Source organism: Urocitellus parryii, chromosome 2, assembly GCF_045843805.1.
Source record: "Urocitellus parryii isolate mUroPar1 chromosome 2, mUroPar1.hap1, whole genome shotgun sequence".
NCBI classification, from domain to species: domain Eukaryota; kingdom Metazoa; phylum Chordata; class Mammalia; order Rodentia; family Sciuridae; genus Urocitellus; species Urocitellus parryii.
The window spans coordinates 80,274,318-80,396,170 of NC_135532.1; the positions used below are offsets into that span (position 1 = coordinate 80,274,318).

The 121,853-nt window shown below is 34.2% G+C and overlaps 1 protein-coding gene across 1 annotated transcript; it reads left to right on the top strand.

The window, feature by feature from the left end:
• The first annotated feature begins 218 nt into the window (after nt 1-218).
• Nucleotides 219-114,268, top strand: Ift88 (intraflagellar transport 88). Its single transcript, XM_026394913.2, has 26 exons — nt 219-302; nt 6,331-6,426; nt 9,360-9,422; nt 16,049-16,105; nt 17,249-17,302; nt 17,927-17,990; nt 18,912-18,981; nt 22,177-22,267; nt 23,080-23,184; nt 24,824-24,926; nt 25,652-25,766; nt 28,110-28,341; nt 30,259-30,329; nt 38,411-38,497; nt 51,942-52,041; nt 56,616-56,702; nt 62,660-62,846; nt 65,581-65,689; nt 67,274-67,424; nt 68,247-68,362; nt 74,501-74,553; nt 76,485-76,550; nt 87,186-87,292; nt 105,015-105,081; nt 113,659-113,769; nt 114,010-114,268. The coding sequence occupies exons 2-26, from the start codon at nt 6,337-6,339 to the stop codon at nt 114,129-114,131; spliced, it is 2,478 nt and encodes an 825-aa protein (XP_026250698.1). The 5' UTR covers nt 219-302; nt 6,331-6,336; the 3' UTR covers nt 114,132-114,268.
• Nucleotides 114,269-121,853: the final 7,585 nt, after the last annotated feature.

The following is a 121,853-nucleotide window of genomic DNA, read 5'->3' on the forward strand; positions in this document are numbered from 1 at the left end:
GTTTCCTGGCTGATTTCACCAGGATTTACAGGATCTTGGGTCCCTGCGCCCTCTGGATCCTGCCCCGACCCCTCTTGGCCCCGACTTAGAGGCGCAACCCACTACTCCTCGCCCCTCCCTCCAGGTCTCCCCTCAGCCCCCGCGCTTCCGGCCCCGCGCGGAAGACTGTGGGAGCGGCTTCCTTGGATTCCGCCCCTGGCAACCGTTCCAGCGCCGCGCTCCGGCCTGCTGAGTAGATTCGCGATAACGGCCGCGTCTTCCCTGGGCTCGACTCGCGGTCACCCCACTCCTCTCAGCGAGAGGTAGGAGAAGGGCCTTGGGGTCCGAGCGCCTCAGACTCCGCGCGGCTGTGCTGCGCCGCAAAAGGCGCGCGGAGCCCACGGGGAGCCTCCTCCTGCTCGCGTTGTGGGGCCTGCGGAGGGGCGGAGGACAGACTGCCCGCCCTCGGCCCCTTCCCGCCCACCTGTGGCGGGAAGTCCATGTGGTACCCTTGTCCTTCCTTCGTTGACTCTGGCGTTGGTTCGCACACATCGGTTTCCATAGCTAAGACCAGTTTTTATTACTCCTCCTAAAGGGATGGGCGGTCCAGTTTTTCTTGGGATGGCCGTACCAGTACCAGGTCGTAGTCACACGTTAACGAAGCACCTCCAAATACAAGAAGACCATTGTACCGGCTCTAGAGTTTCACACCAAATACAGCGACCATTCCTTTTAGAGATTTAATTCCTTTTGGAGATTGTTTAATAAAAGGTTGAGCCAGAAATGAAGGCAAAAGTGAACAAAACAATGCATAAAGTATATATAAATTCCAATACACTAAGTATAGTTAATCCTCTGTATCCCCAGGGAATTGGTTCTAGGACCCACTCCCCTTTAATTCCAAAATTAATTGCTCGAGTCTCCCTGGACCAGCAGTATATAATTTATACAATTATTCCAAATACATAAGTAATTCATTTTTTTGGGTTACTTACAAATCCTAACACAATGTAAATGTTATGTAAATAGTTATTATAAACAATTGTTTAGGAAATAATGACAAGAAAAAGTCTGTATGTTTTCAGATGTAATTCCCTCCCATCCCCACGTACTTAACAGGATGCAGACTCCGAAGATATGGAGGGCCAGCTACGGGTTTCCCAGTTTTGTTTTTTTTTTTTCCTGAGCCTAAAATTACAGTTTTTCTGTTTACCAGGCTGATTTTCTGGTTGTGATTGAGAAACTACAATCGACATGTTGGAAGTAGACTGTTTTTCAGAGTAGAAGCATGTTAAGAAATAACTTTTACATTTAATAAATGTTTTACTGGCAATTATATTGAGGTGACATTATCCTCAAATTATTTCAAGATGAGAAGCTTGTTGTGTGTATAAGCTGCTTCTGAAAGAGCTTGGAGTATCCAGAGACTCTAAGTGTAATATTTATTTTGCAAAAGTAGCTCTTAGCCATAGGTAATTGCTTTCACCTTTCCTAGGTTTGCTTTCCAAATCTTTAAGAATAGTATATTCCACTAAATGTCTGTTCAACTAAAGACTCTCCCAAATATAAATTTTTTACAATCTGGTTTACAACCCAGCAAAAAGGATCTCTAACTCTAAAAGTTGCTTGTTAATGTGGAAGCTAGACTATTTAAATAGGGCTCATAATCAGGAAGTTCTTGCTTAGCATAATGATTCTCAAAGTGGGATCCCTGGACCAACAGTATCAGCATCACTTGGTGACTTGATAGAAATGCACATTATATGGAATTGAAAGGGTGATAATATCCCCCACTGAAGACTTACTGAATCAGAAACAGTGGTGGCTGGGGAGAAGCAATCTGGATTTAATAAATTTTTAGGTTTCTGATGTTTGAGAGCCACAAATATAGTACAGTAGTCCCCCCCTTATATGCATGGGATATGTTTGGAGGCCCACAGTAGACACCTATAACCTTTGGTAGTACTGAACCCTATTTATGCTCTGATTTTTGCTATACATACTTACCTATGATAAAGTTTAATTTATAAACTAGTCACTGTAATAGGTTAACAATACTAAAATGGAACAGTTATAGCAATATGTTGTAATAAAATTATGTGAATCAATCTTCTCACTCAATATATCTTTTTTTTTTTTTTTTTTTTGGTACCAGGAATTGAACTCAGGGGCACTCAGCCGCTGGCACAACCCCAGCCCTATTTTGTATTTTTAAAAAAAATTTTTTTTTTAGTTGTTGATAGACCTTTATTTTATTTATTTATATGTGGTGCTGAGAATTGAACCCAGTGCCTCACATATACCAGGCAAGTGCACTACTGCTGAGCCCCAGCCCCAGCCCCTATTTTGTATTTTATTTAGAGATAGGGACTCACTGAGTTGCTTGGTGCCTCAATAAGTTGCAGAGGCTGGCTTTGAACTTGCCATCCTCCTGTCTCAGCTTCCCAAGCTGCTGGGATTATAGGCATGTGCCACAGAGCCCAGCTCAATGTATCTTTTTTAAAAATATTTTTTTAGTTGCTGATGGACCTTTATTTTATTTATATGTGGTGCTGAGAGTTGAACCCAGGACCTCACACATGCTAGTCAAGCACTCTGCCACTGAGCTACAACCTCAGCCTCTCTCAATATATCTTATTCTATTATTCTTACCCTTTAATAATGTGTGTTGATACTAAAATGTGACCTCTCTTTGGCATATCTGAATTGCCAGCTTCATGATTTTTTACTTCAGGGCCATAAATAAGTAAAATAAGGGTTACTTGAGTAAAAGCACTGTGATACTGCAAGAGTTGACCTAATAACCAAGATGGCTACTAAGTGACTAATGGGTCAGTAGCGGATACAGCGTGGATATGCTGGACAAAGGGATGATTCAGGTCCCACGTGGGTTCAAGCAGTACTATAATATTTTATCACACGACTTATAATGGAATGTTACTTAAAATGCATGAATTGTTTATTTCTGGAGTTTTCCACTTCATATTTTTGGACTGTGTAGTTAAGTGCAGGTAACTGAAGGCATGGAAAGTGAAACCATGGATAAGGGAGAAAAGTGGTCTCCATATTATCTGAGCCAAAGCTTTTAAGTTAAGTTGTTTTATGCTTCTTCCACGAGTGACCCTTCAGAGGTATTTTGGAATGACTGTTTTTATCTGACTGACATTTGCTCTCACAGTAATGAATTTTCATCTTCAAAGAGTAATGAGAAATTAACTCAAAGTGGATCAAGGAATTGTAAAAACTAAAACCATAAAACTCTAAGGGAAAAAATAGGCATAAATTTTCATGACCTTGGTTTAGGCATTTGTGTCTTAGATGTGATACCAAAAGTGTAAGCAACTAAAGAAAAAAATTGATAAATTATACATCCAATTTTAAAATCTTAGTGCTTTACAGGATACTATCAAGAAGTGAAAAGACAATGTATAGAATGGGAGAAAATATTTGCAAAGCATATATACAATAAGGTCTAGTAGCCTGAAAAATAAAGATTTTTAGCTATATAAGACCATATTATTAAAGGGCAAAAAATCTGAACAGACATTTCTCCAAAGAGATTATGCAAATATCCAATAAACACATGAAAATATGTTCAACGTCACTAATCGTCAGGAAAAATCTGAATCAAAACCACAGTGACATATTTCACATTCACTACTGTGGCTCTACCAAAAAGAGGGACAATAACAAGTGTTGGCTAGGACATGGAGAAATTAGAAACCTCGCATTGCTGAAGGGATGTAAAGTGTTGCAACCACATTAGAAAACAGTCTGGTAGCTTTTTCAAAAGTTAAACATAGAGTTACCCTCTGACCCAGCAATTCCATTCCTAGATATAAACCTAATAGAATTGAACATATATTCATGCCAAAACTTTATGCAAATATTCACAACAGTGTTACAAGTTTCAAAGTGGAACCAACACCAGTGTCCACTAACTAATGAATAGATAAACAAAATGTTATAAATTTATTATTCAGGGCCCCATTTTTCTTTATGAGATGAAGAATATGTTTTGGAATTAGATAGTGGTGATGGTTGCACAACTTGTGACTATACTAAAAACCACTGAATGATATACTTTAAAAGGGCTAATTTTATAGTGTGAATCATATCTCAAAAAGTAATAATTTTATTAATTTTTAAATATAAATAATTTTTAAAAGGCTCTGAGAAGTGACATATTTGGTATTATGCTGAACAATAAAATTTTTAAATGGAATTTTCTTAGGAATTTACTGGCATACTTAAAATAGTAAAAAAAAAAAAAAAAAGAAAGAAATATACTGCTAGGTAGACAAGTAGTTCTATACTACATTTTTTTGGCTGCTGGCCCTCTTACACCTCTGACCCTCAGAATTGCCTAAACTACTGACTTGATTTGAATGACACTTCTGGGACTCCTTCCAGACTGTCAAACAATTATTACATTTATAGCAAAAGTACACAGTAATTACATTTTTCTCATGCTTCTATTTTATTTGCTTTGACATCTATTTTATTCTGCCTAAGCATGTTTTTCTCAACATTTATTATGAAAGTTTTCAAGTGTGTAGCAAAGTTTAAAGAATTTAACTGTGACCCTTTTACTTGCTACCTGGTTTCTACCATTATCATTTTTCTATACTTGCTTTATCATATGGCTATCCTATTCATGTATCAACCCTTCTTTTTATACATTTGAAACAAAATTGCAGATATTAAACTTCCTCTTAAATACTTGGCATGCTTACTAATTTAGAGTTCAATATTTATCTACTGTTTTTCCTTTCAAGATAGAATTTACAAAGAAAAGCAGAAATCCTAAGTGTGTTTGTTGAGTCTTCATACGTGGATGCTAGTGTAACTGAAACCCCCATCAAAACATAGAATATTTCTCATTACTCCAGAAAATTCTCTTGTGCTGCTTCCAATTTAATCTCTACTTCCCCACCCGCAACAAGCAACCACTGTTCTGATTGTTTTTTTCCATAGGTTAATTTTTGCCTGTTCTAGAACTTTATATAAATGAAACAGTGCTCAGTGTACCATTTTATATAAGGCTTCTAGCACACAGTGTTATTGAGATTCTTTCATATTGTTATATATGCCATCAGTGCATGCATTTTTGTATTGCCAAATAGTACTTCATTGCATAAATATACCATATTTTGCTTACCCATTCTATTGCTGGGCATCTTGTCTGATTCTAATTGTGTCCATTATGAATAAAGCTGCCATAAACATTCTTACATAAATCTTTTTGTAGACATATTTTCATTTCTCCCAGGTAAAAACTCTGGAGTAGAATTGCTGGGTCATGAAAGGTAAATATTAATTTATGAAACTGCCAGAATTTTTTCCAAAATTGTACAATTTTATACTCCTATCAACAGTGTATGAATATCCCAATTGCTTCACATTTTTGCTGGCCTTATATGTTGTTGATCTTTTAAACTTTATCTATTATGGTGGGATTATAGTGGTATTTGCATTGCATTGGGCTATTGCTTATGTTTCATCTGTACTTGATACTGTCAGCTATATCCTTCCCTCAGTCCTATCACTGTTTTTTCCATGTAGAAGGTATGGAATAAATATAAAATGAGGGCAATGAATGAATGTTTTGACACCTACTTTTAGGAATTTGAAAAAAAAAACCTGAAGCCATAGAAATATGTATAGTTAAATTTGGCCAAAAAAGGTTATGCATTCGAATTGAGAATTATTTCTTAGGGCTTGGGGTATAGCTCAATAGTGTGCTTAGCAGCAATGCCCTAGGTTCAGTTCCCAACACCCCCAAGTGTACACACACACACACACACACACACACACACACATACACACATATATTTTAATTTTTATACCAGTCACACATTGTATTAACCAGTTTTCTGTTGCTGGGACAAAATAGCTGAGAAAATCAACATAGAGGAAGAAAGATTTTTTTGGCTCATAGTTTCAGAGGCTTTAGTTCATTGTCAGCTGACCCCATTGTTTCTGAATCTGTGTTAAAGCTGTACAGCATAGAGGAAGGGCATGGCAGAGCAAAGCTGCTTTCCTCAGAAAAGAGGAGTCAGGAGAGGGAAGGAGGGAGAGAGAGAGAGAAAGAGTAAGCAGGATATGCCCTTGGTAACTATTTCCCCCAACTAGGTCCCCCTTGTACCATGGTTACCACTCCCAATAATGCATTCAACCAAAAGTAGATAAGTCTGTTTATGAGGTTAGATCTCTCATGATCCAGTCACTTCCCCAAAGCCCTTCTTTTGAACATTACTGCACTGGGGACCAAGCCTTTAACAAATGAACCTTTGGGGGATATTCTACATCCAAATCATAACACATATTTGCACTGTTGATTTTTCTTAGGCACAAATGATGCAAAATGTGCACCTGGCTCCAGAGACAGATGATGATGATCTTTATTCTGGTTACAATGACTACAATCCAATCTATGATACTGAGGTAAAACAAAAAAAACAAAAAACTTTTTTTTATATTAGTCTTTTGTGAACTAGCTCAGTTGATATATGAAGACTTTGGATTTGAAGGTTCTCTGCTTTTTTATGCTTTAAGTAAGTTGACTTAAAAATCGAAAAGTGCTATTAGTGAAGATTCTGCTAACTTCCACCAATAGTAATTATTGTAATAGAAGGGAAGATCATGAGAAGTATTATATAAATGAATGAAGATGAGTTATATACTTCTGTTTTTCATCAATATGTGAATTAAAAAGACTTAAATCATCTGGAAGTACTTTTTTTTTAAAGAGAGAGAGAGAGAAAGAATTTTAATATTTATTTTTTAGTTTTCTGCAGACACAATATCTTTGTTTTTTGTATGTGGTGCTGAGGATCGAACCCGGGCTGCACGCATGCCAGGCGAGCGCGCTACCGCTCGAGCCACATCCCCAGCCCCCTGGAAGTACTTAAAAGCAGGTTTTTCTTTCTTTCTTTCTTTCTTTTTTTTTTTTAGGGTACTAAATTTGAAGTGTCATGTAGTTAGTTGTAATAATAACAAGTATAATATATAACCTAGTCACTTGAAACTGTTGCTTAAGATGATAATACAATATACAGTTTGTCAAGGTACAAAGAAAAAGTTACAAAAATTGTGTTTAGTGTTTGTTATTAGAAAATTTATTGATCATTCTTTCTCGTTTGTCATTTAATTAGAATTTATTGAGATTATTCATAACATTTTATGAATAGTTCAAGAATCTTAGAAGACTCTTTTTACCAAAAGATTTATCAAAATAGAAGTATAATTAATTATGCTGGAGGTTGCCTTTGGCTTTGTATTTTACACAAAAGTTCCCAGTTTTTATGGCTGAACATTTTGTACTTATTTAATTTTCTGTAGTGTGATATGGGAGGTTATAAAGATAATTTAAAGTAAAAGTTAAAGAAGAAATGTTTGTAATAAAATCATATTTAAAGTGCATTGTATTAGTATCCTGTTAATATGAACATTTTACTTTGATTTTCTACAGACTTTTAAAAAAGTAAATTGAGGGCTGGCTCAGTAGTAGAGTGCTTGCCTCACATTCGTGGGGCACTGGGTTTGAACCTCAGCACCACATAAATAAATGAAATAAAGGTATTGTGTCCATCTACAACTAAACATTAAGAAAAAAAGTTAATTGGGGGCTGGGATTGTGGCTCAGCGGTAGAGCGCTTGCCTAGCACGGGTGGGACCTGGGTTCCATCCTCAGCACCACATAAAAATAAAGGCATTGTGTTGTGTCCATCTACACCTAAAAAATAAGTATTTAAAAAAAAGTTAATTGGTAATGACTTCATTTTATATGTATTAATACCAAGCAAGGATATTAGTCTGTTTCTTGTTGTTATAACAAAATACTTGAGGCTTGGTAATATATAAAGAAAAGATATACCTCTGTTTTGGAGATTGAAAGTCCAAGATCAGGCAGTTCCATCTGTTGTCTTCTGGTGACGGTCCTTGGGTTGCATTGTGATAGGAGTGGTTACAACAAGCCAGATCACATGGTGAGACAAGAAGCCAGAGTAGAGAGAGAGGGGCTAGTTTGGTCTTCTTATAAGAACCCATTCTCAGGCTAGGGTTGTAGCTCAGTGGTAGAGCGCTCACCTCTCATGCATGAGGCACTGGGTTCAATCCTTAGCACCATGCAAAAATAAATAAGGGCTGGGGTTGTGGCTCAGTGATAGATTGCTTGCCTGGCATGTGTGAGGCACTGGGTTTGAGTCTCATAACCACATATAAATAAATAAAGTCCATTGACAACTAAAAAAGAAATATTAAAAAAATTTTAGGAACTAATTCCACAAGACCTCCGTAAATCCCTTTTGAGGACGGTACTTCCAATGACCTAATTACCTCCCCATCTCTCAAAGATTACACATTTTAGCATCATCACACTGAGGACCAAACTTTTAACATGTGAACCTCTAGGGGACAAACCACATTCAAACCATAGCAGCAGGTATATTTTTGTCTGAAGTAAATTGGAATAAATTAAAGGCAAGTAAGAGAGTTGTACTAAAGTGTACCTGAGTAATTACAGCCAAATTTATGTTGTAGAAGAAGTAGGAAATGAAATCATGTTAAAAGATTGGCAGTTGGTAAGACGGGGTGTTTTTTAGAGAGCTTAAAAAATGACATTTTGTTCAAAAACCTAAGAACAATTGTATCTCTGACCTTGACTAATGTTTCTCTCCTCAGATTTCCTGAGGGAAAATATAAGTCAAGAATCAGGAAAGCAAAATAACTTATTTCAACTGAGATGATTCCAAATGACAGAACAGGTTGAACTCAATGGAGCCAGCTAGGTTCACTTCAGTCTGAATCTCAAGATTTTACCTGTCCAGTGAAATGCAAAGGTTTTTCACTTGAGCAGATGTAAACAAAATAATAGAAAGTGTCTGCTTCCTTGCTTGTAAAAAATATGCCCTTTTTTGTCCTGGGGCTTTCTCAGGTAGGAATGGTAGCTTGACCCTAGTATATGGGAAAAGAGGGAGAGGGAAAGGAAGGGAGGGAGGGGGTACAGATCTCTTCTTACTGCTGTAGCTACTGGGAAGGAAGGAAGCGAGAGAGGGAGGGAGGGAGGGAAGGAAAAGAAGGGTCATGTCCTATATGTGCGATCTTTTAACCAGGCATTATGATACTGACCTTTTGAATAATAGTTAATAAAATGCTCTTAATAAATTAATTAACATAATCAGTACTCTTATTTGTAAAAAGGAAGGAGCCTTGATATTTGGGGGAAGATTTGAGGACAGGAGTCCTTGAGTCCCAACCCTGATGTCAGCATCTAGGATATGATGAATTATAGAGGATCTTGAATACCTTAAGAACTTAAACATTTTTCCCCAATTCTCTTTTCATATTTGAATGTTAAATTTGCCTTTTCATTTTAGGAATTGGAGAATGATACAGGTTTTCAGCAAGCAGTGAGAACAAGTCATGGCAGAAGACCTCCTGTAAGTGAAATTTTAAAAAAAATGGTAAAAATCACATATCATAAAATTTATCATCTTAATTATCTTGAAATGTAAAGTTTAGTAATGTTAAGTGTATTCACATTCCAGTGAAACAGATCTTCAAAATTTTTTCGTCTTGTAAATATGAAACTCTGTGACTATTAAACAACAATTCCCCATCTTCTCCCCTTTCCTAAGTCCCCAGTAACCACCATTTGCTTTCTATTTCTGTGGATTTTATCATTCTGGGTACCTTACATAAGTGGAATCATAGAGTATTTACGTTTTTAAGACAAGATTTATTGCACTTAGTATAATGTCCTCAAGTTTTATCCATGTTGTATCATCTAACAGCATTTCCTCTTTTTAAAGGCTTCTACTGTATATATGTACCACATTTTGTTTAACCATTCATCTGTCAATGGAGAATTGTCTATTTTGATGTTGAGTTATAGAAGTTCTTTATATATTTTGGATATTAACTAATTAGATATATATGATTTGCAAATATTTTTCCCATCCAATAAGTTACATTTTCATGCTATTGATTGTATTCTTTGAAGTGCAAAGATTTTTAGTTTGATGTAATTCTACTTGTCTAAATTTTTTTGTTTGTTTGTTTGTGCTTTTGGTGTTATATCCTAGAAATCATTGCCACAAACAATTCCATGAAGCTTCTCCTCTATATTTTCTTCTAGGAGTTTTATAGTCTTAGGTCTTATGTTTAGGCCTTCAGCCTATTTTGAGTTACTTTGTTGTGTATGGTATAAAAATGTGACCATATATGCAAGGGTTTATTTCTGCAGCCTCTTCTGTTTCCTTGATCTTGTCTTTATGCTAGCACCACACCGTTTTGATTACTATAGCTTTGTCATGTTTTGGAATCAGGCAATGTGAGTCTGATAATTGTTCCTCTTTTTCAGAATTGTTTTAACTTTTTAGGGACCTTTGATATTTCATATGAATTTCAGGATGAATGTTTCTATTTGAACAAAAAGCAATGTTAGGATTTTGATAGAGATTGGCTTGAACCTGTAGATCATTTCAGGTTGTATGAACATCTGAACAACATTTAGTCTTCCAATTCACGAATATCTTATGTCTTTTTCATTTGTTTGTGTCACCTTTAGTTTCCTTCAGTAATGTTTTGTATATTTCAGTGTATCCAATAAGTGGATTTTTAATTTTTCTTATTTTTATTTGACATGTTGTATTAGTCAGCTTTTCCTTATCATAATGAGATACTTGAAACAGGTCAACTTTGTAAAGTCTGGGAGCTGAAAGAACAAACAACATGTAGGATCTGGTGAGGGCTCTATGGTACATTGCAGAGCATGGGTGGGAGGAAGGATCCCATCTTGAAAAGGAATCTTGAGAAGAATTTATTGGTTAGGCTTAAGGTTTTAAACTACTTGCTCTTGTGAGAACTTACTTTAGGAGACCAATTTTCCCCTCTGTCAGCAGAACCCCCTTGACTTCCCACTAGGCCTCCCTTACAAGATCCACAGTATCTCCCAGTATAGCCACTATTGGAACCATGCCTCCAACACATAAAACTTGGGGGATAAACCACATTCAAACCATAGCACATTTAATAGTTGTACACATAATTTTAAAGTATTTTAAATCAAAAGTTTCTGTATGCTTTTGAAAATATAAGTGTTGTGTATATAAAACATCAGAGTATGTTTACCTAAAATATTATTTTAAAAATATTTACCTTTCTACTTTTTAAAGTGCTAGAAATATTATTCCTTCAAAACATTGGGTCTTAATAATACAAATTATTTCTTTCTTGTATAGTGATTCTCTTCCACTGGTACATAAACCGCTACATTTATTTATTTATTTTTGTAAAATAACTCTTTTGTAACTCTTAAGATTTTTGTATATGTCATGTGAAGCATAGATATGTGTTTTCCACAGTGCATGAAATCTGCCAAACTTCTTTTGTAGTTGAAAATAAACAAGGCTGGGACTAAGTGAAATAGTGAAGTATAGAGAGTTTCCCCTCTAATGATCTATACCTAACATTCTTTTTTAAAAACAACTTTCCCCTCCTAGTTTTATTATAGCAGCTGTTTTCAACTGGGGACAGTTTTGCGCACCCACACCTCTAGGGGACATTTAGCAATGTTTGGAGATAATTCTGGTTGTTATAGAGTGCTGTTAGTATCTAGTGGATACCCATAGTTGCTACTAAACATCCTATAATGCATAGGTCAGTTCCACATAATAAAGAATTATCCATCCCAAGAGGTCAGTACTGCCAACATTAGGAAACCCTGATGCAGTAACTCCTTTGCTTTAAAATGAGATACTCTCCTGCTTTCATCTTCCTTCACTTTTTTTATTCTTTCTGCCATCTTCCCTAGCACACATTCTAGTTTAGTAAAAATCAATGATTAATATTAAACATTTAACATGAAAAGAATCTTGTGAGTAGTTTGCCTCATCTCATTTGGTATAAGTGAATGTAGCATGGTTCCCTGCAATGAGTTTAACTAGCTGTCAGAGTCCTCCATAAGAGTTCCCTAATTTCTCAAAGCAATTGCAAGCAAAGCCAAGGGTTCCCAGCACTACCTTAATAATTCTCTGGAATTACTCATAGAACTCAATGAAATCTATTGTACTCCCAAGTTTATTGCAACGGAAGGATACAGATTAAAATCTGCCAAGGGAAGGAGGTGTATGGGACAGAATTTGAGAGTGGTCCACAAATAGAGCTTCTGATTGTCATTTCTCTATGGAGCCAGGAGTGATTGTAACTCTTCCAGACCACTGTATGCGACAGTACTCACAAATTACTGCCAACTAGGGAAGTCCACCTAAGATTTTGATGTCCAAAAATTTTATGGGGCTTAATCACATACTGCCTCTATAGTTACCCTTTGGTCTCCAGCCCCTCCTGGAGGTCCAGGCTGGTAACTCTGGTAGGTGAAACTGATACGTCCCAATGCACCTACCATAGATTACATTGTTAGATCTTCCACTGATCAAGGCCCCCAGACAATCAAAGACATTCTTATCAAGTAGATAGGAGTCTAGAGATCACTTCCCAGTAGTCAAGGGAAAAGGCCAGGTCTCTCTTTGGGTAAAGTAATTCTTTGGTACATATTCCACAGCTAGTATTTTAGTTTTAAGGTTAGTTTCATTATTGGAAGAAAAACCAGAACACTGGGTTCTGCTAGACTAGTGACTAGACTGTGGACTTTTGAAGAGACTCTCTGTTTGACTCATTGTTCTTTTCCTTATTGACCATGACTTAGTAAATCAGGTGATTCACAGTAGGTGATAATTTTGCCAGACTGGCTGCTTTAATCAGCTTTGGAGTTGTTATGATCAGAATATCTGACAGGAAAATCTTATAGGAGGATAAGTTTATTTGGGGCTCATGGTTTTAGAGATCTCAGTCCATAGATGGCCAACTCCATTGCTGTGAGCAAGGTGAAGGAGCACATCGTGGGGGAAGAGCCCATCAGAGGAAAGCTTCTTAGCTAATGGCAGGGTCAGAAAGCAGAGAGAGAGAAGGGGCCTGTTACAAGGCGTAATGCAATAAGTTGTAAAAAAAGAAAATAAATTGCTGTGGGACCATGAAGAGAGGTTATTTTCCAGTAGTTGGGACAATTAGAAGATGTTTCTTAAAAGATTAAATTAGAGTTATATTAAAGGATCTATGAAATTGAGGCAGACCTTTAGATATAGGAGGAAGGACACTGCAGGTGAGGGGAAAAACGACAAAGGGTTGAGACAGTATAGGAGCTTGTCAATGCTGACTACAAAGAACAACAGCAGCAAAACAGATGTAGTCACTAGGTAAAACTTAAAAAACAGTAATGTTCTTTTGCCCTCAGTTTGTTCTCAAGGAGAAAGTTGCTGAGACCTGTATTCTTCCCTTCTAGCCTTTTCTAAGACCTAGAGCCAACTTTTTCAAGCATTTGAGTTCTAAGCCCTGCAATATTAAAATACCTGCCCACAAGAAGGCAAAGACCCAATGATTAAAGTTTATCTAACAACTCATGTATTAAAACCTATAATTCAGGCATCTATTTTTCTACAAAATAAATAGATGTGTATTTTTCCATATTTTCCTCTATCATAATATGTTCGTTATTATTCAGTTCAAAATATTTTCTGATTTATATGGCAATTTCTTCCTTGACCCATGGATTATTTGGGAGTAAACCTCTTAATTTCTAAAATGTTCTAATCATCTTTGTTTTAAATTGTTTTTTAACTTTATTCTTAGGTAGGGAACATAATCTGTCTGATTTCAATTCTTTGGAATTTATTAATATTACCCAAGTGCATTTTCAAGGAATGTATATTCTGCAGTTGATAATAGGTACAATGTATGGTACAGTGTATAATTGGATCAAGTATATTAATGATTTTCTTCAGGAGTTCTATATTTTTTATGAGGTTTTTTTTTTTTTTGTCTACTGGTTCTGTTATTAATGGGAAGTACAAGCACATCTTGCACTGTTAAGGATTTGTCTATCTCTTTTCGGTCTTTAGCAGAAGATTTTAGAATTGTTATATCCATATGGTAAAATGAACCTTTTATTGTTGTGAAATATCTTTATTTCTAGTAATGCTTTATGTCCATTTTGCCAGATGTTAATATGTTGATATAGTTATATAAGCTCTCTTTATGTCTAATATTTGCATCATATGTCTTTCCCAGTTTTTACTTCCAAGTTTTCCAAATCCATGTTTAAGATGTATCTCAATAGAAACATGTAATTGGGCTCTAGTTTTTAAAATAGTCTACCTTCTTATTTTATTGAGACATCTTATTTACATTTAATGAAATATTGTATTTAAATTTTATTACTTATTTGGGTTTTTTCCTCTTTTAAGTTTTGTTCTCTTCCTTTCCCTCCCCCTCTCTCTTTCTTTCTTTCTTTCTTTCTTTCTTTTTTTGCCTTCATTGCTTGTTTTTATTATTCTATTTCCCTCTTCTGTTATCTTGGTAGTTTATATTCTTTAACCATTTTTTTTTTGGTGTGTTCCTAAACATTACAATACTCATCTTTAACTTATGAAAATCTGTTATAAACTAGTAGTTTTGCTACTTTCTCTACAATGCCAAAATTTTACACTATTTTCAGTTCTAGGATTACCATTTATTCTTTTTGATGTTGTTCTCTACTGACTTGTCAATCTTGTCTTTTAACTCATTGAACATATTAAGCATGGATATCTTGAAGTCTATGTCTGGTATTTTCATTACATGTATCTCCATCTGGATTTCTTTTAATTTGTTTGTGTTTCTTGTGTTTTTGGTTAGTTAGTCTTGCCTCCTGTATGTCTGATTCTTTTTGATTGAACACCAGACATTGTAAATGAAAAATTGTAGAAGTAATTTATCGCTCTATGTCTCTGTTAGTATCTGATAGATACTAGCCACATGTAACTATTTATTTGAAATGAAAAATTCAGATCCATCTTGCAGTAGTCACATTTTAAATACTCAGTAGTCATGTGTGGCTAGAGGCTATTGCAGATATAGAACGTTTTGTTATGCAGAAAGTTCTGTTGGATAGAACAGCTCTCAGGATTGTAGAGATAATTTACTTTTACTTATGACCCTAGCAGTACAAGGTATCTCTGGCCTCCTTAATCTGGTTGGATTGGAAGTGATTCTAAATTCGACTTCATCCCTAAAGAAGGCTGGTTGATATACTTCTATTTGCCTTTCAGCTTGAGGGTATGGTCTTTTGAGTGCAAGCTAGAGCCTGGAGGATTATCAGAGCTGCCTCTTTGGCAGTCCCCCAACTCCACTGTTTTTCCCCTCAGACTGTGAGTTTTTCAAAAACTGTGCTCAGTTTCTCATCCATGCTTTTGAAATGAACAGAGTCTATGAGAGAAAAATAGCGGAAATGCAGGTTCACCTCTCAGGTCTTCCCTTCTCTTCTTAATTTTGAGACCTTGCAATTCTTCAGTTTTGATGGTTCTCTGGTGCATGGAAACAATTTTTTAAACGTGTTTTTGTCCCTAGCCTTTTTAATTGTTTTTAGTAAGAAGGTTTTTTTAAAAAGCAATAATCCATCATAGCCAGAAGTAGAATTCCTCAATGAATTGTATTTAAATATGTTGAACAATAAATAAGCCTAACAACTGTCCTGTTTAACACATTTTCACATGGTCCTATTTGAACCACTACAGTTTTGTTATCAGCATACTTTATATACAAAGGTGGGCAAATTTAGGTTCAAAGATATTAACCAGTTGAGAGAGAATTGGGATTTAAACCCAGTTTCTTAGACATTAAAACCTGCATCTATTGTGTGGGCTAGTGGCTGGCAGTACTATAAATGTAGTAAATGTTGAATACATGATAGATGAAAGTATGAAACAGATCTTTCTTATTAGTACCTTAGGTCATTTCTAAAGTCTCCTTTCTCCTTTAGAATGAATTTCAAAATAAGTCTCTTTCTCAATACTTTCTCAATTAAGAAAAGTGAGCTCCCTAATATTAAGATAGAAATATTTAGAAGAATTATTCTAAATATTACATAAATATTTTCTTATTGATGAGTCTATATTTCCATTTCTTTCCCAATTTTCTATTCTATAGCTTAATCAGAATTCTGTTAACTGTGTTCTTTTTCCTCCCCAAGATAACTGCTAAAATACCAAGCACTGCAGTTACTAGACCTATAGCTACTGGATATGGGGTAGGTTTTGTAAGCTGCAAATATTAAGATGCTTTTTCTTAAACATAAGTCAGTTCTAAATAATTTTAGTAATCTTTTACTTCATGAACCAGATATAGTTTCCATTTGGATAGTTATAAGAATAGTTATGAACATTTAAAAAGTCTAATTTGATTAACAGCTTTGAACATTTTAGTCATTTTGATTTTAAATATATCAGAAAATATTTTGCTGACTTTCCATTTGTAAACCTTATGTTGGTTGATTAAGTTGCTTCATTTTCTGCATAATATAACCAAGTCTCATTTGTATTCCATTCATGTATTTTATGTGAAATCAGATGTTACCTAAATGTAATGTTGTTGATAATTATTTTTAAAAACTTACTAATTAATAAATGAAGAAATAAAATTTTTAAAAAAGTGTTTTGAAGTTATATACTTAGGTCTTGCCTTAGAGATCTTTGGAGGAAAGATACTCTATAAAACTCTATAATAAATAAGTAAATCTTTAAATCTTGTCCAAATTACCTACAAGTTGAAGGGAGAAAAAAATGGAAGCACGTGGTGGAACAGCATTTCCTAGTCTTTATGATAATATTTTCTAAGGGGTCAGAAAAATGGCTTTAGAACCTAGAAGTCCAGGGCACTTGCCTTTATAATGATCCTTTATGTAAGTGAAGAAAGTAGCCTTTTACATAATATAACTAACAGTATGTCATGTGAAACATACTTTCATTAATCATTCTGAACATGTACTCATAAATTTGATTTTTGGTGTTGTTTCAGAATAAGAGACAGCAAACTCTTTCTGTGAAGGGCCAGATATTTTAGGCTTTGCAGGTTATGTGGTCTTTGTCATAGCTATTCATCCACCTCTGCTTTTGTAATGCAAAACAACCATAGGCAGTGTGTAAATGGATGGAGTTTGACTGTGTTCCATTTAAACTTTATAAAGGCTTTGGGTTGTTGTTGTTAACTTCTGATTTTAGAGTTTCATAGTTTGATTCTATGCCTTCAGGTGATAAATGGGAAAAAATTATGTGTAAGTTTACTTGTCAAAAGAATGAAGAAAAAATTATAAAGAAAAGATCTATAACTTGGTTTTTAAAAATAAAGGTAGCTGTGTTTAGGAATCTTTTTAACTGACTTTTCTGTTTATTAGTCCAAGACATCCCTGACATCATCAATGGGAAGACCAATGACAGGGACTATTCAGGTATCTCTGCTATTTAGTTGTTGATTTTGTGCCTTTCTCATGACTTGGAATTTATACCAGAGATTCCCCTCTCTTTGTTATATATTTTAAAATGTTAAATTACTTATATAATGACCCTGATTCATAAAATTGTGGGGTAAAGTTTAGACTGTCCTAAATTGTCAGATTTATGTTCAAAGATTGTTCTAAATCTTTGGATTTATGTATTGAGGTCTCAAATGAAAACCTATTGGAGAGTAGATATAGAAATGGTTTATATTGTATATATATGATGTGTTTGCTGAGACCTGCTTTTCTTCTGTTATCCTTTTCAATGATTGTGTTATGTGCTATATATAGGAGACCAGCCATAAGTAGGAGAGTATCTAAATAATGTTAATTAGTTTTTTCTTTTCAAACTGAGAGAAACCAAATTATATCAAGGAATGGAAACTTTATGGAGAAAGAGAAAATACACAGGATTGATATATGAAGAGACAGAAGTAGGGAATAAGCGGATAGTAATTAAAATCAGTATTAAAATTGGGACTTTTTTTATATTATGATATGTGTCGTGTACAGAATTTTAAATAGGAGGTAGATCTTGTCTTAGAATACTTTTTAAATAATTCCTATTTTTTGAAGGATGGAGTAACTAGACCCATGACAGCAGTGAGAGCAGCAGGTTTTACCAAAGCATCTTTGAGAGGTTTGTTATACAATCTCTATAATAATTTTTTCATGTATCTTAATTTTTTACTGTTTTTGTATATATGAATGTCATTCCTGTTTTAAATAAAATCTAAAATGCCATTGATTATAATTGATCCTTATTTGAGGTACCACATAAGAAAGGAAGGGGCCATGCACAGTGGCGCATGCCTTTCATCCTAGTGACTCAGGAAGCTGAGGCGGGAGGATGATGAATTCAAAGCCAGCCTCAGCAATTTAGTGAAGGCCCTGAGCAACTTATCGAGACCCTGTCTCAAAATAAAAAATAAAAGGGCTGGGATGTGGCTCAGTGACCCCTGGGTTAAATCCCTGGTGTTAAAAAGAAAAAAAAAAGGAAAAAAAAGAAAAGAAATTGTTCTATAGCTCCATTGGAGTGGTAGTTAAAACAGTTTTTGATTTATCAAAATGTATTGAACCATGCATTTAAAATATGGCATTTTATTTTATATAAGTTAGAGCTTGGTTTAAAAAATGAAAGATGAAAATAGTATTTAATTATAGAAGCTAAGTAACAATTAAAACATAAAATCATGACAAAAATTAATGTTTATTACACCAGTAAGGAAAATTAGGAAGCCAATATCAGATTATAACTCTCATGATTGATAATTTAGAGATCATACTAGATAGAGGTAGAGGTCACTGTGGGGAAATGCTAAGAGTATCTTTTATATGTTAACACATAAGTTTTATTTACATAGTTTCATGTATGTTAAAGATCTTACCAATTTCCTGACATATAAAATATTTATGTAGACTTAATAAATGTTATATCCATTTAACAAACAGGGAATCTAAATTATTTAATAAGTAGGTAAATGAAATAAGGTGCAAATTTCATGTTTTCTTCAGTTTTCTGGGTTGCAAATTAAATATGAACTCTTGAATTGTGTCTCAGGCTCTGCATTTGACCCACTTGGTCAATCAAGGGGCCCTGCTCCTCCTCTGGAAACCAAAAATGAAGATAGGTATGCAAGTCATTATGTTGTCATTTTGTTATTGTTGCTGAATGTTTTTTATTTGTATTTTCCAGATGTGTAATTTAAAAAGTTTGTCCCAGCAGGAAAGTGATCAAACACCATCTCTAGTTCTTAGAACTAGCAAATAAATCAAATCTAAGAATAGCCACATGTGTTCTTTGCAGTTTTGTTACAGTATTATTTGACTTGATGTCTAATTGTTATGGGTGTCAGTAGTGTTTCTTTTGAAGGCCAAATGTGATTGTAAATGTTATGGTTATTATAAAAGGACATTTAAAAGAAAAAAATTAAGAATACATATCAACTTAATCATATTATTGAGCAGTATAATTTGTGTGTATCTGTCTGTGTATGGTGTTGGGGATTGAACTCAGGACCTTGCACTTGCCTACCACTGAGCTCCATCCTCAGTCTGAACAACATAATTTTTTGTAGAATTAACATAAGTTTTGTGCTGTTGTTTAGATAGTAGCTAAAACAACAACATCAACAACAATAAAAAAAAAAAAAAACGGCAGTATCCATTCAGCAGTATACATGTACTGGTATCTGAGTACCTTGATGTATACATTTCACAAACAATAAAAACTGAGTACTTGCTGTGTGCAGGTACTGTTCCAAGTGCATTACACATAAAAATGGAGTTATTACTGTCACCAGTTCATAGAGAAGGAACAGAAACACAGAGATCTTGACTTGCTAAGGCTAATAAAGAGAATGACTCAGATTCAAATACAGTTGTTTGGTTCCAGAACTCATCTATTAACCAAGTACACTGTTTTGCTTCTGTATAATATATGGCTTAGAATTGTAATTCTTTTTTTAAATAATTTTTATTTATTTTTATGTGGTGCTGAGGATCGAACCCAGGGCCTTGCATGTGCAAGGCGAGCGTTCTACCACTGAGCCATAACCCAGCCCCAAAATTGTAATTCTTTTTATATATATATATATATATATATATATATATATATATATATATATTTATTTATTTACTTTTTAGTTTTCGGTGGACACAACATCTTTATTTTTTTATTTTTATTTTTATGTGGTGCTGAGGATCGAACCCAGTGCCCTGCGCATGCCAGGCGAGCGCAGTACCACTTGAGTCACATTCCCCAGCCCCCAGAATTGTGTAATTCTTAAAACCAATGTTCGGGACAATTGTATAAGTTACTTAAGTTCCCTTTTTCAACTAACAAGGAACCTCTATAGGCAATTGTTTTATTTTGTGCACTCATTAATGACAGCATGTTTGCTAATAAAAGTATATTCTTTTATTTAAGTATGTCATTTAGGATCTTTTCAGCTGCAGACAAGAGAAAACCAATTAAAAAAACATAGTGAGAATTGTGGAGAAAGGGCATTTCAGGGGAAGGTAAATTTAACTACTCAATAATATTATCCCTAGTTCAGCTTTTTTTTTTATTCTCTTGGCTTTTCTTTTTTTTAATTTTTATTATTGGTTGTTCAAAACATTACATAGTTCTTGACATATCATATTTCATACATTTGATTCAAGTTCTCTTAGCTTTTCTTAAGAACTTGCCCATCATTATGATGCCAATAGAGTAGTAAGAGTTCAAAATCTCTTTGTAATTGATAAAGCAGCAGATAGTTCATAGTTCTAGTTCCTTTTAAAAAACAGTGAGAATTTTTGCAGGAACTCTCTATCCCATTCAGATGTGCAATGCATTATATATAATGCCTGTGGTTAAGCCAAATACTAGAAAAAGGAATGCGATACTCAAGACTGGCTTAGATTGTCTGTGCTAGGAAGCAGGGTGGGTGGCAAGTTCTTGTTAAGTAGGTATCCAACCATGTCTACATATAGGTTTCATTTCTTGGTCTTTGTTAGGAACAGAGTGTCTTTCATAAAGTTCTCTTAGAGTTTTAACATTTTTGGTTTAGTAATAATCTGTAAGCAACATTTAAAGACATTTATTAGATGTTTCAGACAATGAGAAAATAGAATTTAAATTTCACTGTAACCTTTATAAAAATTGTATCTATTTTGTTCTTGCTCAGTCAGAATTTTGAAGATCTTAAAAAACTAATAGAATTTACCATTTTAGGCCCAGATTTCCCCCAAAGAATATAATTCCATAGACAAAGCTATACTGTTAATATTTACTACTTCATTTATAGAGACTTAAGAGAACTACCATCTATTTGAATGTATCTTTAGTAAAATTTTATCAAAGGCAGAAGAAAGTAGTAACAAAACATCAGTGTTTATTTGAAATGTGAATGATTCAAGGATAATTTGCTCTTTTTAAAAATATCGGTTGATTGTGGTGCTGGGGATTGAATCCAGGATCTTGTACTTGCTAGGAAACTGCTATTTTCTCTTAATGAAGCCAGAATTTTAAAACTTGTTTACCTTATTAGAATTTTTCTCTTAGCATCTTTCTGATAATAAGTAATTTTGGTGGGGGAGGGTGTTCAGTTTTCCTAGCCATAAGGTACAGTTTCATTTACCATAGGATCTGGAAAAAAAAAATCGACTTCTCCTTTGTGGTAGTAATATAGTAGCAAGGGTTCCAGTTGGGTCTGAATCCTGGCTCCTTACCTAACTAGCTTTTCAATCGTGAGTGAAATATTTAAATTTCACAAAGTTTCCTTTTTAGTAACATAGAAATAATGATAGTACTTGTGTCAAGTGCTGTTATGAGGAGTAAATGAAATTATTAGGGTAAAGCATTTTGCTATGTTAATAGAGTTGTACTAAATAAATGTTAGCTATTTTATTATAATTATGAATAATTAATTATATAGTGTATTTATCAAAATCAGCAATACATTTGTTCTTTAATGCCATTTATACATTTGTCTTATATGTCACCTGTTTTGTTTTGTTTTTTGGGGAGGGGGGTAACTTGGGCTTGAACTCAGGGGCAGTCAACCACTGAGTCACATCCCCAGCCCTGTTTTGTATTTTATTTAGAGACAGGGTTTTACTGAATTGTTTAGTGCCTCACTTTTGCTGAGGCTAGCTTTGAACTCGAGATCATCCTGCCTCAGCCTCCCAAACGGCTGGGATTATAGGTATGCACCACTGAGCCTGCACCTGTTCTTAAAGTTAAAGAGCATGTTATGGACAGTATTAAAAGTAAATACAATTTCAGTATAAATTATTAGTAGTTGACTGATTTAAATTACACTTGCTTTTTTCTTCAACAGTCCAGAAGAAAAGATTAGACAATTAGAGAAGAAAGTAAATGAGTTGGTAGAAGAAAGCTGTATTGCTAACAGTTGTGGAGACTTAAAATTGGTAAGTTCACAAAGTAATAGGAATTGAAATTATGAAGTATATAGAGATATATGTCTTCTCTGCTCTTTAAAATTCTGCTTTTCAAAATTTGATCTTTTATTTGCTTTGTTCTCATTACTTTGATTTTCCTATCATGTAAATATAATTTCTGTGACTCAGTTATCAGATTAATGCATACTATTAGAAATGTTCAATATAAAATCCTACTTTTATTGCTTATAGAATTGGTGCTATTTTTTATTTCTAATAAAAGCAAAGTCTCTTATTGAATTTTAATGTGGAAATCAATGAAAGCTTCTTGACATTCTTAGTAGTATTAGAGCCAGCCTAAGAATCTCAGTTATTCTTTCACTTGTATTTTGAGCCTCCTGAAGAATGTTAAATAAGAAACAAAATTTTACTTAAATTCCTTCCTCACAAAGTTGAATTAAAATACCTAAAGATGTAGGAATTAGGAGGAAAGAAAAGGTAGGGAGGTAGGCATGGTCAAACTCAAAAGGTGGTGAAAGGTACAGACTTGACTTGGTGCAAGTACACTTTACATTTCATCCTTCATACTCTCTCCTCCTTTCTCAGAAAACCACAGACACAATTCTGTGATGGTGAGCTCCATTTAAACAAATATTCTAGGTTTTTTTTTTTTTTTTTTTTAATGTAAGAGTACAGAGGAAAGTCTATTGGAGTAGAGAAGCATCCTGGGGAATCTGAGGTTGGAAAATGAATTCGGCCAAGCTTCATGTTGATAGTTCCCAAATGAATGAAAGTTGATAAATGCCCAAAAATTATTTTTAAAAGTGTAAATCTGATTTCAGGCCTTAGAAAAGGCAAAAGATGCAGGAAGAAAAGAGAGAGTCCTGGTGAGACAACGGGAACAAGTTACAACTCCAGAAAATATCAATTTGGATTTAACGTACTCCGTAAGTATAGAAATACCTGCAAAGAAAATTATTTTGGCCAAGATTTATGGATTCCAAAAGCCTTTTTTATTTTACATATTTTTAAAACTTTGTTCACTGATACATAAAAATATAAAAATTATACATTTTAATGGTGTACCATGTGATATTTTGATACATGTATACATTGTGTAGTGTTTAATCAGATTAAGCACATTGGCCTCAAACATATATACAATACATTATCATTACCTGTAGCCACCGTACTGTTCGGTAACATGCCAGAATTTCTTACTTCTACCTAAAACATTGTACCTGTTAAATAACCTTTCTGTGTCCTTTCCTCCCCACTAACATCTTTTTTCTTTTTGCTTTATCTCTTTTTTTTTAAATATATGTGTACTGTTATTTAAACTTTATTTTATTTGTTTTTATACCTTTATTTATTTTTATGTGGTACTAAGGATCGAACCCAGGGCCTTACATTTGCTAAGTAAACACTCTACCACTGAGCTACAACCACAGTCCTTGCCTTATCTTTTATTTTTAAAATCTGATTTTTTTTTTTTAGGTACCAGAATGAAATACATAATAATCTTTAATTCATGAGACACTCATTTTTAGTTTGTACAAAGGTCTCTTATTAAATTATTCAATTAATTGTTTTTTAATAGTAATTGCAAACCCGCCATCCAATGGCTGCATGTCTTGAAGATTGTTAATATTTATGCTCATTCAGGATGGTTATCTTAATGAGATTGTAATGTAGACATTTGGATCAGTGATTTTCAAGGATTTCAAATAAATAAGAAAATGCTTTGTGAGGGTAGTGAAAACATATTTAATTTCTAGCAAAACATTTATTCTGAAAAGAATTCCTTGTATAAAAATTCCTTGTCAGTGGGCAAAGTCTTCATATACTAAAGTAATTTAAAAGGGGGAATTTGGAATTTTAAAATACTAGATATTTACCACTTAGTTTTTTAAAATTCCATGACATCTTCAGGCAGTAAATTATTGTGATAATTTTTTTACCTGTAGGTACATAAAATACTATATCTTTGATGACTTAAGTTATAATTTTGTATATAAAGCCGTTGCTATGCAAATTCTTCCCTGGTATACTTTAGGGTTTAAGATATTTCCAGGGGGCTGGGATTCTGGCTCAGGGGAGAGCGTTCACCTCACATTCATGAGGCACTGGGTTCGATTCTCAGCACCACATAAAAATAAAAAAATAAAGATATCGTGTCCACCTATAATTTAAAAAATAAATATTAAAAAAGATATTTCCATGGGACGTTTAGTTTATATTTACAAAGAGAATTAATCCATTTATCTTGCTTATTTCCTTTATCACCAGCAACATTAACAATATACATTTATTCTTTGTGGGTCTTTCAGCTATTAATGGATGGCAAATACTAGTTAAAATAGAGTACATAGAAAATTAAGTGAAATGTATAGAGGACAGCTGTTTATCTCTTAATGTTGTGGCTTATTTGGGTGTAAGATATTTCTTTTGTGGACTTAATTTCTAAATTGGTTGAGTATCTTGATATAAGCAGCTTTTGTTGTATGATTTAAATCTCTAGACAGATCAGAAGTGAACAGGACCTAACATAATCATTATGTCTTTTTGCCATTGTTTCTTCCTTAGGTTCTTTTCAACTTGGCCAGTCAGTATTCAGCTAATGAAATGTATGCTGAAGCACTAAACACATATCAAGTTATAGTGAAAAACAAGATGTTTAGCAATGCAGGTAGGTATATAATCAGTTTTGCCAATAGGCATAACTCTTTTATAGTGTTAATTTATATCTCCCCACTTTATGCTTCCTTATAATGAAATGATCTATGCTCTAAGCAAATTTGTATTTATGATGGGGTATCCTTCTTAGAGATACTGTATGTGAAAATCCATACAAATACAAATGAAGAAATATGGTTGGTATGAAGTATGTTACATAATGGTAACAAAAAATGTGTTCTGTTACCACAGGTAGAATGAGCCATGGCATCCCTATAGAATATGCTTTGCCATCTGTAAATATGTCCCAATAGACTACAGTTTATATTTAGCATTTATATTATATAAATTTTTAGTTGCAATATTAAAGTTTATCAGAATATCATTTCCTTTTAATATCATATTAAAATGTGTGTGACATTTTTTAGTCTAATTTTAAAATGCCGTATAATCTCACTTTTTTTTTTTTTTTAGCAGAATATACTTTCAGTTTTATAATGTAAGTCAGTTTCTTTCCAACTATACTTTCAGGCATCTACTATCTTAAGTTTCATTGCCTCACAGAAAACTAATGTTTGAATACATGAAACAGTATAACTATTTTAAAATTAGATTTTTAGGTAATGTCTAAAACTTTATAACTTAAGAACATTAGAGAATATGAATTAAGATCATCTACAATATCATAGGAAAAGTGCAAAAATCAGAATACTATACATTCTTTTTTTTTTTAATTAGGGAGACTGAAAGTGAATATGGGAAATATTTACTTAAAACAAAGAAATTATTCCAAAGCCATTAAGTTCTACCGAATGGCCTTAGACCAAATCCCAAGTGTTCATAAAGAAATGAGGTAAGCAAACACCAAGATTACTGTAAAATTTAAGTGTTGTTTTTCAGAAACAAGGTAGATGTTCTGATCTTTGGTTAGTGGTTAAACATTTTGAAGTGTTTATAATGAGAGTTATTGGATTTGTGTTATCTGTGAAATATTTTGCTTTATTCACTTGTGACTACTTGTGTACACTTGTATAGTGACAAGTTAAAGATTAAATGCATAGTTTGTGATCAAGTGAAATAAAACTAAGCTAATTGACCAATATAGAGATTCACTCTGCAAGCCGTTAGTATGATGATACAAATTAATGTCAACAAATAATCAGAATAGCATTTCTACAGAATGTATCAGATTAGAAAACAAGTCTAGAAACTTAGAACTACCTCACATTGTTTCTGTATTTTGAGAGTGAGGTAGTGAAAGGATGAGTTTATTTTTGATTCTTAGAAGAAGAGGGAGGATGTTGGAATACTTCATATTCCCACAATATTTTCTACTATATTCAGACACAGTATGTTTACAGGTAATGATTTCCCCTAGGAACAGGGGACATTTCCTCTGTGACGATTTATTTATAAATGCCACTTTTGACAATCATTTGGTTTTGAATTTTGCATGGTATTTAATTATCAGCAAAATCTAGCTTATATGACACAATGTACCCTTTAGGTACTTTATTTTTTTTTAGTTGTAGTTGGACACAATATCTTTATTTTATTTATTTATTTTTATGTGGTGCTGAGGATCGAACGTAGGGCCTCGCATATGGTAGGTGAGCGCTCTACTGGTGAGCCCCAGCCCCAGCCCCCTTTAGGTACTTTAAAAAAACATTTTTAAAAAATTCTTTTTAATTATACATGACAGTAGGCTTGAGGTACTTTTAATCCAGGTGAGACCAAGAATTTGAGCATTTTAGAAAAAGATAATAATATTAGGTGGCATTTCCATACTTAATAATCAATAGTTGAGACAATGGTACTGTATTAATTCAGCCAAGGGAATAAATATCGAAAATAATAGTGGTCAAGAAAGACTCAGCCAAGTACAGTGACACATGCCTGTAATCCAAGCAGTTCAGGAGGCTGAGGCAGGAAGATTGTGAGTTCAGAGCCAGCCTCAGCAACTTAATAAGGCCCTAAGCAACTTAGTGGGACCCTTTCTGTAAGTAAAATATAAAAAAGGGCTGAATCTATAGCTCAGTGCCTAGCATTTGTAAGGCATTGGGCTCGATCCTTAGCACCACATAAAAATAAATAAAGGCATTCTGTCCATCTACAACTACAAAAAAATTAAAAGGGGGGGTTGGGGATATGACTCAGTGGTTGAGCGCCCTTGGGTTCAATCCCCCATACCAAAAAAACAAAAAAGAAAGAAAGAAAGGAAGACTTTTTGAAATAGGTATACTTGAGATAGGTTACTTAAGTGACAAAAGGGACAACATTCCAGAAAAAAGAATGCTATGAGATGAGTAATTATTTGTGATCTGATAAAAGCTAATTTTGAATAAATTTGTTGAAACAGTAGGTTCATGTCAGAGTAGTTGGAAATAAGGTCAGATCATATCCTTTAGGATGGCTCTATTCAAAATGATAGAAAATAGCAAGTTATGTATGAAGATCGTGGGAAATCTGAAACCTTATATATTACATATGTAAAATGGTGCAGCTACTTTGGAAAATACTTGGGTAGTTTCTTAAAAGTTAAACATATTATATAACCAGCAATTCCATTTTTAGGTGTATGTCCAAGAGATTAAAGTTTGTTATCACAAAGGTTTATACACAAATGTTCATAATAGCATTAATCATAATAGCCAAAAAGTGTAAATCATTGAAAGAGCTATCAAATTGGCAATGGTTAAGTAAAATACAGTATATATCCATAGTATAGAATACTATTTGACAATACAAAAGGAGCAAAGTACTGATACTTGCTGCAATATGGAGGAACCGCAGAAGGGTTATGCTAAGTGAATGAAGGCCAACATAGAGTATTACGTATCATGCAATTCCACTTATATACAATGCTTAGAAAAAACAGAAAGTAGATTAATTGTTTCCTATGGCTAACAGAATGGAGAATGACTATTAATAGTCACAGGTTTTCTTTTTAAGGTAGTAGAAATGACTTAAAATAAATATGTGGTTATAGTTCCACAACAGTGTAAATATAGAAGTAATCATTGAATCACATACTTAAATAAGCAAACTTTTTGGTATGTATATTATGTATATTATACTATAAAAGGCTTTAATAAAATAAAAAAGAAATAAAATGGAAAAGAAAAACAGGAATGGCTTGAATGCCATACTGAAGAATTCAAACTTTTAATGCTAATCTATGTTTATTTTTGTTTAGGATTAAAATAATGCAGAATATTGGTGTTACATTTATTAAAACTGGTCAATATTCAGATGCCATTAATTCATTTGAGCATATAATGAGCATGGCACCAAATCTGAAAGCAGGCTTCAACCTAATTCTTAGTTATTTTGCCATTGGAGACCGAGAAAAAATGAAGAAGGCATTCCAAAAATTGATTGCTGTTCCATTAGAAATTGATGAAGATGATAAATATATTTCACCAAGTGTGAGTATGAAAAAGTTAAAGGGGCTGAGATTGTGGCTCAGTGGTAGAGCGCTTGTCTAGTATGCGTGAGGCACTGGGTTCAATCCCTGGCACCACATAAAAATAAATAAATAAATAAATAAATAAATAAATAAATAAATAAAGGTATCGTGTCCATCTACAACTAAAAAAATACTTAAAAAGAAAAAGACATTTTTCTTTTTTAAGTATTTAAAAGTGGTAGAGCGCTTGCCTAACATGCATGAGGCACTGGGTTCAATCCCAGGCATCACATTAAAGAAAATAATAATAAAATAAAATAAAGGTATTGTGTTCATCTACAACTAAAAAAAAAAAAAAAAAACACTTAAAAAGCCATCTCCTACTTAACTGTGTTTTCCTGTTTCTAGAAATGAGCAAATTAGAATTGATTACTTCTTTAAATAGTTTTTTTTACAGACCTGTATTAATGTTTTTTATCATGATATATTTAATTTGTTATTTCAGTTAGATCTATTGAAATAGGGCTAGAGTTTTTGGTTAAAACATACTGCACAGTTTTAGTCAAAACTAAAAGAATTGTATTAAAAATAATAATGTTATTCATTGAAAGTAACATCTTGACTATGGAACCTAAAATCCTTTGATGTTTTAAAAATCATTGTTAAGCCAGGTGTGGTAGCACATGCCTGTAATCCCAGTAGCTTAGGAGGCTGAGGCAGGAGGATCTCAAATTCAAAGCCAGCCTCAGCAACTAAGCAAGGCCCTAATTAACTTAGCAAGACCCTGTCTCAAAATAAAAAAATTAAAAAGTGGTGGGGGGGCTAGATAGTGGCACAGTGGTTAAGCACCCCTAGGTTCAATCACTGGTTAAAAAAAAAAAAAATCATTGTTAAGCAGAGAAACCTAAAAAAATCTGTACTAACTATGTCAACAGTGGGAAAAAAAATTAATTCCTTATCTTTATTTGAGAGTAAAGCAAAATACAGCTCTCAAAAGTCTTATTTTTAAAAGTCAAGGGGAATATTATAGTGTTAGGTGAAAAAGTACAGATACATACACACCTACACATGAACAGAAACTGAAAGAATACTCAATTATATTCTGGGCAATTAGATTTTTTTTTTAACACTTTAAAAACATTTTCCAGATTTTTATATGTAAATTGTATATAAGTCAAAATGTTGAATCGCCTATATTTATAGGTTAAAATTGCATAATATCTTTAGTTTCATAGACAATGTAGACTCAAGCCATATGCCTTGTTTCACCATTCTATTCTTCTGTCTCCTTCCTTGTGCCTCAGGTCCTTTATGTATAAAATGGGACTAATTATAATGACCTACCTTGTAGTGTTATAAGAATTAAATTTACAAAATGCTTAAAATCATACCTTGAACATAGTAAGCGCTAGGTAAATGTTAATTATGTATTATTTTCATATTGCAAAAAAAAAAGAATATGTTGTGAAAAAGTCACATTTTAAAATATTTTTGCAGTGTTAGGGATTGAACCCAGAGACCTGTGCATGCTAGGCAAGTGCTGTATTATTGAGCTACATCCTGAACTCCTGTTTGTATTATCAATTGGAAATAACGGCATGGATTATACTAAGGAGTTGATAATCATGAAAGCATATATATTTGAGTTTTAAATTTATAACATCATGTATTTATACTAACAACCACAGCTTCTCTGTGTTCCTGTTCTTTCTAGCCTGACCCTTGTAGCAGCTGTTCAGAATGTATTCTAGCTCCTTAGAGAATGTAATAGGTGATCGCGGAAGTAAGAAAAGGAAAAAAAAATACATTTTATTAGGGAAAATATTTTTGAAAGATTTATTTACTCTCCATTTTATACAATTAGTTGGGATTTTGATTACAAATCCAAGTTTTTAGCATTTACTTCTGAATTTTTTCTTTCAATTGCTTTTCTCAGGATGATCCCCATACAAACCTAGTGATTGAAGCTATAAAAAATGATCATCTCAGGCAAATGGAACGTGAAAGGTAATATTTTGGATTCTTGATAGTGAAGTTTTAATTTCTCTAAAATGATCGAATATGCATTTTATTGTTTCCTACAAAATTTGTTTTATTCAATATATTTCTTAAATAGTATTGTTGTTTTACCATTTCAGTACTTTTTGGATTCCTTTTTCTCCTTCAAAATAATCTCAGTTCTCATGCTGATCCCAATATTCTTACTTACTTATTCCTACTCTTTCTCTCTGCATTTGGTATAATATTGGAATTTGGTTTATATCACCATTACTTAAAAAATTATGTCCTTACATATTTTTGTTATGCCTCCCAATTAAATACCAAGACAAAGAAAAAAATATATATTTACTTCATTCTTTTCTTCCTTTAATATGGAACTATAATCTGTTTGTACTTCCTTCACCAAATATAGGGGTTTTTCCCACATCAAGAACAAATGATCCAACTTGCTGGTTACCAACTGAATGTTCAACAATTCAGTTCTGACACTAACTACTCAGAGTTTATTCAGAGTCTACTCCTGACTACAGATACCAGTTACAAGCCCAGGCTTCCTGTACTTCTGATCAACAGGCTATAAATTAGGGATTTCCACCACCTCCTCCTTGAGTTCAGTAATTTACTGCAAGAGCTTATAGAACTCAGGAAAACACTTTGCTTTTATTTACCAGTTTATTATAAAGAATGCAATTCAGAGCCAGGTGTGGTGGCGCATAACTGTAATACCAGCAGCTTGGGAGGCTGAGGCAGGAAGATCAAGAGTTCAAAGCCAGCCTCAGCAAAAAGTGAGACACTGAGAAACTCATTGAGACCCTGTCTCTAAATAAAATACAAAATAAGGCTGGGGATGTGGCTCAGTGGTTGAGTGCCTCTTGAGTTCAATCCCCAGACTGAATTCGGATTAAAAAAAAGAATGTAACTCAGGAATAACCAAACGGAAGAGATGAATAGGGCAGGGTGTGAGAGTGTCCATATCCTCTCCACCCTCCTAGTCCCTCCATGTGTTCCCCATCTTGGAGGTCTTCTATACTGAGGTTCAATATATAGGCAAGACTGATGATATCATTAGCCTTTGATGATGAAACTCAGTCTCTAACCCCTCTTTCCTCTGGAGGTTGAGGGGTAGGACTGAAAGTTCCAACTCTTCAATCATATGTATGATTGATTCCAGTGGCAACCAAGCCCCATTTTGAAACTTTCTACGGGCTAATATAAAGTCATCTCATTAACATAAAGTCAAGTATGGTTAAAAGGGGCTCATTATAATTAACAAAAGGCACTTCCATCATTCAGAAGATTCCAAGAGCTCTTTGCCAGGCACCAGAATGAATACCAAATATATTTCTATCACAATATAACATGTACTTGGTCTCTGCCAAGTATAATTTTATCACTGGAGAAAGTCCAAGGAGTTTTTGGAGAGGAGTACCTCAACTCAAAATTGAGTGGGGCTCTTGACAAACATGAATTTAAGGATGCATCTGTTAGAGGCACAGAGATTTATTTAGGAAAGCAGAGGTACATTCAAGGGAGAATGGAGGCTGTATTGACAGTGAGACCCTTTTGGTAAAGCAAGGAATATACATTCAAGGGAGAATGTGGGCCATCTTTTGAGAATGAGAATCAGCAACCCCTTGGTCTTGGTTATTAATTTTTATAGAGAGATAGTAACTAGAAACCGGACTAAAGGTGGAGTCAGGATAGGATTATGCAGTTTTGTGCCAATATTTCTAGTACTTGGGCATTGCCCTCATATCATGAAACTTTTTGTAGGCAAGAGATTGGGCTGGATTATCAAGAGTTGCTTTCTTAATCAAGAGTTTAAGCTAGGTGCAGTGGTGCCTAGCCTATGATCCCAGCGGCTATGGAGACTGAGGCAGGAGGATTGTGAGTTCAGGTGCTGAGCAACTCAGTGTGACTCTGGCTCTAAATAAAATATAAAATAGGTCTAGGAATGTGGTTCAGCAATTGAATGCCCCTGAATTAAATCCCCAGTGACACCCTCCCCCCCCCAAAAAAAAAAGAGTTTAAAAAAGAGTTGTTTATGTAATCACACCTGTGATCCCAGTAACTCAGGAAGTTAAAGTGCTAGGAATGTAGCTTCATGATTGAGTGCTTGTCTAACATGCATGAGGCCCTTATTTTATCCCAAACACTGCAAAAATAAAAATTAAATTTTTTTAAATGGCTGGGGATATAGTCTGATGGTAAAGTAGCCATGGGTTCGATCACCAGCACCTAAAAAGGAAAAAAAAAAGTTGCTTATTTTGTACTCTTGTGGTTTGTGAACATTTTTCTTTTGAGGTTGGTCATATCTTTTTCTGTATCCATGGTTTTCTTTTGAGACTCAGATTTTTCTTTTTTTCTTTTTCTGTATCCCTCAAACCCTATCTCATTTTGAAAATTTTAAATTTAGTGAACATGCAGTAGATAAATTAGGAGTATATTACATGGTAGAAAGCCCTTAATTATTTTCTTTTAATTGTGGTAAAATATATAACATAAAATTTATCATCTGAAGTGTTAAGTACATTCACACTATTATATGACTGATCTTGGGAACTTTCTTCATCTTGCAGAACTGAAACTCTGTACCTACTAAGCAATAGCTCCCTATTTTTTGCCCCCACATTCCATCCCTTAGCAATTACCATTCTGCTCTCTATGATTTTGAGTGTTCTAATGTAAGTTGAATCTCATATTTTTTTTTCTTTTTGTGACTGGCTTTTTGCACTTATAATGTCCTCAAGGTTCATTCATGTTGTAGTATAATACTTCATTTTATGTATGGAGGGCAGTAATCTTTAAGAATTAGTATTAAATTGAAGAGAGGCTTCTGGAAAGATAAAATAGACATACATTTTTGTATTTTTTATGTGATGCTGAGGATCGAACCCAGCATCTTGCATGTGCTAGGCGAGAACTCTACCGCTGAGCCACAATCCCAGCCCTTTTTTGTATTCTTCTTATTAAGTACAACTAAAAACTCTGGAAGTTATATGTAAAGCAAATACCAGAAAGGCAGAAAGAGGAGGACAGATCAGCAAGGGTCCTGGGGATGCAATGAGCATTAGACTTGGAGCTAAAGAACTGGCAATCAGAAAATCCTTATAGGTGCTCTTTAAAAAAGAAAAAAAAAAAATCTTAAGAAAAGCCTGTTTTCTCTAGCAAACAAACCAGGACAGGGGGTAGAATAGCAAGATAGACAACTTTTATAGAAATACCACGGAAAGAATTGGCTGCACTCCCACCGACACCAGCAAAATCTGAATAAAGTAAACCTAGACTCACACCTTTGTGAGGCTGTGCTATAAGAAGGCACCTCAATACCCCACAAGGGTAATATCAGAAAAGGCTAGGCAGGGGACCAGGACTGTAATCCTCAAAGACTATTAACAAATCCCATTCCTCTTTATTGTCAGTGGATGATGTATGGACAGTCTGAATTCTACCCCTCTCAGCAGTAATAATGTATCCCTACCAGTCTTTCCTAGGGTGATGTTGAAGGAGGTATAGTGGAGAGTGGAGCCTTTAATCTTGCCAAGTGATAACAAGGCTTCTCACCAGGGTCTTAGTAGACACCATATAGCAGGAACTTCCACCCTGCACAGCAGAAGCAGGAAGCTATACTCCCCGTCCACCCACCCCCCTACCCGATTCAGGGGTCTTTGTGGGGAATCTAGACTTGCACTTTCACCTTCCTGTTTGTGTTAGAATGGTGTCAAGAAAACCAGCTAAAATAGTCCAGATTCTCATAATAAAAGTGTCCAAATCTCCATCAGGAATCACTTGTTATACCCCCTCAGAAAAACCCAGGAAAACTTAAACTAAATTAAAAAAGAGAATTGCTATATGGCAACATTAAGGTGACAAAGATGTTAGAATTAACTGGCAGATTTTTAAAACAACCATGATAAAAAGGCTTCAATAAACAGTTATAAGCATGCTTAAAACATGAAAAAAATAGAAAGCTTCAGAAAACAAACAGAATCTCAGCAAACAGAAGATATAAACAAGCAGCACGTGGAAATTTTAGAACTGGAAAATATGATAATCAAAGGTCCATGGATAGACCCATTGATAGAATAGAGGGGATAGAGGAAAGAGTGAACTGGAATATAGAAAACAAAAATTACCTAGTCTAATCTGTAGAGTGGAACCAATTTTCAGTTTCACCAGCAATGTATGAGTGTGACTCAGCCATTAAGAAGAATTTCTTTATGACATATGCCAGTAAATGGATGTTTCTGAAGACTGTCATGCTAAGTGAAATAAGTCAGTCCCTAAAAGCCAAAGGTCAAATGTTTTAACTGATATGTGGAAGCTAACCCACAAAGCGGGGAAGGGGAACAAAATAAATTCAGTGGATTAGTCAAAGGGGAATGAAGGGAAAAGATGGGGGATAGGAAAAGGAAAGACAATGGGATAAATCTGACATAATTTTGCAATCACATGTATGAATACACCACAGTGAATCTTACTATCATGTATATCCACAAAATGGGCTCCTAATTAGAATAAGACATGCTTATGTAATTAAATTAAAATGGATTCTACTGTCATATATAACTAAAAAGAACCAGTATAAATAAAAAGAGCAGTACCCCAGGGAACTGTGGAACTTCTAATAAAAGATCTAACATTTATGTCATCAGAATCCAGAAAACTTATAGAGGAATAAAAACAATTTATTGAAAACAGTAACAATAGAAAATATCTATTTTCTTCCCAAATCTATTTGCAAATTCAGTGCAATCCAAAATTATTTCATGATTACAAAAAACCCAAACAAAAATCTTAAAAAGCAAGAAGTAAAAAGGAAGTTTCTCAATGTGATAAAGTGTCTCTATGAAAAACTCACAGTTAGATCATATTTAATAGTAATAGTTCACCAAAAAACTATCATTACAACTAATAAATGAATTCAAGAAGGTTGCAGAGGAAATAGAACTGATTCTTTGAAAAAAAATTGATAAACTCTACTAAGACTGACAAAAAAGAGAGAAGACTAAAATTACCAATGTTGAGAATAAAACAATCACTACAGATCCTGCAGACATCAAAGGATAATAAAAGAAGACATACAAATTTAGCAAGTGAGATGAGATTGACTGCTTTCTTAAAAAACTTTCTCCACGTATCATATACAAAAAGTACCTCAAAATGAACCATACACCTAGATGTGAGAGCTAAAACTATAAAATTCATATAAAAACACCTAAAATTAAATATTACCCTCAGATTAGGCAGTGGTTTCCTAAATATGACACAAAACACAAGTGATGAAAAAACAATGGTACATCATCAAAATTAAAAATGTATGTCCTTCAAACAACACTATCAAAACAGTGAAAATATAACCCACCAAATGAGAGAAAAATACTTGCAAATCATATATCTAAGAAGGAACTTATTTCTAAACTACGTAAGTAACTTTTGGACTCAATGAAAAATGGTCTAATAATCCAGTTTAAAATGTGCAAAGGTTAGGTATAAATATTGCATATGTTTCTGGTTGTAAATGTTTAACTTGTGTCTCTTTTTATTTCAAAACTAACTTTCTGGGCCGGGGTTGTGGCTCAGTGCCAGAGCACTTGTCTAGCATGTGTGAAGCACTGGGTTCCATTCTCAGCACTGCACATAAATAAATAAAGGTTTATTGACAACTATAAGAATTATTTTAAAAGAATTATTTAAAAAAACATTCTATCAGTTTTTTTTAACAATGTGAATATTTGAATTAATTCTTGAAATGTAACTGTTTATTCTATATTTTCCCATCAAATCCTATTGGTAGTACTAAATGAGTAGTTGAGGTTTGGGGAGTTCAGAAAAATGTGCAAAGGATCTGAATAGACATTTTTTTCAAAATAGACACATTAATGCCAAATAGGCACAGGAAAAGATAAAGTGTCTCTATGAAAAAAACCCACAGAAGCTGCTAAGGAACTGCAACTCAGAATTGCAATGAAATACCACCTTTCACTAATATTAGATTATAATACAAAAGACAGATAATAAATGTTGGTGAGAAGATAGATAAATTGGTATCCCCTCCCACTTCATGCTGATGGTGAGAATATAAAATGGTACTGTAACTTTTTGGAAGACAGATTGGAACTTCCTCAAGAGCTTATACATAAACTTATCATGTGACCCAACAATTTTAGTCCTAGGTAGATAATCTGAAGCAGTTAGAACATGATTCACATAACAATTTGTATACAAATGTTCATAGTAACATTATTCATAGTATCTACAAGTGGAAATTATCCAAATGTCCAACAACTCATGAATTTATAAATACGTTCTATCCGTACAAAGGAATATATGCTATATACAGATGAGCCTTGAAAATACGGTAAATGGAAAAAAAGACTAGGTATAAAAACAGAAAGTGGATCAGTGGTTTATAGGCACAGGGAAGTGTCTGCTAATTGGTACTGAGTTTTTTTTTAAGGTTGTGAAAATGTTCTAAAATTTATTAGGGTAGGTTGTTGCACAAATCTGTGAATACACTTACATCATTAAATTGTAGACTTGACATTGGTAAATTGATATGTGAATTATATCTTTATAAAGCTGTTTTAAAAAAAAGAATTCAGGAATACATTTTTTTTCTTTTTTTTTTTATTGGTCATTCATAACATTACATAGTTCTTAATACATCATATTACACGGTTTGATTCAAGTGGATTATGAACTCCCGCTTTTACCCCGTATACAAATTGCTGTATCACATCAGTTACCCTTCCATTGATTGACATATTGCCTTTCTAGTGTCTGATGTATTCTGCTGTCTGTCCTATTGTCTACTGTCCCCCCTCCCCTCCCCTCCCCTCCCCTCAGGAATACATTTTTAAGAATTAAAAGTAGGGTTTATTCCAAGGATGCAAGCCTGGTTCATTAAATATCAGTCATATTAACCAGTTAAGGAAAAAAATTTATATGGTTCAAGCAAGTTGAAAAATTTTGTCTCTATTTTTCTGAAGGATTTTGTGATGAATGAGTATTGACGTTTTTCTAGTGCCTTTTCTGCATCAGTTGATATATAACATGGAATGTTAATCAACAACAAAAAGAAATTAATATGGCAATAATTTGGGTGAATCTGAAGAAAATTATCTTATGAAAATAGCCTTTTCTAAAGATTATGTTAGAGAAATGGAGATCAGATTAATGGTTGTCAGGAGATGAAGAGGAGTGCTAAGAAGATAACATGAGGGAATGAAAACATAATGGAACTACTCCATATATTCACTGTATCAATGCTAGAATCTTGGTTGTGATGTTATACCATCACCCTTGGAGAAACAGGGTAAAGGGTAAAGGGTATCCCTATTCCATTTTTTTATAAATGTGAATTTATGAGTGTCAAAATGTTTAATGAAAAGAAAGAAATTACAGAATTAATGTTTAATGACTTGGAAAAATATTGTTTTCACAACAATATAATAAATACAGATTATAAAATAGTTATATACATTTTTTAGTCCATTTAAAAAACTGCTTGTGTTTATAAATCCAAGAAAAAAAGACTAAAGGCACACTCATCTACCACTATAAATTGGCATGTCCACTTTGAAATACAATTTGGCATTTTCCAGTATTGGGGACAGTGTACGATTTTATATATGTATGCCTATACACTTGCACATACATGTACATATGCATTCAAAGAAACATGTAGTAATTCATTTTTGCTGTTCACTTCACACTATTTCTTCAGTGGTCATTTTCGCTATTTACTTTCATGTTCAGATTGTAGGTTATGTAAGTTCTACAGTAGAGCCACACAGGCTGCCTGTGTAGTGTCTGTTTGTTTCTTTAGTTTGTCAGAAGGCATCATCAGGCAGAAAATGGAATAAACATTGTTGACCCAGATGGCTGTCATGTTGCTTGTCATATTTCCAAATTGTGGTTTTTTTAACCTGACTTGCAAGCATATTTCTTGTGTAGTTGTCCATCATTTAAGAAGCTCCTGTGGTATGTTAGCTTTGACAGATGTTTACACTTACATTTTAAGAGCTAAATTTTAACTATTTATGTTTCATATTTCTAAATAAAACTTTGTTTGTTTGATATAGGAAAGCCATGGCAGAAAAATACATCATGACAGCTGCAAAACTCATTGCTCCTGTAATTGAAACATCTTTTGCTGTAGGTTATGATTGGTAAGAGATTTTAAATGCAATAAAACTGCCTGAATGTGGTGTTTTCATGATCATACTTTATTTATTTAAAATTAATATTATTAGAACAGAGAATAATGATTATAAATATTGCATTATACTTATGAAACATATAATAGTATTAAGGTTAACATAGGCTATCATAAAAGTTGTGAAGTTTTCTATTTGTTCAGGCACAAATTAAGTGAATTTAGGGCAAATGAACTACCTACCATTTCTTAGGATTTCTTCCGTTGTATAAATTCCAGCTTGTGCCTTCTTTCTTTTTACTTTTTTTTCTGCTTTGTTAGTAGTAAACTTTTCATCCTGGGTAATAGCTCTCACATCTAAAAAGGCTGTTGTTTCCTGTTATAATAATATATTTCCCAGTGAGTAGTGAAGTGTTTTAGGAAAGCTCCAGTCATTTGTTGAATGAGCATGTGGTTGAATCTGCTGTCTTCTTTCATAGCGTCTCATATAGGTGATCATTTAATTTCTGCTTGGATTCTTCTGGTGTTTTGATTCATTTGCTTTACTTTCTAACATCTTTAATAAAGGTTTATAACATTATTCCTCATATTGAATCCAAATTTGCCTCTCATGAATGAACAAATACAGAGTTATCTCCGATGTCTATATGTGGTTAAATTATCAGGTCAGTATGGAAGAATTATGGCTCTAATTTTCTAGTTACTCTCCATAGTTCTTATTGATAGAATAAAATAGCCTTTCTTTGTTATATTTTCATCATCTTTCAGCTTCTTACCCATGCTGTTTATCCCTTGGAATCTATTCTGATTCTAGAGTTCATGATCTTCCTGTTTTAATTTGCATAGGCAGCTTTAATTTGGCCCATAACATTTGTTTTTACTGTGTTTCCAATTGCATGTCTTTCTTTTACATTCTTTGTTCCTTTTGTAGAGTCTGGTTTTTCTGGTGCTTTTCCTTCCAAGAATCTTTCTCTGCTCTAGTTTCTACAAGATGGTTGTTGGCTTGGCTTGGTGGCTTGCCTTCATTTCTCTTCTGGTCTGGACCCTCTATCTCATTTAACAGCTTTATTTTCTTCTCTTAATTTCATCCCCAATTAACCCCCTAATGTCTTTCTGTGTGGGTCTAATTCTGTCATCATTCTTGATAGATCAGGTATAACTAGGTCATAACTTGTATATCTTCTTTCAGGACTTTAAAAACAGTGACCCATTCGTTAACTAGCATTGTTGCTGACTAGGATACTAATGTTGGTCACATCCTTGTTATTTGTTGTACTCTACATTTTTTTCTGAAGATGTTTATAATTTTCTCCTTAACTTGTTATTTTGAAATTATACAACCACATTTTAAATTTGTGTTTCTTTCTCCTAAGCATTCCATGACCCCCTCTTATATTTCAACTTGAAAAAAAATTATTTTATCAATTATTTTACAATTTACTCCCTTCTCCAGTTATGAATTTCTATTAATTGGATTTTAGAAGTTCTTATAACTTATGTTCTTTGATACAGTATTTTTCTGTCTGTGGTTTTCTTTGCTTTCTGGGAGACACCTTCACTTTTTGATCCAACTCTCCAATTTAATTGTTTTATTTTTATTTTAAATCTTTTTTTTTTACATATTAATATTTCCAAGCATACCTTCTTTCTTCTGGTTGTTCCTTTGTTGTTGTGGAGTGTGAGGAGCACCTATGTAGGCTTCACCACACACACAGATGGAGTGATCAGTAGTTCTGTAACAGACCTGTGGTCAGCCTGATCTCTGCCACTGGGGCCTTTCATGGGTTAGTCCCTGAATCTACAACCTCACCTCAAATCTGTGGGGGCAGTCAACACCCTTCTGTGGAATCTTTCTTAGTGTAACTATCTTCCTTTGTTCTACTTACATACAAGCACACCTTTATCTTTTTTCTATTAGTCTAGAAATTGTATTTGCTCATGTCCTCCTCCTGCCATGATCTTTGTTGTAGAGTTTCAACACTTTTATTTCTTTTCCTGACATTTTAAGTGGGAGTCCGGGAAGAAGTGAGCCATGAATGTCTATGTCTTGCCTATTGTTAATTGTGATGGAGGGCTTTCTTCCAAATCTTTGTTCTTTCTGGATAAGCAGTTCCAATTCCTTTACCCACTTCAGATAGGATGTTTATATATTCATATTTGATTTTCTGCCAGACTGGTTGTCCACCTAGTTTATAAATGAGTCCCTTAAAATGGGTCATTGTATCTGTGTACAGGACTCCACGTGCATTTTCTTTTCACCAACCATGGTAATGGGGAATAGCTAGATCCATTTTTGCACACACTAAATTTTGGTTGTCATCTAAGATCTTCTTGATTTTGGGACAACCACCTCACAATAAATTAACTCTGCTCTTTTAGTCATATCTTTATTCTGAATGGTAAACATTATTTGTTTTACAAAGTATAAACTAAGTTATCTTGATATTTATAAGAGTATATATATTTAATTTTTGAATGTTTTTATGTTTAAAAAATGATAATACTCATCTTTGCAATCTAGCAGTTAGTTTTTAAGTGAAATATTGAATATTTGTTAAAATGCCAACCAGTTAAGACTGAAATTTTCCATTAAATAAAAGTTTTAACTTCCAAGGGTAATTGCTTTTGTCATATCAGATCTAAGATCTAGACAGACTAGGTGATTCTACTCATGTATAATCTTACCTTTACTTTCTAATATATTCAAGTAGAACATTAGGGTTTTTTAACCTAATGACCCTGCATCAAGCCAAAGCATATGCTTTCACTTGAATATTTTCCTGTTGTAAAACGATAGTGTTATATTTAAAAAAAGAATGGCAGGCTTGCTTAAGAAACATTGACAAATGGCTATTATGAAATAGAAAGTGAACATATTGGCATCTACTTAAATTTCCAGTTTTTTTTATATGGATGCTAATACAATGAAAGAAGGAATCTAAGACTTAACCATCCATTCTTTTACTGAGCTTCCAGATTTACCCTCACATATTACTTTATCCTGGATCAACATTTTAAAATGTTTGTTTTAGCCAAAGAGCATAGTGATCTTAATTCTTATCATGATTATTAAAATTCAAAGGAATTTTCAAGATTTCATTTCTAACCTAAGTTGTCTTATTTCCTTATGTGTTAATTATACAGGCATCCATTTCTTTGGACCTGGCAGCTTTTCAAAATATTTGCCAAATCTTAGATAACTGAAAAGTGAAGTGCAAATTTCATTTTTAGGAACTTTGAAGAAAGATGTTTGTATATTCATTTTCCTTATATAATTTTTTCATAAATTGCAATAATTGTGTATGTATATATGAATATATGTGCCTATTTTGTATACATGTTGAAAATGATGCCCATATATATATTAAACTAAGCACAGAAATATATGTACAGATATGTGTTTTAAAATACTAGATAGTGCTCTTTGCAGGCAACATCAGAGCTTCTGACTGAGGTTAAAAAATACATGTAGAAAAATATTTCATAATGTAATGACTACTTATAAGTAAGTGTCATACATTCTCTTTGTCTGCTTTTTTCATATAAATTGCAGAGGATTGAGGAACAGATATTCTAAGACATAAATAACATCTGTTTGATGTTTGGAGAACTTTTAAGATTTGAAATTAAACAAGCAAAAGATTTAAATTAAGCCATCTGATTTTTTTTTTTTATAATGCTGAGGATTGAAACTTGCATGTGAGCAAGCACTCTACAAATGCGCTGTATCCCCACAAAGCCATCTGATTTCTAATCTGTTTAGATAATTCTTAAATTATATTTTCAATATGAAAAAAGCCAATGTAGAATCTTCTGAGCCCATTAGACAGTTTTATTTTTATATTTTAAAATTATTCAATAAAAGTGACACAGTTTTGAAGTTGAAAGATTATTTTCTCTTTATTCAGATCTAGCTTTTGGAAGTTGTTTTCCATTTTAAAAAAAAATTGTTTTTCAAGAACAGGTCTTTCTATGTTACCCAGACTGGCCCCAAATTCCTAAGCTTAAAACAATTCTGCTTCCGCCTCACAATTAGCTGGGACTATAGGTTTACATCCCCACGTTGGCATAAATTTTTCAGCATGGTAATGGATCCATAAGAAAAAGTACTTGCTAATGTTTTACTGACTTTTGACTATTTCATCCTGTTGAAATCTGCAAATATACAGCTTTCAAAACCTAGTTGATATTAATAAATTAGTCAAAAAGCCAGAAATTTTATAGACATTTTTCTAAAGACAAAGTCATTAATTTTCTCTAGGCCAGTTTTCAATGAGCATGTAAGCAAGCCTGATATCAAGTTCATGCCTTAAATTGTGGCATAAAATATTTTAATTCAGCTTAAATTTAATGACCACAATGCTATTTTAGATTGTTTATTAGTATTTCTTTGTACTTTAACTCAGGGAGGTAAGCATAATCATTGCCTTTTTGTAGCTAAGAAATGTAGACTTGACTAAAGACAGTTAGTTTAGGTCAGTATTATTAAACTTTGTATTCATTGGAAATGACCTGGTTACTTTTTTAAAGTATAGGTAGTACCTGGGGTACATGCTTAGCATGGGCAAGACCCTGGATTGTATCTGCAAAACAAACAAATCAACAAAGAAGTACAGATTATTATCAAGTTCTCCTATTCTCTTCCCACCATAGTCAGGATTCTGAAATCAGGAGTGAGCACTTGCATTTTTATCAACTCCCCACCAAGTGATTCTGATACATGCAGTATTCTCTTTACCAGTGATACCACCCTTGGCTGAATATTAAAATCATCAGAGGAGTCAAAAAATTCTAAGGCCCAGTCTGTACTCTAGAAATTCCAAGTGTTAAGACTCATGAATATCCTATGGGTTCTGTGATATGTATCAAACACATGAATAGTAGTACCATGAATTGTACCATGTCAATAATTTTGGAATTCCATTGACTAAGGAAATCATTAAAAGTAAAAATTTCAAAAAAATTAAAAAAAATAAAAATAAAAATTTCAGTCTTGAATGGGACAGGAAAAACCTCTTTTTCAGTGCTCTTTGATAATATGCTGCCAGGTTTGGAAACTCATTGAAATCCAATTGTTTTATTGAGAATCAGAAGGGGAAAGTCAGTCCTGAAATTATTTGTGATTTTCACTATAAATTTTCTGGCATTCTTACTATATTTCTGTTATTTTCATATAATTAAATTATTTTAAACCTTTTTTTGGTGAAATATAAAGCACACACAAAAATTATACAAAACAGCTGGATGTGCACATAGAGCACCAATCTCTAGGATATATAAAGAACTCAAAAATCTTAATACCAAAAAAACAAATAACCCAATCAATAAATGGACAGACACTTCTCAGAAAAAGATAGAATCAGTCAACAAATATATGAAAAAATGCTCAACATCTCTAGCAATTAGAGAAATGCAAATCAAAATTGCTCTAAGATTTCATCTCAGCATGGCAGCTATTAAGAATATAAACAACAATAAATGTTGGTGAGGATATGGGGGAAAAGGCACACTCATACATTCATTGCTGGTGCAGCCAATATGGAAAGCAGTATGTAGATTTCTTGGATAACTGGGAATGGAACCACCATTTGACCCAGCTATCCCACTCCTCGGTCTATGCCCAAAGGACTTAAAAACAGCATACTACAGAGACACAGGTACATCAATGTTTATAGCAGCACAATTTACAATAGCTAAACTGTGGAACCAACCTAGATGCCCTTCAGTAGATGAATGGATACAGAAAATGTGGTATATATATACAATGGAATATTACTCAGCATTAGAAGAGAATAAAATAATGGCACTTGTAGGTAAATGATGGAATTGGAGAATATAATGCTAAGTGAAGTTAACCAATCCCTAAAAACAAAATGCCAAATATTTTCTCTGATTTAAGTATGCTGTTCATAATGTGGTTGGGAGAAAGAGCATGGGAGGATTAGATGGACTATAGATAGGGCAAAGGGGAAGGAGGGGAATGGAGGGGGCATGGGGGTAGAAAAGATAGTGGAATGGGATGGGCCATCATTCCTCTAAGTACATCTATGAAAACACAAACGTACAACCAGATACATGAAAAATTGTGCTCTGTATGTGAATATGAATTGTAATGCATACTGCTGTCATATATAACAAAATAAATAAATAAATAAATAAATACATACATAAATAAATAAATAAATAAATAAATAAAATAGCATAGCTGGATGCTATTTTCATAGTCCCAACTACTCGGCAGGCTTAGGAGAAAGGATCCCTTGAGCCTGGGCAACACAGTGGGATTCTGCTTTAAAAAAAATAAAAATTATACAAAATAGTATATGGTTTAGAAATGAGATATCCCCAAAACCTCTTGTGTTAGCTGGTCGAGGTGGTGCATGCCTATAATACTGGCAGCTTGCAAGGCTGAGGCAGGAGGATCGCAAGTTCAGAGGCAGCCTCAGCAAAAGTGAGGTGTTAAGCAACTCAGTAAGAGCCTGTCTCTAAATAAAACACAAAAATAGGACTGGGGATGTGGCTCAGTGGTTGAGTGTCCCTGAGTTCAATCCCCAGCACCATCACCCTGCCCCCCCCCAAAAAGAATTTTAAAAAAGCCCCTGTGTTAATGCAGGAATAATCAGAGGTACAAAATTAGATTATGAGAACAGCAACCTAATTAGTCCATCCTAGTTGAATGGACTGGGTGGTACCTATAGGCAAATTGGGGCATGCTCTGGAGTGGTGCTTCTTCCCTGTGGCCCCCTTTTCACCCTTTCACTACTTTTTGGCTGTAATGAGCTGAGCACCCATCCTTTATCATGAAGTTCAGCCTTATCTCCAGCCCAGAGCAATCAAACTGACCTACCATGAACTGAACCTCTGAAATCGTGAAACAAAATAAACTTTTCCTCCTTTTAGTTGTTCTGGTTGGGTCACAGCAACCAAAAGCTGACAAACACAAACAGTAACATCAGCTTAGTGTTGTATCACAAAATAAACACCTGTGTGACCACTGTATAGCTTAATAAATAAAATTTAAAGATAGAACATTGTCAGTACCTAGAAGATCCTGATTTGGGTCACTGCACTTCCTACTCTGAAAGGTGACATTGTCTGAACTTCATTGTTAATCACTTCCTTGCTTTTCTTCATACTTTAACCTCCTAAACAGACATACTTAACACCATCATTTAATTTTGCTAGTTTTAAAAAACATTATATATAATGAATCTTATTGTACATATTTTTTTCATATGTCTTCTTTACAAGACATACATATCCTTGCAGGTAGCTGTGGTTTGTTCATTGCTGTGTTATGGTTCATGATGTTAATATATTGCAGTTTATCCATTTTAATTTTATAGGACATTGTGGCAATTTGTACTTTTAACCTATAAAACATGCTTTTTATAAGTTATTTATTACCAACTCTGCTTTCTCATAATCCAGTACCCAAGGTTTGCCATGATTTTTATTCCAAATTTATTGTGATAATATGAAACATGATAGTATACATGATCACATTTATCTTTTAGCTGTAAAAAATTGGCCTACAGCCAGGCATGCTGGCACACGCCTGTAATCCCAGTGGCTCAGGAGGCTGAGACAGGAAGATCACAAGTTCAAAAACCAGCCTCAGCAAAAGTGAAGCGCTAAGCAACTTGGTGAGACCCTGTCTCTAAATAAAATATAAAATAGGGCTGAGGATATGGCTCAGTGGTCAAGTGCTCCTGAGTTCAATCCCTCGTACAAAAAACAAAAATCTGATCTACATTTAAAGCATAATATAGATAAAATGGACATAACAATTATCTATAAAGTTTTTTTATTTGTCCCTTTTAATTAGAATCTATTTTAATATATTTATACAAAAATGGAATATATCTTGTTCTAATTAGGATCTCAGTCTTGTGGATGTAACACAATGTTGAGATTCTCATATATGTACATAGGAAAGTCATATCAGAGCTATTCCACTGTCTTTCCTATTTCTATCCTCTCTCTCTTCCCTTTATTCCCCTTCGTCTAATCCACTGAACTATTCCTCCTCTCCCCATCTTTTTGTAGGTTAGCATTCTTATATCAGAACATTTGACTTTTGGTTTTTTGGGGTTTGGCTTATTCACGTAGCATGATAGTCCCCAGATCCATACTTTCACCGGCAAAATGTCATAAAGTTTTCTTCTTTATGGGGAATAATACTTTCTTGTATATATGAACCACATTTTCTTTATCCATTCATCTGTTGATGGGCATCTAGATTGTTTCCACAGCTTAGCTGTTGTGAATTATGATGCTGTAAACATTGATATGTTGTGTCAATGTAGTATGCTGATTTTAAATCCTTTGAATATATACCAAGGAGTAGTATAAATGGGTCAAATGGTGGTTTCATTCCTAGTTTTTTGAACAATCTCCATACATCCACTAGAGGAACTAGGTATAATAGGAACATACCTCAATGTTGTAAAGCTATATATGACAAACTGAAGGTCAATATCATTCTAAACAGAAAAACTAGAAGGATTCCCTCTAAAACAGGAACAAGACAGGGATACTCTTTTTTATCACTTCTATTCAATATAGTCCTTGAAACTCTAGCCCAAGCAATTAGGCAAAAGAAAGAAATTAAAGAGAGATGAATAGAAAAAGAAGAGCTCAAACTATCTCTTTTTGCCAATGATATGATCTTATATTTAGAAGATCCAAAAAACTCCACCAGAAAACTTCTAGAACTCATAAATGAATTCAGCAAAGTAACAGGATACAAAATTAACACCCATAAATCAATTGTGTTCCTATATACCATTGATTAATTTCACATTATATTTATCATACAAGTACCTATTTTTTCTAAAGTTCCATTCAACACTCACCCTCATTTTTTTTCCTTTTGTTTCCTTGTTGTTTTTGTTGTTGTTTGCTTAGTGTATCCTTTTTAGGACACTTTTGCATACGCCAACTTTATGAAAATATTTTCCAATGTTTTCTTTTAGAAATTTTACCTTTCAAATTTAGATAGATGATCCACGTGGGTTTTTCTCTTTTTTTTTCTTTCTTCTTCTTTTTTTTTTTTTTTTTTTAGTATGGCATGAAGTAGGGAAAGATCTTTCTTTTTCCCTCTGCTCTTTTTACTAGGGCTATCCATTTGACTCAGCATCAAAAGATTATGCTTTTCCCAATATACTGTAATACCATCTTTGGCATATATCAAATGACTGTGTATGGGTCTGTTTTCTGAAGAATCTCCATACTATTTTCCATAGTGGTTGCACCAATTTGCAGTCACACCAGCAAGGTATGAGTGTACCTTTTTCCCCACATCCCCACCAACATTTGTTGTCACATGTATGTATTCTAGATAATTGCTGTTCTGACTGGAGTGAGATAAAATCTTAGTAGTTTGATTTGCATTTCTCTAAATTGCTAGAGATGTTGAACATTTTTTTATATATTTGTTGATTGATTTTATTTCTTCTGTGAAGTGTGTTCATTTCCTTTGCCCATTTATTGATTGGTTATTTGTTTTTTTGGTGTTAAGTTTTTTGTTTTTTGGTTTTTGTATTTGTTAGCAATAACAAAGCAATCTAAATGCTATGTTATACTAACATAACAAGTTGTGCTTTTTAGGCTGTTGTGAGATTACATAGTAGGAGTCCCCAGTATAGAGTAGTGTTATGGAAGGCTTCCCAGATTAAATGATATTTGGATTGAGAGCTGAAGAATTAGTAAAGATAAAAATAGCAGGGAGAGAAGATATTCTAAGTAGAGGAAAGATAAAGATCCAGATGATGTATGTTCCTCAAAATAATTCAGCTCTAAGTTTCTGAGGAACCTTATGCACAACAACAGCAGAATTTAAGTACTCTCCTTAGGAAAAAAAATGAGAAAAAGTAATTCAAATAATTTTCCATAGGACTTAATTCTTTATAGAACCCCAGTTGATGAAAGTAGGGAGAATAGCATTATGTGTTTACTTTTGAGGCATTTGATTTGTTGGTATTTCTTTTGTTATTGAACCACTCTTCTCCTCTTACTGTGATACTATACCCATCTGGTTGTTATGCCTCTGATCATTTTTCATCAGACTACTTCAGCCATTCTTCCTCTTCTGGCCACACGGAAGTTTTGTTTCTCTGACTGTCAGCCTTCTCACTTCTCACTCCTCTCTACTTACCCCAGATGGCCTGGTCCATACCTGTGAAATTTATTATGTCACTGTGTGTGTGTATATATACATACACACACACACACACACACAGTGTGTGATATATATATCTTCCTCTAGTTCCTGACTCAGAGCACTAAAACTCTTGTAAATTCCTGAGCAATACTCCTGAATGATAGTAAAATCTTTTGTAATAAGATAACAAAAGTTAACTTTCCTGTCACAAAAGCTTCTAAAACCCTTGAAATCACTAGCATGTGATTCATTTTTGTTTTTTTGTTTTCCTTGTGTTAATGAGATAACTGATTGGCTGAAAACTCCACAGAGCCTAAGGTAAGGGCTAGTTGCCAGAGAATCATGTGATTTAAGGATTGGAACTTTCCTTCCCACATCTCTAAGGAAAAAGGTTGGAGATTAAGTTAAACACTAATGGCCAGTGATTTAATAAATTGTGTCTGTGTAATGGGATCTCTATAAAACTTATGACTGAGAGGGTTTAGAGAGCTTCCAGGTTAGTGAAGATATCTACATTCTGGAAGGGAGGCAAACTCCAAATATCTCCAAATACAGAAGCTTATGTGCTAAGAACACTTTCAGACCTTGACCTATGTATCTCTTCATCTCACTCTTTATCTGAATCTTTTATATTTTTTGTAAACAACTGGTAATAGTTACATTCTATGAACCATTAAAATCTGTGAACTTAAGAAGGGTCATGGGAACCTCTAGTTTATAACCAGGTGAGAGTGTGGAAACTAGCTGCTTGTGATTGATATATGAATTGAAGTCCAGTCTTCTGTAACTGAGCCCTTAAATGCAATTGGTTAAATTAATGGCAGAATTGGATTAAATTACAAAACAGTTGATATTTTTAGAGAATTGGAAAATTGACTGGTGTAGGGGAAATCTCCACACATTTGTTATCAGAATTGTGAGTAGAAAAATAGTTTTCATTTTAACACCCATGACTGTGTCGCTACTATGTTGCCAAATCCCAGTCATTTATTTTAGAAGACTGTATTATATTATGGGCTTACACATCTGACAATTGGACTGTCCTCTTTAATGTTCTTTATGCACTGTAAATTCATCATTTTCAATCCTAAGCACATCTTCTCCTATACCCTAAACATGATCCCATTATATATTGTCGAGATAAATAGTGTTACCAGCTAACCAATTGCATAACACAAAAAATCTAGACCATCACTTTAGATTCCTCTGTGTTCTCTGTCTCACTTCCTGTATCTGACCATCAACTACTTCTCGTTATATCACTGTAACATCTTTCAAAATGACCTCCTTTTTATTTCTATATACTGTATTAGTTCAAAATTTCATTATTTTTTCATAGGTCATGGCCTACTATTTTGGCTGTCTCCTAGCTCTGCTCCCTGTGGTTCCTATTGAAGTGATTTTTCTAGAATTTATACAATCACTCACATGCTTACAACCCTTAGTGGTTCCCTGGGACTTTCAGAGTATGGTACATATTCCTTAGTTTACCATACAGATTTTGTATTATATGGCATCTGCCTACTTCTCAGACCTTTTTTTCCCACTTTTTCATAAGCATCTTGTCTAATCCAGGTATGGTGATTGAATCTACTCTTTAAATTGTTCCAGTTTTCTTATCTTCACATCTTTAGACATGTTATTCCCTCTACCTAGAATGTCTTTTTTTCTCCTTAAATCATTTCATACTTGTCCTTCAAACTGAGCTCAGGTATCTCTGGAATATCTTTCCCCAGGCTGTTGTAGAATCTCACCCCTACATTCTTGAATTATTATTTAGACATAGAGTCTCATTGAGTTGCTAAGTGCCTTGCCATTGTTCAGGTTGGCGTTGAACTTAAGAACCTCTTGTCTCAGCCTCCCAAGTAGCTGGGATTATATGTGTGTGCCACCGTGCCCAACCCAACATGATGTTTTGATAATGTATACATTGTAGAATGTTTAAATCAAGTCATTTAATATATGCGTGACCTCATATATTTCTGTGTGTGTTAAGAACACTTAAAATCTCAGCAGTCTTCAAGTATTCAATGTGTTTTATTAATGATAGTCACTACGATGTACAATAGATCTCTTGGACATATTTCTCCTTCTACTTGAAATTTTTGTCCTTTGGCCAACATCTCCTCAATACCTCCCATACCTCAGTTATTCTGTTTTAAAAATAAGGTAAATAAGGTCATGTGATGGATATTATTATCCAAAGTACATGTATGAAGACACAAATTGGTGTGAATATACTTTGTATACAATCAGAGATATGAAAAGTTGTGCTATATATGTGTAGTAAGAATTGTAATGCACCCGCTGTCACATATAAATAAAAATTAATTTTAAAAAATAAGGTCATGATCCTCTAAATTGATTTCAAGACCTCAGTTTGAAAAACAGCCTTGTGGAATTGGGTTTTGGTATCAACAAAAATTGGGATCAACTTCTTTTTGACCTGTGTGATTTCACATATGATGATATTTTTTTCACAGTTGTGGGATTAAATGTGATAATGCTTCTAAAGAAATTAGCACAGGGCTGGGGATGTGGCTCAAGCGGTAGTGCGCTCGCCTGGCATGCGTGCGGCCCGGGTTCGATCCTCAGCACCACATACCAACAAAGATGTTGTGTCCGCCGAGAACTAAAAAAATATAAATATTAAAATTCTCTCTCTCTCTCTCTCTCTCTCTCTCTACTCTCTCACTCTCTCTTTAAAAAAAAAAAAAGAAATTAGCACAGTGCCTGATATATAATAAACAATAAATGTTCTGTACTTTAGGAAATAGTTTTATTCCCCAAATAGGTCTCTTCAAGCTAATACACAAAAATTAATATATTCTATAAATTCTTCAAAATTTTTATTATGATAACATCTAAGAGGGAAAAATACAGAAACAGTTTCACCTCTTAAAAATTGAAATTGCTATATAGTAGTTAATTTAAAAATACAATATAGACATCAATCCAATTTTTATTTAAAATGTCATAAATAATTAGAGTGGCAATAGGCTATTGAGAAATTGGAAAAGAAAATTAATTTAGAACCGAAAATTCAGTAACGTAAAGCCTGTGTTGGAGGAAATCAGCTTTAACTTTAAAAAGCAGTAGGGCTACTTTAAACATTCTTTGGGGCTGGGTGTATATCAGTGGTAGAGTTCTTGCCTGGCATGTGGAAGGCCCTGGCTTCCATAACCAGCACTGCCCAAAAAAAAGCTTTGAAAAGTCACATTTAGGAAAGCCAACAGCATAAAAAATACTAAAATGAAATCAAGTAACTTTTTATGTTTTACCTTTTTTATAGGTGTGTGGAAGTAGTGAAAGCTTCTCAATATGTAGAACTAGCCAATGATCTGGAAATAAACAAGGCAATTACATACTTGAGACAGAAAGACTTTAACCAAGTAAGTTTAAAAAACAATTTTCAGTGAAATTTCTTATGCTAATTGGTCAAAGCAATGAAAACAGGGAAACTCCTTCCTAGAATAAAGTTACTTGTGATTATTCTGAAGTTTAGTAAATTTATATGTCTATAATTTCCAATAATATAATTTTAAATTTTCATTAATTTTTATCTTAAAATGTAAATATTTTTCTTATCTAGTTGCTAAATTACCAAACCATATTCTAGTCCAGAGAGTAATTTTCCCTTGAAGTTTTCAGAGTTCCCCAAAGCAGTAAGACTTTCAGAATCAGGGATCGTGCTCAGTGAGGAAGGAAGACTGAGAATGCAAATAGCAGCCAAATGCACTTCCATCCTGCTGTCCTCTCCAGAGAAATTCTTGTCTGCTGTTTAAATATTTGACTTACTCATTTACTCTGCACTGGAAATGAAAAGGTCCCACTACTAGACATGGGGTTAGAACCCTATGGGTCTCATTGGCGCTATTGCTACCTTGCTGTCTTGGGCAGAAGTGGAGTGGGTGCTTTGCCTTCCATAGTCTCTCAAATGGGACATAACTGAAATAAAACCAGAAGGCTTAGTTAGCCTTAAGAAAAAGAGGGGCTACTAAAAGAGAGTAGGCGGAATGAAACTTGATTTCCTAGTTTGTAAACCAGTGATTAGTGTCCTGCAGCTAGAGAACTCAACTCCTTCAGATTAGACCAAGAGAGCAAGAGCCAGAGAAAGCCACAGCATCTTCCCCACATCCTCTCCAACCTGTACTTTCAGTTTTTCTTCTTATTTAAGGACCTTCCTCTTATCTCTGAGAAACAGAAAGGACTAATCACTCTCCAGGGAAAGGGAAAAAAACCATCTATTCAGAAAATATGAGAGTAGAATAAAGTAACCCCAACATTCATGTAGTAATTATATGAGTAAAAGAGTGCAGTGTTTCTATTGCATGTATTCATTTACTATACTTAATTAGTTTAGCATTTATAAAGCATTAAAATACTTTCAAATATTTTTTATGAATGTGACGTGAACTATTATAGATGATAAAAAGGAGAAAACCATAGTTGTCAGTTTTCTCTTGAATGTTGTCAGTTTTCTCTTGAACATTTCTCTAAAATGTTCTTTTTAGAAAGGATGAACAATGCATTACAATATTTTGTTTTAAAACTGTGTCTGTCAAGGAATATGTCCTCTTAATTTTTTCACATTTAAATTTGTTTAATCCAGATCTTACTGTCTGCTTTTATCGCTGTTCTCATTTAAAGTATGTTTTATGTCATTTGCATGTTCAAGTTTTTAACATCAATTAGTTTACCTATATTTTTAAAATGCCACTTCTGCTTGCTTTTCAACATTGCTGCTTTCACTTTGTGTTTCTTTTATTTGTATATTGTAAGTATGATGAGGTGTGTATAGTATAATCTTAATTTGAAGGGAACACTATCAGTCTAAAAAGGATTAAGTCGGTACTACATGTAGTTTACAGAAAAGAATTTATGCCTTCTAAAAGGCTATAATTCTGAAATTATCCCTATTTTTTTTTAAGAAAAGATGCTGAAATCAGAGTGTAATCCTTTGAGATGGGATGGTATTTGTAGCCAACTTTGTAATAGAGAAAAAAAAAACACTACCCAAATAGTAAATTTTGTAATAGTAAATGAAATAATGCACCTGGTCTGGAGGCCACCAAGAGCAGAGAGTCAGACTCAGTAGAAGACTGAAGCCAGGAGCTAGAGGCATCACCAGGAAAGAAAATGAAAATGGACATAGAGCTAATTTCCTAATTTAGGGGGGGGAGGGAATTAAAAATACAATTAGTGATGTTTATTTTCTTTGTTTTGTCATTTACAACTAGTTTTAACTAAATTTAATATTGATATTCAGTGTACTTTTATCAGTTTCATTTATAAATAATTCATGACATTTTACTTTTAAAAACAGATATTAGATAATGTATTCATGGATATGTAAAGAACAGTTGTGAAAACAGATTATTTCAGAAATGAAACTGAGCCAAAAAATACCTGAGAGTGTTCCTTTTACTAGAATAGTTAATAGTATAACCTTTTTAGAATATTTCATAGTTTAAAAACTTAAAATATGAAATATATTCTTACTGTGTCAAATGTTTTTAAGTAGATACTTAAGTTCTAAATACTTTCATTAATTCTTAAGAAATAGCTTTGAATTGCATGGCTTTTTTATGTGTTACTTCAATTTTGGAAGAAACCATTTGAGAGAAACTAGTTTTTGTTTTAAGTGTAGCTTTAAATTATTATTTTTGAACTACAAAGGAGTAATTAAAAAAATTGAGGGGCTGGGGTTGTAGCTCAGTGGTAGAGTGCTAGCCTAACACGTGTGAGGCACTGGGTTCGATCCTCAGCACCACATAAAAATAAATGAATCAAATAAAGGCATTGTGTCCATCTACAACTAAAAAAATATTTTTTTTTAATTGAATTTTGGGCTGGGATTGTGGCTCAGTGGTAGAGCACATGCCTAGCATGGGCAGGACCCGGGTTCAATTCTTAGCACCACATAAAACTAAAAAAAAAAAAAAAGGCATTGTGTTGTGTCCACCTACAAAAAAAAAAAAAAAGATATTCTCTCTCTCTCTCTCTCTCCTTCTCTCTCCTTCTCTCTCTCTCCTTTCTTCTCTTTAAAAAAATGAATTTAACATATTTCCTTGACTACAGAATGAATGGCTACCTTTTTAAAAAATTACTATTGTTATTTGTTAGTTTCCTTTTTGTATTCCATTTTAAGGATGTCATAAATTCTAGAGAACAGCTTTCTTTTCCTGTGCACTTTATCTCAGAGAACTTAATGAATATATGAATAATACTTATTTACGTGCCTTATATTTTGAAGTAACACATTTATTCAAAGTGAAATGTGGCTTACATAACTTAGAGATTCAAAACAGCAGGGCTTTCACATTAATACCTGTAGAAGTTATGTAAAGTATCCATGAAATGGTTTGTATAGGATGAGCAATAGTAGCAACAATAATTTTTGAAGTGAGTTTTACAAATTTTTTGGCAGTTATATAAAATTCTTCTTAAAACATAAGTGAGGAACACAATCCCAAAAGTAAGAATGTGATGTTTGGGTTTTTCTTTTCCAGTGTTGCTTTGTGGAATTATAAATAACTGCCCTAGAAACTTCTAACAGTTTTCTTTAAAGTCATCAAAAACCCTTTAAAATAATAACAATTTACTAATATTGTAACCAGAATATATGCAATCTAGTATTTTAAAATTATCTACCCTTCAAAAAATTTAGTTGACATGCTGGCTGGTATTTCTATCACAGAAGAATTTGTCAAACACTTGGAGTAGCTAAAGCTGATGACCACTGTAAAAGCTAAAGCAGGATTTTTGCTTGAATATGACTGTTTACCAGGAACAGGAGGCACCAAAAGCGTTTTCTATTTGGTAAATGTTCTTTAAAAGAAGGAAGAAAAGATAAACTCGTTGCCTTTTGCTACCTCTTTCGTTCTTTCTGATATTATGCTGTAATTTCCAGGTTGAATACTCATTCAGCTTTCATGTAGGGTATCTGGCCATTCCACATCTTATTTGGGTAACATTATCTCAGATTTGCCAGATGATTAAAAATATACTTTCATTTCTCTTGATTTGAAGATGTAATTATATTTGGATCTACTTCCGATCATTTTTATAATATTCCCAGAATTATTTTTTAAAAATTATTTTTAGATGTTAATGAACCTTTATTTTATTAATTTATTTATATGCGGTGCTGAGAATTGAACCCAGTGCCTCACACATGCCAGGCAAGCGCTCTACCATTAAGCCACAATCCCAGCCCCCCCCCCCCCAAATTATTTTCTGTTACTGGTTTTAGAAAATTCTCAGCCATTGATCTTTCTTTCCCTTTTGGAAAAAGGGAACTTTTTCACTGTGTACTCATATGTCTCTTTTATGTTCTTTTTTAAGAATTTTTTTTTTTTTTTTTTTGCCATGCAGTTATCTATTTGAATATTTTCTAAAATTTTGGCCTTAAAGTTCTGGTTGACTCCATGGTTCTCTCTCTCTTCAAAAACTACTTTTAGTATTTTATATAATTGTTTTTGTTGTTCTCTGTGGAATACTGGTCTTCTAAGGTAGTAATAGTCAAAAGAAAAAAAAAATTAGAATATTTTGTAAAGAGCAAATAATATTATGTCTATTAGGTAAAACCTTGCAAGCCATCATTCCCACCCCATTAGGTAGGAAGAACCCTAAACTGCTTCACATGAATCACAAGACTTTAGTATTCACTACTGACTTTTCTTTATCACAGTCCTCTCTTCAGTTATATCTAATCTGTTAAACCCATCTAATAGTCTTAATTTCAATTATTATATTTTTAGCTTCAGAATTTCTGTTTTTTTATTTTTTATGAAATCTAAGTCTTGAATAAAATTTCCATCTTGTTATCTGTTTTCTTGAGCATATTAACCTATCCCTTTTGTACTCTTCCGTGGTCTTAACCCTCCATATTGATCTTTTTTTCTACCCTGAGCTTGAGTACTGTCATTTACAATGATATTAACTTCAGATATTCCATTTCTAGGCAGTGGATACCTTAAAAATGTTTGAGAAAAAGGACAGTAGAGTGAAAAGTGCAGCTGCAACCAACCTTTCATTCCTTTATTATCTGGTAAGTTTTATTTCTAACAATTAAGAATTGTTTATGTGTTATTTTTATATTGCTGAATATCTACCTAAGAATCATGCCTAATGAGAGGCCCCCCAATAAAAGAGTGGTGGAGAATGTTAAGTGGAATGTGAGGTGTATAGAAGATCTGATCATGGCAGGTGCTGGACTTGGGTGTTTGCAGACATGAGTGAGAAGACCATCTCTAAAGGAGATGGGAGGGAGAAAAATTGTGGTAGTGAACATCATAAAATTATGGAACTACAGCTAAGGTGTGAGCTAGAGATATCTTTCAACTCCTTCCTATTAGTGGTGAAGAAAAATATTTTACAGAGGAGTACCTCTGTAGAGGCGAAAGCTTAGATGGAGTATCATCTATAGCAAGCATTCATTGAGTGCCTACTGACTGCAAATCATTGGGAATGATTGTTTCTTAATTAGTAATGATTATTTTTTAAATTGGGAATGGTGGGTAAATAGATGAGGAGGGAAGGTTCAAAATAGAGAACAATAAATTAATGTTGGTAATAAGTACTAAGGCATTCAGAAAAGACAAATAACATTTTAGTTTAGGATTTTCAGAAAATATTTCATAGAAAAGTTGGTTCTTCAAGGTCTGAATATAACATAGAAGCAAGAAAGTGATGGGAAGGAAGTATACAAAACAGTGATTGTGTTTTGTTAAATTATATCCAGTCCTCTTACAACTTATGATTTATGCACCACTGAGAATCACTATTGTGCTGACCTGCTGTTATTAATGGAAAGGTACTATCCCTTATGTGTGCTAAGATGAAGAAATAGATGAAAGCTACTGGTTAAAAAAGGACTGCAGGGCTGGGGTTGTGGCTCAGTGGTAGAGTGCCCACATAGCATGTGTGAAGCCCTTGGTTCAATCCTCAGCACCACATAAAAATAAATAAATAAAGATATTGTGTCCATATACAACTAAATATGTATATTTAAAAAAAAAAAAGAGGGGGGGGATCCAGTATATAGAAACTACCGGCAGAAGAGTAGTGCCAGTTGCATGTCCAGAGGGTGCTGATTAGGGGGGAAAGAGGCTGTATGTTTTTTAATATATTTAAAATTTGTTTTATATTAATGGTGATACATCTAGAGAGAAATGTCCAGGAGGCATATGAACTGATCTCAGAAGGGAAATTGGGATTGGAGATAATATTCAGTGGTCATCTCTGTAGAGGTGAAAGCTTAAAATTGAGAACTAACTTTGGGATATATAAACACTGAGGAGGGCTGGGGATGTGGCTCAAGCGGTAGCGCGCTCGCCTGGCATGCGTGCGGCCTGGGTTCGATCCTCAGCACCACATACAAACAAAGATGTTGTGTCCGCCGAAAACTAAAAAATAAATATTAAAAAAAAATTAAAAAAAAAAAACACTGAGGAGCCAAGAGTAAGATTCATACTGAGAAGATAGGAAAACAACCAAGATAGTATGATGTCTTTGAAGTAAAAGGTGGCACAAAGAGAAAGTAAGCAACATTGATTCACCAGAGGGGGCAGTTCAAAAGAATGGAACTTTAAAAAGGGCCCTGATGCTATTTAGATTGCAGATTCAAAATACAAAATGGAGATTTCTCTTGGCAGAGCTCTTCACATCAGTTTCAGGGGTAGAGTAAGAGGGTTAGGGGTGGGAATTCGAATCTGGAGGGAACAAGCAGAATTGAGCAGAAAGACAAGTTGGGCTATAATGCTATCCCTAAAGTCCTTGCCAATCTTGGATGATGCTCTGAAGGTAGAATATCGCCCATTGGGGTGCAGGACTGGGTCTTTGTACCCCTGCATCAACCAGTCATCGAATATAGCCTCCCCACCAGGAAGAGGGCATTCACAAAAAGTAAGCAAAATAGTTCTCTCTCATTCTCTCTCTCTGCAGCCCAGGGTAATTTCCAGAGAGGTCTGCAAGCTCAGGCTGGTAGACAGCAGCATTATCAGCACTTGTAAAAGACAAAGCTAGAAGGTAAAGTGCAGTATCTAGTATATCCATTAAATTTTGAGCTTAGAAAGTCATGAATGAATTTTGTGAAAATTATTGAATTGGTAACCACATCTTCCCCAAGTTTGATAAATGTATTGGAGAAAGCTAACAGCAACTTTTAAGGAAGGAAGGGAAAGAACTATTGTATTTGCAGAGCTGTTTGAGCATCTGATCAGTAAATTATTGTACCTGACTCTGAGGAAAGAGATTATAACCAAAAATGTTATGACATAGCCAGGCATGGTAGCACACATCTGTGACCCCAGCTACTCAGGAGGCTTTGAGGCAGGAGAATCACAAGTTTGAGGCCAACCAGGCAACTTAGCAAGTCTGTCTCAAAATAAAAAAGTTTTTTAAGAAGGCTGGGGATGTAACTTAGTAGTAGAATATCCCTGGGTTCAATCCCCAGTGCTACATACATCACAAAAAGTAGTTATGACACAAACTGATGAGTCTATTATGTAGTAGTGTATGATATATAATTGAAAGTATATTGTTGTTATCCAGCATATATTTCAGTTTTCTGTTGCTGTGTAAAGAACTGTCCCCCAAACTTAATGGCTTAAAATGACCATGTATTTGCTCACATTCTGCCTCATGAGCTAGTTTTACCTGGGTGTTTCTTCTGCTGGTCTTGCATAGGGTTACTCCTTTAGCTCCCATCATCTAAGATTTCACTGAAGCTGGATGTCCAAATGCCTCTCTTCAAGATATCTAGCACTTGTTTGGTGAGGCCATCACAGCAGGACAATCCCAAGCTTCTTATGTGGCACAGGGTTCCATGAGAGTGAATCTCAGTGCACAGGTACATATTAGGCTCTTGCATGCAATGAGCTTATAACTATTTTTAAAAATATTTTTATTTTTAGTTATAGGTGGACATAATATCTCTATTTTATTTTTATGTGGTACTGAGGATGGAACCCAGTGCCTCCCTCATGCATGGTAGACAAGCGCTCTACCTCTGAGCCACAACCCCAGCCCAGAGCTTATAACTGTTTTATTGGGCAGATCAAATAGGGGGTAGAACCATTACTAGAGCACAACTACTGGGAGGTGTGATCCATTGGAGACCATTATTGTAACACTCTGCCACTACCTGCACTTGTCTTTTCATATGCCTCATGTACTTCCTCCTTTCAAGACACATCAGAGTTTCATCTATTTCACCATATCAGGCTCAAAGGCAAGGATCTGTGGCAGGTCTGGGTAGATGGGGCTTTCTCAGGCACAGTTCCTCTTCCCTGTGAAAGATCTTGAGCCAAAGATCTGTGGATGAAGACCCATTGTTTTCCCCTTTATATTTAACATAATCTCAATCTTGCTTTCTACCCAGAGAAATTTGTGGCCCATGGGCCTACTTTTATTTTGTACTGGATCTGTTCCTTTACTTCAAGTTAGTAACTCTTTTGTCAGTCTGACTCCCTTAAAAACGTGGAGGATTTTCTGTAAGTCTTATTGAAGTTAATTTCATGACCTAAAAGCCACATTCATAATTCCTTTCAAGACAAAACCCTTTTTGCTTAGGTGTACAAGCTGTCGAATAGAGCCCTGAGGTCATAGAAGCCTTTTTTTCTACCTGAGAAAGTAAGCAAAACAGTTACTTTAAATCTTTCTGAGATGTTTACAGAAAGTGTTACAACCATGCCCTTGAGTTGATTGTACCCTGCATCCATTTCCTATTTTGAGAATTTTTTGCCACCAAGATAGACATGAAATAATTTTATTTTCCAACTCAGAAAATCTTGCTTCTTTTGTACTTCCTCTAAGTTCTGTCTGCAAACTGAATGATTCTGTCTTTAGCTTTTCTCTTTCTTCCTCTGCCTTGTCACCCCCAGTTAAAAATAAGTTCATTGGCAATTTCAATATCCTGCTAGAAATCTCCTATAAGTATCAGTTTTGTCAGTTGTTTCACAACTACCAACATGACTTGCCCTTTACACAGCCTCTGATAACAGTTTCTTCCTGACTTTCCAGGTTCCAGTCCCAGTTCACTTATCTTTCCAGTCCCCAACAGCAGCCCTTCACATCTTTTCTAAATTCTTCCTGCTGCCTAGTACAAAAGACAGTGTTGTTTGTGTGTTTTAGTTTTTATGACAGCAGCACCTACTTGAGGAAACAGTTTAAATGAGTCAAAGTCCACCCAAAATCTTGTACATGAATGTTCACAACAGCATTATACATAATAAACAAAAGGTAGGTAGAAGCAACCCAAGTATCTATCAGCAGCGAAGGGATAAACAAAATGGTATATCCACATGATGAAATGTTAGTCAAATGTTAAAAAAAAAAAAACAGACTACTGATATGTACTATAAAAACTTTAAAAATAGGCTGAGTGAAATAAGCTAGACACAAAAGGTCACATGTCACACGATTCCATTTATATCGAATGTCCAGAATAGGCACAAAGATAGAAAACGAATTAATGGTTACTAAGAGTTACGGAGGTAGGAAAAAATGGAGAGAGACTACTGATGGGTATAAGGTTCCTTTGGAGGGTAATCAAATATTCTGTAAGTAGACACTAGTGATAGCAGCACAACTTTGTGAATGTACTAAATGCCACTTACTTGGACATTTTAATGATGTGGTTAATTTCATGATATATAAGTTCTATCTCAGTTTTTAAAAAGTTTAATGAGCAACAGTCATTGTAGTTGTTATGAGAAAAGAGGTGTGGACACTAGATCTTCCATAGTTGTTCAGGAGCCTTGATGGTGAGGTACAGAGGAGGGCTGGGATCTGAGGAGGAGTCACCATCAATTGGTAAGTAGCAATGACACCCAGCTGCCACAGCAGGACGTGGGGACCATCATGGGGAATATCTGTTGGAAGCTGTGGCTTCTGCACAGCCGCCTCCTACGGGTCTGCAGTGAAGCCCTGCCACATAGCAGGGAGAACACACCTGGAAAGAAGAGTTTGATATGGAGTGGAGGTTGGCGAGGATAGGCTGGCACACATGGGCATTGGTCCTGCGTCTAGTGACGAGAAAACAGAGTGTGAAGGCCACTAGCTGTATTAGTTCTGTATTCCAGATGCCATACAAGTTCCTTTTATAGCCATATCTAGGCAAGAGGCAGACAAAGAAGAGCCTGACCTGGCACAGGCTACCACACTACTTAAAAACAGATTCTGCCAGGCCCAGTGCATGCCTATAATCCCATCTACTCAGGAGGCTAAGGCAGAAGAATCAAGAATCTGAGGGTAGTCTAGGTGATTTAATGAGACTCTGTCTCAAAATAAAATTTAAAAAAGGACTGGAGATGTAACTCAAAGGTAGAACACTCAGGCTGAGGTTATAGCTCAGTCGTGGAGCGCTTACCTAGCAGGTGTGAGGCACTGGGTTTGATCTCAGTGCCACATAAAAATAAATAAAATAAAGGTGTGGTGTCCATCTACAGCTAAACAATATTTAAAGAAAAAAAAAAAAGAACACTCCTGGGTTTGATCCCTGGAACTGCAAAAAGAGATAAAGAGAGAGATTCTTATGGCTCATGTGAGTGATGGCAAGGTCATGATTAAGCATTTGGCAGTGAAGAGGGAGAGAAATAAGAGATTGCTAGAAGTACAGAGGCCTTTGGGTGATGCAGCCAGTGTGCAGGGGCAGGGAGGACAGGGATGTCTTTCTATCTATTTCAGTGCTTCAGGTAGGAAGGGGAGCACTGCAATAAATGAGGACATGGAATTTGGACGTTGAACATGGTACCACCTACATATAAATAGTGTTATTCAAACCATGAGGCTGGAGAAGTCAGTCATAAGACACTTGGGTGGTTGAGCTTGACAAATAAAAATCTTTTGTAGAAATAGCCTATCAAAACCAAGATATTTAAAATACTTGTTTCTGTTCATTGTTATCTACAATTTGAAAAACTGTTTATGATATGTGTAATCTCAGAACAATATGAAAAGCTATTTGATGAAACTCAATTTGTATATCTTTTATACTTTATTTAGGAAAATGATTTTGCACAAGCCAGCAGCTATGCAGATTTAGCTGTGAACTCTGATAGATATAACCCATCAGCTCTTACTAATAAAGGGAATACAGTTTTTGCAAATGGTGATTATGAGAAGGCAGCTGAATTCTATAAAGAGGCTCTAAGAAATGATTCTTCTTGTACTGAAGCCCTTTATAATATTGGTAAGTGAAACAAGAAACAAGGCTGAAGTTGATTTTTGTATTATATTTTTAGTTTTTTTTTTTTTGTTTTTTTTTTGCTAACTCATTAGGAGGAGAAGTTGACTTCCTTCCAACAAAAAAACTGAAAAGACCTTGCCTCTGAGATTACAGATTATTCTGAATATGAAATTAATGATTCCAAAGCTGTGCATATATAAAATTTGGGTTGATGCTATTACATTGCCAAAGAAACTTTTTCAATTTCTGTTCTACCACAGCATGTAAGACTAATTTCACAAATTCTTATTGATATTGAATAATATAATTCTTTTTAACCTTTTCCAAACAAGTAAGAATCTCATTTTCAGGGCTGGAGTTGTAGCTCAATGGTAGAGCACTTGCCTAGCACATGTGAGGCACTGGGTTTGATCCTCAGCACCACATAAAAATAAATAAATAAAGGTACTGTGTCCATCTACAATTAAATTTTTTTAAAAAAAGAAGTTTCAAATATACAAAAAAAGGCACACAGTAAACATAAATACTCATAGTACCTTTCACCCTAGTTTAACACATTTTAACATTTTGCTATATTTACTTTAGATTTTGTTTTTAAGAAACAAAATATTGCAAGACATTAAGGCTCCCCGCCATCTCATTCCCTTCCCTGCTTTCAGAGGTTACTTGAAATGGGCATCATTGATCCCTGGGCGAGTTTGCAGTTTGCAATGTTGCAAACTAACATGTTTACATAATACTGGGTCTTGTTGAAGTTTCTTTTAAAGTTTACTTCTGCTTGCATACCTATTTTTTGCTTTTTTTGAGTTTTTTTTCTTTTATTATCTTTTTCCATGTTGTGACTTCTCTTTAGATATCTAATACTCTTGGGCTGTCTATTGGTATTTAGCAGTTTGCAGCTAAAAGCTGAGTGGATGGAGTCTGAGTTCGTGAGAGAGGCTGATGGACTGGCACTCAGTGCAGGCTGTCTGGTCTTTTAGTTGGGAATATGTCCTTTAGTCATTTGGATCTTTTTTCCCATAGGAAACTCTTCAGTCTCCTGCCTAAAAGGAGAAAGAAAGACCTGTAGCCAGCCTTGGAATAGTAGCAATTTTAGATGGAGTCAGAAGAGAAAGCCTCACTGAGAAGTAACACATCATTTTGGAAGGGACAGAGGGTGTGGCATTTGGTATCTGGAAAGATCATTTGTGACACAGGGAAGAAAAGAGCAAAGGCCTTCATGCAAGAGCTTGCTTGACTAGATAGATGCTTATTTATTCACTTAATAAATTTTTACTGTTTTCTCTACTCATTATTGTCTTTTTCAAATGCTGGGGATCATATTCAAGGCCTGGCATATGCTATGCAAGCACTCTGCTACTAATCCATAGCCTCAGCCCTCACTTTTCTACTTTGACTTTGTTTATAATTTCTTTTGTAAAACAGAAATTTTCTCTTATTAATATAATCAATTTTCACTTCTTAAAAATGAATGTTTTGGGGGCTGGGGTTGTGACTCAGAGGTAGAGTGCTCACATGCGGGACCCTGGTTTTTGATTCTCAGCATCACATAAAAATAAATAAGTGAAATAAAGGTATTGTGTCCAACTACAACTAAAAAATAAATATTTTTTTAAAAATGAATGTTTTTTTTCATTGTTTTTTGAAGCCCTTGCTTTCCCTAAGATTATAAAATCATTTTCCTATACAGGTTGAGCATCCCTTATTCCAAATGCTTAGGACCAGAGGTGTTTGGGAATTTTTTTTTTAATACTTGCATATACATAATGAGAGATTTTGGGGGATGGGACCAAGTCTGTACATGAAATTCATTTTCATTTTATATCCACCTTATTCACATAACCTAAAGGAATTTTTTAATATTTATTTTTTAGTTATAGGTAGACACAATATCTTTATTTTTTTTTTAATTTTATGTGGTGCTGAGGATCGAATCTAGTGTCTCACACATGGTAGGTGAGTGCTCTACCTCTGAGCCACAACCCTAGCCCCAACCTGAATGAATTTTATATGATATTTTAAATGTTCCTGTGTTTTTATTATGTCCTGTCACATGAGGTCAAGTGTAGAATTTTCCACTTGTGATATGTTGAAGCTCAAAAGATTTGGAGCATTCAGATTTTGGAGCATCTTGGATATTAGGTTTTCAAATAAGGGATGCTCAATCTATATTTTCTTTTTATATTCTTACAACTTTGCTTTTTCTGTGTAGTTTCAAAATAAATTTTGAATTTTTTTAATGAAATGAGAATCTATGTATTTTTTTTCCTTCATATATAATCAGTGGTTCTGGTGTCACTTATTACTTTTTCCTTCCGTTCCACCTATTTTTTTTTTCCTTTGTGGTGCTGGGGGTTGAACCCAGTGCCTTATGCATGCAAGACAAGCACTCTTATCAACCAAGCTATATCCCCAGCCCTCCCCACTGATTTTTAAATGCCCACTAACTAAATCCTATAGCTGAGTAAATTTCTGAACTATATATTCTTTTGATCAGTTTATCTGATGCTTTCCCCCCACTCCCACCCGTCACACTTTTAAAAATTACTGAAGCTTTGTAACATGTTTGGTATCTCTGTGGAGATTCCCACCTACTATTGTTCTTTTTAAAAATTCTCAGTTCATCTTCATTTTCTCTCCTGAATGACTATTTACATACATTTAAAAATTCAATCTGTACTTTGAGTGAATTTATGCTAATAATAATGGTTATAGATTTTCCTTTCTTTTTTTTAAGGCCTTACTTATAAGAAGCTAAATCGACTGGATGAGGCTTTGGATTGTTTCCTGAAGCTTCATGCAATTCTACGAAACAGTGCCCAAGTTCTTTATCAGATAGCAAATGTGTATCTTAATTTGTGAAACCTAAGGACAGTTATTAATTCACTCAATTGGTGATTATCAATGGTGAATGAGTTTAACCATTGAGGTAATTGATGAGGATAATATTTTAAGTGAATGATGATCATAATCTAACTAGCAACAAAAATATTAACGTTTATGAAAACATTATGAGTAATCTTTAAAAAATCATTTATACTCTAAGCAGAATTAGAAATTAAAACTGTTATCATTTGTTAATATTTAGAAATATAGTATTTTGAGTAGACGTAAGCTATTCATTAAAAGTAAAGTAGATACTTTAGAACATTATATTCATACTTAGTTTTGTAGGGTATCATTGAAGCAGTAACTTACTAGTAAAAGGAAAATATTGTTCATTCCTGATTAGTACTATTGATTGAGTTTGGATGATGTATTTGTTTTGGCCAACAAGTAAATATGGTATATATAATTCTAAAGACCTTTGTCCTCCAAAATTATGCAATACTTTGTATGAACTTACTCATTTCAATTCATTCAGTAGTCATTTGTTGAATATGAATTGTGTGTGCCAGTATTATATTTAGAACTCGGGGGAATGTCAAACTGTAAAATGCTGCTTTCATGTCATTTTCTTTACAACTTTCAGCTTTCTTTAGTTGTGGTTTTCCCCTACTAACATTTAGAAAAGCAGAAATTAGTTAACATTTTTAATGCCTTTCACACTATTTGAAAAGCACTTTAAGTTTCCTCATTTTATTTGTTTATGTATTTATTTGTTTGTTTATTAGAGCTTAATAGTAAGATCCCTCATATTACTAATGTTTGACCACACCATTGAGAAGAGTAACATCTAGGTAGGTTTTACTATTATCTTGATATAAATTTCATGTAAAATGTTTAGGAAAAAAGTGTATTGTGAGGTATACCATTAATAATTTTAAGTATTATCTGCCATATTTTTGATAGCATAGATTTTTAAGTTTTAGTAAAAAATTTTAGATCTAATCTCAAAAACAAACCACACATGCATGCATGTGCACACACACACAAATGACTCTTCTTTTTAAATTAAACTTTGGACTGAAATATTTTCATTTCTTTAAGACATCAAACATAAAAATAAGTAATAAGTAAGTATTATTGGTATGAGCAGATTATATGCATATATGCAGAAGATTTACTAGGTATTAAAGGATGCTATTAAGAAAGAATTTCCTATCTTTGAGTTTATAGTTAAGCAAAACTCCCAGGAAAAACACATAAAGGTGATTCCCTCATTGTGAGGAATAGAATAATTGAACATTCAGACTTTTTTTAAGGACACAGTTTGCATAATGCTTTGAATATTTCTGCTAGAAATTTGGGAGTTACTCTCAGGGGAGCATAATGAAGTAAAAAGAAAAGATATATAGACAAAGCAAGAGTGTTATGTACAGAACTGCTCCATTTTCCATCTCCATTCTTGAAAAAATCTAGAGTAATCAATATAAAATAACACATTAATGTAGGCTAAGAAATGTTTGTATTATGATATTGTTTTCAGTTTTACTTGTTGATTAATGAATTTAGAAAAATTATATTGCCCTTAACTGATATTGCCTAAGATATGAATTGATGGAAGATCCCAATCAAGCTATTGAATGGCTAATGCAACTGATCAGTGTTGTTCCCACTGATTCTAAAGCTTTGTCTAAACTAGGAGAACTATATGATAGTGAAGGAGATAAGTCGCAAGCATTCCAATATTACTATGAGGTATGTGTATTTTCTTACTTTTCTTCTGTTCTTTTTAGTACTTTATGAATTTTAAAGGCTGTAAGCCTTTAAAAGTTTAGAAAAGCTTATTTGTTTTTAAATGAATAATGATTTATTTAAAATAAAATAAAGCATTCTTGATTGTCTAATCTACTGAACTTCTCTCCCGTTGTGGTTTAGTTTCCACATAACAGTGAAACATTCAACCTTTGGTTTTTTCACTAAGCATGATCGTCTCCAGATCCATCCATTTACTGGCAAATGTCATAAAGTCATTCCTTTTTATGGCTGAATAATATTCCATTGTGTATATACACCACATTTTCTTTATCCATTCATCTGTTAAAGGGCACCTTAGGTTGGTTCCATAGCTTAGTGTAAATTGTGAATTGTGCTTATAAACATTGATGTGGCTGTGTCACTGTGGTATGCTGATTTTAGATCCTTTGGATATATGCTGAGGAGTGGGATGACTGAGTCAAATGGTAAATATTTTTAATTATAACTAGAAAATGAGAAGGTACAAATTCATTTTTAAGTTAAAACATGTTTGTAACCCTTTTTATTCCTTTAAATATTTAATCTGACTCAGATCATATATCAGTATATCTAAAAGATATTTATAGATAATTGAAAATGTATCAAAGCTGAAGTTTTCTAAATCTTGTATAGCTTCAAAACTTGAGAAGTACTTATGACAGCTCATACTTTTTGTTTAAGAAACTACATTGTGGATAAATAAATCCATTCAATAGATAAAGTATTCAAGAAGTATGTTGTGTTGCTACTGAAAATATTTTCACACTTCATGTCTTTTTTCAGTCATATAGGTGTTTCCCTTCTAATATTGAAGTCATTGAGTGGCTTGGGGCCTACTACATTGATACTCAGTTTTGTGAAAAAGCCATTCAATACTTTGAAAGAGCTTCTCTTATACAGTAAGTAACTTTATTAAAACTTTATGTTTAGTTACTATCTTTGTGTTAAAATTTTTTTAGCCCTAGAAAATTGATATCTCATAGACTTAACAAATTCAAGAAAAGTTATTAATAAACATTCATGAATTATTTTCATTTTCTGGTATTTTTTTTTTAAATATTGTTTGGTTGTTGATGGACCTTTATTTTATTTGTTTATACATGGTGCTGAGAATCAAACTCACTGCCTCACACTTGCTAGGCAAGCACTGTACCACTGAGCCACAACCCCAGCCTTTGTATTTTATTTGGTTTTTATTGTGACAAATATATTTCCCTTTGCATAGGATTTTAAAAATATCTTCTATAAGGTACTTAACCTTTATGTGTTTTTTATTCATATATCTGTGAACAAATATTATTTATTTATAAATGATAAAATCACTATCTTAGTCCTAGGATTGATATTGCCTAAGATTTGAATTGAAACCAGTACTGCTCAGTGTTTCTCCTTCTCCTGTTTTTTTCTCAGATGTCTTTAGTTCCTCTCCTTTTTTTAATACTTCAATTTCACTGAAAATAGGTGTCCTTTCTAGACACTCCCCTAACATTTTCCTCTTCCTACTTTTCTATAATTTTACTCTTGTTCCTTGATGATGTTCAATATAAATCACATTACCTCTCCTCTTTCTGAGCATTTGTTTTCTGTACCAGATATCTTAATTTTTTTTATTTTTACATGCTAAATTCTTTTTAAAATATATTTTTGTTTTTAATTGACACATAGTAATTGTATTTATATATGATATCTTTATTTGTCATGTAAGCTCTTTTGGGGTGGGAATGTTTTGTTTTTTGTACCAGGGATTGAACCCAGGGGCATTTAACCACTGATCCAATCCCCAGCCTTTTTTATTTTGTATTTTGAGACAGGGTCTCACTGAGTCACTTATGGCTTCACTAAATTACTGAGGCTGGCTTTGAACTCCTTCCAAGCCGAGCCACTGGGATTACAGGCATGCACCAATGTGCCTAGCAGGGAATGTTTTTATATCACATAGTTCTTTGTAGTTTATAAAATACTTGGTATATAGTTGAATTAAATTGAATTTCCTATTATGTTTGTGTTTGTTTTACTGAAGTAACTTCTCACTTTATTGTATCTTTTATATTTTTGTATTTCTTGGTAATATGGTATTTTTTATAATTAGTTTAAGCCTATACTATTGTATTTTCTTTATTTCTGTAAATTATGTCATAAAACTTAAAGAAATCCTAGGCCTAATTGGTCCATTTAATGTAATCCTATTGCACAGAATTAGAGAATGTTCTTTAATATTTATTATGATTATTATCATAAAATACTATCAGGCAGACTAATATATGCAGTGTATCTGGGAGCTGCACAAGAGGAAGAGAGAAAGAGAGGAGCAGAGAGACTATTTAAAGAAATAATAGCCAACACATCCCAAATTTGAAGGAGAACATGGATCTTCAGGTCTAAGCAGCTCAGTGAACTCCTAAGTAGAAAAACCCCACTGATACATTATAATCAAACCATTGAAAGAGAATCTTGAAAGCAGCAAAAGAAAACTAACTCATCACATATAAGGAATCCTTGTAAGATTATTAGCAGACTCTCAGCAGAACCTTGCAAGCCAGAAGACAATGGGATGATATAAAGTCCTGAAATTTAAAAAAAATAATAAGAAGAAAACAAGTAAACTGTCAATCAAGTTTCCATCAAAACTATTCTCCAAGAATGAAGGATAAATTATGACTTTTCCAGTTAAACAAACTCTAAATATAATCTCATAAGTTGAAAAAAATAATAAAAGGCATCCAAATTGATAAGGATGAAGAAAAATTATCCCTGATTACAGATGTGATCTTGTATGTAGAAATTGCAAAGGAATCCACAAAAAAATATATCTAATCAATGAATTCACCAAAATTGAAGGATGTAAAATCACACAAAATTCCATTGTATTTCTGTATCCTTGCAATAGACAATCCAGAAAGGAAAACTGAGAAATCAATTCCATTTAAAATAACATCAAAAAGAATAAAATAAGGCCAGGGCGCAAGCCTATAATCCCAGCAGCTCAGGAGGCTGAGGCAGAAGGATTTCAAGTTCAAAGCCAGCCTCAGCAATTGAGTGAAGCACTAAGCAAATCTGTGAGACCCTGTCTCTAAATAAAATACAAAATAGAGCTGGGGATGTGGTTCAGTGGTTGAGTGCCCCTGAGTTCAATCCCTGGTTACCACTCCAATTCCCCACCTCAAAAAAAAGAATAAAATAAAAATAATTAATTTAACCATGAAGATTGAGAGACAATGAAATCTATAGAACATTCTTGAGAAAAATTAAAGACATGAATAAATGGAAAGACACTTGTGTGCATGTATTGGAAGAGTTAATATAATTAAGATGACAATACTACTCTAAGCAATCTTAGATTCAATACAATCTGTATCAAAATACCAATGTTGTTTTTTATTTTGTTGTTGTTGTTATTTTGCAGAAATAGAAAATTCATGCAGATAATCATATGGAATCACAGGGTATTCTAAATAGATAAAATAGTTTAAAAAGAAACAATGTTGGAGGACTCATAGTTTCTGATTCCAAATTTTCCTCCATTCTATTGGAATCAAAACATTGTAGTACTGGCAAAAGGATAGATATATAGACCACCAGAACAGAATCTAAAGCCCAGAAATAACCTTCATATATGGTAAATTGCATTTCAACCAAAGTGTTAAAAGCATTCAATGAAGAAAGGACAGTCTTTCAAGAAAGTGCTTGGAAACCAGATATTCATCTGCAAAAGAATGAAATTGGGGCTGGGTGCGGTGGCACATGTCTTTAATCCCAGCAACTTGGGAGGCTGAGGCAGGAGGATCACAAGTTCAGAGCCAGCTCTAGCAATTTATCTAGGCTTTAAATAACTTAGTGAGACCCTGTCTCAAAATAAAAAAATAAGAAGGACTGGGTATGTGGTTCAGTAGTTGAGCACCCCTGGATTCAATCCTTGGTATCAAAACAAAAAACAACAACAACAAAAGGAATGAAATTGGACCCATTCTTTATACCATATACAAAAATTAACTCAAAATAGACTAAAGACAGGGCTGGGGTGGTGGCTCAGTGGTAGAGTGCTCGCCTAGCATGCATAAGGCACTTTGTTCTATCCTCAGCACCATATAAAAAAACAAACTAATGTATCCACCTAAAACTAAAAATACATACATAAATAAATATTTTTTAAATGGACTAAAGACCTAAAAATAAAGCTAAAAAGTAAAGCTAAAAGCTAAAAAAACTATAAAACTCTTATTAGAAAATCTTGGTGGAACATGTTCATGGCATTAAGTTTGGCATTAATTTCTTGTGTATGATACCAAAAGCACAAGAAGTAGAAAATTTGACTTCATAAAATTTATAAAAGTTTTTTTGATAAAAGAAATAATAAAAAAGATACCTACAGAGTGGGAAACATCTTTATGAATCATATATCTGAGAAGGGGGTTAGTATGAAAAATTTATAAAGAGATCCTACAACTCAACAACAACAAAACATTTTAAAAATGAGCAAAGGATTTGAATAGACATTTCTCCCAATAAAGAATACAAGCATATGAAAGATTTTTACCATAATAAATCATTTGGGAAATGCAAATCAAAAACACAATGAGATACTACCTCATGCCTTTTAGGGTAGTATTATCAAAAAGAAAATAAGTGATGGGGAGGATGGGGAAAGACTGAAACCTTTGTTCATTACTGGTATAAATGGTGTTTTCTAGAAAACAGTTTGGCAGTTCTTCAAAAAGCTAAACTTAGAATTACCATATGATCCAGCAATTTTACTTCCAAGTAAATATACAAGAGTAATAGAAGCAGAGACTCAAATACATATTGCATAGCAGCATGAATTATAGTAGTCAAAAGATGGAAACAACCCAACTGTGCATCAGTATACATGTGCAATGGAATATTATTCTACCATAAAAAAGAAGGATGCTGTGATATATACTATAATGTAGAAAGACCTTAAAAACACTGTGCTAAGTGAGTGAAGCCAAACACAAAAGAAGTAATGCTCTATGATTTCACTTGTATGAAGTGTCTAAGATTAGGGTAAATTCATAGACACAAAAAAGAGATTCGAAATTACCAGGAACTGGGAGGAGGAGGAGGATGAAAACGTGCCTGCTTAAGCATTACAGAGTTTGTTTCATGTCAAAAACATGTTTTGGAGCTGAGCACGGTTGCAAATGTCTATAATCTCAGCAACTTGGGAGACTGAGGCAGGAGGAAGATCCCAAGTTTGAGGTCAGCCTGTCTCAAATTTAAAAATAAAAAGGACTGAGGATATAGCTCAATGGCAAAACTGGGTTCAATTCCCAGTATCATGGGGGGAAAAATGTTTTAGGAATTGATAGTGGTGGTATTTGTACACCATTGTGAATGTAATTAATGCCATTGTACACCTAAAAATAGTTAAAATGGCAAATTTTATGTTGTATATAGTTATAATTTTGAAAAGTTAATGGAACATACTAAAACTATTATGTGTGCTATGTAAATTATATTTTAATGATTCAGCTATTTATAAAAGGATGCATTCTGTATAATTTAATTCATTTAAAGTTCAAAAACTGACCAAGTTAACAGTGTTAGAAGTCAGAATAGTGGTTACATTTATAGAAGAAGAAGGATAACATTAGTATTCAGAAATACACATATTAAAAAAAACAGTATGATTAAAGCACTGCTGAGAGATTTTAGAGTTTTGGGAATACATAAACCAGTCAATCCATCCTGTCAGGGAAGAGTGTAGAAGTTGGAATAAGCCTTCAAGTAGAGGTGCTGGTATACGCAAAGACCAAGAGTCTAGCAGATTTGGATTTTCAGTGGCCTGAAATGTTAGACAAGGCAAGGTAGAAGACGAGTTGGAGAAGCAGAAAATGACTAGAAAGTAGATAAATTGGGTTAGAATCTTGGATTTAACATGTGGGTGGAGGAGGTGACAGATTTTAAGGAGGGAAGTAATATGGTTAGATATGTATTTTATTTAGATCATAGTAGGTGGGTGTGTAGGCAGTGGGTTTGAAGTTAAATAATTTGCCCAAGTAGCAGTGCTGTGATTTAAACCCAGATTTATCTGATTCCAAAGCTGGTAAGTTTGCCATCAAATTGAGTAGGGAATGAGGCTGTTTTTGAAGCCATCAGGTAAGTAGAATGGATATTCAAAAAAGTGAGAGGAGCATTAAAACGTTTCCTGGGTTTTTATTTCTTAAAATCTCTTCATTCTTAGGTATTTTTAACAGTTGTCAGGTATTTATTTATAGAAATCCTATAGGTATTTATTTTAGAGAAAAAAATTATTCCTTTTAAAGGGAAAATAAAGAAATATAGTATCCTATTTTGCTGTCTTTTTATTTTTTTATTGGTGCATTATAATTATACCTAATAGTGAGATTCATTTAAACATATTTGTATATGCATATAACATAATTTGATCAATCTGATTCCCTAGTACCCCCCTTTCCCTTTCTTCCTCCCTTCCCCTGAACCTCTTGCTCTATTCTGCTGGTCTCCCTTCAGTTAATTATTTTTTCATTAGTGCTTTATAATTATATATATGAGATTCATTGTGATATAATCATATATAGATATAGTATAATTTGGGTTGATTTCATTCCTTAGTACTTCCCCATGCCCTCCTTCCTCCTTTGCTCACTCTTTTGGTTTAAGCTTGATTATTCAAACATAAGATCAAAAATTGACCCTTAGGTATTAAATTTGTAATCTTAAATGTTATGATTAAAGATTATGGCAAAAATGATGATCATGTTTACAACAGAATAATATGTTTTTTAACTAAGTAGGTTAAGTGGTTCGTAAGAACATCTAAATAAAGCATGAACTATAAATGAACCTTGTAAGGCTCTTAAATTTAGATGTTATAATGTAAATGTAACAAGCTTTAATGAAAGAACTATATATCTGCTATTTTCAATAATAACAATGATCAAATAACAAGGTCAAAAAGTAATCGAAAGTACAGATATAAAGATTTATAAAACTGAACATCTCAAAATATTTTTGTTTCATCTCTAATTTCAGTTAATTTATTATTTCTTTTGTAGGCCTACACAAGTGAAATGGCAGCTGATGGTAGCTAGTTGTTTTAGAAGAAGTGGTAAATATTTTGACTTTATTCATTTTTTATTTATTTTGCTTCTTTCCTTCTTTCAGTTAATTATGCATATAAATGTGTTCAAGTTGCATGTTTTTAAAACACTAGCTTTTTAAATAACTATACGTAATTAAGCATTATATGAAAAACATAATAATTACTGCATATTACAAAGTAGGTATTGTTTTTCTTTTTGTTTTTACAGTATTGGGGGTTGAGCCCACGGCCTCTGCCACTGAGCTACTTCCCAGCCCCTACAAAGTAGATATTAATTATGTATTCCAATACCTGTCTTAAAAATGGATTAGTTCTCGTGGCTGGGGATGTGGCTCAAGAGGTAGCGCGCTCGCCTGGCATGCGTGCGGCCCGGGTTCGGTCCTCAGCACCACAAACAAAAATGGATTAGTTCTCAAAATCACATGTAATCATTTTCACAAGTTAGCTACAGAAAAATAAAGATTCTTTTTATACTTTTTAAATTTTTCTTTGTAGTTGTAGATGGACGGAATGCCTTCTATTTATTTATTTTTATGTGGTGCTAAGGATCAAACCCAGTTAGGCAACCTCACACATGCTAGGCAAGTATTCTGCCACTGAGCTATAGCCCAAGCCCCAGATTCTTTTTATATTTTCATTTTCTATTCACATGATTCTCAAATGCCATGTGTATTCACCCAAATTTATAATAGGAAAAGTGTCTCACATCTGAAAAGCTTAAGGAAAACTCAGAACTAGAACTAGACACTTTTTAATACCTAAGATCACTAGATATCTTGGTTTATATTGTCTGCTACTGCTTTTATTACATTCTGTGCTGATACCACTTGTCCTGAAGGATAGAGATGACAATAATTTTAGAATGACTGTGAAGTGAATGATTTTGCTTAAAATATCAGAAATTAAGCTAGGAGATTGATGTTAACAAATTTATAATCGCTCTTGTAGAATATAAAAATGACCCAGGAAAAGATAGTCTTCAATTCAAAGGAAACACAAATTGTGAAAGTGTTGACTGTGTATTCTCACTCAGTTTTGTAGGAGGTGTCTTTATCTTTGAGCACCTTCAGTATGGCACCAGAGAATGTTTTATACACACTCCAGTGTAGGGCTTGATCTATAACATTACTATAATCCTACTGGATATACAATTTGACTGTACTATATACGTTTTATTTATATCAGTGTGAGTTTCCAGTTGTCTAGGTTCATTTCAATGTCAGTCATGTAAATGTACAAAAACAAGCTCTTCTGACTGCTTGAGTTATTGAAGTGCAAGGTTAGAAGAAACAGCATACATTTATTTAGAATTTGCTATATGCTACATGTCTCCTATCCCTATTTCATTTAGATCTCACAACAACTTTTCAAAAATTAGAATAGCCATTTGTCTTACATAGTGAAGCCCAGAGAGATTTTTAACTTGTTTGATGAGATTTTAGGAAAGATCTTTGACCTAAACTCATTTTTCCTATTTATTACTGCTACATGAAGCCACATTTTTTATTATGAAAAAAATTGCTTTCAGTAGACTTTTTAGTGTTTTTAAAAAAATTACCTTTTCCTACTAGATAATGACATTGAAATTACTATTAGTTTATCACAAATTATTTTTAAATTTATCAGTTGTTCATCTGGAAAAATCCTTTTTCAGAAATTGAATGGATCTTAATTTTAGCCACTAAAATATTTATTTTAAGAAGTAAAATAAGTTCCAACCATTACCCATTTGCTTCTGCTCTATCCCTTTTTAAATTTATTTTATCTGTACATTTTTCTCTCACAAGTTATAGTAAGAATGTATATAGCCTGTGGCAGATATGAAGGCTTTCTGCCAAACCACAAAGGTGTGCAAGCGTATTGGATTAAAATTAATATTTTGCCAAATCCTATTGGTTTATATAATTTGCTAATGTATTATATTTTTTTATTTATAGGTAACTACCAAAAAGCATTAGATACTTACAAAGATATTCACAGAAAATTTCCTGAAAATGTTGAATGTAAGTGATCTTACATTTTATAACTTTGAAGGCACAAGATCGATCTCATATTTTAGTTCTAATATAAAATTACATTTGCTGCAGTAATTACATACAAAAATGTCACCTGTGTTTTCTGATACATGTATTTAATGTTTTTATAGAATCAGAAAATTTGACTATGTAAGTATGTATTTTTATAGAATTTAATTATTGATAGATTTTTAAATAGAATACTGAATTCTCTTCAGTAGTAAACAAAATATCTCAAGTTTTATGAAATTTTTTGAGAATAAATTTTAACTTATTGAATTTTTAAAGTTTATAAACTGTGGCATTTTAACTATTCATTTTCATATATGATGTTTTGAGGTTGAAAAAATACTTTTAGAGTTTATAAAAATAGAACATTAATAGTCTTATTGATGCTGGTAGTAAATGATTTTTAATGTTACTTTTAATTTTTTAAAAAAAATTTTTTATTTATAGATGGACACAATATCTTTATTTTGTTTATTTTTATGTGGTGCTGAGGATCGAACCCAGCACCTCACATGTGTGAGGCAAGTGCTCTGCCACTGAGCCACCACGCCAGCCCTGTTACTTTTTTTTTTAAATATTATTTCAATATTTTATTTCTCAGTGGTAAATTAGATTTGTAGAAAATATTCATTGATTTCTCATCTTGTTACACAATAGATTTCATGCAAACTTTATGATAATGTGAAGTATTACAACAATAACAACAAAATCAGGTTAAAGAAAAAGAAAATACCTAAATTCATTTATTGTGTGTACTCATTGAACTGTATTTTTTGCCCTGAATTGTCTTGTACACAAAGGAAAGAGAAGAGTTAGTTATATAATATTATTTTATGAAGAAGTAAAAACTAGTTTCTTGAGAAGAAAACTTTCCAATTCTTAATTGTACTTGAGACACCAAGACATGTAGCAGATAGTCATCGAAAGATACAGTAAATACTTCAAAAACATCTGCATCAAATGAAACAACATGTTTGAAAAGACTACTTTTAATTTTTTCCTTTACTGACAATGAATACAAAAAGGCACATTACAGTTTAATAGAAATAAATCTGTCCTGAGCTGAGTTTTCTGATGACCCAGGCTGAATCAAGGATTAAATAGACATTCTGCATGTCCCTTAATTATATTTCTCCATTTGTCTTTTATTTTAGCTTTTATTAGCTCTGCAGTAGATAGCTCAGCTGTGATCTTTGGTAATGGTGCAGAATCAAGGTATTCTTTAAGGCTATTTAGAAGTAGATTTATAAACTCATAGCTGCATGCCAGTCAGGAAGCAGGCTACAAGGAAACTACTTGTAGAATTCTTTGAAAGTACAGCCTTACCTTCGGATTGTCATTTAAGTATGCAGTGAACCTAGGCATCTTATTTTTTTTACCTTAATTTTCTTTTTAAAAGCATTTGATGTGATTCTTTGTTGTTGTTGTTGTTCTTTTTAGATATACATGACAAGAGTACATTTTGACATATTATATATATATATGTATATATGCATATTGTATATATATATGTATATATGCATATATACATATATATATATATGGAGTATAACTCCCAATTCTTGTGGTTGAACATGATGTGGAGTTACATTGGTCATGTATTCATATATGAACATAGGAAAGTTATGTCCCATTCATTCTACTGTCTTTCCTATTCCCATTCCACTCCGATTCCCTTCCTTCCCCTTTATCTAATCCAATAAACTTGTATTCTTCCCTCCCCACCTTTATTGTGTGTTAGCATCCATATATCTTTGTGAATGGGATAGTTTTCCAACTTTCTCAGAGAGAACATTTGGCTTTTGGTTTGGGGAGTTGGCTTACTTTCACTTAGCATGATAGTCTCCAGTTCCATCCATTTACCAGCAAATACCATCATTTCATTCTTCTTTATGGCTGAGTGATATTCCATTGTGTAGTACCAATTTGCAATCTCACCAGCAATGTATAAGTGCACGTTTTCCCCCACATCCTCACCAACATTTACCGTTACTTGTGTTCTTGATAATTGCCATTCTGACTGGAGTGAGATAAAAATCTCAGCGTAGTTTTAATTTGCATTTCTCTAATTGCTAGAGATGTTGAACTTTTTTAAATATATTTGTTGACCGATTATATTTCTTCTTCTGTGAAGTATCTGTTCAGTTCCTTTGTGCATTTATTGATTGGGTTATTTGGTTTAGGGTATTAGGTTTTTTTAATTCTTTATATATCCTGGAGGTTATTGTTCTGAGGTGCAAGTGCAAAGATTTTTCTCCCATTTTATAGGCTTTCTCTTCACATTCTTGATCATTTCCTTTGTTATTAAGAAGTTTTTTAGTTTGATTCCATTCCATTTATTGATCTTGATTTTGCTTTTTGTATTTAGGAGTCCTGTTGAGGAATTCTATTCCTAAGTCAACATGATGGAGAGTTGAACCTGCATTTTCTTCTAGTGGGTGCAGGGTCTTTGATTCTAATGCCTAAGTCCTTGATCCACTTTGAGTTGAGTTTTTGTGCATTTTGAGAGATAGGGGTTTAATTTCATTTTGCTGCACATGGATTTCCAGTTTTCCTAACACCATTTGTGGAAGAGGGTATCTTCCTCCAATGGATGTTTATGGTGCCTTTTTCTAGTATTCAATAACTGTATTTATATGGGTTTATCTTTATGTCTTCTATTCTGTACCATTGGTCTTTATGTCTGTTTTGATGCCAATACCATGCTGTTTTATTACTATAGCTCTGTAGTATCTTTAAGGTCTGGTATTGTCATACCTCCTGCTTCACTTTTCTCACTAAGGATTGCTTTGGCTATTCTGGTCCTCTTATTTTTCCAACTGAATTTCATGACTGCTTTTTCTATTTCTACAAAGAGCATCATTGGAATTTAAATGGGAATTGCATTAAATCTGTACAGCATTTTTGGTAGTATGGCCATTTTGACAATATTAATTCTGTCTGTCCAAGAACATGAGAGATCTTTCCATCTTCTAAGGTCTTCTTCAATTTCTTTCTTTAGCATTCTGTAGTTTTCATTGTGGAGGTCTTTCACCTCTTTTGTTATATTGATTTCCAAATATTTTTTTGAGGCTATTGTGAATGGAATAGTTTTCCAAATTTCTCTTTCAGTTGATTTGTCGCTAATGTATAGGAATGCAATTGATTTGTGGGTGCTAATTTTGTATCTTGCTACTTTGCTGAATTCATTTATGATTTCTAGAAATTTTCTTGTGGAGTTTTTTTGGGTCTTCTAAATATAGAATCATGTCATTGGCAAATAGAGATAGTTTGACTTCTTCTTTTCTATTTGTATCCCTTTAATTTCTTTCTTTTGCCTTATTGCTCTGGCTATAGTTTCAAGGACTATGTTGAATAGAAGTACTGAAAGAGGGCATCCTATTTTTAGATGGAATTCTTTCCATTTTTCTCCATTTATAATGATGTTGGCCTGGGATTTAACATATATAGCTTTTACAATGTTGAGGTATCTTCCTGCTATCCCTAGTTTTTCTAGTATTTTGAACATGAATGGATGCTGTATTTTGTTAAATGCTTTTTATGTATCTATTAAGATATAAAATTATGTAATGCTTTAAGTCTATTGATGTGGTGAATCACGTTTATTGATTTCTGTATGTTGAACCAACTTTGCATCCTGGGATGAACCCCATTTGATCATGGTACACTATTTTTTTAAATATATTTTTGTATGCGATTTGCCAGTATTTTTGCATCTATATTTTTCAGGGACATTAGTCTGAAGTTTTCTTTCCTTGATGTGTCTTTGATTTTGATATCAGGGTGATACTAGCTTCATAGAATGAGTTTGGAAGGATTCCCTTCTTTTCTATTTCATGAAGTAATTTGAAGAAGATTGGTGTTAGTTCTTCTTTGAAGGTCTGGTAGAACTCTGTTGAGAATCTCTCTGGTCCTGTGCTTTTCTTTGTTGGTAGGCTTTTGATCCCATCTCTGTTACACTAGAGAACTGGTGCTTTAGATATTACACAAGAGAGAGCACGATAGCAGTGATAGTGCTATAAAAAAGGAGCAGTTCAACAGTCTGGCAGGCTGAAGAGTTTCTCAGCCTAGCACTTCAGACATTTGAAATTGTATAATTCTGAGTTATGAGAAGCCATCTAGTAGATTTTAGGATTTTTGACAGCATCCGTGACCTCTATGAACCAGATGTGATAGCACTTTCATCCCCAGTTATGAAAACTGAAAATCTTCAAACAAGGCCAAATGTCCCCTGAGGAGCAAAACTGCTGCCAGATGAAAACTACTGCTGTAGCCACAGCCCTTCTGCACAGGGTCTGGGCAGGGAATACCTTTAAGCAAGGCCAAGATTTTTCCTTTATAGAGAATTTCAGAATTACTCTAAAAATTAAATGAAAGATTATATGCCATAAGGAATGTTCAACATGATTTTGGCCTATACAGTTTTCAATACAAGTGTTATCAATAGAATATCTTAACTGTAGCTTTAGAAAAATTATATTAATACCTGTAGCATGTCTTATTTTTAGCTGAGTAGTTTCAAATGAACCAAACAGGATAATTTAGTTTTAAAATATATTCTTCACTCAAAAATTGGCCTGTTCTACAGACTGCAGATGGTTCTACATTTCATAGGACATTCACCAAAATAAATGATTTTTATTTTACATTAAATATCTTAAGACACACTTTTTGGAACTTAGGCAGATAAGAGAAACAGTTGTGTGTTATTTGTAGAAAATACAAATTACCAGGGGCTGGGGTTGTGACTCAGTGGTAGAGCACTTGCCTTGTACATGCAGGATCCTAGGTTCGATTCTCAGCACCACACAAAAATAAACAAGTGAAATAAAGGTATTATATTCAACTACAACTAAAAAATAAATATTAAAAAAAAGAACACACAAACTACCTTCTACTTTCTTATAGGAAATACAAATTACCTGTTAATATAAGTGTATACAAAGGCAATTTTTATAGTAGTATGTGGGCATTTTAAATTATTTTAGTCTTGATACTTTGCAATACTTTAATGGTAATAAACTGGTTATTTATGTACAAATTCTTGAGTGACTACTGTATTCTAGACACCATTCTACTAGCAGTGTCGGTGTGGCATAAAACAAAATGGACTGAAATCCTTGGTGTCGTGGTTTGTATTCTACTGGGAAAAGAAAGACAATAAAATTATTTATTTAGTAGTCGTAAGTGTTGTGAAGGAAACACAGGTAAGTAGGTAGAAATATGGGAAAAGCTAGTGTTTTAGACAGGGTCATCAGGGGAGATCTTTCAGATGCCCAGGGTAGCATTTGAGCAGACATGAAAAGATAGAAGGAAGCAAGACACTAAGACTTGGAAGTTCATTTGGTCAGAGCACAGTGGACCTTGTGATGGAAGAGCCGAAGGATGAGTCAGAGGAGGTGGGCTGTATGAACAGACAGGATATATGTTTAAATAATTGCCTGTGTATACACTTATCTTAACAGGTAATGTGTATTTTCTACAAGAAAGTAGAAGATAATTTGTGTTTTCTACAGGGTCCTCTCAGGCCTCATATCAAGACTTCAGGGTGTATTCTTAGGGAAATGATAAACCACTGGAGAATTTTGACCAGAAATGTAATATGACTTCGCAGAGCATCACTAAAAGTAGGATTAACTCACCCTCCTGTACTTTAGGTCCAGATCAAAAGATCATTTTAGCTGCTGTCTGAAGAGTAAAGTGAGGTGGGCAGATTCACATGAGAACTCAAAGTATTAGCTTGGACTCAAATGATAAGAGTGGAGATGATGAAAGTTGGTCAAACTCTGAATATGTTTGGAAGGTATTGGTGACAGCATTTTCTGGCTGTTTGGATGTAATATGAGAGAGAGGGGTCGGTGGGTAGAGAAGTCAAGGATAACCCCATAGATCTAGAAGTGGGTAACTGGAAGGATAGAGCCCCTATTCACTGAGATGTAAAACTGGAGAAGGAGCAAGATTTAGAGAAAAAATTCAGCTTGTATTAAACATGTTATGTTTGACCTACCTCATAGATAGCCACGAGGATCTGTTATTTGGGCACTTAAAGTTGGGGCTCATCAGCATATAAATTTAATGTGTTCAGTATGTTTTTTGTGTTCTTCTGTTATAATATGTATTCTCTTTATTTTGTTTTTTTTTTTTTAATGTGGTGTTGAGAATTGAACCCAGTGCCTCACGCATGCTAGGCGAGCGCACTACCACTTGAGCCACATCCTCAGCCCCTTGTATTCTCAATAATATTTTTAAATTAAGTGTGTGTTAGCTTTAAGCTTTCCCTGTTTCTTTATTCATTCATTCATTTCCCCCAAATTTTTATCAGCTATTTTTTATGTGCTAGGAATACAATTTATGTTAAGTCTTGATTTTGGCTTCCTAGGACTCACTAATAGTCAGTTGTCTGATATAGTATAACAGTTAATTGAAAAATGTCCAAAGTGCTGTGGAAGTACAGAGCCCTTAATTTTACCAGTATCAGGAGACAATTTCCATAATTAGGTTTCACAGAGGAAGTGACATTTGAAGTAGCTTTGAAGGTTATAGAGGCTTTACCAAGGAGGTAAGCAGAAACAGGCATTCCAGGTAGAAAAATAGCATTAGGAAGAACAAGGAGATTTAAAAATGCATATTCTATTTTAAAATGTATCCTATTTCAAAAACTGTAGCAGGTGGAACATATGTTTTCTTATACTACAAACAAACTAAAAAGACATTTTCCAAAAATTATAAACACAAAGAGATAATTAAATTTGGGGCAATTTTGAGGACATTTTTTCTAATTAGCAGATTAGAAATACTGCAGGGGTAGGTAGGCAGTGAAAAATTCAACAAGAAACAAATCAATCCATAACACAGAACTGCAGGAAATACCAGGAATTGGAGACATTCAAGAGTGGGAGGTGTGTCTACTGGTGCTGAAAGCAGAAGGGTTGACTAAGAATCAGTGTAAGGAACAGCTGTGTTTCCAAATCCCCTACCTAAATTGTACAGCAAGAAATTGGGCAAAATGCAATGAGGTTGTTGGTGGGTGATGTGGTGAAATGTACTTAAGAGTTATTTAATAGTGTCAAAATGATTAATTATAAAAGTAGGAGAAAGAGAAGAATAACTCGGAGAAGAATAACTCGGATATTTATGTGGACAGTAGGAGATAAAGTGAGAGAAAATGCAGAGGAAGAAAGAGACTTTAGGGGAAATGATGATTCAGTTTAAGGTAGATTTTCTTTGAGGTATTGTGGATGTCAGATAGACTTATCCATTCTATTTAACTTTAGCAAAATTACAATAATGCGTAGAAAGATATACAGTAAAAGCTGAGGAGAAATGTTAGTCTGGAATTATAGATTAGTTTTAAATGATCTACAGATACAGTTGAGGTTTACAAAAGGAGAAAACTTCCTAGGGGCAGTTCATAAAGTAAATATGGAATAACCAAGAGTGGAATCCTGGAGCACACTAACATTTAAGTGAAATAGAGGAAACGGTAAAGAGACAGAAAAGGGGAGTCAGGAAGATAAGCCAAGGGAGAAGGATTTTAAGAAAAGACATGGTTGTTCATGAAGTAAAAAACTAAAAGAATTGGCAGGAAGCCAGTGACTTTGAAAGATCTTCAGAGAAGTAGTAGCTGTAGAAACAGAATCACTGTGGGTTGGAAATGTGAGTGGAAATTGAAGTAATTGGCCACTTTGTGGAATTTATATTTGAAGGAGAAAGGAAGATGAAATCTAAAGAATGTAGTGGAATCCAGGGAGGGTTTTCTTCAAGAATGTGAAAAGGTGAACATTTCTGTTGGATAAGGGGAATGGTCCAGTAGAAAAGGAGAAATTGAAAGTATGCCCAGAAGAGCCATGGTGATGGAAAAAGATGTTTGAGGGAATGGAATTTACCATATAGGCTAGAAAGGTTAACTTTGGAAAAATGCTAGAGCATTTCTCATACAAGAAAATATTTAACAGAATACTAAAGCACAAGAACGGTTTATCAGTATCTTTGTAGACCAAGAATAGGACAAAGCCCAAGGTACGTTTTATTGGCAAGTACAGGTTGGAATAGATTGCTCCTTATTTCAGCCCAAGTAAGGAGAGGGGATGAGAAGTCAGCGGGCAACTATGAAAAAATGTGCCATTGAAATAGGAAATATAAATAATTTTTATAACCCAGAGAAAGAGTTCAAAAAGTATTATAGGAACTAGGAGAAAATGCATATTTGGTCCCTTGTAATCCCCGCCCCCTCTTTTTTTTCTCTGTTGTCAGTGCTGAGGGTAAGACTAAGTCAAGAACAGACAAGCAGAAAGTCAAAGACTAAGGTGAAATAGGTTGATACAAAAAAAGGGGGTAATACTAAGAGTATGATATATAAGAAAGGATTATAGGGAAACTAAAAATATATAATAGTTAAATTCTAACTAAAGGCAGTAAAGAGTAGAAAATCAAAATTAGTAATTGGAAAACTGATCATTTATCCCATAATGTGGAGAAAAGAAAAGAAAAAAGATTAAAGAATTTAAGAGTTGGATAGATTCAGAAGACCAGGAAGATACAATATAAAAAATAGAAGCATTGACAAAGAATAAACCAGAACAGTTGCAATAAAAGCAAAAATCAAAGACAGAATATAAGAAATATTCTATAATAAGCACCCCCACCACAAAAAAAAAATCTTCTGTCTGCAAAGAAAAATAATTTGGATAGCTACCAGCCACACTAAATACCAAATACTAAATACCTAAGGCAGTAGAACAGTCTTTACCTCTGCATGTAAATGCAACAGAAAGACATTCTTAGATATAGGGGGGCTAGAAAATGTACTCATCTCTCCTCAGCCACAAAAAGTCGTTTTGAAAACTTAGTAGGAGCTCTCTGGAAAGCTGACTCAAACTTTAAAGCTCAAAAAGGGAAATAAATACTTTTATATCAGAACAAGTCAGAGTCAAAATTAATTCAACTGTAGATTAACTAAATGAAATTTTCTAGAGTTAAATGTAGGTAATTATAAAATATAATTTAAGAAAGTTGTGGTGAGGGTATAAATGAGAAGAATGCTATATTTCTCTTCATTTATGAGGGCATCATAAAATACCTTTGAAATCTTGATACTGATAGGAAAAATATAACAATAATAAGCTTCCGTATTGTGTGAGCAGCATTCATCTGTTATGGGAGAAAAAGCAACTAGACTTCTAAAATTCTACTCATAGTAGAAGTTAATACAGTTTCAGGAAGGCAGAATGGTAATATGTATCAGGAGCCTAAAAATAATCATAAAGTTTGAATGCCAGTGAGTCCACTATTTAATAACTTAAGGAAATAAGAGAGCCTCAAAAATTTTGAAAACAACATTTAGAAAAGTGAATAAAATTATGGCATATCATAAAATATTCTGCAGATATTAGAAACTATTTTTAATATAACCTGAAGTTATTCTCTTTGCAACTGAAAAAGTATAGGAAAAATACATATTTTAGTTTTGTTTTGTCTACAGGTATAAGACGAAACTTTCATTTTGTTCTTTATATCTCTACATTTTTTAAAATCTTCTACAATGATTTGCATTGCTGTTGTATTGAGGGAAACAAATTATTTTAAAATTAAATAATAAAAATATTTAAGGTAACTGAGACCATAAATGGCAGAAGCCATTCTCATTAATGCAAAAACAGATTCTCATTGTGGTTTTGGTTATTCATTACTTGCTTTTTAAATTTTGTTAATTTTGTAAACTCAATCTTAAGTACACCTGGCAGCAAATCCCAGAATAGCATAAGACCTATAGCAGGTGAAACTAAATAATGTCACTGGTGATTATGTATGTAAGTATATGTATGTATGTAAGTGATAAAAGAAGTTTTCATTGTTGTTTTATGCATTGAAATGATAAACACAGAAAGCTCAGGGATGCATTTATGGGACTGAACAGGAAGAACAAATAAGCAGAGGCAAGGTATTGAGATGTTCTGATTCCTCACTTCTTAGGTGTTCATTTCTTTTTTTTATTGTTTTTATTTTTTAAATACATGACAGTGGAATGCATCACAATTCATATATATATATATAGGATAATGATGTCCATAGGTGTTCTAGCCTTTGCTAATTATTTTATATATATTTGATGTTGACTTTTTTTGCATTCCCATTGCTTTGCACATAATGTGAATAGTAGTTATTAAAAGAACAAATTAATGACAATAAAAAGAACATATATTACTAATTTTTATTATTATTGTTATTTTATTATATGTACAGACTGTCTGCATTTTGTAGCCTACTCTCCCTTACAGCTGTTTACATGTATTTATGAATTGCCCTTTAGCACATTAACAAATGTTATATCTGCCTTGTGAGTTCTCACCTGGCAGTGTCCTTGAGCCATGTTTCTTCTAGGATCTGGCAGTTCAAGGACAAGGCAAGTGGAAAGGATCCATTATATATATCCCCTCCAAGGAAGTCAGTTCTCCAGAGGTCCAGAGATTGTAACCTGTAATTATTTTTCAGGAGTAAAAGAAACACTATGTGTGCTCATCATTTTTACCTCTTTCCCAGAAGACTGAGTTCATTTGTTGGCCTTTTATCACTATATGCATATTCTTCCCTAAATCTATTTTTTTTGCAATTTAGGTCTGCGTTTCTTGGTTCGCCTCTGCACAGATATTGGATTAAAAGAAGTTCAAGAATATGCCACAAAACTCAAGAGATTGGAAAAAATGAAAGAAATAAGGGAACAGGTATCTCATATGGACTGAAAATCGTTGTCTGTTCATTTTCAAAAAGTCATCCTGCTGTAGGTGAAAAATATGACATTAGTAGCTTCTGTCAAAAATCAGAGTTGAAATTTTCTTCTGCCCTGTCATAAGATGAGGAATAACTGAAATTTTTGTTTTAGGAAAAAATTCTGTCAGAAGTGGGTTTCCGATAGAAGAAAGAAAACTGGATTCTGTGTAGTCTTTAGTGGAAAGCTATTAACAAATATTGTAAATTTCCACAGCATGATATAACTTACAGGTTAATTTGAAGGCTTGTTTTAATTGGAGAGTCCTGCATCCCTTGAGAGGCAATTACTTGTCTACAACAATAGTCATTTTTCCTTAAATATTTTTAATATAATGGAGTTTGGCTCTGAGAATAACTTTAGCACACATTGAAGCATTTTTAAGTCATTTCTATATTCCGTGCAGTATGTAGAATAGCAGTGTTCTTATTTTACTACTTTAAAGAATCATCTACAAAGTTTGAGCCTAGACTATTTAAAAGTTTAATGTGGGGGTGGGGATGTGGCTCAAGGGTAATGTGCTTGCCTGGCATGCACGGGGTGCTGGGTTCAATCCTCAGCACCACATAAAATAAAATAAAGGTGTCCACCGAAAACTGAAAAATAAATATTAAAAAAATTCTTAAAAAAATAAATAAAGTTTAATGTGAATTCTGAATATTTCCTTTTACAGAAAAAGTAAGTTCTTGAAACTGATATTGCTATATTAGAAAAAATTCTAAATAAGGAATTAAATTATTTTTTCTTAAATTGTGAAAATATGCTGACAAAGGACTTTTTAAAAATAAAATTATCTTGGATATAGAGAAAATCTAAATTCTGTTTTTGTTTTCAAAATACAATTGTTGTATTTGATTTTAAGATGCAATCTTATGGGCTGGGGTTATGGCTCAGTGGTGGAGCGCTTGCCTACATGTGTGAAGCACTGGGTTCGATTCTTAGTACCACATATAAATAAAGTCCATTAACAACTAAAATAATATTTTTTTAAAAAAATATGTAATCTGATAATTCTCTTGTAAAGGTATCCAGTTGTAAAAAGATTATGGGCAAACAAATTTTTTTACTTTAATAACTCTATAAAATATCAAGTTGGTTTAAAATGCTAACATAGGGTATATATTAAAATGTGCTATAATGGCCAATATAATTCCACATACCAAATACTAATTAATTAGATAACTTGTATGAAAGCTTTGTAAAATGTAAACTGATATTAACTGAAGTTCAAATGATCATAATTGTCATAATTGCTATTGAATGTGTTTCATTAATCAGAATCAAAAATGAATATATATATATATTTTTTTTTAATTATTAGAGCTTTAGTAGTGGTTGGGTTCATCCTCATACAGAAGTTGATTTTAGTTCATGATCCCTCTTTTCCCTCCCATCCTTTCTCCCTTCTATATTTCAAACCTAGAACGTTTTTTGGAACTCAGTTCATTATCATGTAAAATTCTCTAATATAGAACCCTAAATGTGCAGAGTTAGATTCTTCAGACTTTACAAGTTTAAGGATTATTAGTTTTAGTTAAACTGAAGAATGAACAAACTACTACAAATAGGGATCATGCATAACACACTTCTTACAATTTATAACCTTAAGATGGTATATGCATTAGCGCCTGTGATTTAGTAGACTTCTAATGTTGACCCCATTTTGGTACCATATAGTTTTACTCATAAAGATACTCTCATGTATAAGCGCCAATCTATAAATTTGAATTATGCACATAATATTATCAGTATGGTAATCTAATAAAATCTAAGCTTACACAGTCCCATCTATTTTCAGATTGCTGCAAAATGCAATCAGAATACTACTTATTTTTTCTTTCATATGTAATTGCATTGGCTGTCCAAAGGAAGAATTTTGTCAACAATTTATAAACTAAAAGAAAAATATTTTTAAAAATGGATGACGTTTTCACTTTGCAGATTCAGTGAAGTGTGGTTTTGTCTTCAAAAACTGGTTTACTTAAATCAAAATTTGCAAAAATTATGAAAATATATTCATTTGTTAAATATGTTAATTTAGCACAAACATTAAATTTTTTACAAAGCAAAAATTTTAACTTTGGGAAACAGATTAAAATAATTTGCTAAACATGTTTAATCAATATATAATTTTGATCTTTATGAAAACCTTTTTTTGTGTTGACCTCTTTTAAACAGTGAGAGGTAGCCTTTTAACTAACTCCTTAGGAACTTCTTTGCAACCAGTTCACAAAGAATCTTAATGTAAACTTAGGATTGATTCCAGAGAATTCCTGGAAAATGAGCTTGAAGGACTAAGATGAAAGCATCCTCCTTTAAGTAGAATTACTTCTTAAAATTTTTTAGCATTTACCATTAACACAATTTTCCCACTCTTAGTTGTATCATAGTTGATCAGTAGAGATATTGTTCTCTCCTTCTGATTTTTATAGGGTTTGTGTCCAAACTTCACCTTTTCTTCTTCCCTTATCTTCTTTGCTTTATTATAGTCTCTCTATATAGTTTTTAAACTTTTTTTTAATCTGACTACTTTGGACTAATATTCATAAGTGCTAATGAAATTTATTATATTTTAATAAGTAATGTCATTGAAACTTTTGCTTTCCATTACTACTTAGACTCCTTGTTACTCTTCCATTAAAATATTTATATATTCATTAATCAGGTTTTATCTATTATTCTCATACACCTAGAATCTTTTTATATTCATCTGTACTTTGAAAAATAAAACAACCAATTTTTGATAAAAATAATGGTTTCTTCTGAGAATGTATGCAAAAAGGAATTAGAACTTGTGCTTATTAATTATTAGCAAGCCTTGTTTTCATTGGGATGGTATAATTGTTAGGGACAACTATATTTTAAGAAGAATATTTAAGGGGTTGAGGGTGTAGCTCAGTGGTAGAGTGCTTGCCTAGCATGTATGAGGCAGTAGGTTCAATTCTCAGCACTATATATAAAGAGAGAGAGAGAGAGAAAGAGAGAGAGAGAGAGAGAAAGAAAGAGAAAGAAAGTTCGTTCTATCAACTACTAAAATATGTATGTATTAAAAAAGAAAAAAGAAGAGGCCGGGCATGGTGACACACTCCTATGATCCCAGTGGCTCAGGAGGCAGAGGCAAAAGGATCACAAGTTCAGAGCCAGCCTCAGCAATTTGGTGAGACACTAAGCAACTCAGTGAGTTCCTGTCTCTATAAAATACAAAACAGAGCTAGGAATGTGACTCAGTGGTTGGGTGTCCATGAGTTGAATCCCTGGTACCCCGCCACAAAAAAAAAGGAAGAATATTTAAAATACCTGGGAACAAATCATTTTCAGGGACCACCCCCCAGGAATTTTAGAAATATCCATTTTTCTACAAATAAATGTCTTATTAATTACCAATAAATGGTTTATTAATTACAAATAAAAACGAATATTCTACTCACTAAATAATTTCCTAGTGGCTTTATAAAGACTGCTTTAGTAAACTTACATAACTTACCCTTGATATAATTAAACTATCCAATGTTTATCTCCTTACATCTCTCTATACTTATATGTACTTCTTTGCATAATATTTTATCACTGGTCTCATTAAAATTTATATAAAACCCAATGCCACTTGGATGTATCCTCTCATTATTACAGCTTTTCCTTAGTATTTCGTGCTCGAACTTTCTTATACCTTAGTCATTTGGGGGGGGGGGGGTCTTTTGAGTTATGCATGACAGTAGAATCCATTTTGACATAATTATGCAAGCATGGAATATATCTGGTCCTAATTCAGACCTTAGTCTGTCTTTGGAATTAAAGTCATAGTCCAAATCTACAAAGTACTAAAATAAACATTGAGTCTCTCTTTTCAATTTCCTTGAAATCTACTTGGTTTCTTGGACTTCATAGTCACTGGCATTTTCCCTTTTCTCCCTTTTCCTTAAATTGTTCTATTCACATTTAAGAGTTTTTTCTATATTCATTATTACATCATAAATAATAAAAACATAAAAACATTTTCTTGAGGTTTTTCTCATCTACGTTTTGCTTATAAACACGGTCAAGGGGGATCAATGAAAAAGAAAGGTCCTAGGAAGAAGAAAAGAGGCTTAAAGAGAAAGAATGCACACATATCAGGTAACTCTTGTCCATCCCATTTCTATTTGTCTTTCCTAGATAGTGAGCCTATGTAGCAATACGTTCTGTTTCCTGGCCTATGTAGGGTATAAAACATTAATTATAATGCTAAATATAATAAACATTGGAATTAAGGATTCTCCCCTTTTCTAAATTTGAACCTAAAGCTTCCTGTTACCTTTTTTGTTTATTTCTTCTTATCTTTCTGTTTAGAGTAAATCCTGATGCAGAAGCTTAAACATTTTTCCTATATAATTAAAATTTCTTCCAAACATTATTATTAATGTCTATATAATACCTTATTATACAGATAGATTTAGACGTATTTAAACGTATTCACTTTGTTAGACAATCAGATGCCTTTTTAATATTTGATAATTTTCTGTGATCAGTCTAGTTTTCAGATGTTTCTTGTTAAAGTTTGTGGCCCCAATGATTATTTATAGGTGAGCTCTTCCATGTTGTTGGATTGAGATATTTTATGAAATAGTCATGTTTTGAAACCAGAGATTTTTCTAAATAATAACATCCAACCTTTATCTGGAGCTGCTATGGAACACAGAAATGACCCTCAGTCTTTCTGCCTTTCTTTTCTCTTTCCTTCTGCTGGTAAGGTAGAAATTTGGCAGCAGAAAGGAGAAACTGAAGTGAAGAACCTGGGTAACATATTCCTGAGTAATGTTAGCAGTCTTAGCTTTTCTAGTAGCAGCTTTTTCATTAATTCCACTTTATTACATCTGCTTAACTAGATGTAATTAATTAGTAATAACAATGGGGGCCAGGGATGTTAGCTCAGTGGTAGACTGCATGCTTGAGGCCCTGAGTTCTGTCCCCGGCACTGCACAAAATAACAATAGTGGCATACATTTGAGTGCATAAGTGCAGACACTGTTCTAAATATATTAACTAATCCAGTCATTTCACTAATCCTATGATGTTGAATATGGTCTCATCATTGCTATTTTTTGTAGATGAGAAAAGAAACTACATGCTACTATGTTGGGGGGCAGACATGGAATACCATTCCAGGCTCCTAACTCCTGTACCTTTCTACCTTATGAATGAATGGGAGAGAAATAGGATTATGCAAATAAGGGTTTTCACTTGAAATGTAATCCTTACTTAATCTTCATCCAGAAAAGTTAGTGACTCGTACCAGGAATTATATTAAATGTTTCTTGCAATCAGCCTGCCATAATTAAATTAGGAGTTAGGGTCTTGGAATAGTATCACTTAAGATGTGGTCCATAACCAATAGAGCCTCAGAATCTCCTGAGAGCTTCATAGTGTTGCAAAATCATATATTTGTCAAGATTATTTAAAATGGAAAAAGTTTATACAAAACTTAAGAAAGATAAACCAATCCAGGTTTGTGTGGTCAGAATATATCTTCCTGTACTCCTGACTCCTATTTAAAAATATTAGAGTTAGAAATTTTATATAGATTGATTTTTTTGTTTTCAGAGAAACTAGTCTCCTTTCTGGAACTATTATGGAAAAAAAGGAAGACTGTTCTGCCCCTGTGCTTGGGGAATCTACCCATTTCTGAGTAAGGAAAAAACTTAGCACATTCTGCATTTGTTAAGGCCAGAAGGAAACAATTCTGGGCATAGTGCTATTGGCCACACCAGGCCAGACAGATTTACTACCTGCACAGACAGACTCACTTGTTCCCTTTTGTCCTCATTGGTGGATACCATGAGTCCTGTAGCAATGTGAACTAGCCCCTGGAAACTGTGAGCCCCTTAGTTACTGTTTTTGTAAAGATGTTTTGCTCTTTTGCTTCACTAAACATCAAAAGCACTACTTGCAAGGAAATCTGTAATAATTAGATTGTATGGGTGGAAAAGAGCAAAATGAGAAGAGTGAGAATTGAGGACTGAGTATTTTAAAAATGAAAAAGGAAGAGAAAAATATCAATCAAAATACCAAAGAGGTTAGAGAACAAAAGGAAACTATTAAGATGAAAAATAAAATGGATAAAGAAAGAGTATACAAAATACAGAAGGTTTTCATTACCAGCCCCCAAATAGAAATATGTTAATAGTTAACATTTTTAAATTGTTCTTAAGTGTTCAAAATAGTCAAAAAGAGAAATATCCTACCAATATTTGCCATCCCCTTCCTTAACCATAACAGAAAACATTTCTTAATTCTTTCTATGGCCAGATTGACAAAATATTATATAATTAATTCAAAGTTAATATAATATGTAATTGGTACTTTACCCATATTTCCAGTTATTACCCCCCAAAATTTACAATCTTGTTGAATGGAGACCTGTTCCATTATAATAGCAAAGAGATTTCATTTTAAGATCCCATAAAGACATAGCTTTAAATTGACTATGCTTAAAAAAGGCAATTTTTAAATTTCATGTATGTAATAAAATCTACAAGAATGTCTTACAACTGTTATGCATTCTTGAATTGAATAAATTTCATAAAGTACTGAATAGAATATACATTGTTGGTATCAAATTTATGGTGATTTGTGCATTGATTATATTTTCTTGAGTAAGATTACCAATCACTACTTAAAAACCATTGAAGGCCTTCTTAAAGGGTTTTATGCATTGCCTTGTATTATTTCCTTAGTTCATTCACTCAGAAAGCATTCCTTAAAATCTGCTATGTATCTCAAAGGATCCAGTGAGGCCTTATAAGTTGGCTTTGGCTGTGCATAGGAAGTTAAGGTCATGTTCATAAATTCATAGCCACTAAGAAATGTTTTGAATTCTATTTTTTTTTCTTGAATATGAAGTCAGAGCCAATCTTCTTAAGAATCCTTAACTAGGTAAAAGAACTGCTTTTTATTTCATTGGACAGGTACCAGTTCTTTTTTTTTTAATTTAGTTTTTAGTTGTAGATGGACACAATACCTTTATTTCAGTAATGTTTGTGTGGTGCTGAGGATCAAACCCAGGATCCCACATGTACTAGGCGAGTGCTCTACCACTGAGCACAACCCAAGCCCCAGACACCAATTCTTATGGAATAAAAGCATAGTATGATGGACAACACCCTGAACTATTTTTTTTTTAACTTGACATTGGTCAGCTTTTTAATCTGGAATGGACATTTAACCTCTGGACCACATTCTGGTTCTCAGTGTTCAGAGATTAGTACTTCTCAAACTATCTGTGGTGAAGTTATTATTTGTAGTTTGTCATTGACATTACTAGAAAAATAATCATGCATTTTGGATGTCAACAGTATCAAATCATTATAAAAGCATGTAAGTCCCTGCCCTCAACCTCTGTGTTCATCTCCTCAAGGATGTTTGGCAATTTGTGGACACAGTGGTTTCCAGACCACACTTTGGGTAACCCTGTTTTAGATGATTTATAGGATCCATCACCTTGTAATGGTTGATTTTATTCTATTACAAGAGAGTAATATGTGACATTTATGGTCATGCATCCTTATTGAAAAGTAGATTTTTTTAAAGGTAAAAGATGTGGGGTTTGTTTTTTTGTTTGTTTTTTTGTTTGTTTGTTTGTTTTTGTCCTTTCAAACATTTATTTAATTTGTCCTATTTACTTGCATCTGCTTTGTTCCTCTATTCTGTACCTTCATTTTTTTCCTGAATAAAATTGCCCCCCCACTCTTTTTTTTTAATATTATTAAAACAATAAATGTTCTTTTAGAAATTCAGGCAGATTACTTTTGTAAGTAATTTTTAATTCAAATTAAAATATATAAAGAAAAATATGACTCATTCATCCCTCTACTTAGAGATCACTATTAGCATTTTATCCTCCCAGTCATTTTTACAAATGTCTGCAAACAAATATATTGCTTTTTATACCCCTTCTACTGTAAATCATTTCTTCCATTTGTATTATCTTGTCTTGCCCCTCCTTTCCTCTTATATGACATTTTGTATAACCCAATTAAAAAAAAAAAAACAAAATAAAACAAAAAAAAAACAAATATATTGCTTTTTAAATGAGACTTTTTTCGCAAAAATTTTTACAAAACTACTATCTTACAACTTTTACCCCCTATTTAAGCAAAGTAACATGGGCAATTCTCTGTGTCATTAAATACAGATTACTGTTATTATTTTGGTTCTGTATTCCCTTATGTGGTTGTTTTCTTCCATTTTAATATTGATAGAGTGAAAATCATTTTTTCAGTTGTTCTTTTTAAATTTTCCTTTCATGTCTACCATTACTTACTACTCCAAATGAGTACAAATTTCTGTGAACTTTATTAAGTGTTAAAACTCTGAAAAGGTGGGAATGAGTATTTCCCATATTCAAAACCCTCATCCTACCACATGGCAAGAGCTTTCATTACTGTATTTGATAAGCATTTATTGTGTTCCTAAAATATACCTGGTCCTTCAGATTTCAGGTGGGTCATGTATCATCAGATGTGTCAGTATAATACAGGCCCCTTGTGCCCCAGGAATATAGTCTTATCTGTAGGAGAGCCACAAGAATCAGTCCCCTACCAGCATGCTCTGTAGAGATACAGGGGCTACCATTGTTGGGGCTTCCACTGTGAAGCCAAGGAGCTTATTAGCTGTAGGCCCTCATTTATAGTGGCTTACTTCTGAATAAATTTTTATTTTGGAAACTTATTTTCAGTTTTTTATTTTCTTTTTTCAGAAGTTTCCCACACAAGTTCTGGATCTACCCCCACCATCATCATTTCCTTTTCTCCCAGCCCAAGAACTACCATAAATTAAATACACTTGATCTTTATTTTCTCATCTCCCAGGTGCCCTTCAAGTCAATCTAACCATGACGCTTCCTGTTCACAGATGGCCTATTAAGATTAATCCTTTACAAGTAAATAAATATATTGGATAGTCTTTTTACTCTGCCTGACCTAGGGGTGGGTGTGTTTGTAACCTCTCTAACACACCTCTCCTGGTTTCTTTTTTCCTCCACCTCTGCCTGCTTTACCTCTCATTCCACAATGACGGGGCAGAACCAGCTCCTGGGCTAGCCCTGGAATCCCTGGGGAGTATTCCTGTTTTCATGGCACTGTCCCTAGAGGGCTTTACTTTGTATCCGCTAAGGATGTCCTTGGGTCTGCTAAAAATGCTACTAGTTAGGCCTCTCTCTTTAAAATGGCATGGGAGATAAGCAGTGATCTAAGGCTTCACGTTCCCTATTTCTTTGAATTTAGAACTGTATCAAACAAATGGAATTCTTGTTTGGGGCAGTATTGAGGATGAACCTGGGGCACTCTAGCACTGAACTACACCCCAGCCCTTTTTTTATTTTGAGATAGGATTTCCTTAAGCTGCTGAGGCTGCCCTCAAACTTGCTATCCTCCTGCCTCAGTCTCCTAAGTCAGGTGCTAGGATTACAGGTGTGCATCACCACAACCGGCCTGTTCAAACTAATGTTTCAATAAATGTTTTGTTTTTACTTTTGGAGTTGCCATGTCTGTTAACTTCCACACAAAATCATTGTTACAGCTATTGCAGTGATTGATACATGAGACTCATTCTGATTGAATTCATTAATTTTCAAGTGCCAGCAAGTAATTGAGTGGAGCACCACACTGCGCATAGGAAGGTGGTGAGGGAGAAAGATAAGCCAGAAGAGCATGGCCATGACTACGGGGAGCACCTGGTAGAGTGAGTGTACTGAGGGAGGGGCCACCTGAGATACACAGGAAGTCCACCAAGGGATGAGTTGGAGGAAGCTAAGGAAGGGACTAGCAGGCAAAGGAAGGAACTGAGAAGTTCACACATGGAAGAAGCTGGCATATCCAAGAGGATGCTGTTGCCCTTAACTCAGGATGCAAGAGGGACAGTCAGTTGCCAGAATTGAAGAAGGCAGAATGAGGTATTTTGTGGGGCACAGGTGAGGATACTGAGTAAGCATTGGGAAACCCTGAGGTCACTCTGCACTCCTGGGACTTTTCCTGGGAGGAGGAGAGGAAAGAGTGAAGTTACCGAAGCAACCCAGGCTTAGGTTTCTCTTGGTGAGCTGGAAAGACGAAGTGATCAAGGGTGTCAGGGTTATGATGTGGCTATGCTGAATGATGTGGGTCAGGAGTCTAGATGGACATAAAGTAAAACTATGAAAGGTTTATTAAGCAAGCCAGGGAAGTGGAAGATTCTAGATGAGGGCAGAGATAATAGGTAGAGTGGTGATCATGGAAGTGCACACAGCTTACTAAGTGTTATTCTGACCTGGTGTCTTTGCTTTGAGAAACTGTCAAGTCACGTGGCCTTTTGTCCTGATGAGATTATTTTTAGCATTTACAGGTCTTTCAGATATGCTGGAAATGATCAGTCTGGAATAGATGAAAATCAAGTTTTGAAATAAAGTCAGATATTGAAATTCTTATTTTGTTACATCTTTTGAAGGGTTTATTTTGTCTGTGAAGGCAAGGGAAAAGCTGGGGTTTCAAGGGAGGATTCCGCTTTTTTTCTTATTAGTGCATTATAGTTGTACATAATGGTTGGACTCGTTTAACGTAATCATACCTGGATGAAATTTAATTTATTCCATTTTAGTTTCTGGTTTCCCTACTTTCCCCACTCTCCTCCCTCCCTCAGTTCTCCTCCCTCTCCCATACTGGTTTAATTCTGTTTGTTGGTTGGTTGGTGCTTTATAGATATACATAAAGGTGGGATTCATGGTGTTATATGTATGTATGTAGTGTAATTTTGTCAAATTCATTCAGCATTTTCTTCTTCATCCCTCTTTCCTCCCCCCTCACTTTCCTTCTTCTACTCCAATGACTTTCCTTCTTTATCATATCTGACCCTTGCCCTTTTCCCCCCGCTTTACTCTGGTTTCTATATGTGAGAGAAAATATTTGATCTTTGGTTTTCTGAGTCTGACTTATGTCACTTAGCATAATATTATCCATTTGCTGGCACATACCTTCTTTATGAATTACATTCTTCTTTATGGCTGAGTAAAACTCCATTGCCACATTTTCAGTATAACTATAACATGCTGATTTTAGTTCTTTTGGATAAACACTGAGGAGCGCGGTAGCTGGATCAAATGGCATTCTATTTCTACTTTTTTGAGGAATCTCCATGCTGCTTTTCAGACTGGTTGTACTAATTTGCAGTTTCACCAACAATATATAAGTGTATCTTTTCCCCCACAACCTTGCCAGCATTCATTATCATTTGTATTCTTGATAATTGCTATTCTGACTAGAGAGAAATGAAATCTCAGTATAGTTTTGATTTGCATTTCCCTGATTGCTGGGGATGTTGAATATTTTTTCATATATTTGTTTACCATTTGTGTTTCATCTTCTAAGAAATGTGTTCAGTTCTTTTGTCCATTTCTTGATTGGATTATTTGGGGTTTGTGGTTTGGTTTGGGGTTTTTTGTTTGTTTGTTTGTTGTTAAGCTTTTTTAGTTTTTTATGTATTCCAAATATTAGTACCATCACAGGAGTAGTTGACAAAGATTTTCTCCCATTCTATAAGCACTCTCTTTACTTATCATTTCTGATTTAAGGAAGTCAGTGCCTGCTCCAATATGTTGGAGTGTTGACTGTGTTTTCTTCTAGAAATCACAATACTTTTGGTCTAATTGCTAAGTTTTTGATCAACTTTAATTTGACATTTGAGCAGGGTGAGATATATTTGAGCAGGGTGATTCTTCTACATATGGATATCCAGTTTTCTCAGCATCATTTATTGAAAAGGCTGTCTTTCCTCCACCATATATTTTTGGCACTTTTTGTCAAGTATTAGATGACTATAACTATTTGGGTTTATCTCTGTGTCTTCTGTTGTGTTCCATTGGTTTTCATGTCTGTTTTGATGTCAATACTAGGCTGTTTTGTTTCTGTAGCTCTCTAATATAATTTGATATCAGGTATTTGATGCCTCTCCAGCATGACTCTTCTTGCTCAAGATTGCTTTGGCTATGTTTGGTCTTTCATTCTTCCAAATGAATTTTAAGACTGTTTTTTTCTAGTTCTGTGAAGTATGTTATTGATATTTTGGTGGGGATTGCATTGAATCTGTATAATGCTTTTGATAATATGGTTGTTTGGATGAACATGGGAAGTCTCTCCATTTCTAAGTCTTTTTCAGTTTCTTTCTCCAGTGTTAGATGGTTTTCCTCATAGAGGCTATTTCATCCTTGGTTAGATTAAGTGCCAAGTTTTTTGTTCTTTTTTTTTTTTTTTTTTTTTTTGAGGTTATCATGAATGGCATAGATTTTCTGGTTTATTTCTCAGCAGAATCACTATTGGCATATAGGAAAGCTATTAATTTATGAATGTTGGTCTTGTATCCTGCTACTTTGCTGAATTTATCAATCTAGAAGTCTTCTGATGTAGGATTTTTTTTAACTCTTCTAGATAGAGGATCATGTCATCAACAAACAGATAATTTGACTCTTCCTTACCTGTAGTTTTTTTATTATTATTATTTTTAATTGTAGATGGACATACCTTTATTTTATTTATTTATTCTTATGTGGTGCTGAGGATTGAACCCAGTGCCTCACACATGCTAGGCAAATGCTCTACCACTAAGCTACAACCCCAGCCCCTTCTTTTCCTATTTTTTTAATATTTATTTTTTTTACTTTTCGGCGGACACAACATCTTTGTTTGTATGTGGTGCTGAGGATTGAACCCCAGCCGCACACATTCCAGGCGAGCATGCTACCGCTTGAGCCACATCCCCAACCCCTTCTTTTCCTATTTGTATCACTCTAATTTTCTTCTCTTGCCTGATTGCTCTGGCTAGTGTTTCAAAAATTATATTGAGTAAGAGTGGTGAGAGTGGGCATCCTTGTCCTTTTCCTGATTTTGGAGGAAAACCTTTCAGTTTTTCTCCATTCAGTATGATGTTGGCTTTGGTTTGTCATATATATCTTTATAATGTTGAGGTAAGTTCCTTATATCCCTAGTTCCTCCAGTGTTATTGTTTTTTTAAAACAGTATCTTTTTTTATTTAATATTTTTAGATGTTGATGGACCTTTATTTCATTCATTTATTTATATGTGATGATGAGGGTAGAACCCAGTGCCTCACACATTCTAGGCAAGAGCTCTACCACTGAGCCACAACCTCAGCCCATCTCCAGTGTTTTTTAAGTGAACGACTGCTGGACTTTATCAAAGATCTTTTCAGCATCTGTTGAAATGATCATATGATTCTTGTCCTTGATTCTATTTATGTGGTGAATTACATTTATTAATTTGCGTATGTTAAACCAACCTTGTATCCCTGGGATGACACCCACTTGATCATTGTGTACTATATTCTTGATGTGATTTTGAAATATAGTTTGCTAAGATTTTATTAAGAATTTTTACATCTTTCTTCATCAAGGATATTGATCTGTAGTTTTCTTTCCTTGATGTGTCCTTGTCTGGTTTTGGTATCAGGGTAATACTGGCTTAATAGAATGTATTTTGGGACTATTCCTCCCTTTCAATTTCATGCAATAATTTGAGGAACACTGATGTTAGTTCCTCTGTAAAGATTTGGTAGAACTTAGTTGAGAATCCATCTGGTTCTGGATTTTTCTTTGTTGGAAGGCTTTTTTAATTATTGTTTTAATTTCATAACTTGATATTGATCTGTTTAGGTTTTCTATATCTTCCTGGTTTAATTTGGGCAAATCATATGTGTCTAGAAATTTGTCAATGTCTTCTAGATGTTATCAATTTATTGGCATATAAATTTTCTAAATAGTTTCAAATGATCCTTTGGATTTCAGAAGTGTCTGTGGTGATACGTCCTATTTCATCTATGATTTGTCAATTTGGCCCTTCTCTTTTTTTCTTTTGGTTAGTTTGGCTAGGAGTTTATCAATTTTGTTTATCTTTTCAAAGAATCAATTCTTTGTTGCATTGATTTTGTGTATTGTTTTATTCTCAATATCATTGATTTCAATTCTAATGTTAATTATTTTCCGACTTCTACTGCTTTGAAAATGTTCATTCTTCCATTTTTAAGGCCTTGAGGTATAGTGTAGCATTAGATTATTTATATGGGATATTTCTGTTTTTTAATATGGACTGTCAGTGCTATAATCTTTCCTCAAACTGCCTTCATACTCTCCTAGAGATTTTGATATATCCCTGCTTTCATTTGTTTCTAACAGTTTCTTGATTTCTTCTCTCATTTCTTCCATTCCTCATTTAAAAGAGTATTGTTCAATCTCTATGTGTTTATGTGGTTTCTATAATTTTTTTTTTTTGCTGTTGATTTCTAGTTTCTTTCCACGTGATATGGTAGGTACATGGGATTTATCAGCTTTTTTTTTTTTTTTTTTTTTTTTTTTTTGTATTTGCTAAGACTTACATTGTAACCTAGAATATGGACTATTTTGGAAAAGTTTCCATGAGCTGCTGAGAAAAAAAGAGAAATCAGCTGTCTTGGATGAAATATTCTGTACATGTCTTTTAGGGTCATTTTATTTATAGTATTATTTATTGATTTTATGTTTGGATGACCTGTCAATTGGTGTGTGTGAAACTGGAGTTTGTGATAAAACTCAGTTCTCCACTTCTTCTGGCAGGTAGGGTCTATGTAAACTTCAGGCCTCTTCAGCTAAGAAAGTTTATTTTAGTGTTAGTAAGTAATCACAGAAGGGTATGTCTGCCAGTGTCTCTCTGGGGTTCCCAGCCAGCAAACCCAGATTCTTTTCCATTACTATTGAGTGGAATGTTGCATTTCTTAATGGTGGGCTATGATGTCATAGAAGACCCCAGCAGCTCACTGCCAATCTTTTTCCAGGTTCTTGTCTCATGAATTCAAAGAATGAAATCCACAGATGAGGAACAGTGAGTGTAAGAGTAGGATTTATTCAAGTGGTAAGAAAAAAAGAGACAGAGCTTCTGCAGGGTGAGAGGAACCCAATAGGGGTTGCCACTTCATTGTCCTCGTCTAGGAGTTTATTTAGCTCTTGGGTCAATGCTGTTGGTCCAAATTTATGCTAATCAGGTTCTAGGAAAGAGCCAATGCTATTTGTCCAAATTTGGAAAGTATCAATGCTATTGTTTAATCATTGAGTCTGAATTTTCCTGCATTCTCCATTCGGGTCTGCCCCAACTTCTGTTCTCTCGCTGCTTATCAGGCGAGGCCTGGGTCACTGCAAGGTGACAGGTAAGTTCACCATGGCTTGCCTCTCCCCTACCTTGCTGCTTCTCAGGCTTGTGCTGGCATGATGGGCTTCATACAGCCTTGGCCCATGCTCACTGCCCCATACTCCAGTCCTACCAGGCTACCACTTGGATACTCTAAACAAAGGCTTGAATTCACTAGGGGTGTGTTGAAATACCACAGTATTGTTGCATTAGACTCTGAGATTTAACATTAAGAAGTTGGGTTGTGTTTTTTGTTTTGTTTTGTTTTTGTTTTTTAATGTTATTAGAAGCACTGACATTTGGGGCATACATATTTACTGTTGTTATATCTTCTCATTGGATTCTTCCATTTACCAGTATGTAGTGGCCTTCTTTGTTTCTTCTTATTAATTTTTGCTTGAAATCAGCTTTGTCAGATACGAGAATAGCTACTCCTACTTGTTTTTGCATTCCATTTGCATGGAATGTTTTTCCAATCCATTTACTTTTAGCCTGAAAGCATCTTTGCCTATGAAATGATGCTCTTGCAAACAGTTTTTGGGTGGATCTTATTTTTTAATTTATTCTGTGAATCTGTGTCTTTTAATTGGGGAGTTGAGACCATTTACATTCTGTTTTATTATAAATGTTTGTTATTTCCTGCCATTTTGGTCTTGCTTTTCATGTAGTTGCTCTTCTAGTGAACTCGTATTTGGGAAATTTGGGGTTTGTTTTTGTGTTCAATATATCTTTAAGTATTCTTTGTGTAGCTGGTTTAGTGGTCATGAATTTTTTAGTTTATCTTTACTGTGGAAAGTTTTTATTTCCTTATTGATTCTGAAAGATAACTTTGCTGGATATAACAATCTTGGCTGGAAATTGTTTCTTTTAGAGCTTGGAATTTCTTACTCCAGGCCCTCCTTGATTTTAGGGTCTGAGTTGAGAAGTTAGAAGAGAGCCTTATTGGTTTGCTTCTAAATGTGACTTGGTGTTTTTCTCTTGCTATGTATAATATTCTTATTCTTAGCATTTTGATTATGATGTGTCTTGGAGAAGTTCTTCTTTTATTTTGTCCAGTTGGTGCTCTATATGCATCCTGACAGTTTCTATCTCATTCCTAAGGTGAGAAAAGGTTTCTGCTATTATCTCACTGAAGAGGTTCTTAATGCATTTAACCTATATCTCATATTCTCTTCCATCCCCATGACTTTCACATTTGGTCTCTTGATGTTGTTCCAGAGTTCTTGTATATTCTGATCATAGTCTTTTTTAAAATTTTTTCCCCATTAGTGCATACTGAGTATTCAAGTTCATGTATTCTCTCTTTAAGGCCTGAAGTTCTGTATTCAAGGCTTGAAGTTCTATTTTTTTGTGTAATCTATTTTGTTAGTGATGTTTTCAAAAGAATTTTTAATTTGACTCATTGTGTCTTTCATTTCCAGAAGTTCTGATTACTTTCTTTTCAATATTTCTGTTTCTTTATTGAAATAGTCTTTTACCTCCCATATTTGCTCTCTTAATTTATTTCTTAGATTTTTAAAAATTCATTGAACATTTTAATAATCAATTTGTTATAGTCTCTATGGAATTTTGCCCACTCCTGTATCTGTGGGTTCTTTTGTTGGGGGATTGTGTATTTTTGGGGAGATTTGTTTGCCTATTTCCTCATGTTTTCAGAGATTTTGAACTTGTACATCAATTGAAATGGATTTTTTTTTCTTCATGTATGTGTGAACTTTGGTGTGTAGTTATTTTGTTGTTGTTGTTCTAGAGTCTTCTGTTTTTTTCTGTATTTTTTATTCTCAATTTAATGGATTTCAGCTATGATCTTAATTATTTCCTTCCTTATGCTGGTTTTAGAATCTGATTGTTCTTCTTTCTCAAGGACCTTTAGATGCATCATTAGGTTGTTTGGGATCTTCTGATTTTCTTATGTAGGCACTCATACCTATAAACTTTCCTCTTAGAATTGCCTTCATAGTGTCCTGGAAGTTCTGATAACGCTATATCTCTATTCTCATGTGAGTCTAAGAATGTCTTCTATTACCCTTTATCATTCAAAAGTGTATTGTTCAATCTCCATGTGTTTATATAGTTTATGTAGGGTTTTTTGGTATTGGTTCATAATTTCATTCTATAATGATCTGATAAGTTGCAAGGAAATTTTTTTATTTGATGAGAGTTGCTTTGTGACCTAAACTGTGGTCTATTTTGGAAAAGGTTCCATGAGCTGCTGAGAAGAAAAGTGTATTCACAGCTGTGGCTGAAATATTCTGTAGATGTCTGTTAAATCCATTTGATTTGTAATATTTTTCAGGTCCAAACAGACAAGCTTTGAACTCTTTACTGCCAGAACAACTCATTTTTCCCCCATAGAATTAACTCTCAGATGATGATGATAATAGTCCTTAAGGATTTCACAGTAGCTTTAATTTCAAAATTTATAATTTATATTTTATAATTCAAAATTTATATTCAGTTTTGAAGGAATATCACATATTCTTCTAAATTTTCTTCTTCTTATTCTAGCGTATAAAGTCAGGCAGAGATGGCAGTGGGGGCTCCCGTGGCAAAAGAGAGGGAAGTGCTGGCAGTGGTAAGTGTTTCCTGTGCCTGAAAGACTGGGTTTAACAGATTTCTGATACATCAGCTTCTAGAAACATTTCAAAATAATCCAAAGTGTTCTTTATATGTATGTCTGTTTGTTTTACACACAGTAAAGCCTCACTTATTCTAATCTGGTAAATAATCATTCTGGTATGTATGTGAATATTTGTAAATGTTTCATTTTAGTTCTTAAACAACACATTTATTTCTGCTAATTGACTAATGAGTTCAAACTGGACAGATTGTCATAGATGGGCATACAAATGAGGTTTTACTGTGTTACATATTTAAAATTTCCATTTGAAGGAAGTACCATGAGAAGTAGGATGATCTTACAGAATGCAAATAACCCCAGATCTTTAGTCTGACTTGATATAGATCCAGTGCCAATTGAGGAATTAGGAGACATGGTTCAAGTTTCAGTCTTGATCATGACAGCATATGTATATGTTTTTAGCACAATTGTGTAAGTACTATATATTTTAGATGATTTCTAAAGTTCTTGGCATCTCTAAAATTTCTTGACTCTTTGACTCCTTGTGACATCCTTTTTTGGTAAGTTTTATTAAGTTTTCTATCCCTTTTCCTATCAAAAAAAAATATATATATACCTTCTTTGTACTTCAGGCAGGTAGTGAAAGTTAAACTTAGTAGAAATTTGGTGGTTTTAAAGAAGCTAATTCAAAAAATAAATACCAAATTGGGAAGCATAAATATACCTACATTCTCTCCTATCCATACTTAGCACTGTCTTGCATATGCAACCCAACTTCATGTAACTACCCAGTTACATTCTGTCGTAGTCGTCTGTGATCTAGGAGTAGATGAAAGAAAAATGTAATTATTGTATTAGCTCATCCTTGAATTCATTCACAATATTTACAGGAATCATGCTGTGTACAAGAAACCATACTAACTGTCAACAACCTACGGTGGAGCAGAAAGGTTCCCTGCATGCAAGGAAATTAGAACCTATTTGTAAAGATAAATATACAAGTTTCTAATGCTGTTACCTGTGCTGCCATGGTAAAGAAATGCACATGTGGTAGAAACTGCAGTTAGAATGGAAATTTCTTCTTGAATTAGAGCTCTGCTTTTCCGGGTATATTCAGGTACTTACAGCATCAGTGGCATCTAGTTGTAGCCAAAGTGCTTGATTCCCCATTGGCCAATCCAGCTTCTCCAACTAAACTTCCTGCCCCTGGCATGTTTGCCCTTGGGCCAGAGAACCTGTGACTCAGAGCTAGAAAAATGAGTAGAAACAGCATTGAGCCTGGGTCACAAGAGCATGAAAGGCAGCCTGCCACATCAAGGAGCAGTATTCCTACCTTCTTGGCCTCCATCAATCCTGACAGAAGCTGCTCTCTCCTTGATGTCCCCTGTATCCAGATATTTCCTTACTTCTGCCAAAGTTTCTTCCCATAATTTCTGCTTTAATGAAACCATTTGACCATCTTGAGTTAGGGTGAGCTAAGTTTTGGGTCTGAGAGATCTGACCCAGTAGTTCTTAATATCTAGAGACAGCTATACAGCTCCACAGCTTCTCATCCAAATTATTTAGGGTCACGCTCGTGGTGGAGTTCAGAATGTTTGGAGTGTAGGAAAATGATACGGCTCATTAGCACTTCATAGTCAAACCCAGTATTTCTTATTAAATATGAATGTCCATATATGAATATTCACACTAAGGAGAAATAAAACTGTAAATACCTTCAGATCAAGATTTATGTCCAAGAAGTTCAATATTGCCACCTGAAATCCTGACTTTCAGAGCAGCTCTTTGGAATTTGGAGTTGTAGATGAGGGATTATGGATTTATATCAAAAATGTTATTAGCATCCAAGAAGTCAGCAGACAAAGTCATAGTGCCCCAGTTAAAAAACTTGAAGGCTCACCAAACCAACTTGATGCTGCTTGCTCATAGGAAGCAAGAAATATGTGATGTAAATGTTCTTGAAAAATTGAGTGTCCCTTTAAGGAATAATTGCCATGAGTAACTCTTAGGGAAGTAATAATTATGTATTAAAATTCTAGACCAGCTTCACCATCCTCTGAGGACCCTGCACTTCCCTCTGCAAATTTTAAGTTCAGAATAACCAACCACTTCCTTCCTAACATCAGCAAGCAACCTTACGTTAAGTCCCAAGAGCCTTCCCTGGTAATCTGAAGGCTTATAGAACCTCTCCCCTAAGCCTGAGTCCAGGCCTCCCAGATTGTTCATTCTGAAAACCTGCCTCAGAAATCTCAGTACCTTCTAAGCACAGCCATAGATTGTTCCCCAACCCAGAGGAGGGCAGGCAGAATCCCACTGCAAGAAAAGTCTCACCAGGAATATTCCGACATCTATCGTTGGAAACATCAGATGACCAAAGCCCCTTGAGGCCACTGAAGTCCAGATCCTCTGACATGAAAAATCATTTAGCCTCCCTGGTGGTCTTTCCCATAACATTCTTTAAATCATATGGTGCCTCAGATCTAAAGGAGAGGATTTCACCTGGGCCTCAGCTCCTCCACAGTTAGGGGTTCGGAGAAGAAGAGACACTAGCCCCAGTATGATACCTCTGTGCAAGAGAATAAAGGCCTTTCTGTTCAAAATTACCTCCTGGGGCTGGATTGTGGCTCAGTGGTAAAGCACTCACCTAGCACGTGCAAGGTGCTGGATTTGATCATCAGCACCACATAAAAATAAATAAATAAAATAAAGATATTCTGTCCAACTACAACTTAGAAAAAAAATTTTAAAAAAAGAAAAGACAATTGCCTCCTTCCCTGTCCTCTCCATTGCTGTTGTATCAAATTCAACCAATTTTCCTTCCTCCCATCCAGTCTGTTTCAGTGTAACACAAATAGTCCTAATGCACAGTAAGCTTTCTTCTCACATGAGACATTTCCAAGAAGAAACTCTGTGCTCCTGAGGCATTTTCCAAACAGGCTTGATTCTCTTGGCACAAGTTTAAAGCATTGAACAGTCCCTTCCCGGGTACTTGGTTTTTTTTTTTTAATTTTTATTTTTTTCATCCTACTGTTTGCCTTTTTGTTCCTTATTTCCTGACACTTAAAGTATATGTCACCCTAGACCTCCTCACTCATCCTGCAGTTGATTTGAAAACCTCTGTCTGGCATCCCTGGTTCCATCCTGACACTTGTTCAGGATACATGTCTGTCTCCCTTTCTCTTATTCTAAGCACAGGCTACCCCAACGTCAGCCCTGGCCTTAAAGTTGGAATAAACCAGGCTATGGCTGCCTCTATCCCTACTTCCTCCTTTTGCCTTGGGAATCCCTCCCAGAGCATCCTATAGCCTACTGTGGCTGCACCCTGCCTCCAGGCACTAAGTGGGGAGCACATTTAGGAATCCCCACTCCCAACTTGTAGGAAAAGGTAGCCCCATTTCACTATCTTCTACCTCTAACTTTTGAAACCTAGAGATGCACCTTTATACCTTAACATGGAAATACTTGGTCCTTTGTCTGAGTTAGTCACAGATCAGATTGGGGGAGAGAATTTTTAATGCGAATCCATATGAGGCCTGTCTTAAGCTAATTTAATATGTTAAATGCAGTAACTCCAACTAGATTTTCAAAGTTTTGCCTAAGGAGAGGACCAATCTAGACTTTAATTCATATATAAGAATTGTTGATTTTTTTAAATATAGCTATTTATGAAGTACTTAAGAGCCCTTGAAAATTATGGGGGAATTTTTGTTTCTGTGTATGTAAATCAGACTAATTTCACTGAGGCCTTATTTTTTTTCTATTGATTTGTTTAATGAACCATACCTGCCTACATCCTCAGTGGTTCTCAGATTTACAATCACCTGGAAGACCTGTTAGACAGAATACTGGAGCTGAGGAGTATCATGTTTAACTAGTTCCTAGCAGTGCTGCTTCTGCTGATCCCAGGACCTAAATGGGAAAACCATACACTAGGAGTAAAATAATGCCAAGATTCAGTGGGACAGAGTACATAAAAAGGTGGCTACTGCTTTTACCACCTCAGTCAGGTTTCCAGTGTGTGATATCTTTAGTCACCCAGCCTGTGGCCTCACACCTTGACACTATCACTCATTTTAACTACTTGAAGTAAAAATGCATTGCTCTTTCAAAAGCAGAGTTTGGGGGTCAGATTTTAGCAACTTAGTGTCAAGCATGAATCCACCCAGAAAAAAAAAGTTAAGTTGAGCCACAATGAAATTCAACATCCAAAATAAGAACTATATTCTACAATTTCAGAGTCTCAATAACCAACAGTGTTTATGTTTTCCATGGATGTACTGAGGTGGAGAATAACCCTGTTCCCACCTGTTTTGACAGCTACTTTTAAAGGCCTGGGAAATCCACTGAACACATCTGCTTCTCATGTGTATATGTCCTCAAGATGCAAGAATGTCTCCTTGTAAAGCATTTTCTATCTTGGCATGATGGTGGCATTTTTGTGACTTATTTCAAGTGCTGTGTTATTAAGGTTTCATTTTATATTGTTTTTGCTTGTGTGCTTCTTTAATGGTTTGCTTCATTTTTTAGTGTGATTTTTAAGATGTCTTAGATGTGAATTCTTCCTATGAAAATGTATCAGTTTTACACTGAAAATAATGTTATAATGAAAATCAGAATATTATGACTCAGTGAACAGAAATTCACTTTACAGTCAACTTTTTGAGCAACATATCTTTTATAAAGTACATTGTAACCTAGTTTTATTTTAAGAGTATAGTACAAGTGTGAGCAGGTTCTTTGAGTAGAAAACGTTCCCACAGTTTTGCAGGATCTTGATAGTTGCTTCACAAGAGAGTGAAGAAGTCATGTCCCATGTCTACTGGGGATGATAAGACACAGAAATTATTGTCAAGGAACAGTCACTCTGAGAAGGTGCCTATAAAGCTAATCGCAGAGAGACAGGAATTAGCATGCATGTGAAGGAGAGTCTTGAGGCTTTGGTGCTGGGTGCTATCATTTCTCCTAATATCAACTTGTGCACCCCTTTATCTGAGAAGTCTAGATCATAGTTTTTTCTGAATACCCTAGTATCTGACTACTTTGCAGCATGTATGTATCAAAAAGGAAGCCTACTTAGAAATAGGTATTAAAAGATAGTTACATCACTGTAGCAAGTTATAGTTAGAGTCACTATAGTTATAGCCAAGAAGAAATTTGTGTGTGCTAGTATGTCTTGTTGGTCTGCTCTGCCAGGGTTTCCCCTGCTTTTGGATTTGGAGATTCTCTCAGAGGTGGCAGACTTGTTCTGTTAAGGGTCAGATAGTTTAGGCGTGAAGGCCATGGTTCTGTAGAGACAATCCCATTCTGCTCTTGGATCATGGAAGCAGCTATAGATAGTATGTAAGTGAACTGGCATGGTAGTAATTTGAATGTCATTTAATTTTCAAGTGTCACGAAATCTTCTTTGCTTTTTCCTTAATTATTTAAAAACATACAAACCATTCTTAGCTCACTATATATACAAAAATAGGAGAGGCTCCGATTATAGTTTGGTAAACCCTACTCTAAACCACTCTCCATGAATGGTAGGGAGAGGTTGGACCTAGAAATTATCCTTGTGATCAAAGCACTGGTTCCACCTTCTAATGAGGTGTATAGTTTGAACACTAAGGTTCTGTATCTGTGAAATTCTCTTACCAGCAATATAACAATGGTGTATGTGGGTTTATATCTTCAACAGAACATGTTCTTTCCTCTGACCCCTTAGCCTGTTCCCTGACTTCGAGGTCACTCTGATCGATTCCTTAGTTTTGGTATTCATTCAGTATCCATGGACCACCTTTGTCAACTCACCACATCTAAAGGGACCTTGGACAACAAAATGAGACTGAAAATGGAACCTACCCAATAAGCGAAGAAAATGGGTTAATACAGGGAAAACTCTTAAAATAATTCTCAACATAAGCAAACTCTCAGTAAGGGTCAGTGTGGACACTTTGATTTCTATTTGACAAAGGAGCACATGAGCAGTGCCGGAAATACTAACACCCACCCTAATGCTAGTGTCCATCTTCTTACAGCTATTGGATGTGTGGCCTTGAGTTTGTTATTCTCAGTGTTTTTCCTGCCACTGCTAGGTCATGTTTATCCATACATGAAAGTACATGTAAACAAATGCACCTCTAGCTTACTGTACTATAATTTTTTAAACAAAAATAATAGAAATTAACCATAAAAGTGTTAGTCATCTTTCCAAATCAGTAATTTTAAAAACTATCTATTCAATAACCTGCTAGCCAAAATGTTTGTAAATCATCTCTTGAGTACCAGAGGCAAATTACTAAAGCACAGTGCCTCACACATGCTAGGCAAGTGCTCAACCACTGAGCCACAACCCCAACCCCAATTTCAAGGTTTTAATGCTAACTTTTATATGAAAAATGAAATATATACACACACACACACACACACACACATACACACACACACACACTGCCTAGGTGGGGAGTTTTGTTGTAATTTGGTTTTGTTTTGTTTCATAGTATAGGGATTGAATTCAGAGGTCTCTACCACTGAGATATACCACAATCCCTTTTTATTTATTGTTTGGAACAGGATCTTGCTGAATTGCTGAGGCTGCCTTCAAACTTGTGATCCTCCTGCCTTAGCCTCCCAGTTGGCTGTGATTACAGGCTTACACTATCATACCCAGGCAGAGCAATGGTTTTCAAGTTTTGACCTAAGCTTTCTTAGGTAATTTAAAAGAGACTCATATACACTTCAGGATGGGAAAAAAATTGACTTTATTCTAACAAAATATTAAAGAAACAAATAATTAAAAACATACCAAAGTTTGTATAAACACCTTCAACGCATTAAAAGATTTTGTTGGGCTGGGGATGTGGCTCAAGCGGTAGCGCACTCCCTTGGCATGCGAGGGGCACTGGGTTCGATCCTCAACACCACATAAAAATAAAGATATTGTGTCCACCTAAAACTAAAAAATAAATATTAAAAAAAGATTTTGTTTTCCAGTAACATCAATAGTAAGGGAAATATAATATTTTGGTTAAGAACTCAGAGGAGTTTTGATTGGGGGTCCATTGGCCACTTTATTTATTTATTTATTTGGTTTTTTGTTTGCTTGTTTATTTATTTATCTTGGTGCCATGGATTGAACCCAGGGGTGCTTAACCACTGGGGCACATCCCCAGCACTTTTTTGTATTTTTATTTAGAGACAGGGTCTCACTGAGTTGCTTAGTACCTCACCATTGTTGAGACTGCCTTTGAACTTGTGATCCTCCTGCCTCAGCCTCCAAGCTGGATGTACCACTACGCCCAGCCCATTGGCCAATCTTTTATGTAGAGATTTTAGGTGTGAGAATATGGCTTAGTGGTACAACATTTGCCTAGTACGTATAAAGCCCTAGGTTTTATCCCCAGTGACACAAACATACAAAAGTGGGGATTTTTAAAAACCCATCTTGTTTTTATTTATTCCCAGAGACAATATTAATAAACTAAAATATGAAGTATACTTTTTAAGTAATAGTGAATAGACTGCTCTCATTAAAGGTGAAGCTTTCAGGCGAGGAATATCCTTGGGGCTCTGGACTCAATAGCCAGCACTACTGGGCATGGCTGGCAAACCTCAGCAGTTTAGCAAGACCCTATCTCTTAATAAAAAAAAAAGATTGGATGGTAGCTCACTGGTAAAGCACCCATGGGTTCAATCCCCAGGACCTCCTCCCCCGCAAAAAAAAGTAAATCTTACAAAATAGAAAAAGATGACTTCATTGGGCTGAAGATGGAACTCAGTGGTAGAACATGTGCTTTGCAGGCAGAAAATCCTCAGCACTGCAAAACAAATAAAAGGTCTGTAGAAAAAATTTCAGGAGAAGAAATTAAAAATTGGCACTGAAGGAGTGGTTCTTTTATAAAACATAATAATAGGAATTAAAGGTTAAAAAGTACTACTAATATTTCCTACTAGTGTTAGTATTCAAACCTCTCTGAAATCTTCAGTGATATAGATTATGTCCTATAGTAGGGCAGCTATAATTCCTTTCAAATTTTTCCTTGTATTTAAGCCAAAATCTACCCCACTATATAGGGAATACCTAATCATCATGTACATGAACCTTCTGTAAATGTTTGAAGAAAGTGATTGTGTGGTCTAGGTTCTCTGCCACCTGAGCTCAACTAATCAACCTATAATGATATTTTTCATATGCTGTAGTTTTAGGGCCTCTCACTAGCCTTGATTTAAGGTTGATGATAAAGCTTGTACTCATGTTGTACCTTTTTATTTGTTATTTATTCAGATGCTATTTCTATAAAAAGTTATACCAGTCAGGGTAATCTCTCAATTTCTCATACAACTTCTGTAAAATTGAAACCTATATAACTAAGCACACTTTGAAAGAATATAAAGACTACTGTTAAGCGATGTTTTATATATTATAGATTTCCCACAAGAAATTCTTTTAAACAAGAATTATATTTCTAAGAAGTTGGCTTCCAGATGAAAAAAATCTGTTTCTTGGCAAATAAATATTCTTTAAGATACGTAAGTAGTGTTGTTTTCTCAGCCTATTAAACAAATGCATTTTTATTTTTGTGTTTTCAGATAGTGGCCAGAACAGTAGTGCCAGTAGTAAAGGTGAACGACTCAATGCCAAACTCAGAGCTTTACCTGGGACAAATGAACCTTATGAAAGTAGCAGTAACAAAGAAATAGGCAAGTGCTGGTACTCCCCATTCAGTTCCCAGAGGATAGCAGGTCTTAAGAAGACTGGTGAGATGGCAAATGTATAATTGGGGATTACTACAAATTTTTACATATAGACAAAACTTAAAATGACTTGGGAGAGCATTTCTGTTCACTCTGAGTTGTTCAGTTTTAATTAAGACTAAATGGGTTCGTATTTCTTTTGTTTTACTATATTACTCTAATGGTACAATCTGTTTTGAAACCTAGATGCTTCCTATGTGGATCCACTTGGCCCTCAAATAGAAAGACCAAAAACTGCAGCCAAAAAAAGAATCGATGAAGATGATTTTGCTGATGAAGAATTAGGAGATGATTTGCTTCCAGAATAATATACCCTTTAATATGTTATTTATTAAAGGAAATTGCCTTAAAAGATAATACTCATGTTAAACTTGGATTAAATAGCCAAACCTTAATATTGTACACTGTTAAAACTTTATGTATATTTGTCCTATATGAGTATGGACTTAAGAATAAAAACATGTAAAACTAATACTTTAGGTCATTGACTTTCTTTCCTTTCGTTAACATTGATCACAGTAAGAATATTTTATGATCTCTGGGCATGATGGCACATGCCCGTAATCCCAGCGACTTGGGAGGCTGAGGCAAGGGGATCATGAGTTCAAAGGCAGCCTCAGCAACGGTGAGGCACCAAGCAATTTAGTGAGTCCCTGTCCCTAAATAAAATACAAAATAGGGCTGGGGATGTGGCTCAGTGGTTCAGTGCCCCTGAGTTCAATCCCCAATACCAAAAAAAAAATTGTATCCATACACACATATATAAGTGCATGTGCGTATTCACAATAATACACTCTTAATACTGCAGTGCATGCTAATATCTTGTGTAATTTAATTAAAACAAATTAAAATGCTAGTAGAGAAATCACTACATTTATTTCATGGTTTACAGCAGTGCTAGAACACATGAATGATCTTTATTCAAACTAAATTGCTTGGAATTTAGAAATTACAAGTCCTTGGAAGTTATAAGGATCCTAACAATATTAAAACAATTATGTTTCAAAAACAATATAAATTATAACAAGAGAAAATACTAAACCATAACCCTGTTGCTCTTTTCTATAGTTTCTACCTTTAGCCCACTGATGTATATATCAAAATAGTATATATCAAAATAACAAGTATGAGATTGTTTTTCCCATTTGTGTGACTCAGAGTACTAGGTGGAGGGCAGGATTGCTTGCATTTTCTATTAGCAGTGTTTTTGACTGCTCTAGACTGTCCAGAGGAATAATAAAGATGGGATAGTCAGAAGAAGTGGCTCACTTTTAACACTACACTAGAGACAATGGGCTCCTCCATCTTATTTTTTGGTTGGTTGGTTGATTGATTGTTCTGAGATGGATTCTTATTATGTTCCCCTGGCTGGTCTCAAATTCCTGGGCCCAGAGGATCCTCCACCATCAGCTTCTGGAATAGCTGAGACTATAGACTTGTGCCATGATGCCCAGCCCCTTCATCTTATTTAACATATCTCTACAATGTGCATACTACTACAATGTGCATACACACATGCGCTTATATGTGTGTGTGTGTGTGTGTGTGTAGATACTACTGTTAGGTACAGCAGGAAGAAAACTAGAATTAAACCACAAGCTCCCATGGCTCTATGATTACTTGATTCCCTCTAACTCTACTCTTATCAGTCAAGGGCAACACTACTAAGTTCCTCAGCAATAAATTTTGGCATCATTCTTTCTTCTCTTTCCACACGATCAATTAGTAAAAGTCTTCCCAACTCTACCTCTGATTTTTGTGCTCAATCCCAAAGTAGGTTATAATCTAATGGAGGAGACATTCAACTAATACATTAAACATCTAGTATATGCAGAAAACCAAGATTCTATGGATATAGTAGTGAATAAGATCTATCTTCAAGGAGCTTAAATTCTGGTAGGAAGGGCAGACTGTATTTTTTTAAAGAACTTTAGATTTATTAAGTATAGTCAAAATTTATTGAAATGCAATAAGGAGTGATTGTGGTGAAGGAGCAGCTTTAAGAGGTAGCATTTGATGAGAAAAAAGCAGTGTTCTAGGCAGAAGGAACAGCAAGTACCAACACCTTGAAAAGAGAATTAGCTATATATGTTAGAGTGGTGTTAAGTTAGACTGATATTGAGTTAGTCTACATATAGTCTACCGCCCACACTGATACCTATCCGTGTGGGCCGTAGACTATATGTGCAGGAAAGTAAACAGATGAGATCAAAAAGGTAGAGAGGCCAGGCCATGCAGGCCCTTGTAAAAACAGTTTGGATCTTATTCTAGTTATGGTAGAGAAGCCCTTGGAAGGTTCAATGAAAGAGAAATAAACAGTTTGCTTTCATTCAACCTTTACAAGCCAGTAATCACACTGATTGCCCTGAAAATGAATTGGGATGGGTAGATAGAGTGGAAAGAATTGAAATACTAGCAATAGTCTAGGTAAGAAATGAAAGTGACTGAGACCAGGTTTTTAGCAATGGCAAGTCTAAGAACTGGTCAGATTCAACACATAACCAGAAGTAGAACTGGGAAGAATTTTAATAATTATGTGGAAAAAAACTAAAAGAAATTTTTTTTAAAAAAATCATATGTTCAAAGTCACTGGAAAGGTGTGAAAGCAATTAAGACTAAACTAAAATTGCAGAGAGGAAAGCCATTTCTAAATAAGATAATTCCAACTGTTTTCATCTCAGCTGTTTCACAATTCTGGGAATGGGCTGAGAATTTGACTTGACAGAGGGAAAAGGGCTCTTTCTAGGGAAAAGTGAAACAACCTTTTGATGGTCATGTAGGATGGACCTAACAAATTGGAAACTTAGTGCCCAAAACTTTTGGCTGGTTTACAAATGCATCATCGGGCATTTACCGCAGTGGTGCTCCAGCTGGAGTGATGCTGAAAGCCAGGGTATTGGGATGGGGGATTTTAAAGATTTGATAATACTCACACAGTCTTATAGTCCCTAAAGGACAAAGTCGTGCTAGAGGAAAGAACTGTCCACAAACATAAAAGTAGGTAGTCTACCCGCAGACATTTACAATTTTATGAATCTGTGTGGAGTAGGATCTAAATTCAAAGCCTGCAGGAGCCAACTTGACTCCATCTTTCACAGCTGGAAAGTAAAATCTACTGGGCTCTTAGTCAAAAGCCTAGAAGGACAGGCATGAACCAGGGGTGGACAGACCCTTACAAAGTCTGCAACCTAACTCAAACCCTGATTGGATGGAGATAATTAGTCCCCAGTGTTCTTTACCTAGCAGCGAGAAATTTTTTTCTCTGTTAACAAGATAATCATTTGTAAACCCTATGATTGTAGTAAATACCAGAGACTGATGTGTAATAAAAAATTACTAGATATATATGCAGACAAGAAAATATGACCAAAACTGAAAATACAAATAGAAGCAGACTTTTATAAGATAGACATGATTAATTTAACAAAGTCTTTAAAGTAATGATTAGTGTATTAAATAAAATAGATAAAAGACAAAATGGAAGAAAAGATGAAAATTTCAACAGAGTATTGGAATCTGTGAAAAATGTATACCAGAACTGAAAAAGAGAGTGTCTAAAATAACTTATCTGGATGGGGATTGAACAACGTGCCAGTCATAGTAAAAGTCAGGATTAGTGAACACATCAATAGAAAGTACACAATGGAAGTCCAGAGAGAAATAAGAATGGAAAAAATAAAGCATATGATAAGAGATTTGATCCATGTTGAAGAGTTTAAATAATTATTATAGGAATCCCAGAAAGAGAAGAAAGAGAGAATAGGGTAAAAATAACATCTGGAGTGTTAGGGTCTAGAATTTTCAGGAAGCTCAACAAACACCAAGGAAAGTAAATACTAAGAAAACTAAGGACATATTATGCTCAAACTGTTAAAAAACAAAAGTCAAAGAAATTCTTTAGGGTTAGAAGTATACCTCAGTGAGAAGAGTTCTTGATTAATATGTATGAGGCCCTAAGTTCAACCCCATCACCACAGGGGGAAAAAAAGAAAAAAAATCTTTAACTAGAATAAGAAAAACTTACTTTCACAGTAACATTCACAAGACTTATCAGTGAACTTTTCAATAAAAACCATGAGGCCAAAGGACAATTAGTAACGTTTTAAAGTGCTGGGGGAAGGAAGGACCTATTAACCTGGAATTGTATTCCTGTAAATATATCCTTTAAAATTTAAGATTAAAGACTTGTCAGATAAACAAAATTTGAGAAAATGAATCACAAGAAAACTAGCTCTACTCCTGTACTAAAAGAAAATGAATCACAAGAAAACTAGCTCTACTCCTATACCTAAATACTAAAAGTGGCTCTATAAGTTAAAGGAAAATAATCCTAGAAGGAAGAAAGATAGAAAGGATAAAAAGCACCAGAAATGTCTAAGAATATATAAAAGAATACTGACAATTTAAAATACCAATAATAATAATGTCTGTGGGGTTTTTTAATATTTATTTTTTAGTTGTAGGTGGACACAATATTTTATTTGTATGTGGTGCTGAGGCTTGAACCCAGTGCCTCACGGATGGCAGGCGAGTGCTCTACCTCTGAGCCTCAACCCCAGCCCAGCTGTGGGTTTTAAAACATATATAGAAATAAAACATGACAGTACTAAAAAAAAATCGGGATTGGGTATTAAACTGTTATATCATTCAGACAGGTAGACTGTAATAAGTCAAAGATGTATATTGAATTCTTTTCCCCCCTCCAAGGGAAAAATAGAAGCATGTATAATTAAAAAGCTAACCATTTGCATACCTGAGGCAATTAACTTCTATAAAGATAAAAAACTTTGCTTTGCTTATGGTTCTGAAGATTATAGTCCAAGGTTATACAGCTTCATGGTTTTGGGTCTCTGACAAGGGTAACACATCATGGCAAGAGCTTGTGGCAGAGCAAACTGCTTAGCTTATCAGCTAAGTGAAGTACAAGACAGGGAGGGACCAGAGGCCCCTTGAAGGGCATGCTCCCAATGACCTATCTTCCAATAGGCCCTACCTCCTATAAAGTTCCCCAGCACAGTTCCCAGTAGTGCCACCCTGGGGACCAAACCTTTAACACATGGTCTTTGGGGGGAACACTCATCCAAACCATAGCACAGTTCAACCAAAACAATGTAGGAAGAATGATACAGTTAGAAAATCACCATTTTGAAACTGCCACAATAGTAACTGATTCAGGCAAGAATCATCAATGGATGCTAAAGCAAGTAGAAGAAAGTTTTATGGGAACAGTACATATACATAGCCTGAAATCTTGTTACACAAATTATTTATTAATTATAAGAATAAATATAGCCATTTTATATCAAAGAAATCTGGTAAAGAATTCTACCTTAACCAGTGACTAAAGTTAACAAGACCAATAATGGAACAAATCCAAACCACGTGCTTCCTACTCTGAAGTACTAAGAGGACACAAAATTACCTAATTAATAATTCTACCAAAAACCTAACCTGACCCTAATGATGAGTAAACATCCCAAATTGAATAAACATTCTATAAAATAACTGGCCTGAACTAATGAAAAGTATTCAGGACATGAGAGAGAAATGTCTGAACTATCCCAGATTGCAGACTGAAAAGATATTTCACCAAATGTAATGCATGGTTTAAGTCAGATACTGGACTGGGGGGAATTGTGTTTTAAAGGATGTGATAGAAACAATGGGTTAAATGTGAACAGTATTGTATCTACAGATCTTTCCAATTTCGATTATAGTGGTATGATTATATAAGTGAATGTCTTCGATCCAAGAAACACACACTGAAGTATTTTGGGACATGACCCTGATATCTACAACCCAATGACTCAGTGCTTCAGAAAAAGTACAATGATAAAACAATCATGGAAAAAACTAGCAGATCTGAGTGAAGGGTATATGAGTTCTCTTGTACTATTCTTATTACTTTTCCATAAGTCAGAAATTATTTCAAAAGAAAAGTTTTGTTCCATATTTTTAATAGTGAATTATAGTTGTATATAATGATGGGATTTATTGTTACATATTCATACATGCACACAATATAACAATATAATTTGGCCAATTTCATTCACCAATGTCACCTTCTTCCCTCCTCTCCTCCTTCTGTTCTCTTTCTTTTTTAAATTTTTTTAACAGGATGATTTTTATATTTATTTTTTAGTTTTTGGAGGACACAACATTTTTGTTTGTATGTGGTGCTGAGGATCGAACCCGGGCCGCACGCATGCCAGGCTAGCTCACTACCACTTCAGCCACATCCCAGCCCCTCCTCCTGTTCTCTTTCCTCTACTGATTTCCCTTCAAGTTTCTTGAGATTCCCCCCTCTTTAAAATTTTAGTTTTTTTAAAAAGCTAATGAGGGGGCTGGGGATGTAGCTCAGTCAGTAAAGTGCTTGCCTTGCATGCACAAGGCGCTGGGTTCAATCCCCAGCACCACCAAAAAAAAGCTAATTAGGAATATATATATATAAAAACACTTGACTAATCCAGAGAAGAGCAGATAAAGAATAAAGGATCAGGGCTGGGGTTGTAGCTTAGCAGTAGATGTGCTTGCCTAGCACGTGCAGGGTGCTAGGTTCCATCCTCAGCACCAAATAAAAATAAAATAAAGGTATTGTGTCCATCTACAACTAAAAAATATTTACAAAATATTTAAAAAAAAGAATAAAGGAACAAAATCAGATGGGCAAAGAGAAAACAAGTAGCAAGGTGGTAAGACTTAAATCAATTATATTAGTAGTTATATTACATCAGTAATTTTATCGGTTTATTTTTACTTAGTAAAATATCTGAGGCAGCTAACCTTATAAAGAGGTTTATTTATTTTATAGTTTTGGAAATCCAAGGATAAATCACCAGTATTGCTCTGCTCTCATGAGGACCCCATGGTTGATGTCGTCACAGTCACCAGGGCATCAGCGGGAAGATCACATCACCAGAAGAATGCCAGAGAGGCTAGTGTTCCATGATCTCTTCCAAGAGCACATGCTTTGCTCACCTGAAGTCCTCCCACTTGGCCCCACCTCAGTTTCCACACCATCATCATCACATTGAAGGTCAAGATTTCAACACATGAGCCTTGTGTATGTGTGTGTAAAAGGGTGGATGTACTGAAATATCCAAACCATAGCAGCAATTATAAAATAGTAAATCCAGTAATATTTGTAATTACATAAATAGTAAATGCTAATTACATTACTAATTAGTAAATAAGGCAAATGTAAGTAGAATAAATTTTCCAATTAAATGACAAAGATTATTAAACTATTAAAAATAAGACCCAACTATATTACTTATAAGAGATACATTTTTAAATATAGGATATGGATAAGTTGAAAAAGAAAGCATAAAAAATATATATTATCCAAACATTAATCAAGAGGAATGAAGGAGTGGTCAACTATGTCAAAAGGTACAGAAAAATCTAACACGATAAACAAAGATACTTGACTTTGGCCCTAATCATATTATTATTGTGTCTTGGTTGAATGTCACTGCAACGAAGTATTGGAGATAAATGCCCAATTGGAGTGGGTGAGAGAATGAGAAATGAAGTTTGGGAAAGAGAATAAAGACACTTTGCTGTAAAAGGAAACACAAAAATCAGATGGTAGCTAGAGTAAGACTGGGGTCAAGAAATCTCATCAAATGTATCAGAAAAGAAGGCAGGATATATGAGCTTGAATACAAGGAGGAGAATAGCTCCTATAGGTGTCAATGGAATGTATGAGAAGGGAAATTGTTAAGTAGATATTTGAGGATGAGGAGATCTTGGAAAAGGGGAATATAGCTGGAAAAGGTAATAGGATACTTGTGGTGAATGCTGTTTTAGCTTTCTATTACTGCAACAAATTCCTGAAGTAAATCGATTTACAAGGGAGGAAAAAGTTCATCTTTGTTCACAGTTTCAAAGGTTTCAGTCCATGTTGTTGGACCCTTTTGCTTTGGGAGCATGTAGCAGAGGAGGCCTATTCACCTCCTGGGAGCCCAAATGCAGAAAGAGAAGGAGAATGGCATCTCAAATTCCTTCAAGGACATACCCCCAGTGCC

Excerpts from the sequence above, each read along its gene's own strand:
- Ift88 (XM_026394913.2), top strand. The coding sequence starts at position 6,337 with ATGATGCAAAATGTGCACCTGGCTCCAGAGACAGATGATGATGATCTT. Across the intron at positions 28,342-30,258 it reads ATAAATATATTTCACCAAGT|GATGATCCCCATACAAACCT; the intron begins GTGAGTATGAAA and ends TGCTTTTCTCAG. Across the intron at positions 68,363-74,500 it reads GAAAGAGCTTCTCTTATACA|GCCTACACAAGTGAAATGGC; the intron begins GTAAGTAACTTT and ends TTTCTTTTGTAG.